The following is a 144,179-nucleotide window of genomic DNA, read 5'->3' on the forward strand; positions in this document are numbered from 1 at the left end:
CACCACCCTGGTCAATGTGTACTGACCATACTTCACCACGCTGGTCAATGTGTACTGACCATACTTCACCACGCTGGTCAATGTGTACTGACCATACTTCACCACCCTGGTCAATGTGTACTGACCATACTTCACCACAGTGGTCGATGTGGACTGACCATACTTCACCACCCTGGTCAATGTGTACTGACCATACTTCACCACGCTGGTCAATGTGTACTGACCATACTTCACCACCCTGGTCAATGTGTACTGACCATACTTCACCATGCTGGTCAATGTGTACTGACCATACTTCACCACCCTGGTCAATGTGTACTGACCATACTTCACCACCCTGGTCAATGTGACCTGACCATACTTCACCACGCTGGTCAATGTGTACTGACCATACTTCACCACGCTGGTCAATGTGACCTGACCATACTTCACCACCCTGGTCAATGTGTACTGACCATACTTCACCACCCTGGTCAATGTGACCTGACCATACTTCACCACGCTGGTCAATGTGTACTGACCATACTTCACCACGCTGGTCAATGTGACCTGACCATACTTCACCACCCTGGTCAATGTGTACTGATCATACTTCACCATCCTGGTCAATGTGTACTGACCATACTTCACCATGCTGGTCAATGTGTACTGACCATACTTCACCACGCTGCTCAATGTGTACTGACCATACTTCACCACCCTGGTCAATGTGTACTGACCATACTCCACCACCCTGGTCAATGTGTACTGACCATACTTCACCACCCTGGTCAATGTGTACTGACCATACTTCACCACTCTGGTCAATGTGTACTGACCATACTTCACCACGCTGGTCAATTTGACCTGACCATACTTCACCACGCTGGTCAATGTGTACTGACCATACTTCACCACTCTGGTCAATGTGTACTGACCATACTTCACCACGCTGGTCAATGTGGACTGACCATACTTCACCACCCTGGTCAATGGGACCTGACCATACTTCACCAACCTGGTCAATGTGTACTGACCATACTTCACCACCCTGGTCAATGTGTCCTGACCATACTTCACCACTCTGGTCAATGTGACCTGACCATACTTCACCACGCTGGTCAATGTGTACTGACCATACTTCACCACTCTGGTCAATGTGTACTGACCATACTTCACCACCCTGGTCAATGTGACCTGACCATACTTCACCACTCTGGTCAATGTGACCTGACCATACTTCACCACGCTGGTCAATGTGTACTGACCATACTTCACCACGCTGGTCAATGTGACCTGACCATACTTCACCACGCTGGTCAATGTGTACTGACCATACTTCACCACGCTGGTCAATGTGACCTGACCATACTTCACCACGCTGGTCAATGTGTACTGACCATACTTCACCACCCTGGTCAATGTGTACTGACCATACTTCACCACCCTGGTCAATGTGACCTGACCATACTTCACCACTCTGGTCAATGTGTACTGACCATACTTCACCACGCTGGTCAATGTGACCTGACCATACTTCACCACGCTGGTCAATGTGTACTGACCATACTTCACCACTCTGGTAAATGTGTACTGACCATACTTCACCACCCTGGTCAATGCGACCTGACCATACTTCACCACGCTGGTCAATGTGTACTGACCATACTTCACCACCCTGGTCAATGTGTACTGACAATACTTCACCACCCTGGTCAATGTGTACTGACCATACTTCACCACTCTGGTCAATGTGTACTGACCATACTTCACCACCCTGGTCAATGTGTACTGACCATACTTCACCACGCTGGTCAATGTGTACTGACCATACTTCACCACCCTGGTCAATGTGTACTGACCATACTTCACCACGCTGTTCAATGTGTACTGACCATACTTCACCACGCTGGTCAATGTGTACTGACCATACTTCACCACGCTGGTCAATGTGACCTGACCATACTTCACCACGCTGGTCAATGTGTACTGACCATACTTCACCACGCTGGTCAATGTGTACTGACCATACTTCACCACCCTGGTCAATGTGTACTGACCATACTTCACCACCCTGGTCAATGTGTACTGACCATACTTCACCACGCTGGTCAATGTGTACTGACCATACTTCACCACCCTGGTCAATGTGTACTGACCATACTTCACCATGCTGGTCAATGTGTACTGACCATACTTCACCACCCTGGTCAATGTGTACTGACCATACTTCACCACCCTGGTCAATGTGACCTGACCATACTTCACCACGCTGGTCAATGTGTACTGACCATACTTCACCACGCTGGTCAATGTGACCTGACCATACTTCACCACCCTGGTCAATGTGTACTGACCATACTTCACCACCCTGGTCAATGCGACCTGACCATACTTCACCACGCTGGTCAATGTGTACTGACCATACTTCACCACGCTGGTCAATGTGACCTGACCATACTTCACCACCCTGGTCAATGTGTACTGATCATACTTCACCACCCTGGTCAATGTGTACTGACCATACTTCACCATGCTGGTCAATGTGTACTGACCATACTTCACCACGCTGATCAATGTGTACTGACCATACTTCACCACCCTGGTCAATGTGTACTGACCATACTTCACCACCCTGGTCAATGTGTACTGACCATACTTCACCACGCTGGTCAATGTGACCTGACCATACTTCACCACGCTGGTCAATGTGTACTGACCATACTTCACCACCCTGGTCAATGTGTACTGACCATACTTCACCACCCTGGTCAATGTGACCTGACCATACTTCACCACTCTGGTCAATGTGTACTGACCATACTTCACCACGCTGGTCAATGTGACCTGACCATACTTCACCACGCTGGTCAATGTGTACTGACCATACTTCACCACTCTGGTAAATGTGTACTGACCATACTTCACCACCCTGGTCAATGCGACCTGACCATACTTCACCACGCTGGTCAATGTGTACTGACCATACTTCACCACCCTGGTCAATGTGTACTGACCATACTTCACCACGCTGGTCAATGTGTACTGACCATACTTCACCACCCTGGTCAATGTGTACTGACCATACTTCACCACCCTGGTCAATGTGTACTGACCATACTTCACCACGCTGGTCAATGTGTACTGACCATACTTCACCACCCTGGTCAATGTGTACTGACCATACTTCACCACGCTGTTCAATGTGTACTGACCATACTTCACCACGCTGGTCAATGTATACTGACCATACTTCACCACGCTGTTCAATGTGACCTGACCATACTTCACCACGCTGGTCAATGTGTACTGACCATACTTCACCACGCTGGTCAATGTGACCTGACCATACTTCACCACCCTGGTCAATGTGTACTGACCATACTTCACCACCCTGGTCAATGTGTACTGACCATACTTCACCACGCTGGTCAATGTGTACTGACCATACTTCACCACCCTGGTCAATGTGTACTGACCATACTTCACCACGCTGGTCAATGTGTACTGACCATACTTCACCACCCTGGTCAATGTGTACTGACCATACTTCACCACCCTGGTCAATGTGACCTGACCATACTTCACCACGCTGGTCAATGTGTACTGACCATACTTCACCACGCTGGTCAATGTGACCTGACCATACTTCACCACGCTGGTCAATGTGTACTGACCATACTTCACCACGCTGGTCAATGTGACCTGACCATACTTCACCACCCTGGTCAATGTGTACTGACCATACTTCACCACCCTGGTCAATGTGACCTGACCATACTTCACCACGCTGGTCAATGTGTACTGACCATACTTCACCACGCTGGTCAATGTGACCTGACCATACTTCACCACCCTGGTCAATGTGTACTGATCATACTTCACCACCCTGGTCAATGTGTACTGACCATACTTCACCATGCTGGTCAATGTGTACTGACCATACTTCACCACGCTGGTCAATGTGTACTGACCATACTTCACCACCCTGGTCAATGTGTACTGACCATACTTCACCACCCTGGTCAATGTGTACTGACCATACTTCACCACGCTGGTCAATGTGTACTGACCATACTTCACCACCCTGGTCAATGTGTACTGACCATACTTCACCATGCTGGTCAATGTGTACTGACCATACTTCACCACCCTGGTCAATGTGTACTGACCATACTTCACCACGCTGGTCAATGTGACCTGACCATACTTCACCACGCTGGTCAATGTGTACTGACCATACTTCACCACTCTGGTCAATGTGTACTGACCATACTTCACCACGCTGGTCAATGCGACCTGACCATACTTCACCACGCTGGTCAATGTGTACTGACCATACTTCACCACTCTGGTCAATGTGTACTGACCATACTTCACCACCCTGGTCAATGTGTACTGACCATACTTCACCACGCTGGTCAATGTGTACTGACCATACTTCACCACGCTGGTCAATGTGTACTGACCATACTTCACCACCATGGTCAATGTGTACTGACCATACTTCACCACGCTGGTCGATGTGGACTGACCATACTTCACCACCCTGGTCGATGTGTACTGAACATACTTCACCACGCTGGTCAATGTGTACTGACCATACTTCACCACGCTGGTCAATGTGACCTGACCATACTTCACCACCCTGGTCAATGTGACCTGACCATACTTCACCACTCTGGTCAATGTGTACTGCCCATACTTCACCACTCTGGTCAATGTGTACTGACCATACTTCACCACTCTGGTCAATGCGGACTGACCATACTTCACCATGCTGGTCAATGTGTACTGACCATACTTCACCACCCTGGTCAATGTGTACTGACCATACTTCACCACGCTGGTCAATGTGACCTGACCATACTTCACCACCCTGGTCAATGTGTACTGACCATACTTCACCACTCTGGTCAATGTGGACTGACCATACTTCACCACCCTGGTCAATGTGTACTGACCATACTTCACCACGCTGGTCAATGTGGACTGACCATACTTCACCACGCTGGTCAATGTGTACTGACCATACTTCACCACCCTGGTCAATGTGTACTGACCATACTTCACCACGCTGGTCAATGTGTACTGACCATACTTCACCACGCTGGTCAATGTGTACTGACCATACTTCACCACGCTGGTCAATGTGACCTGACCATACTTCACCACGCTGGTCAATGTGTACTGACCATACTTCACCACGCTGGTCAATGTGACCTGACCATACTTCACCACGCTGGTCAATGTGTATTGACCATACTTCACCACGCTGGTCAATGTGACCTGACCATACTTCACCACGCTGGTCAATGTGTACTGACCATACTTCACCACCCTGGTCAATGTGTACTGACCATACTTCACCACTCTGGTCAATGTGTACTGACCATACTTCACCACCCTGGTCAATGTGGGTTGACCATACTTCACCACCCTGGTCAATGTGTACTGACCATACTTCACCACGCTGGTCAATGTGGACTGACCATACTTCACCACTCTGGTCAATGTGTACTGACCATACTTCACCACTCTGGTCAATGTGTACTGACCATACTTCACCACGCTGGTCAATGTGACCTGACCATACTTCACCACCCTGGTCAATGTGTACTGACCATACTTCACCACGCTGGTCAATGTGACCTGACCATACTTCACCACGCTGGTCAATGTGTACTGACCATACTTCACCACGCTGGTCAATGTGACCTGACCATACTTCACCACGCTGGTCAATGTGTACTGACCATACTTCACCACCCTGGTCAATGTGTACTGACCATACTTCACCACCCTGGTCAATGTGACCTGACCATACTTCACCACTCTGGTCAATGTGTACTGACCATACTTCACCACGCTGGTCAATGTGACCTGACCATACTTCACCACGCTGGTCAATGTGTACTGACCATACTTCACCACTCTGGAAAATGTGTACTGACCATACTTCACCACCCTGGTCAATGCGACCTGACCATACTTCACCACGCTGGTCAATGTGTACTGACCATACTTCACCACCCTGGTCAATGTGTACTGACCATACTTCACCACCCTGGTCAATGTGTACTGACCATACTTCACCACTCTGGTCAATGTGTACTGACCATACTTCACCACCCTGGTCAATGTGTACTGACCATACTTCACCACGCTGGTCAATGTGTACTGACCATACTTCACCACGCTGGTCAATGTGTACTGACCATACTTCACCACCCTGGTCAATGTGTACTGACCATACTTCACCACGCTGGTCGATGTGGACTGACCATACTTCACCACCCTGGTCAATGTGTACTGACCATACTTCACCACCCTGGTCAATGTGTACTGACCATACTTCACCACTCTGGTCAATGTGTACTGACCATACTTCACCACCCTGGTCAATGTGTACTGACCATACTTCACCACGCTGGTCAATGTGTACTGACCATACTTCACCACCCTGGTCAATGTGTACTGACCATACTTCACCACGCTGTTCAATGTGTACTGACCATACTTCACCACGCTGGTCAATGTGTACTGACCATACTTCACCACGCTGGTCAATGTGACCTGACCATACTTCACCACGCTGGTCAATGTGTACTGACCATACTTCACCACGCTGGTCAATGTGTACTGACCATACTTCACCACCCTGGTCAATGTGTACTGACCATACTTCACCACCCTGGTCCATGTGTACTGACCATACTTCACCACGCTGGTCAATGTGTACTGACCATACTTCACCACGCTGGTCAATGTGTAATGACCATACTTCACCACGCTGGTCAATGTGACCTGACCATACTTCACCACGCTGGTCAATGTGTACTGACCATACTTCACCACGCTGGTCAATGTGACCTGACCATACTTCACCACGCTGGTCAATGTGTATTGACCATACTTCACCACGCTGGTCAATGTGACCTGACCATACTTCACCACGCTGGTCAATGTGTACTGACCATACTTCACCACCCTGGTCAATGTGTACTGACCATACTTCACCACTCTGGTCAATGTGTACTGACCATACTTCACCACCCTGGTCAATGTGGGTTGACCATACTTCACCACCCTGGTCAATGTGTACTGACCATACTTCACCACGCTGGTCAATGTGGACTGACCATACTTCACCACTCTGGTCAATGTGTACTGACCATACTTCACCACGCTGGTCAATGTGACCTGACCATACTTCACCACGCTGGTCAATGTGTACTGACCATACTTCACCACCCTGGTCAATGTGTACTGACCATACTTCACCACCCTGGTCAATGTGACCTGACCATACTTCACCACTCTGGTCAATGTGTACTGACCATACTTCACCACGCTGGTCAATGTGACCTGACCATACTTCACCACGCTGGTCAATGTGTACTGACCATACTTCACCACTCTGGTAAATGTGTACTGACCATACTTCACCACCCTGGTCAATGCGACCTGACCATACTTCACCACGCTGGTCAATGTGTACTGACCATACTTCACCACCCTGGTCAATGTGTACTGACCATACTTCACCACCCTGGTCAATGTGTACTGACCATACTTCACCACTCTGGTCAATGTGTACTGACCATACTTCACCACCCTGGTCAATGTGTACTGACCATACTTCACCACGCTGGTCAATGTGTACTGACCATACTTCACCACCCTGGTCAATGTGTACTGACCATACTTCACCACGCTGTTCAATGTGTACTGACCATACTTCACCACGCTGGTCAATGTGTACTGACCATACTTCACCACGCTGGTCAATGTGACCTGACCATACTTCACCACGCTGGTCAATGTGTACTGACCATACTTCACCACGCTGGTCAATGTGTACTGACCATACTTCACCACCCTGGTCAATGTGTACTGACCATACTTCACCACCCTGGTCAATGTGTACTGACCATACTTCACCACGCTGGTCAATGTGTACTGACCATACTTCACCACCCTGGTCAATGTGTACTGACCATACTTCACCATGCTGGTCAATGTGTACTGACCATACTTCACCACCCTGGTCAATGTGTACTGACCATACTTCACCACCCTGGTCAATGTGACCTGACCATACTTCACCACGCTGGTCAATGTGTACTGACCATACTTCACCACGCTGGTCAATGTGACCTGACCATACTTCACCACCCTGGTCAATGTGTACTGACCATACTTCACCACCCTGGTCAATGTGACCTGACCATACTTCACCACGCTGGTCAATGTGTACTGACCATACTTCACCACGCTGGTCAATGTGACCTGACCATACTTCACCACCCTGGTCAATGTGTACTGATCATACTTCACCACCCTGGTCAATGTGTACTGACCATACTTCACCATGCTGGTCAATGTGTACTGACCATACTTCACCACGCTGGTCAATGTGTACTGACCATACTTCACCACCCTGGTCAATGTGTACTGACCATACTTCACCACCCTGGTCAATGTGTACTGACCATACTTCACCACGCTGGTCAATGTGTACTGACCATACTTCACCACCCTGGTCAATGTGTACTGACCATACTTCACCATGCTGGTCAATGTGTACTGACCATACTTCACCACCCTGGTCAATGTGTACTGACCATACTTCACCACGCTGGTCAATGTGACCTGACCATACTTCACCACGCTGGTCAATGTGTACTGACCATACTTCACCACTCTGGTCAATGTGTACTGACCATACTTCACCACGCTGGTCAATGCGACCTGACCATACTTCACCACGCTGGTCAATGTGTACTGACCATACTTCACCACTCTGGTCAATGTGTACTGACCATACTTCACCACGCTGGTCAATGTGACCTGACCATACTTCACCACCCTGGTCAATGTGACCTGACCATACTTCACCACTCTGGTCAATGTGTACTGCCCATACTTCACCACTCTGGTCAATGTGTACTGACCATACTTCACCACTCTGGTCAATGCGGACTGACCATACTTCACCATGCTGGTCAATGTGTACTGACCATACTTCACCACCCTGGTCAATGTGTACTGACCATACTTCACCACGCTGGTCAATGTGACCTGACCATACTTCACCACCCTGGTCAATGTGTACTGACCATACTTCACCACTCTGGTCAATGTGGACTGACCATACTTCACCACCCTGGTCAATGTGTACTGACCATACTTCACCACGCTGGTCAATGTGGACTGACCATACTTCACCACGCTGGTCAATGTGTACTGACCATACTTCACCACGCTGGTCAATGTGACCTGACCATACTTCACCACGCTGGTCAATGTGTATTGACCATACTTCACCACGCTGGTCAATGTGACCTGACCATACTTCACCACGCTGGTCAATGTGTACTGACCATACTTCACCACCCTGGTCAATGTGTACTGACCATACTTCACCACTCTGGTCAATGTGTACTGACCATACTTCACCACCCTGGTCAATGTGGGTTGACCATACTTCACCACCCTGGTCAATGTGTACTGACCATACTTCACCACGCTGGTCAATGTGGACTGACCATACTTCACCACTCTGGTCAATGTGTACTGACCATACTTCACCACTCTGGTCAATGTGTACTGACCATACTTCACCACGCTGGTCAATGTGACCTGACCATACTTCACCACCCTGGTCAATGTGTACTGACCATACTTCACCACGCTGGTCAATGTGACCTGACCATACTTCACCACGCTGGTCAATGTGTACTGACCATACTTCACCACGCTGGTCAATGTGACCTGACCATACTTCACCACGCTGGTCAATGTGTACTGACCATACTTCACCACCCTGGTCAATGTGTACTGACCATACTTCACCACCCTGGTCAATGTGACCTGACCATACTTCACCACTCTGGTCAATGTGTACTGACCATACTTCACCACGCTGGTCAATGTGACCTGACCATACTTCACCACGCTGGTCAATGTGTACTGACCATACTTCACCACTCTGGAAAATGTGTACTGACCATACTTCACCACCCTGGTCAATGCGACCTGACCATACTTCACCACGCTGGTCAATGTGTACTGACCATACTTCACCACGCTGGTCAATGTGGACTGACCATACTTCACCACGCTGGTCAATGTGTACTGACCATACTTCACCACCCTGGTCAATGTGTACTGACCATACTTCACCACGCTGGTCAATGTGTACTGACCATACTTCACCACGCTGGTCAATGTGTACTGACCATACTTCACCACGCTGGTCAATGTGACCTGACCATACTTCACCACGCTGGTCAATGTGTACTGACCATACTTCACCACGCTGGTCAATGTGACCTGACCATACTTCACCACGCTGGTCAATGTGTATTGACCATACTTCACCACGCTGGTCAATGTGACCTGACCATACTTCACCACGCTGGTCAATGTGTACTGACCATACTTCACCACCCTGGTCAATGTGTACTGACCATACTTCACCACTCTGGTCAATGTGTACTGACCATACTTCACCACCCTGGTCAATGTGGGTTGACCATACTTCACCACCCTGGTCAATGTGTACTGACCATACTTCACCACGCTGGTCAATGTGGACTAACCATACTTCACCACTCTGGTCAATGTGTACTGACCATACTTCACCACTCTGGTCAATGTGTACTGACCATACTTCACCACGCTGGTCAATGTGACCTGACCATACTTCACCACCCTGGTCAATGTGTACTGACCATACTTCACCACGCTGGTCAATGTGACCTGACCATACTTCACCACGCTGGTCAATGTGTACTGACCATACTTCACCACGCTGGTCAATGTGACCTGACCATACTTCACCACGCTGGTCAATGTGTACTGACCATACTTCACCACCCTGGTCAATGTGTACTGACCATACTTCACCACCCTGGTCAATGTGACCTGACCATACTTCACCACTCTGGTCAATGTGTACTGACCATACTTCACCACGCTGGTCAATGTGACCTGACCATACTTCACCACGCTGGTCAATGTGTACTGACCATACTTCACCACTCTGGAAAATGTGTACTGACCATACTTCACCACCCTGGTCAATGCGACCTGACCATACTTCACCACGCTGGTCAATGTGTACTGACCATACTTCACCACCCTGGTCAATGTGTACTGACCATACTTCACCACCCTGGTCAATGTGTACTGACCATACTTCACCACTCTGGTCAATGTGTACTGACCATACTTCACCACCCTGGTCAATGTGTACTGACCATACTTCACCACGCTGGTCAATGTGTACTGACCATACTTCACCACGCTGGTCAATGTGTACTGACCATACTTCACCACCCTGGTCAATGTGTACTGACCATACTTCACCACGCTGGTCGATGTGGACTGACCATACTTCACCACCCTGGTCAATGTGTACTGACCATACTTCACCACCCTGGTCAATGTGTACTGACCATACTTCACCACTCTGGTCAATGTGTACTGACCATACTTCACCACCCTGGTCAATGTGTACTGACCATACTTCACCACGCTGGTCAATGTGTACTGACCATACTTCACCACCCTGGTCAATGTGTACTGACCATACTTCACCACGCTGTTCAATGTGTACTGACCATACTTCACCACGCTGGTCAATGTGTACTGACCATACTTCACCACGCTGGTCAATGTGACCTGACCATACTTCACCACGCTGGTCAATGTGTACTGACCATACTTCACCACGCTGGTCAATGTGTACTGACCATACTTCACCACCCTGGTCAATGTGTACTGACCATACTTCACCACCCTGGTCCATGTGTACTGACCATACTTCACCACGCTGGTCAATGTGTACTGACCATACTTCACCACCCTGGTCAATGTGTACTGACCATACTTCACCATGCTGGTCAATGTGTACTGACCATACTTCACCACCCTGGTCAATGTGTACTGACCATACTTCACCACCCTGGTCAATGTGACCTGACCATACTTCACCACGCTGGTCAATGTGTACTGACCATACTTCACCACGCTGGTCAATGTGACCTGACCATACTTCACCACCCTGGTCAATGTGTACTGACCATACTTCACCACCCTGGTCAATGTGACCTGACCATACTTCACCACGCTGGTCAATGTGTACTGACCATACTTCACCACGCTGGTCAATGTGACCTGACCATACTTCACCACCCTGGTCAATGTGTACTGATCATACTTCACCACCCTGGTCAATGTGTACTGACCATACTTCACCATGCTGGTCAATGTGTACTGACAATACTTCACCACGCTGGTCAATGTGTACTGACCATACTTCACCACCCTGGTCAATGTGTACTGACCATACTTCACCACCCTGGTCAATGTGTACTGACAATACTTCACCACGCTGGTCAATGTGTACTGACCATACTTCACCACCCTGGTCAATGTGTACTTACCATACTTCACCATGCTGGTCAATGTGTACTGACCATACTTCACCACCCTGGTCAATGTGTACTGACCATACTTCACCACGCTGGTCAATGTGACCTGACCATACTTCACCACGCTGGTCAATGTGTACTGACCATACTTCACCACTCTGGTCAATGTGTACTGACCATACTTCACCACGCTGGTCAATGTGTACTGACCATACTTCACCACGCTGGTCAATGTGACCTGACCATACTTCACCACGCTGGTCAATGTGTACTGACCATACTTCACCACGCTGGTCAATGTGACCTGACCATACTTCACCACGCTGGTCAATGTGTATTGACCATACTTCACCACGCTGGTCAATGTGACCTGACCATACTTCACCACGCTGGTCAATGTGTACTGACCATACTTCACCACCCTGGTCAATGTGTACTGACCATACTTCACCACTCTGGTCAATGTGTACTGACCATACTTCACCACCCTGGTCAATGTGGGTTGACCATACTTCACCACCCTGGTCAATGTGTACTGACCATACTTCACCACGCTGGTCAATGTGGACTGACCATACTTCACCACTCTGGTCAATGTGTACTGACCATACTTCACCACGCTGGTCAATGTGACCTGACCATACTTCACCACGCTGGTCAATGTGTACTGACCATACTTCACCACCCTGGTCAATGTGTACTGACCATACTTCACCACCCTGGTCAATGTGACCTGACCATACTTCACCATTCTGGTCAATGTGTACTGACCATACTTCACCACGCTGGTCAATGTGACCTGACCATACTTCACCACGCTGGTCAATGTGTACTGACCATACTTCACCACTCTGGTAAATGTGTACTGACCATACTTCACCACCCTGGTCAATGCGACCTGACCATACTTCACCACGCTGGTCAATGTGTACTGACCATACTTCACCACCCTGGTCAATGTGTACTGACCATACTTCACCACCCTGGTCAATGTGTACTGACCATACTTCACCACTCTGGTCAATGTGTACTGACCATACTTCACCACCCTGGTCAATGTGTACTGACCATACTTCACCACGCTGGTCAATGTGTACTGACCATACTTCACCACCCTGGTCAATGTGTACTGACCATACTTCACCACGCTGTTCAATGTGTACTGACCATACTTCACCACGCTGGTCAATGTGTACTGACCATACTTCACCACGCTGGTCAATGTGACCTGACGATACTTCACCACGCTGGTCAATGTGTACTGACCATACTTCACCACGCTGGTCAATGTGTACTGACCATACTTCACCACCCTGGTCAATGTGTACTGACCATACTTCACCACCCTGGTCAATGTGTACTGACCATACTTCACCACGCTGGTCAATGTGTACTGACCATACTTCACCACTCTGGTCAATGTGTACTGACCATACTTCACCACGCTGGTCAATGCGACCTGACCATACTTCACCACGCTGGTCAATGTGTACTGACCATACTTCACCACTCTGGTCAATGTGTACTGACCATACTTCACCACGCTGGTCAATGTGACCTGACCATACTTCACCACCCTGGTCAATGTGACCTGACCATACTTCACCACTCTGGTCAATGTGTACTGCCCATACTTCACCACTCTGGTCAATGTGTACTGACCATACTTCACCACTCTGGTCAATGCGGACTGACCATACTTCACCATGCTGGTCAATGTGTACTGACCATACTTCACCACCCTGGTCAATGTGTACTGACCATACTTCACCACGCTGGTCAATGTGACCTGACCATACTTCACCACCCTGGTCAATGTGTACTGACCATACTTCACCACTCTGGTCAATGTGGACTGACCATACTTCACCACCCTGGTCAATGTGTACTGACCATACTTCACCACGCTGGTCAATGTGGACTGACCATACTTCACCACGCTGGTCAATGTGTACTGACCATACTTCACCACGCTGGTCAATGTGACCTGACCATACTTCACCACGCTGGTCAATGTGTATTGACCATACTTCACCACGCTGGTCAATGTGACCTGACCATACTTCACCACGCTGGTCAATGTGTACTGACCATACTTCACCACCCTGGTCAATGTGTACTGACCATACTTCACCACTCTGGTCAATGTGTACTGACCATACTTCACCACCCTGGTCAATGTGGGTTGACCATACTTCACCACCCTGGTCAATGTGTACTGACCATACTTCACCACGCTGGTCAATGTGGACTGACCATACTTCACCACTCTGGTCAATGTGTACTGACCATACTTCACCACTCTGGTCAATGTGTACTGACCATACTTCACCACGCTGGTCAATGTGACCTGACCATACTTCACCACCCTGGTCAATGTGTACTGACCATACTTCACCACGCTGGTCAATGTGACCTGACCATACTTCACCACGCTGGTCAATGTGTACTGACCATACTTCACCACGCTGGTCAATGTGACCTGACCATACTTCACCACGCTGGTCAATGTGTACTGACCATACTTCACCACCCTGGTCAATGTGTACTGACCATACTTCACCACCCTGGTCAATGTGACCTGACCATACTTCACCACTCTGGTCAATGTGTACTGACCATACTTCACCACGCTGGTCAATGTGACCTGACCATACTTCACCACGCTGGTCAATGTGTACTGACCATACTTCACCACTCTGGAAAATGTGTACTGACCATACTTCACCACCCTGGTCAATGCGACCTGACCATACTTCACCACGCTGGTCAATGTGTACTGACCATACTTCACCACGCTGGTCAATGTGGACTGACCATACTTCACCACGCTGGTCAATGTGTACTGACCATACTTCACCACCCTGGTCAATGTGTACTGACCATACTTCACCACGCTGGTCAATGTGTACTGACCATACTTCACCACGCTGGTCAATGTGTACTGACCATACTTCACCACGCTGGTCAATGTGACCTGACCATACTTCACCACGCTGGTCAATGTGTACTGACCATACTTCACCACGCTGGTCAATGTGACCTGACCATACTTCACCACGCTGGTCAATGTGTACTGACCATACTTCACCACCCTGGTCAATGTGTACTGACCATACTTCACCACCCTGGTCAATGTGTACTGACCATACTTCACCACGCTGGTCAATGTGTACTGACCATACTTCACCACCCTGGTCAATGTGTACTGACCATACTTCACCACGCTGGTCAATGTGACCTGACCATACTTCACCACGCTGGTCAATGTGTACTGACCATACTTCACCACTCTGGTCAATGTGTACTGACCATACTTCACCACGCTGGTCAATGCGACCTGACCATACTTCACCACGCTGGTCAATGTGTACTGACCATACTTCACCACTCTGGTCAATGTGTACTGACCATACTTCACCACCCTGGTCAATGTGTACTGACCATACTTCACCACGCTGGTCAATGTGTACTGACCATACTTCACCACCCTGGTCAATGTGTACTGACCATACTTCACCACGCTGGTCAATGTGTACTGACCATACTTCACCACGCTGGTCAATGTGTACTGACCATACTTCACCACCCTGGTCAATGTGTACTGACCATACTTCACCACGCTGGTCGATGTGGACTGACCATACTTCACCACCCTGGTCGATGTGTACTGAACATACTTCACCACGCTGGTCAATGTGTACTGACCATACTTCACCACCCTGGTCAATGTGACCTGACCATACTTCACCACTCTGGTCAATGTGTACTGCCCATACTTCACCACTCTGGTCAATGTGTACTGACCATACTTCACCACTCTGGTCAATGCGGACTGACCATACTTCACCATGCTGGTCAATGTGTACTGACCATACTTCACCACCCTGGTCAATGTGTACTGACCATACTTCACCACGCTGGTCAATGTGACCTGACCATACTTCACCACCCTGGTCAATGTGTACTGACCATACTTCACCACTCTGGTCAATGTGGACTGACCATACTTCACCACCCTGGTCAATGTGTACTGACCATACTTCACCACGCTGGTCAATGTGGACTGACCATACTTCACCACGCTGGTCAATGTGTACTGACCATACTTCACCCTGGTCAATGTGTACTGACCATACTTCACCACGCTGGTCAATGTGTACTGACCATACTTCACCACCATGGTCAATGTGTACTGACCATACTTCACCACGCTGGTCAATGTGACCTGACCATACTTCACCACGCTGGTCAATGTGTACTGACCATACTTCACCACGCTGGTCAATGTGACCTGACCATACTTCACCACGCTGGTCAATGTGTATTGACCATACTTCACCACGCTGGTAGATGTGACCTGACCATACTTCACCACGCTCACCACGCTGGTCAATGTGTACTGACCATACTTCACCACCCTGGTCAATGTGTACTGATCATACTTCACCACTCTGGTCAATGTGTACTGACCATACTTCACCACCCTGGTCAATGTGGGTTGACCATACTTCACCACCCTGGTCAATGTGTACTGACCATACTTCACCACGCTGGTCAATGTGGACTGACCATACTTCACCACTCTGGTCAATGTGTACTGACCATACTTCACCACTCTGGTCAATGTGTACTGACCATACTTCACCACGCTGGTCAATGTGACCTGACCATACTTCACCACCATGGTCAATGTGTACTGACCATACTTCACCACGCTGGTCAATGTGACCTGACCATACTTCACCACGCTGGTCAATGTGTACTGACCATACTTCACCACGCTGGTCAATGTGACCTGACCATACTTCACCACGCTGGTCAATGTGTACTGACCATACTTCACCACCCTGGTCAATGTGTACTGACCATACTTCACCACCCTGGTCAATGTGACCTGACCATACTTCACCACTCTGGTCAATGTGTACTGACCATACTTCACCACGCTGGTCAATGTGACCTGACCATACTTCACCACGCTGGTCAATGTGTACTGACCATACTTCACCACTCTGGAAAATGTGTACTGACCATACTTCACCACCCTGGTCAATGCGACCTGACCATACTTCACCACGCTGGTCAATGTGTACTGACCATACTTCACCACCCTGGTCAATGTGTACTGACCATACTTCACCACCCTGGTCAATGTGTACTGACCATACTTCACCACTCTGGTCAATGTGTACTGACCATACTTCACCACCCTGGTCAATGTGTACTGACCATACTTCACCACGCTGGTCAATGTGTACTGACCATACTTCACCACGCTGGTCAATGTGTACTGACCATACTTCACCACCCTGGTCAATGTGTACTGACCATACTTCACCACGCTGTTCGATGTGGACTGACCATACTTCACCACCCTGGTCAATGTGTACTGACCATACTTCACCACGCTGGTCAATGTGTACTGACCATACTTCACCACGCTGGTCAATGTGACCTGACCATACTTTACCACCCTGGTCAATGTGTACTGACCATACTTCACCACGCTGGTCAATGTGACCTGACCATACTTCACCACGCTGTTCAATGTGTACTGACCATACTTCACCACGCTGGTCAATGTGTACTGACCATACTTCACCACGCTGGTCAATGTGACCTGACCATACTTCACCACGCTGGTCAATGTGTACTGACCATACTTCACCACGCTGGTCAATGTGTACTGACCATACTTCACCACCCTGGTCAATGTGTACTGACCATACTTCACCACCCTGGTCAATGTGTACTGACCATACTTCACCACGCTGGTCAATGTGTACTGACCATACTTGACCACCCTGGTCAATGTGTACTGACCATACTTCACCATGCTGGTCAATGTGTACTGACCATACTTCACCACCCTGGTCAATGTGTACTGACCATACTTCACCACGCTGGTCAATGTGACCTGACCATACTTCACCACGCTGGTCAATGTGTACTGACCATACTTCACCACGCTGGTCAATGTGTACTGACCATACTTCACCACCCTGGTCAATGTGTACTGACCATACGTCACCACTCTGGTCAATGTGTACTGACCATACTTCACCACGCTGGTCAATGTGACCTGACCATACTTCACCACGCTGGTCAATGTGTACTGACCATACTTCACCACTCTGGTCAATGTGTACTGACCATGCTTCACCACGCTGGTCAATGTGGACTGACCATACTTCACCACCCTGGTCAATGTGTACTGACCATACTTCACCACTCTGGTCAATGTGTACTGACCATACTTCACCACGCTGGTCAATGTGACCTGACCATACTTCACCACGCTGGTCAATGTGTACTGACCATACTTCACCACTCTGGTCAATGTGTACTGACCATACTTCACCACGCTGGTCAATGTGGACTGACCATACTTCACCACCCTGGTCAATGTGTACTGACCATACTTCACCAACCTGGTCAATGTGTACTGACCATACTTCACCACCCTGGTCAATGTGTACTGACCATACTTCACCAACCTGGTCAATGTGTACTGACCATACTTCACCACCCTGGTCAATGTGTCCTGACCATACTTCACCACTCTGGTCAATGTGACCTGACCATACTTCACCACGCTGGTCAATGTGTACTGACCATACTTCACCACTCTGGTCAATGTGTACTGACCATACTTCACCACCCTGGTCAATGTGACCTGACCATACTTCACCACTCTGGTCAATGTGACCTGACCATACTTCACCACGCTGGTCAATGTGTACTGACCATACTTCACCACGCTGGTCAATGTGACCTGACCATACTTCACCACGCTGGTCAATGTGTACTGACCATACTTCACCACGCTGGTCAATGTGACCTGACCATACTTCACCACGCTGGTCAATGTGTACTGACCATACTTCACCACCCTGGTCAATGTGTACTGACCATACTTCACCACCCTGGTCAATGTGACCTGACCATACTTCACCACTCTGGTCAATGTGTACTGACCATACTTCACCACGCTGGTCAATGTGACCTGACCATACTTCACCACGCTGGTCAATGTGTACTGACCATACTTCACCACTCTGGTAAATGTGTACTGACCATACTTCACCACCTTGGTCAATGCGACCTGACCATACTTCACCACGCTGGTCAATGTGTACTGACCATACTTCACCACCCTGGTCAATGTGTACTGACCATACTTCACCACCCTGCTCAATGTGTACTGACCATACTTCACCACTCTGGTCAATGTGTACTGACCATACTTCACCACCCTGGTCAATGTGTACTGACCATACTTCACCACGCTGGTCAATGTGTACTGACCATACTTCACCACGCTGGTCAATGTGTACTGACCATACTTCACCACCCTGGTCAATGTGTACTGACCATACTTCACCACAGTGGTCGATGTGGACTGACCATACTTCACCACCCTGGTCAATGTGTACTGACCATACTTCACCACGCTGGTCAATGTGTACTGACCATACTTCACCACGCTGGTCAATGTGACCTGACCATACTTTACCACCCTGGTCAATGTGTACTGACCATACTTCACCACGCTGGTCAATGTGACCTGACCATACTTCACCACGCTGTTCAATGTGTACTGACCATTCTTCACCACGCTGGTCAATGTGTACTGACCATACTTCACCACGCTGGTCAATGTGACCTGACCATACTTCACCACACTGGTCAATGTGTACTGACCATACTTCACCACGCTGGTCAATGTGTACTGACCATACTTCACCACCCTGGTCAATGTGTACTGACCATACTTCACCACCCTGGTCAATGTGTACTGACCATACTTCACCACGCTGGTCAATGTGTACTGACCATACTTCACCACCCTGGTCAATGTGTACTGACCATACTTCACCATGCTGGTCAATGTGTACTGACCATACTTCACCACCCTGGTCAATGTGTACTGACCATACTTCACCACCCTGGTCAATGTGACCTGACCATACTTCACCACGCTGGTCAATGTGTACTGACCATACTTCACCACGCTGGTCAATGTGACCTGACCATACTTCACCACCCTGGTCAATGTGTACTGACCATACTTCACCACCCTGGTCAATGTGACCTGACCATACTTCACCACGCTGGTCAATGTGTACTGACCATACTTCACCACGCTGGTCAATGTGACCTGACCATACTTCACCACCCTGGTCAATGTGTACTGATCATACTTCACCACCCTGGTCAATGTGTACTGACCATACTTCACCATGCTGGTCAATGTGTACTGACCATACTTCACCACGCTGGTCAATGTGTACTGACCATACTTCACCACCCTGGTCAATGTGTACTGACCATACTTCACCACCCTGGTCAATGTGTACTGACCATACTTCACCACGCTGGTCAATGTGTACTGACCATACTTCACCACCCTGGTCAATGTGTACTGACCATACTTCACCATGCTGGTCAATGTGTACTGACCATACTTCACCACCCTGGTCAATGTGTACTGACCATACTTCACCACGCTGGTCAATGTGACCTGACCATACTTCACCACGCTGGTCAATGTGTACTGACCATACTTCACCACTCTGGTCAATGTGTACTGACCATACTTCACCACGCTGGTCAATGCGACCTGACCATACTTCACCACGCTGGTCAATGTGTACTGACCATACTTCACCACTCTGGTCAATGTGTACTGACCATACTTCACCACCCTGGTCAATGTGTACTGACCATACTTCACCACGCTGGTCAATGTGTACTGACCATACTTCACCACGCTGGTCAATGTGTACTGACCATACTTCACCACCCTGGTCAATGTGTACTGACCATACTTCACCACGCTGGTCGATGTGGACTGACCATACTTCACCACCCTGGTCGATGTGTACTGAACATACTTCACCACGCTGGTCAATGTGTACTGACCATACTTCACCACGCTGGTCAATGTGACCTGACCATACTTCACCACCCTGGCCAATGTGACCTGACCATACTTCACCACTCTGGTCAATGTGTACTGCCCATACTTCACCACTCTGGTCAATGTGTACTGACCATACTTCACCACTCTGGTCAATGCGGACTGACCATACTTCACCATGCTGGTCAATGTGTACTGACCATACTTCACCACCCTGGTCAATGTGTACTGACCATACTTCACCACGCTGGTCAATGTGACCTGACCATACTTCACCACCCTGGTCAATGTGTACTGACCATACTTCACCACTCTGGTCAATGTGGACTGACCATACTTCACCACCCTGGTCAATGTGTACTGACCATACTTCACCACGCTGGTCAATGTGGACTGACCATACTTCACCACGCTGGTCAATGTGTACTGACCATACTTCACCACCCTGGTCAATGTGGACTGACCATACTTCACCACGCTGGTCAATGTGTACTGACCATACTTCACCACGCTGGTCAATGTGTACTGACCATACTTCACCACGATGGTCAATGTGACCTGACCATACTTCACCACGCTGGTCAATGTGTACTGACCATACTTCACCACGCTGGTCAATGTGACCTGACCATACTTCACCACGCTGGTCAATGTGTATTGACCATACTTCACCACGCTGGTCAATGTGACCTGACCATACTTCACCACGCTGGTCAATGTGTACTGACCATACTTCACCACCCTGGTCAATGTGTACTGACCATACTTCACCACTCTGGTCAATGTGAACTGACCATACTTCACCACCCTGGTCAATGTGGGTTGACCATACTTCACCACCCTGGTCAATGTGTACTGACCATACTTCACCACGCTGGTCAATGTGGACTGACCATACTTCACCACTCTGGTCAATGTGTACTGACCATACTTCACCACTCTGGTCAATGTGTACTGACCATACTTCACCACGCTGGTCAATGTGACCTGACCATACTTCACCACCCTGGTCAATGTGTACTGACCATACTTCACCACGCTGGTCAATGTGACCTGACCATACTTCACCACGCTGGTCAATGTGTACTGACCATACTTCACCACGCTGGTCAATGTGTACTGACCATACTTCACCACCCTGGTCAATGTGTACTGACCATACTTCACCACGCTGGTCAATGTGTACTGACCATACTTCACCACGCTGGTCAATGTGTACTGACCATACTTCACCACCCTGGTCAATGTGTACTGACCATACTTCACCACTCTGGTGAATGTGTACTGACCATACTTCACCACGCTGGTCAATGTGACCTGACCATACTTCACCACGCTGGTCAATGTGTACTGACCATACTTCACCACTCTGGTCAATGTGTACTGACCATGCTTCACCACGCTGGTCAATGTGGACTGACCATACTTCACCACCCTGGTCAATGTGTACTGACCATACTTCACCACTCTGGTCAATGTGTACTGACCATACTTCACCACGCTGGTCAATGTGACCTGACCATACTTCACCACGCTGGTCAATGTGTACTGACCATACTTCACCACTCTGGTCAATGTGTACTGACCATACTTCACCACGCTGGTCAATGTGGACTGACCATACTTCACCACCCTGGTCAATGTGACCTGACCATACTTCACCACCCTGGTCAATGTGTACTGACCATACTTCACCACCCTGGTCAATGTGTACTGACCATACTTCACCACCCTGGTCAATGTGTCCTGACCATACTTCACCACTCTGGTCAATGTGACCTGACCATAATTCACCACGCTGGTCAATGTGTACTGACCATACTTCACCACTCTGGTCAATGTGTACTGACCATACTTCACCACCCTGGTCAATGTGACCTGACCATACTTCACCACTCTGGTCAATGTGACCTGACCATACTTCACCATGCTGGTCAATGTGTACTGACCATACTTCACCACGCTGGTCAATGTGACCTGACCATACTTCAGCACGCTGGTCAATGTGTACTGACCATACTTCACCACGCTGGTCAATGTGACCTGACCATACTTCACCACGCTGGTCAATGTGTACTGACCATACTTCACCACCCTGGTCAATGTGTACTGACCATACTTCACCACTCTGGTCAATGTGAACTGACCATACTTCACCACCCTGGTCAATGTGGGTTGACCATACTTCACCACCCTGGTCAATGTGTACTGACCATACTTCACCACGCTGGTCAATGTGGACTGACCATACTTCACCACTCTGGTCAATGTGTACTGACCATACTTCACCACTCTGGTCAATGTGTACTGACCATACTTCACCACGCTGGTCAATGTGACCTGACCATACTTCACCACCCTGGTCAATGTGTACTGACCATACTTCACCACGCTGGTCAATGTGACCTGACCATACTTCACCACGCTGGTCAATGTGTACTGACCATACTTCACCACGCTGGTCAATGTGTACTGACCATACTTCACCACCCTGGTCAATGTGTACTGACCATACTTCACCACGCTGGTCAATGTGTACTGACCATACTTCACCACGCTGGTCAATGTGTACTGACCATACTTCACCACCCTGGTCAATGTGTACTGACCATACTTCACCACTCTGGTGAATGTGTACTGACCATACTTCACCACGCTGGTCAATGTGACCTGACCATACTTCACCACGCTGGTCAATGTGTACTGACCATACTTCACCACTCTGGTCAATGTGTACTGACCATGCTTCACCACGCTGGTCAATGTGGACTGACCATACTTCACCACCCTGGTCAATGTGTACTGACCATACTTCACCACTCTGGTCAATGTGTACTGACCATACTTCACCACGCTGGTCAATGTGACCTGACCATACTTCACCACGCTGGTCAATGTGTACTGACCATACTTCACCACTCTGGTCAATGTGTACTGACCATACTTCACCACGCTGGTCAATGTGGACTGACCATACTTCACCACCCTGGTCAATGTGACCTGACCATACTTCACCACCCTGGTCAATGTGTACTGACCATACTTCACCACCCTGGTCAATGTGTACTGACCATACTTCACCACCCTGGTCAATGTGTCCTGACCATACTTCACCACTCTGGTCAATGTGACCTGACCATAATTCACCACGCTGGTCAATGTGTACTGACCATACTTCACCACTCTGGTCAATGTGTACTGACCATACTTCACCACCCTGGTCAATGTGACCTGACCATACTTCACCACTCTGGTCAATGTGACCTGACCATACTTCACCATGCTGGTCAATGTGTACTGACCATACTTCACCACGCTGGTCAATGTGACCTGACCATACTTCAGCACGCTGGTCAATGTGTACTGACCATACTTCACCACGCTGGTCAATGTGACCTGACCATACTTCACCACGCTGGTCAATGTGTACTGACCATACTTCACCACCCTGGTCAATGTGTACTGACCATACTTCACCACCCTGGTCAATGTGACCTGACCATACTTCACCACTCTGGTCAATGTGTACTGACCATACTTCACCACGCTGGTCAATGTGACCTGACCATACTTCACCACGCTGGTCAATGTGTACTGACCATACTTCACCACTCTGGTAAATGTGTACTGACCATACTTCACCACCCTGGTCAATGCGACCTGACCATACTTCACCACGCTGGTCAATGTGTACTGACCATACTTCACCACCCTGGTCAATGTGTACTGACCATACTTCACCACCCTGGTCAATGTGTACTGACCATACTTCACCACTCTGGTCAATGTGTACTGACCATACTTCACCACCCTGGTCAATGTGTACTGACCATACTTCACCACGCTGGTCAATGTGTACTGACCATACTTCACCACGCTGGTCAATGTGTACTGACCATACTTCACCACCCTGGTCAATGTGTACTGACCATACTTCAGCACGCTGGTCGATGTGGACTGACCATACTTCACCACCCTGGTCAATGTGTACTGACCATACTGCACCACGCTGGTCAATGTGTACTGACCATACTTCACCACGCTGGTCAATGTGACCTGACCATACTTTACCACCCTGGTCAATGTGTACTGACCATACTTCACCACGCTGGTCAATGTGACCTGACCATACTTCACCACGCTGTTCAATGTGTACTGACCATACTTCACCACGCTGGTCAATGTGTACTGACCATACTTCACCACCCTGGTCAATGTGTACTGACCATACTTCACCACGCTGGTCAATGTGTACTGACCATACTTCACCACCCTGGTCAATGTGTACTGACCATACTTCACACCGCTGGTCAATGTGGACTGACCATACTTCACCACCCTGGTCAATGTGTACTGACCATACTTCACCACGCTGGTCAATGCGACCTGACCATACTTCACCACGCTGGTCAATGCGGACTGACCATACTTCACCACGCTGGTCAATGTGTACTGACCATACTTCACCACTCTGGTCAATGTGTACTGACCATACTTCACCATGCTGGTCAATGTAGACTGACCATACTTCACCACGCTGGTCAATGTGTACTGACCATACTTCACCACCCTGGTCAATGTGTACTGACCATACTTGACCACCCTGGTCAATGTGTACTGACCATACTTCACCACGCTGGTCAATGTTTACTGACCACACTTCACCACGCTGGTCAATGTGTACTGACCATACTTCACCACGCTGGTCAATGTGTACTGACCATACTTCACCACGCTGGTCAATGTGTACTGACCATACTTCACCACCCTGGTCAATGTGTACTGACCATACTTCACCACGCTGGTCAATGTGTACTGACCATACTTCACCACGCTGGTCAATGTGTACTGACCATACTTCACCACGCTGGTCAATGTGTACTGACCATACTTCACCTCTCTGGTCAATGTGTACTGACCATACTTCACCACTCTGGTCAATGTGTAGTGACCATACTTCACCACCCTGGTCAATGTGTACTGACCATACTTCACAACGCTGGTCAATGTGACCTGACCATACTTCACCACCCTGGTCAATGTGACCTGACCATACTTCACCACGCTGGTCAATGTGTACTGACCATACTTCACCACGCTGGTCAATGTGTACTGACCATACTTCACCACGCTGGTCAATGTGTACTGACCATACTTCACCACGCTGGTCAATGTGTACTGACCATACTTCACCACCCTGGTCAATGTGTACTGACCATACTTCACCACGCTGGTCAATGTGTACTGACCATACTTCACCACGCTGGTCAATGTGTACTGACCATACTTCACCACGCTGGTCAATGTGTACTGACCATACTTCACCTCTCTGGTCAATGTGTACTGACCATACTTCACCACTCTGGTCAATGTGTACTGACCATACTTCACCACCCTGGTCAATGTGTACTGACCATACTTCACAACGCTGGTCAATGTGACCTGACCATACTTCACCACCCTGGTCAATGTGACCTGACCATACTTCACCACGCTGGTCAATGTGACCTGACCATACTTCACCACCCTGGTCAATGTGACCTGACCATACTTCACCACCCTGGTCAATGTGTACTGACCATACTTCACCACTCTGGTCAATGTGGAATGACCATACTTCACCACTCTGGTAAATGTGTACTGACCATACTTCACCACCCTGGTCAATGTGACCTGATCATACTTCACCACCCTGGTCAATGTGACCTGACCATACTTCACCACCCTGGTCAATGTGACCTGACCATACTTCACCACCCTGGTCAATGTGTACTGACCATACTTCACCACTCTGGTCAATGTGGAATGACCATACTTCACCACTCTGGTAAATGTGTACTGACCATACTTCACCACCCTGGTCAATGTGTACTGACCATACTTCACCACTCTGGTCAATGTGTACTGACCATACTTCACCACTCTGGTCAATGTGTACTGACCATACTTCACCACCCTGGTCAATGTGGACTGACCATACTTCACCACTCTGGTCAATGTGTACTGACCATACTTCACCACCCTGGTCAATGTGACCTGACCATACTTCACCACCCTGGTCAATGCGACCTGACCATACTTCACCACGCTGGTCAATGCGTGCTAACCATTGTGCCACCGCTCCCCCCCGTCGCCCTAAACGTGCTCAACCTGCGCAAATATTAAACGCCGTGTATATTACGATGATAAAATAAACATTAGGCGAGTAATTTAAGAGTTGTGTTTAATTAAAAGTTTACCTCACGCGAGCCCCCAGCGCAGCCGTTTCCACTTTTTCCGCCAAAAACAAACCGTCACCAAAACCAACACCGCAAACTCTTCACGTTCCCACTTGGACGGCTAGCTTCAGCTTAATTATTAATTATCTATCACTCGTGACTCACTCTCTCTCTATACACACGCGTGTGTACATTTACACGATGAGGAGATTATTTACTTTGTTAAAACAACCTCGCGGTGGCCTTCAGGGACTGAGAGGCGCTGCCGAGGGCGCGAGGGGGGGGGCAGCCGGGGCCACGTGACCCGGAGTCAATAAAAGCGCGGGAAATTTGAAAAACCTCGCCTGGTCTACAGGAGGTCGTAGTTCATAGTTTAATTTACTTGGTATAGCCCTGTGAGCCATTCGGCTCTTGAATCGGGTGCAACCACAACAAACAAAAAAACATGAACAAGAAAACATCTTAAAGTGATTATGTGACTGTGCAAACAGAAAATCCAGGGAAAAAAACATAAAAAATATTCCTGAAATAGCACCGTACACCAACGCTGTGTGCAAAAAATCCCAGTGGGATGCAAGTCAAAATAACAACAACAACAACCACAGGACAACTAAGATTAAGGATATCAGTCTAATTCCGTACTACAATAAACAAAAACATGGCCAAAACAAAAAAACTTTTCGAAATCACCAAAATAAAAGCCATACATGCAATGTAACAGTGATCATAGGGACTGTGACCGAATTTTTAACAATAAACTACATAAATAAATTATAACACCAAAATCTAGAGCCATATTTTAGGCCACTGAATAGCAGTGGCAGCTAGGGGTGTACAACTCCTCTAGAGCAGTTTTGATCTCATAGGTAGTGATTCAAGTTGCAGTTTATTGGCAATAGCATTCCAAACCCTGGGGGCATCAATAGCAAAGGCCCTTCCTCCGGTTTTTGTACGGCAATAGGGAATGTGAAGCTGGTAAATGAGCGACGACCTGAGGTCAAATTTGTTCTTTGAAACAGAGAGGAGATCCAGTAGGTAGTCTGCAGATTTTTTTGTAAGTACATCGTGAATAAATAAGATCTGGTGCACAAGCTGTCAAACATTAAGAGATGTTAAGTTTGACCCAATGTAGAGATCACAGTGGTGAGTCCTATATGGGCAGTTCAATGTAAATCTTAAGGCCGAGTGATAGATGGAATCAAGCTTCTTCAGTACAGTACTTGGGGCTGATTTATACACGATGTCACAGTAGTCAAGTAGAGGCAGTATGGTAGCTTTTATCAATTCCAAACGGAACATTGGGGGGAAGCAGTGCTTGTGTCGATACAGAAAACCAATTTTTACTTGTGTCTTTTTACCAATATAATCAATGTGATCTTCAAAACTAAGTTTTGAATCCAGGATGACCCCAAGATACTTATAGATATTAACATGCTCTATTTGATAATTATTCAAGGAATGTAATTGGGGAAAAATAACTTCCTGCTTTAGTCCCGGAGAGAAGCATAGCACCTTGGTTTTGGAGGTATTCAGGACTAGTTTAAGAGAAACTAGCTGATGTTGTAGTTTGTTGAAATCACCCTGGAGCTTAGCAATCACGTCATCCGGAGAGCGGCCAGCAGTAATCAGTATCGTGTCATCTGCAAAAAGATTTACCCTGGAATTATCCAGTTCAGTGGCCAAGTCATTGACATACATACATACACACACAGATACACACACAGATACACACACACAGAGACACAGATACACACATACACACACATACACACAGATACACACACTATTACACTATTCAACTACAGACGAGAGACCTTCTGCAGTGATCTGTCAGTGCAGGAGCGGAGCTGCTGTGAGGCGAGGCGCTTGGAGCTCTCTGATTGGTCCAAGCGGCGACTTGGAGCCAATCAGATTTGGTTCCTCCCTAGCCACGTGACGCGGGATTTTTTTTTCCCGCCAAATTTTTGAGGCTCCTCCTCGGCCAGGCGCCATTTTGAGAGTCGTGAGGTGCGGATTTGAATTTTTTTTTATTTCGGAGCAGAAATTAACGACGATGACGACCCCCCAGGGGTGCGAGATCGCCTCTCGTGAGGGAAAACGTGAGGTAAAAAGTGGCCTCAAATGTCCAGCCCGTGATTCGCAGATAGTTTAAATATGCACTGTTGAATTTATGGGCAGTGTTGGGTCTATGGGGCGGTGCTGAATCTATGGGGCAGTGTTGAGTCTATGGGCAGTGCTGAGTTTTTGGGGCAGTGCTGAGTCTATGGGGCAGTGTTGAGTCTATGGTGCAGTGCTGAGTCTATGGGACAGTGCTGAGTCTATGGGGCAGTGTTGAGTTTATGGGGCAGTGCTGAGTCTATGGGGCAGTGTTGAGTCTATGGGGCAGTGCTGAGTCTATGGGGCAGTGCTGAGTCTATGGGGCAGTGCTGAGTCTATGGTGTAGTGTTGAGTCTATGGGACAGTGCTGAGTCTATGGGACAGTGCTGAGTCTATGGGGCAGTGCTGAGTCTATGGGGCAGTGTTGTGTCTATGAGACAGTGCTGAGTCTATGGGGCGGTGCTGAGTCTATGGGACAGTGCTGAGTCTATGGTGCAGTGTTGAGTCTATGGTGCAGTGTTGAGTCTATGGGACAGTGCTGAGTCTATGGGGCAGTGCTGAGTCTATGGGGCAGTGCTGAGTCTATGGGGCAGTGCTGAGTCTATGGGGCAGTGTTGAGTTTATGGGGCAGTGCTGAGTCTATGGGGCAGTGCTGAGTCTATGGGACAGTGCTGAGTCTATGGGCAGTGCTGAGTCTATGGGGCAGTGCTGAGTCTATGGGACAGTGCTGAGTCTATGGGGCAGTGCTGAGTCTATGGGGCAGTGTTGAGTCTATGGGGCAGGGCTGAGTCTATGAGACAGTGCTGAGTCTATGGACAGTGCTGAGTCTATGGGGCAGTGCTGAGTCTATGGGACAGTGCTGAGTCTATGGGGCAGTGCTGAGTCTATGGGGCAGTGCTGAGTCTATGGGGCAGTGCTGAGTCTATGGGGCAGTGCTGAGTCTATGGGGCAGTGTTGAGTCTATGGCCATTGACAAAATACAAACGATTCAATTTGTGAATAATAATGTAGCCTGGTTATTAAGTATGGTGAGTGTACTGACAGTCTATAATGTAGACTGTAGTAATGGTTATTAAGCTGGGTGAGTGTACTGACAGTCTATAATGTAGACTGTAGTAATGGTTATTAAGTATGCTGAGTGTACTGACAGTCTATAATGTAGACTGTAGCCTGGTTATTAAGTATGGTGAGTGTACTGACAGTCTATAATGTAGACTGTAGTAATGGTTATTAAGTACGGTGAGTGTACTGACAGTCTATAATGTAGACTGTAGTAATGGTTATTAAGTATGGTGAGTGTACTGACAGTCTATAATGTAGACTGTAGTAATGGTTATTAAGTATGGTGAGTGTACTGACAGTCTATAATGTAGACTGTAGTAATGGTTATTAAGTATGGTGAGTGTACTGACAGTCTATAATGTAGATTGTAGTAATGGTTAAGTATGGTGAGTGTACTGACAGTCTATAATGTAGACTGTAGTAATGATTATTTAGTATGGCGAGTGTACTGACAGTCTATAATGTAGACTGTAGCCTGGTTATTAAGTGTGGTGAGTGTACTGACAGTCTATAATGTAGACTGTAGTAATGGTTATTAAGCTGAGTGAGTGTACTGACAGTCTATAATGTAGACTGTAGTAATGGTTATTAAGTATGGTGAGTGTACTGACAGTCTATAATGTAGACTGTAGTAATGGTTATTAAGTATGGTGAGTGTACTGACAGTCTATAATGTAGACTGTAGTAATGGTTAAGTATGGTGAGTGTACTGACAGTCTATAATGTAGACTGTAGTAATGGTTATTAAGTATGGTGAGTGTACTGACAGTCTATAATGTAGACTGTAGCCTGGTTATTAAGTATGGTGAGTGTACTGACAGTCTATAATGTAGACTGTAGCCTGGTTATTAAGCTGAGTGAGTGTACTGACAGTCTATAATGTAGACTGTAGTAATGGTTATTAAGTATGGTGAGTGTACTGACAGTCTATAATGTAGACTGTAGTAATGGTTAAGTATGGTGAGTGTACTGACAGTCTATAATGTAGACTGTAGTAATGGTTATTAAGTATGGTGAGTGTACTGACAGTCTATAATGTAGACTGTAGTAATGGTTAAGTATGGTGAGTGTACTGACAGTCTATAATGTAGACTGTAGTAATGGTTATTAAGTATGGTGAGTGTACTGACAGTCTATAATGTAGACTGTAGCCTGGTTATTAAGTATGGTGAGTGTACTGACAGTCTATAATGTAGACTGTAGTAATGGTTAAGTATGGTGAGTGTACTGGCAGTCTATAATGTAGACTGTAGTAATGGTTATTAAGTATGGTGAGTGTACTGACAGTCTATAATGTAGACTGTAGTAATGGTTATTAAGTATGGTGAGTGTACTGACAGTCTATAATGTAGACTGTAGTAATGGTTAAGTATGGTGAGTGTACTGACAGTCTATAATGTAGACTGTAGTAATGGTTATTAAGTATGGTGAGTGTACTGACAGTCTATAATGTAGACTGTAGCCTGGTTATTAAGTATGGTGAGTGTACTGACAGTCTATAATGTAGACTGTAGTAATGGTTATTAAGTATGGTGAGTGTACTGACAGTCTATAATGTAGACTGTAGTAATGGTTATTAAGTATGGTGAGTGTACTGACAGTCTATAATGTAGACTGTAGTAATGGTTATTAAGTATGGTGAGTGTACTGACAGTCTATAATGTAGACTGTAGTAATGGTTAAGTATGGTGAGTGTACTGACAGTCTATAATGTAGACTGTAGTAATGGTTATTAAGTATGGTGAGTGTACTGACAGTCTATAATGTAGACTGTAGCCTGGTTATTAAGTATGGTGAGTGTACTGACAGTCTATAATGTAGACTGTAGCCTGGTTATTAAGTATGGTGAGTGTACTGACAGTCTATAATGTAGACTGTAGTAATGGTTATTAAGTATAGTGAGTGTACTGACAGTCTATAATGTAGACTGTAGCCTGGTTATTAAGTATGGTGAGTGTACTGACAGTCTATAATGTAGACTGTAGCCTGGTTATTAAGCTGAGTGAGTGTACTGACAGTCTATAATGTAGACTGTAGTAATGGTTATTAAGTATGGTGAGTGTACTGACAGTCTATAATGTAGACTGTAGTAATGGTTAAGTATGGTGAGTGTACTGACAGTCTATAATGTAGACTGTAGTAATGATTATTTAGTATGGCGAGTGTACAGACAGTCTATAATGTAGACTGTAGTAATGGTTATTAAGTATGGTGAGTTTACTGGCAGTCTATAATGTAGACTGTAGCCTGGTTATTAAGTATGGTGAGTGTACTGACAGTCTATAATGTAGACTGTAGTAATGGTTATTAAGTATGGTGAGTGTACTGACAGTCTATAATGTAGACTGTAGCCTGGTTATTAAGTATGGTGAGTGTACTGACAGTCTATAATGTAGACTGTAGCCTGGTTATTAAGTATGGTGAGTGTACTGACAGTCTATAATGTAGACTGTGGTAATGGTTATTAAGTATGGTGAGTGTACTGACAGTCTATAATGTAGACTGTAGTAATGGTTATTAAGCTGAGTGAGTGTACTGACAGTCTATAATGTAGACTGTAGTAATGGTTATTAAGTATGGTGAGTGTACTGACAGTCTATAATGTAGACTGTAGTAATGGTTATTAAGCTGAGTGAGTGTACTGACAGTCTATAATGTAGACTGTAGTAATGGTTATTAAGTATGGTGAGTGTACTGACAGTCTATAATGTAGACTGTAGTAATGGTTATTAAGCTGAGTGAGTGTACTGACAGTCTATAATGTAGACTGTAGTAATGGTTATTAAGTATGGTGAGTGTACTGGCAGTCTATAATGTAGACTGTAGCCTGGTTATTAAGCTGAGTGAGTGTACTGACAGTCTATAATGTAGACTGTAGCGGTACGTAGCTAATCGTGCTAATTGTGTTCTGGTTGCATTTTGCACAATTATAATCGTACAATATGGCACCAATCTTTAGCACGAATGTTCAGTTTTATCCTGAACATTCATCTCTGACACTTTCAGTGAATACCTGAAATGATTTCCATGAGAATGTCAATCTCTTGACGCGTAAGGGGAAAATATCCCGGTGGGTTATGACCACGCGATGCCTCGCATTCACCAAGACAATGCAGTGAATGTGACCATAACGTACTCTTTGGCTTTTTTGGTGAAGTCACATAACGGCCAGCATGTTTTTTTCCCCTCCAAATGTTATTGTAATCTGTGCACATGACCTGATGAAACGAATAACCTTTTTTTTTAATAACCCACGTGACAGATCTAACTCATCTCTCTTCTTAAACTATAAACTAGTTTTTCTATTTTATTGTACAGCGTTGCCCGTCCGGCACCACAAGGAGGTAGGGGGTTGTTTTGCCGGACACCACCACCATTACCACCACTACTACCACCAACACTACCACCACCACTAGCATCATCACCACCACCACCACTTCCACCATTACCACCACTACCATACACTACCAACACTACCACCACCATTACCACCACCATTACCACCACTACCATACACTGCCATCACTACCACCACTACTACTATACACTACCATCACCATTACACCACCACTACTACCACCACCACTAGCACCATCACCACCATTACCACCACTACCATACACTGCCATCACTACCACCACCACTACTACTATACACTACCATCACTACCACCACCATTACCAACATCACTACAATCACTACCACCACCGCTACCACCAATACCACTACCGGGACGTTTGCGTGCTGAATGCTGGAATCTGATCCCGCGTCTCCTCCCTCTCCTCCGGCCCTCCCCCCTCACCAGCGGCCTCCCAGACGGCCTCCCCCAACCCGGGCCCCGACCCCGACCACGACCACGGCCACGGCCGCCCCCTCCTCGAGGGCTTGCTCCGCGGACGCCGGAGGAGAAGGAGCCGAGTCCCACGCGGCGCCCTCCAAGGTCGCTCGCCCGCTCAACGCCGGCGGCGGCGGCGATGACAACGCCGGGGGGCCGGGGCTCGCGCCGGGGCCTCCCCGCCGCGGCCGTCGTCTTCGTCGCCCCGTGACGTTCCGGGCTCTCGAGGGGGGGGGGCGGTGTCGCCGGGAGACTCCGGCGACGGCGCCCCCCCAGGAGAGCTCCCGCGGCAGCGGCGGCGGCGCCCGGCCGACGCCGCCGCCGGGAATCGGCCCGAAGGTCGCCCCGGAGCGTGGAGACGGCGGCGGAGAGTCGGGGCCGGCGCTCGGCGCCGACGAGGCGGCGGGCGCGGCGGAGGCGGATGCGGAGGAGGCGGAGAGACGCAGGGAGGCCGCGGTTGGACCGCGTGCGGTGCGGAAGAGACACTTCGACTTTTGGTGGCAGGGCATGGGCAGGAGGGGGAGCAGCAGGAGGGGCGGAGGAGGAGGAGGAGCGAGAGGAGGAGGAGGGGAAGAGGAGGCCGAGGCGGCGATGAAGGCGGAGGAGGAAGAGGAGGAGGAGGTTTTGGCCGGGCGGTCGCCGCTAAGCAAGCGGCGGGAGGCGGCGGCGGCGGATTGCCCGGCGGGACCGAATCCCGATCCCTGCCCGGGCTCCTCTACCTGCCGCGCTCCTCCGTCTCCTCCGCCTCCTCCGCCGCCGCTGGCGGCGGAGGAGACGGAGGAGACGGCCCCGCGTGGGGCGACGTTCCACTTCTGCTCGCTGATGCCGCGGCCGCTGGCTGAGCCGCCACCACCGCCCACCGGGAGGCGCCGGGGTTGCGCTCTGGAGAAGCAGCGGCAGCGACGGAGACAAATTCAGCAACAATACCGGCAGCAGAGAGCGTCGTCATCGTCGTCCAGCTGTTGGTCGTTCTCGGACGCATCGTCGTCATCGTCTTCATCGCCGGAGGAGGTGGTGGAGGGTGACGAGGCGAAGGAGCGGAGGGGCGAGGAGGAGGAGGGGGAGGTGGTGGAGGTTGACGAGGTGAAGGAGCGGAGGGGCAAGGAGGAGGAGGAGGAGGGGGAGGTGGTGGTGGAGGGTGACGAGGTGAAGGAGCGGAGGGAAGAGGAGGAGGTGGTGGAGGGTGACGAGGTGAAGGAGCGGAGGGGCGAGGACGAGGAGGTGGTGGAGGGTGACGAGGTGAAGGAGCGGAGGGGCGAGGAGGAGGAGGTGGTGGAGTCTACGGGGGGCGTCCGCAGGCTGCTGCTGAAGTTTCGCGCCAGCCGCCTGCAGCCGAGCGTCGACAGAGCACGAGACGATGGGGAGGTGGCGGACAACGAGGAGGAGGAGAACGAGGAGGAGGAGGAGAGGAAGACGAGGAGGAGGAAGAAGAAGAGGACGAGGAGGGGACTACGGAGATCACGCAGTGCAGTCGATGATGGCGACTACAAGTTGGGCGACGAGGTGGAGGAGGAGGAGGAGGAGGCGGAGGAGGAGGAGGAGAGGGTGGCGAGTCTCAAGAGGGTGGAGGAGTGCCGGATTCTCAAGCAGATAGACGACATCATGGCTGAGATACCCCAGCTGGAGGGGAGATGCAGGGTGAGGAGGAGGAGATGAGGTGTAGGGTGGTGAGGAGGGGCTGGGTGGTGAGGTGTAGGGTGGTGAGGAGGGGCTGGGTGGTGAGATGTAGGGTGGTGAGGAGGGGCTGGGTGGTGAGGTGTAGGGTGGTGAGGAGGGGCTGGGTGGTGAGGTGTAGGGTGGTGAGGAGGGGCTGGGTGGTGAGGTGTAGGGTGATGAGGAGGGGCTGGGTGGTGAGTTGTAGGGTGGAGAGGAGGAGGGTGAGGAGACTACCGGGCAGCGGGTGAGGGCGTTGGGAGTGGCTCACTCAGTCACTCACTCACTCAGTCACTCACTCAGACACTCACTCAGTCACTCACTCAGTCACTCACTCAGACACTCACTCAGACACTCACTCACTCACTCAGACACTTACTTAGACACTCACTCAGTCACTCACTCAGTCACTCACTCAGACACTTACTCAGACACTCAGACAGTCACTCACTCAGTCACTCACTCAGACACTCACTCAGTCACTCACTCAGACACTCAGTCACTCAGACACGTACTCAGACACTCAATCACTCACTCAGACAGTCACTCAGTCACTCACTCAGACAATCAGTCACTCAGACACACACTGACACACTGACACACACACACTGACACATACACTAACACACACACACTCAGACACACACTGACACACACACACTGACAAAGCAAAAAACAAAGATCCCCCGTATAGCCTTAACAGACTGTAGGGGCAAGTGCTGTTAGCGAGCACCTACACACACTGACACACACACTGACACACACACTGACACACACACACTCACACACACACACTGACACACACACTGACACACACACACCATGATACACACACTGACTGGAGGAGGTGGAGCGTGGTCAACACATCTATGCCTGAAACATTTTAGAAAGAAGCAGAGAATAGGGAACAACCCACCTGTTGTCCATTTCGATTTCCGTGTTGCCTCTAATCTTCAGTCTTGCTGTGTATCCACCGTCTGCTGGAGCTCACCTTCTATAGCGAGGATATCCATCATCTCCAGTTTGTGTGTCTTTAATAAATTGTCTCGGATATTTCTTGCTGCTATGTCCTTCATACATGCTGCTGCATTGACATTAAGGTTTCCGCATGGTCCATGAATCATATTTGCGGTCACTACTGCAAACAGATTTTGGGTCTTCCTCTGGATTTGGAAACTCGGCAGATATAACATCGATTTGGATTGGATGATTTTATTCTTTCAGCCAGATTAAAATATGAGCGTGGGGAAGTCATCTACATCATTAGACCACCTTTGGCGGTACCAAAATATAATAATAGGGGTTTTTTCCCCTTTTTCTGGCAACAAAACTGAAACCTTTTTACAAGGATTCATGTTACTGCATTAACCACAATACCTGCAGTCAAAATGCAAACAAAACACACGCACTATGATAATATGTGGCATTGTCCTTGAAACCGATTGGTCCACACCAAGGGACGGCTTTCTTGAGAGCCTCGACCCAATTGATGCTCGAGCAGAGGACGCTAAAGGTTTCAGTTTTGTTGCCAGAAAAAATGGGGAAACCCCTATGATGTGGAAGTCCTCGCTTCTGCCACTCAGTTGAGTACATCCAGCATCTTGTTTCTCCAAAAAACACGACTCTCAGTGAATGCTCTCGATGAATTTAACTTGCTTTTGTCTGAACACCCTGGCTGTGAAGTCGTATCGACGGCTGGGTGTCTGGCCGAATGAAAGTTGTTATTATTTTTGTTTTATCTCAGGCCAAGTCGGATTACATGTAAAGGTAATAAATAAGTCGGGGACATCCATACGCTCTAACGTATGACATGGCACCTTGAGCATATTCGTGTATGCGTCTAGGGATTCCTGTGATCGTAGCAGACGCCTGGATGCTACAAGAGGGGGGGGTGGATGATGTAGCGCCATTGTTGGGCTGTATGCGTATTACCACGGGAGCTGACCTGTAATAGCGGACATGCGTCAACAGGGGGTGGTGTACAGACCAGGTGGGACGAACAGGGCCCCCAGACCCCAGCTGGGGGGGAGGGGGGGCTGGGGGATGTTCCAGGGCCCCCTAGAGAGTTCCAGAAGGCTTGGCCAGGGGCAGAGAGACCCTGGAATGGGGAAAAAAGCCGGACCCCTGAACGGGTTTGGCGGTCCTCGTCCACCTGAAGCTCTGAAGAAGTCTCTGAGCGCTACCCTGAAGACCCTGAAGACCCTGAAGCGAAGAGCCCAGTGACTCTGGCTAGGGTCGGGTTCAGACATAACCAGTGTAGGGTTAGCGCTAGAACCAGAGTAAGGGCACCGTAGTGTGGAGGGACTGCCTCCTGAGGTTATCGGCTGTGAGGGGTCGTCACCCCTCTGTGTTGTGGTTCCCTTGTTGAATAAACGTGTTGCCTCCAGCGAACCGTCTCGCCTCGTCTTGGGCCCACTGCACGTGTAACCTGTGGTAATGAAACCTCTTGTCGCAAAAAAATTAGCGGCGTGCGAAAGTGAAAGATGTTAACAAAGTAAAAATAAATTTTTATTTAAAGCTTTCGTGACTGCGAGGAATTAATATTCTTGGTTCTTTCGGTAAAGTCACCACCACGTAGAAGGGAAACAATAAAATAATACAAATATAAAACAAAATTCTCACGACGTTTCGACTGCAACACGAGCAATCATCATCAGGTGTGAAAACCACAGCAAGAAATTTTGAAAAAAGTGGCGGGTTTTTTTAACGTTAGCACCACGGAGAGCGATTTGACAGTCATTCAGATGGACGAGCCCATCTATGTTCGGGATAGAGGGGGGAGACGAAAATAATGGAATGCGGTCGGAAAGCCACCATAAGTGTGAACAATCATTTAAGACCTGAAATGGTTTATCAAATCCTTCCAATGATTGCTAAGCCAGAATTCCTTCCTCTCGGCTGAAATTGTCTGTGTATATGTGGATAGCCTCATGAACGAATCTTTCATGGTAGCCAGATGGATTGCAAAGAACCTCCGTCTTGGAGAAGTCAATGTCATGTGAGCCTACTGAATTATAACAGTGATCTGCCACGGCCGAGGTGTTGGTCCTACCGTGTTTTAGGTCTGCATTCTGTTCACGAATGAGGTCCGAGACATGTCGTATGGTTTCTCCAATGTAACTACTACCACAGAGGCAACTTAGTTTATAGACACCAGGGTACTGTATGTCCGGAATCACATCTATTACAGACGGAGCCAGATCACGGATTTTATGTAATGTGTTGAATCGGACCTGGATCTTGTGTTTATTCAAGATTTTGGAGATCTTTTTTGTGATCCCCGCAATGTAGGGCAAAGTGATGGTTTTGAAAGGCTCCTCAAGAGGGTCCTTCTTCATGGTTGGAGTGATAGCTTTGCGGATTGTAGTCGGAGTAACCATTAGCCTTAAGAGCATGGTGTACGTGCTTGAGTTCACTGGCTATGTGTTCCTGGTCGGATATCTATTGGGCTCTATGGTGCAGAGTCTTGACGAGGGAATTCTTCTGGGATGGATGGTGGTGGGAATCCAGTTTCAGGTAAGCATCCGTATGGGTAGCTTTCCCGTAGACAGAGTGGCTCATTGAACCATCAATTTTTTTACACCAATTCCACTTTACAGTAAAATTGTAGACACGGCACAATATATATTTCTGAATCTTTATTTTTACCAACATTTTAAAAAATATTCTCCCTTAAGGCAAAATTCTGAAATGTTGGATTTTTTACAAAGCCTTGTGAATTCACCTTGTATCTGAACATGTTCAATTTGTGCAAATAATTTTTTCAAACGTAGAAATTAAAAAGACTGCTTACAAATATCAGCTCTATGTTTTCAAGTAAATACATTTTTGGTAGTGAATAAATTATAGTCTAAATAAGCTACACATGACGAATTGTAGGCAATTATAGTTATAATCAAAGACATTTTTAAACAATCACGTGGTCCCTGTAGTCGCCGTTAGAAACACAATCTGCTTGAAACAGTTTATCAACATATGAATACATTGATTCGAATAAGCAGAGTTAATTTCTTATTTATGGCATGCCAGTTACGTGTCAGTTTTCGATATCAACATCACCTTATAAAAGAATAACATTTAAAATACGCACAGACAAGTATTCATTCGTAATTATTGACAGGCATATTAACAAAATTGATTTACTGCAGTGAAATATACTGCATCAGCTTACATCGTATTAACAAGAAGCTATTTTAAAAATACGCACCGCCTGCTTAAGTGTATGTACAACGTACTATTGTAGTGTCATTCAAAACGAGTAGGCCATTGCATGCTGGCATCTGGGTCAAAATGTAGCAAATTCTAAACATTAGCTACAAATAATAGATCACGGAGTTTAGATCGCAACTCAAGCAATCGTCATCAGGTGGGACAACCACAGCAGCAAGAAGACAAAACTGCTGAAGTAGGCGCCTACTACTTCAGCGTCTTCTTCTTGCTGTGGTTGTCCCACCTGATGACGATTGCTTGTGTTGTGATCTAAACGCCGTGATGTTATGTTTCTACCCACGTGGTGACTTTACCGAAATAACTCAAGAGTGTGGATTCCTGCAGTCACAAAAGCTTCGAATCAAGATTGCCTACAAACTACACAACTGGGATGACGCATCAATCATCACCCCCAACTGACAGGCTCTTGTCCACATGCAGACTGGTGCAGGGCCACCACCCTGTGCCACACAGGGGCAGCTGATATTTGGGGATGCTCTTCGAGTGTTTCAGACGAGGTACGACACAAAACTCCGAGTTGCCGAGGCGATAAAGCAAGCACCGTGTAAATGCAATTATAACATAGTGAATGCTGGGGGGCGTATTGTCTCTCGCTCCTGGTTAAAGATCTACCCAACCCACAGGCCCACAAAGGCTGGCCGCCCTTACTCTGCAGGTTGAACTAGGAACTGAGTGTCCAACTTCACGTTCTTGTCATTAAAGGCCTGTGACAAAGGTGCATCTATTGGAGCGACATCATCTCAAGCTTACACATCTACCGGGTCTCCACTTGACTTTGTATTGTCTCAGAGGAAGTCCACCCACACCTCCACTTTCACAAACTGCTGGGAGTTGCCTCATTCTGCCTCACAGTCAGAATTCTCCTCCTGCTTCACGATGTGAAGGTCCCATTTTGGAGTTGAATCTTCACCTTCACATTTTACCATCACGTCTTCGCTCTTCACCATCACCTCTTCACATTTCACCATCACCTCTTCACATTTCACCCTGATACCTTTAAAAGTGTCCAAGCTGGGATTTTCCTCCGGTTCTTGTATCATGCACATTCATCATGAGGGATGATGAATGTGCAAATGCCTTCCCGCACACACTGCACTTGAAGGGTTTCTCTCCCGTGTGTGTACTCTGGTGTGTTTTAAGAGCAGATGAATCTGAAAATGTCTTCCCACACACACCGCACTTGAAGGGTTTCTCTCCCGTGTGTGTTCTCTGGTGTGTTTTAAGAGCAGATGACTGTGAAAATGCCTTCCCACACACTGCACCTGAAGGGTTTCTCTCCCGTGTGTGTTCTCTGGTGTTTTTTAAGAGTAGATGAATCTGAAAATGTCTTCCCACACACACTGCACCTGAAGGGTTTCTCTCCCGTGTGTGTTCTCTGGTGTGTTTTAAGAGCAGATGACTCTGAAAATGTCTTCGAACAAACACTGCACTTGAAGGGTTTCTCTCCCGTGTGTGTTCTCTGGTGTTTTTTAAGAGTAGATGACTCTGAAAATGTCTTCGAACAAACACTGCACTTGAAGGGTTTCTCTCCCGTGTGTGTTCTCTGGTGTTTTTTAAGAGTAGATGAATCTGAAAATGCCTTTCCACACACAGTGCACTTGAAGGGTTTCTCTCCTGTGTGTGTTCTCTGGTGTGTTTTAAGAGCAAATGACTCTGAAAATGCCTTCCCACACACACTGCACTTGAAGGGTTTCTCTCCCGTGTGTGTTCTCTGGTGTTTTTTAAGAGTAGATGAATCTGAAAATGCCTTTCCACACACACTGCATTTGAAGGGTTTTTCTCCTGTGTGTGTTCTATGGTGTGTTTTAAGAGTAGATGAATCTGAAAATGTCTTCCCACAAACACTGCACCTGAAGGGTTTCTCTCCCGTGTGTGTTCTCTGGTGTGACTTAAGATTAGATGAATCTGAAAATGTCTTCCCACAAACACTGCACTTGAAGGGTTTCTCTCCCGTGTGTGTTCTCTGGTGTTTTTTAATGAATCTGGAAATGCCTTCCCACACACAGTGCATTTGAAGGGTTTCTCTCCTGTGTGTGTTCTCTGGTGTCTTTTAAGATGAGATGAATCTGAAAATGCCTTTCCACACACACTGCACTTGAAGGGTTTCTCTCCTGTGTGTGTTCTCTGGTGTGTTTTAAGAGCAAATGAATCTGAAAATGTCTTCCCACACACAGTGCATTTGAAGGGTTTCTCTCCCGTGCGTGTTCTCTGGTGTGTTACAAGATTACATGACTGTGTAAACGCCATCCCGCACATCGTGCACCTGAAGGGTTTCTCTCCTGTGTGTGGTTCTAAAAAACTGATGGCCATGCAAATGCCTTGTTACACACAGTACATTTGAAGGGTTTCTCTCCCGTGTGAGTTCTCTGGTGCCGTGTCAGATTTCCAGTGCGATCCGTGCTGTATGCACGCTGGTCGCATTGTTGACTTGTCGTACCGAGCTGCGCTGAGTGCCTTTGCTCCATCAGACCAATTCTGCAGAGGAAGCGTCAGCTGCAGACAGAAAAAAATAATATCCACACCATCTACACGTCAGGCACAGAGGAATGCACACGTGACTTACACGTCTATACTTATTAATATATTCATGACGTAGTGAAAAAGTTTCCCAAATTCATCAGATTTGATGAACGTGCAAACGCCTTCACGCACACACTGCACCTGAAGGGTTTCTCTCCACGGGCTGTTATGTCACACAATGAGAGGGAAAATGTCATTAATATGCCTGGAAGCCTTCATATCTTCAAGATGAATGTTAACTCAAAACTCTAAGCACACAATTTCGGCTGTCTGACTACAAAAGTAATATTTATTAAAGCTAAATTCAGCTGACATAGCAAAGGGTGTTGAAAACAATGCTATTTATGTTATGCAGAAATGCATAAATTAATGTTCAATCGCAACTTAGAGGTGTGAATCCAGGCTCAAATGTCCTTGAATGCTGGGATGAACAGATCCGACTTCAGCTGCATGTGTGTGCTGTGTTCACCTCCTGTTTTCATTCTTATAAAGAGTTCCAGAGGAAAACAAAAGTAAACTATTGTTTTGATATAACCTCCGTGTGCAATAGAGTTAATAGACTTTGCTGCAAACACAAACTTGACACTGTCACACACTGGCATGAGTAAACAGGTGGTGGTGTGACCAGAACCATGCATGGCCACCTTCATCTGCTCAGCATTAATTCTTCCTCACTCCACCAAGTAATGAATCGAGGATCAATCAACACAGCCGAGGCTATCCGTGTCTCTGTCTCTCTCTCCCCGTGGTGAAGGTGTTCCCCTCCACATATTCAGAGTCAACAGCGGCACGCGCTTAGCGTCTTTGACCGATAGATACATTGACGCACGTATTGTTGGTTCTTTCAGCAAAGTCACGTAGATAGAAAATAAAAACAGATTAAATTTAATAAGATAAAGACCACTTGTGTTGCTATCGAAACGTCGTGGTTTTTTTGCTTTAATTTCCATTTTTTATTTTTCATTTAATTTATTATCTGTTATTTTATTTTATTTTCTATCTACGTGACTTTACCGAAAGAACCAAGAATATTAATTCCTGCAGTCACCAAAGTTTTAAGTCAAAACATTCACACACGTTGACAAAGCCTCACCTTGTGTTGTTGTGGGCAGGTCGCTTCTGATAACAAGAGCGGTATAGCAGCTCAAGCGGGCTTGGCCTGCTAACAAAAGAACGAAAATAAAAACTGCGTGAATATTGACAATAAAACAAAGTTACAAAGTGGCGAGCCGGGTGAAGACAAATTAAACTTAAGCGAGATAATTAAAGTGAACGCAATCAGGCGAGGGCAGGAGGCAAGGCCCCGCGTGGCTAGGCCCCGCGTTGTAAAGTTCCAACCTGGACATCGATTCCCATGCTCGCTGCTACTCAACTGACATCCCTACGAGAGAGAGGCTCTACCTTGGTAAACAACAACAACCACCATCACTACCACCAGCCTCCTGTTACCTCTGGATGTCACGCGGGTAAGCAGGTAACATGACGTCACTTCCAGGGTAAGAGACACGCCCCTCCCATGAGCGGCTCTAACTGAATAAATTATGTTAATGTTAACTGGCCATATGTCGAGGGATGGGGCGTGGCTGCTGAACCCGACGGCTTTAACGGATACATTATGTTAATGAACCGCCATTCACTGGGTGTAGCTTTGCCAAATAAGGATTGCGGAGGTGACATCACGCTCAAAAGCGCTGTGGACGGGGTTGGGAGAGTGTGAATACCTTTGTGACATGACGTCACTAGCGAGGTACACCTCCCGCTGGCACTTCATGCCGATGAGGTCATGCTGAGTGGTGACGTCACAGAGCGGGGATGGAGGTTAAGTTGATCAATTTCCGTTGCCCCCTCCCTCGGGAGCGTGAACTCAGCAACAACGTGGACATTATTGTGTATACAGTGTGTGTGTGTACACACTGTGTGTGTACGTACACACACTGTGTGTACGTGTACACACACAGTGTGTGTGTGTAGTGGAGGGCAAAGGCGTTGCATTGGCCAGTCATCTCAGTCAGTCGACCCATGGCATCTTATCATCAATTTATTTTTTTAAATGTATTTTTATTTGTTATTTGTATTACATTTTTTATTTTCTTAATCTTTTATTTTGTTCATTTTGTTTTCTATCTACGTGACTTTACCGAAAGAACCAGGAATATGGTAGCGCATTCTCTATTTGTTGCAGAGGTTCAAAGTTCAAATCCGACAGGCATATCTGGCTACCCCAGTAACATTCACCACAATATGCGCTGTTCTGCTTCACGGCGGATGTCAAACAGAGTATTGTGTCACTCACAACGCACAGGTCATTGCATGTTGGTGTCACGGTCAAAATTGTGGTTAATTCCAAAACATTATCCGGAAACTCCACAACGTAGATGACGCGTCAATGATCGCCCCCTACCGACAGAATCATGCCACGTGCAGGCCGGTGGAGGGCCACCTTGTGCCACACAGGGGCAGCTGCCACTAGGGGGCGCCCTTAGATTGTTTGAGATGAGATTCGATACGAAACACCGAGTTGCTGAGGCAATTAGGCAAGCGACTTATGAGTGCAAATATGTTGTTTATAACGTAGTGAATGCTTGGGAGCTTAATTGTACCTCGCTCCTGCTCACAGATTTACCCAGCCCACAGATCTTACATATGAAAAGCTAATGGTCAGTGAGGTCAGCAGCACTGTAGGTTCTGGTGTCAAGGACATGGGCCTGCATTCTCTGGGCCACTGCTATATAGTCCAGCGGATGTTCTTGCTTGGACCCGGCGTGAATCCATGATGCTGTCTGGATGCACAGATGCCAGAACAGCGTGTTGGCAATGACAAGCCCATAGGCTGCACAGAAGTCTAACAGCCTCCTACTGTTGTTATTGAGTTGATCTGGCCCATGCCTTCCAATCGCTCCAGACCAGGTGCCAGCATCATCACCAACTCGGGCATTAAAGTCACCCAACAAGATGACTCTATCCCGAGGGGCTACTTTTAGCTAACACCTGTTACAGGTCATAGAAGGAATCTGAATCCACGGGCTTGCCTGCATCCCTCCACTGATGTTCATCTTCGGTGGGGGCGTAAGCAACCACCACCACCACCATTCCCTGCCTCCTGTTGATGGGGAGGCAAGCCCAAAGTAGCCTGGGGCTTACAGCTTCCCACACCTCGCCGCCACCTTCCCACACCGCCTTCATTCTTTTTTTCAGAATAAGAGCCACTCCTTGTTGTTTGGCATTCTCCTGCCCCGAGTGGAGGACTCTGCACCCCTCATGATGGCTGGAGTCAGAGCCAGTCCACTGGATCTCCTGAATGCCACAGAGATCCATGGTGGTACCGGTCCAGCTCTGTACAGAGTAGAAGCCTCTCCTCCACGTGGCCACTCTCAGTGGCTTTTTGCCATTTCTAGAGGAACCCCAAGGGTAAAGATTCAGGCATTGCTCCTCACAATGTTATCGTCTGGCATCACAACCACCAACAACACACCTGTATTTGAATTACAAGTAACTTTAATGAACACAACGCAACCCAAACAACCGTTCGTTTGAAAAACATAATATCCTTAATATTTCCGTTCTTCTTCGTGTGAGTCCCACACACACACCCGCTGCATTTAAATTCCAAATCATGTTCATAAACACACCGCCAGTCATTTGATTGGGTTCTCGTGCGTGCGATTGGAATCGGGTGAATTAATGTTCAACGCTGTTTTTTTATATCTCTCTCTCGTAACGTTGAGCGTAGGCGATCAAACCGGCCTGCAACCACAGCCACCTGGGGTGGTTTACTCTCCCCCGGTTGTTGCAGCCTTTCCAGAATTCCTGCCTAAATTAAAACGTCGAGTTTAAATTTCGATTTAAAGCTTTCGTGACTGCAAGGATTCATCTTCTTTGGTTCTTTCGGTAAAGTCACCACCACGTAGAATGAGAATAAAATAATAAAATAACACAATAAAATTCTCAGGACGTTTCGGCCACAACGCAAGCGGCCATCTTCAGGTGAAAGGTACAGACCTGTCGGGACGACAGAGCTTCAATGGAGCTTCAATGGAGCTTTGTCGTCAAAAACAAAAAGAGACGGCCGCTTGCGTTGTGGCCGAAACGTCGTGAGAATTTTATTGTGTTATTTTGTTGTCGAGTGTGCGTGCTAAGATTGGTCCACAGCCACACACCACGATCCTACAGGGACGTCTCTCTCTCTTTAATGTGGAACACCGGAATGGAGTGAAATCACAGCTGACGCATCTGAAGGCATTCCTGTATTCCCTCGGGGAACGTTTCACCCCACACACGTACGTGTGTGTGTGTGTGTATATACGTCTCTTCATAAAATTAGTGCAAACCTGCAAGGGCGTATATTTATATAATTACATGTAAGTTGAAATGGATTTTTGTTGTTGTCACGGACAGTGTATGCCATTTGAGCCTCTGATGCAGCCGGATGTCATCAGTAAATGTCAAAGCAGCCAGACGAACTTCCCTCAACACGAGCAGCAGAGAGATTGTCAACACCGCTGGCGTTTCCCTTCGTGCCCCAACTCCCATCGCTCGCGTCTTTTATTTTTACGCACAATTAAAAGAGTCATTGCCCGAAACGCAGCCGACTGCATACACGTTTAAACATTTTGATTTAAAGCTTTCGTGACTGCAGTAATTCATATTCTAAGCTCTTTCGGTAAAGTCACGTTGAAGGGAAACAATAAAATATATATAAAACAATATTTTTATTGTTTTATATATATTTTATTATTTTATTGTTTCCCTTCAACGTGACTTTATATATATTTTATTATTTTATTGTTTCCCTTCAACGTGACTTTACCAAAAGAGCTAAGAATAAGGAAAACAAAGTTAAGGAAAAATAAAATGTATTTTTTTTTTTACAAGGCTAACGACGAATAAAATTCAGCATGCGCAACTGAAATCACTTTTCACTTCGTCTCTGGAGGCGCTTCAGCTGGACGAGGCCCCTGGGCTGCAGCCCCTGAAGCCCCCCCCCCACGCCCGAATCCGGCCCCGATGTTGGATGTTGGTGGATGAGTGAGCGAGTGAGGACGAGTGAGTGAGAGAGAGTGAGAGAGGGGAGTGTGAGTGAGGAAGAGTGAGTGATGTACGCGCTATCGGTTCATCCGGCGGTTGTTTATTTTAGCGTTTCGGACGAATCGCGCGGCGGCAAACGTGCGACCGGGGCGACAAGCTCGTACGCGCGGAACGTTGCAAATTACGCGGCTGTGGAAACTTTAGCTGACGTGGAAATAAGTCGATAATCCTTCGACGCGCCCGCGCGCACAAAACCAGAGCGCCGCGCAAATTCGAGAATGGTGTTGAAACCGCGTCAACGATTGGGGGAAAACAATAAATCTCGAGGCTCACTCAAACAACAAATATTAAGGAACGCGACCCTAAATAACAAACCGTGAGGCGGCGTGGCGCGCTCGCGAGTCCCGACGTACCGCGGCGACGGTGCCGAAGCAGACGAGCAAAAAAATTCTAGATTTGAAGATTTAGTGACCGCGAGGATCCACACACTCTTTGGTTCTATTCGGTAAAGTCACGCGGGTAAAAAAAATGAAACAATAAAAAATCACCACGTTTCGGCCACAACACAAGCGGCCTTCATCAGGTGACTTCTTGTCCCGTTGTCTGTTAAAAGCTCTAACAGATAGGTGAAAACCCTCCCCGTAGAGGCTATCAATTCTAGATTGGACGCTTTCGTTGACCGCGAGGATCCACGCTCTTTGGTTCTATTCGGTAAAGTCACGCGGGTAAAAAAAAAAAACAATAAAAAATCACGTTTCGGCCACAGCACAAGCGGGCGTCAAAGGTCTCGCCACGGAGCCCATGCCACTGGGTGGCGGGCCAAGGAGCTCGGGGAACGAGCGGCGAGGGTCGTCGAGCATTCCGGCAAACTCGTAGCCACCTACCCGGCGGGTAATGGGGGCGGTTCCGTGTACACAACGCGCGCGCACGTGGCATCGTGACGTGTACACAACGCGTGTGCACGTGGCATCGTGACGTGTGCACGTGGCATCGTGACGTGTGCACGTGGCATCGTGACGCGTACACGTGGCATCATGATGTGTACACAACGCGTGTGCACGTGGCATCGTGACGTGTGCACGTGGCGTCGTGACGTGTGCACGTGGCGTCGTGACGTGTGCACGTGGCATCGTGACGTGTACACAACGCGTGTGCACGTGTCATCGTGACGCGTGCACAAAGTAAAGGATTGGCGACGTTGTTGCCGGCGGTTTGGTGACAATGTTTCTCGCGTTGCTTTACGGAGATCGAGAAAGTTTTGATTTAAAGCTTTCGTGACTGCGGCGATTCATATTCTTGGTTCTTTCGGTGAAGTCACCACGTTGAAGGGAAACAATAAAATATATTGTATTATTTTGTTTTATTATTTTATTATATATTTTGTAATACATTTTTATAATAACAAATATATAATAAAATATGCATTTTATTGTTTTATATATATTATATTATTTTATTGTTTCCTTTCAACGTGACTTTACCGAAAGAACCAAGAATATGAATATACATTTTGATTTAAAGCTTTCGTGACTGCAGCTAAATTCAGCTGACATAGCAAAGGGTGTTGAAAACAATACTATTTGTGTTATGCATAAATTAATGTTCAATCGCAACTTAGAGGTGTGAATCCAGGCTCAGATGTCCTTAAATGCTGGGATGAACAGTTCCGATTTCAGCTGCATGTGCGTACTGTGTTAACTTCCTGTTTCCATTCTTATAAAGAGTTCCAGAGGAAAACAAAAGTAAACTATTGTTATGATATAACCTCCGTGTTCAACAGAGTTAATAGACTTTACTGCAAACACAAACTGTACACTGTCACTGGGTAAACAGGCGGTGACGTGTCTAGAATCACGCCTGGCCACCTTCATCTGCTTGGCATGAATGCTTCCTCACTGCACCAAGTAATTAATCGAGGATCAATGAACATAGCCGAGGCTAACTGGAGTTTGCGTGTCTCTCTCCGTGGTGTGATGTTAACTACCTCACCTGGTATACAGGAAGTCGTGGGTTCGATTCCGACCCTGACGCCTGCTGTATATTTGGAGTTTGCGCGTCTCTCCGTATAGCGTCTTTGACCGATAGACATTGACACACGTATTCTTGTTTCTTTCAGTAAAGTTACGTAGATAGAAAATAACAATAACTGATAATACAATTACATTAAATAAAGACTACTTGTGTTGCGATCAAAACGACGTGAGTTTTTTTGCTTTATTTACATTTATTTTTATTGTTATTTTCATTTAATTTTCTATCTACGTGACTTTACCGAAAGAACCAAGAATATTAATTCCTGCAGTCACCAAAGTTTTAAGTCAAAACATTCACACACGTTGACAAAGCCTCACCTTGTGTTGTTGTGGGCAGGTCGCTTCTGATAACAAGAGCGGTATAGCAGCTCAAGCGGGCTTGGCCTGGTGAAAAAGAAAATAAAAACTGCGTGAATATTGACAATAAAACAAAGTTACAAAGTGGCGAGCCGGGTGAAGACAAATTAAACTTAAGTGAGATAATTAAAGTGAATGCAATCAGGCGAGGGCAGGAGGCAAGGCCCCGCGTGGCTAGGCCCCGCGTTTTAAAGTTCCAACCTGGACATCGATTCCCATGCTCGCTGCTACTCAACTGACATCCCTACGGGAGAGAGAGGCTCTACCTTGGTAAACAACAACAACCACAACCACCACCACAACCATGAGAATTTCTCACCTCGGATTTCAGTGCAAGCACGGATCGGCAGCCTCCTGTTACCTCGCGACCTCACGCGTGTAAGCAGGTAACATGACGTAACTTCCGGGGTAAGAGATACGCCCCTCCCATAATAAGCGGCTCTGTAACTGAATAAATTATGTTAATGAGCCCGGCCCATATGTCGAGGGATGGGGCGTGGCTGCTGAACTCGTCGCAATGAACTCTCAACGGCTTCAACGAATACATTATGTTAATGAACCGCCAGTCACTGGGCGTAGCTTTGCCCAAATAAGGATTGGCACTGGATTGATATCGGCAGTGACCCAAGCGGAGGTGACGTCACGCTCAAGAGCGCTGTGGACGGGGGAGGGCTGAATACCTTGGTGACATGACGTCACTAGCTGCCACTTCATGCCGATGAGGTCATGGGGATGGAGTTTAAGTTGATTTAGATTCATTTTCCATTGCCCCCTCCCTTGAGTGCGTGAACTCAGCAACAACGTGGACATTATTGTGTATACGTACACACTATGTACACTTTGAGGCCACGTGAAGCGTCAAAGGCTCTCTGGAAGGAGGAAGTCGCGTGACAGACTCAGCAGTTGCGATGGGTTAACTGATGGATGGCTATCGATTAGAAATCACATATCCCCGAGTCTCACCTGTGAGTGGCACCGCCTCACGCTGTCGTGGATCCCCACGTGGCTCGGAGCCTCAAAAGCTCCGTAACTCCTGGGTGGTGATACAAAGACAAAGATCCCCCGTGTAGCCTTAACAGACTGTTGGGGCAAGTGCGGTTAGCAAGTAGCAGCACCACCTATGAAGGCCGGCGCGGCACGCGAAGGGAGTGGGTGGCCAGCACCGCGCCCGACCGCCTTTGTCTCCCCAGTAATGATGTTTGCACACCACACCGGGTACTCACTTGAGGCTGAGTCGACCTAGGGGAGGCCCTGAACCGGTTTAAATAATCGTCACTGGGTGTTGGCTGTGAGCGGGAATCAAACTCGGGTCGTTATGTTCGTAGAGCAGCGTACTAACCGCTAGACTACCGCCACACACGTTACACACACACACACAGTGTACACACACACAGTACACACACACAGTACACACACACACAGTACACACACACAGTACACACACACAGTACACACACACACACAGTACACACACACAGTACACACACACGGTGCACACACACGCACGACACACATGCACAGTACACACACACGCACAGTACACACACACGGCACGCACACACACACGCACAGTACACACACACGCACAGTACACACACACACGCACGGTACACACACACACACGCACAGTACACACACACGGTACACACACACGGTACACACACACACACAGTACACACACACGGCACGCACAGACACACGCACGATACACACAAACACACGTTACACACACACACGCACGATACACACACACACACGGTACACACACGCACGGTACACACGCACACACACGGTACACACACACACACGCACGGCACGCACACACACGCACGGTACACACACACATGCACGGTACACACACGCACAGCACACATACACACACGTTACACACACACAGTACACACACGGTACACACACACAGTACACACACACGCACAGTACACACACACGGTACACACACACACAGTACACACACGTACGCACGGCACGCCCACACTCCTTCAGTCACGTGACTAAGGTTGACGCGCCGCCCCGTCTCCCGAGGTGACCTCTTGGCTCTCTCGTCTCTCCTCTACACGTAGATTCATTTCTTACTCTTACCTAGAAGCGTCATTGTCAGTCTGTCTGTGTCTGTGGATGCAACTTGCGAGGAATTGTACTCACAAACTGTGGGGTTTACGTTTCAAATAAAGTGCCCAGATACCACGCGATAAGCCCCGTGGTGAGCCAGTGCTATTCCTATTTCCAATCCGTCAACATGAAAGTAGTTAAATTAACAATTTATTACCAATCTCCATATATATCAAAGGCAAAGTTGTCAATGTGTGCGTCTGTTCAAAATGTTTAGCGTACTTCCCGACACGCACCAAGCTTGAAATTTGCCATGTCAGTAATTTCCAGACTGTACACCGTGCAAACATTATAAAAATAGACTTTTGTATATTTTTTTTGGGGGGGGGGGCGCAATAATGTATAAGCATGAAAACACCACGATACATAGGACTTACTTTGATTAGAATCTTGGAATTGATTGGGTACATGTTGAAATTGGTAAATGAGCATTTTGAGCACACTGCTGTTTTAATAAATGTTCATGATTCTGAGAATACAAGTGTAATTCTGAGCATCATAATGACCATATTGGAATTGTCATCATGAATGGGGGTACAATGATTTTTTATAACAAAAAATACTCATTTATGACAACAGATTGATGATTAAATTGCGATTTTGTTTTGCTCATCAATCAGGATACTGTTAATGATGCGCATGCCCATAAATTGTTGAGATTACTAGAACTGCAAGTTGTGTATACTCTCCAACCCATTCCTCTACCTACCCATTCCCTTGACGGGCTCCGTGCCCACTTAAACCCATGACGATGGCGGTGACGATTCCACCTCTCGCTGTAACAATCAAAGCACCTCCAACTTCTGAATGCAAAGGTGCTGGTTGGTGTAACGCCAAAACACATCGTCAACGCCGCTCCCAAGCCCGCCCTACGTTAGTTACATCGTTAGGATCAACAAAATAAAAAGTTCCACAGAGGAAACTGAAATGACATTGCGCAATCCCCAAAGTCGCACGCGGTCGGCTACACGACTCGGAGAACAACGTCAGACTTCAAGACTTGCATCGCCATCATCATCATTCTTCCTCTCCACAAGTCATCGCACGTCAATATTCAACAAGCTGCACACACGTGCAAGTAACCTCTCGACCCGCCACCTGCACAGTTAACGCGATCAGACCCGGGGGTCAAATTAAAATTGTGTCTTTGGTGACGTATTGCAATCGGTGTCATTTTAATGATGTACGTACAGCAGTTGCTAAATTATATCATTGACAACGGGGTCCGCTTTTGCGATATCTGCGTGCGGTCTTTTAATTGTATAGATACATAGTCAGTTCATTAGTATGGGGTTCCTCTATAATTGTAATTGTAAAATGTATTACTTAATAATACGCTTCCAGGCCGCACTTAGCTTGTAGCAGTCAGAGCAGTTAAAATGACTGTACATGTGTAGGTATGAAATAAAATATATTTAATTTAAATAAAATAAATTTTAGTTATTAAAACATTTCATTTAACGTAGGTATAAAATAAAATTAATTTAAATAAATGTAATTAATTTAAAAATTAAATTAAACGTAGGTATTAAATAAAATAAATGTAATTTAAACAAAATAAATTTATTTTAAAATTCAATTTAATTTAACGTAGGTATAAAATAAATTTTAATTAAATTAAACGTAGGTATACAATAAAATAAATGTAATTTAAAATAAATAAATTTAAATTATAAAAAAATACTCATTCATTTAGAAAAAAAATACGCAAGTATAAAATAAATTGTAATAAAAATGAATTCTTTTTTTTAATAAAATGTAGGTATAAAATAAAATTAAATCATAAATTAAATTGATTTTATTTTCTACCGAAAGAAGCAAAGAGTGTGGACCCACGTCAAATCAAGGCTGTCCTAGTAGTCTAGGCAAGGCCTCAGGGTGTACCGGGCCTTTCACAACAACAGCCGCAGCAGCAGCAACAACGGTTCTCTTGAGAAAATGCTTTAAAAAAAAAAGTCAACGTAGCTTACCTTGACACTCGCGAACTTTAATGATTAAAATAATTAAAACAAAACTAAACACTCACACACACATGGGCGCGCGCTGTTCAGCGTGTAGGGCATTAAAAATGGTAGCGTCCTCCCGCGATCTGATTGGTCGCCGCGTGCCAAAGTGGGGAGGGGGGAGGGCCAGGGATCCGATTGGTCGAGAGGCAAACCTGGGAGCGTCTCCGGCGATGGTGCGCAGCGATTGGTCAACGGTTGTCCTATGCTAATTTTGGTATGCTACTTAATTTTAATCTGTATGCTAATGCTCAAGAGAGGGGCTAGGAGAGAGAGAGAGCCAGAGGGAGAGAGAGAAACTCGCCATCATTCACTACGCACCGTGACGACTTCCCCGGGGGCTCGCTGTGTAGACGATGCTGCTTTTCGCCCCCCCCCCCCCCCGTTAAGTCGCCCTCCCAACGTGGACGTGTTTGAGTGAAACATCGAGGACGTTCGCCTTTGACCTGCGCGACGACCCCTTCAAAGCCATCCCCAAGGAGCCAGCGAGCGGAGTTCGTCTCCCAAGTGCACGCGTCTCCGTCGAGAACGAACGGGGTAAGATTCTGTTACTGGTAGGAACGAAGTTGTAAACTGAGTGTACCAGCCTGCAATAGATTAATGTGTCCGTCCGTCCCCTTTCAATACTTTAACGAAGTGAAATCTCGTGCTGTTGGGTGTAAAATCAGCAATAGACAGCGCAGAGACTTGTCCTACCAGCCCACCCTGCAGGGACCTGTTTAATGTATTTGGTGATAATGACACTGTGGGCCATGCGGCTCTTCACTCGGGTGGTGTAACCGCAACAAAACACTTCCTGTTCGTGTGTCCGCGAGATCGGTGCTGGGATTCACCCCCCCCCACCCCAGGTCGACTCAAACCGGTGGTGAGGTTTTGTCAACAATTTAATTTGCTACATTAATTTAATTCCTAAATGCTTTTACAACCGGCTTGTTTGTCCGTCGTCCTGGGACGGAGGCGGTAAATATTTACGCAAAGATTGAACAAGGTATGAACAATGTATGAGCAATGTCTGATTACATTGCGTGTACATTTAATGGCGGTGAATCTTGCACTAAAGTATGTCAAACACTTGGCTGCGTTTCACTGTGGCACTGTATTTATTAATGGCAGTCGAGCATGTCATCTCTAGCAACTTTGATATAAGGTTATTCCGAAACGTGTTCATTATGTAATCAATGTGTGTGTATGTGGCCCAACACATGCCTCCCTGTGTTACTACTCAGTACAGCACGGTCTTCACAGCCAACTTTATCTCGTACAGATGTTTTAGCCACTCGGCATTGTCGGATATGAACATGAAAAGTAATATTTAAAATAACTTTTTTACAACACGCTTTAATGAAACGTACCGTGCTAGTGATGGAAGAACTCCAGGAAGTGGCCCAGAAGCTTGCCACGACGTAAGGGGCCATGGTGATTTGCAGCCAACGTCAGTGGAGCGTGGACAATCAAACCCAAGCGGAACCATAACACGTAAAAAAATAATGTTAAAAAATATATATTTTATTGTTAATGATATAATATCGTATTGCCATCAGTATGACATAAGTATACCGAGTTTGCAGTCGATACCACATTGGGAAGTGGGTAAAAATTGAGTTATAATATTTGAGGATACAACAGACAGAGTGAGTTCATAAAAAGCGTGTAATAATAAGTAATTAAAAAAAAACTTTATCAAAAACACGATTTTATTAAATGTACCTGTGGGGGCTGATTTCCCCCCCCCTCATCCCCCCCCCTCATCCCCCCCTCTCATCCCCCCCCTCATTCCCCCCCCTCATCCCCCCCCTCATTTCCCCCCCTCATCCCCCCCTCATTCCCCCCCCCTCATCCCCCCCTCATCCCCCCTCCCTCATCCCCCCCCTCATCCCCCCCCCCTCATCCCCCCCTCATCCCCCCCCTCATCCCCGCGAGCGGGTGGGGCGCTACGTCCCCCCCCCTCCACCCCCTGCGCGTTTGCGTCTCGCGGGCCCCCCCCGACCGGGTGACCCCCCCCACCCCCCACCAGCGCCCTCTCTGACTGACAGCTGGCGGCTGGCAGACACCGCCTAGGGGTTAATTTGGCGCGCGCCTTCCACCACCCCCTCACTCAGTGGCTAAGCCCCGCCTCCGGCCACGCCCTCTGGTGGAACCTTCGAGCAGGTTCCCGGAGCATCTTGGCTAGCCCCTCCTGTTGCCTTTGCCTCAGATACGCCCCCTTCCCCTGATTGGCTGTTACCTCTGTGGCTGTACCCATGATGTCACTTTGTCATGTTACGTGCCCACGGGTGGGGTGGGGGAGGGGCAGTCACGTGCCCACGGGTGGGGTGGGGGAGGGGCAGTCACGTGCCCACGGGTGGGGTGGGGGAGGGGCAGTCACGTGCCCACGGGTGGGGGAGTTTGGTGGTGGTGGTGAGGAGCAGAGAAGCAGCGAGTTGAGGTGCGGAGTGAGAGCGATGATGTTGATGCTACTGATGATGATGTTGATGCTACTGATGATGATGTTGATGCTACTGATGATGATGTTGATGCTACTGATGATGATGTTGATGCTACTGATGATGATGTTGATGCTACTGATGATGATGTTGATGCTACTGATGATGATGCTACTGATGATGATGTTGATGCTACTGATGATGATGTTGATGCTACTGATGATGATGTTGATGCTACTGATGATGATGTTGATGCTACTGATGATGGTGTTGATGCTACTGATGATGTTGATGCTACTGATGATGTTGATGCTACTGATGATGATGTTGATGCTACTGATGATGTTGATGCTACTGATGATGCTGCTGTTACTGATGTTGATGCTGCTACTGATGATGATGTTGATGCTACTGATAATGATGTTGATGCTACTGATGATGATGTTGATGCTACTGGTGATGATGTTGATGCTACTGATGATGATGTTGATGCTACTGATGATGATGTTGATGCTACTGATGATGTTGATGCTACTGATGATGATGCTACTGATGATGATGCTGATGCTACTGATGATGATGCTACTGATGATGATGTTGATGCTACTGATGATGATGTTGATGTTACTGATGATGATGTTGATGCTACTGATGATGATGTTGATGCTACTGATGATGATGTTGATGCTACTGATGATGATGTTGATGCTACTGATGATGATGTTGATGCTACTGACGATGATGATGATGCTACTGATGATGGTGTTGATGCTACTAATGATGTTGATGCTACTGATGATGATGCTGCTGTTACTGATGTTGATGCTGCTACTGCTGCTACTGATGATGATGCTGCTGCTGATGCTGCTGCCTGCTATGATGACAACAGTACATACTGTGGTACCTGCTATGATGACAGCAGTACATACTGTGGTACCTGCTATGATGACAGCAGTACATACTGTGGTACCTGCTATGATGACAGCAGTACATACTGTGGTGGTTTTACCAGCTATGATGACAGCATTACATACTGTGGTGGTACCTGCTATGATAACAGCAGTACATACTGTGGCGGTGGTACCTGCTATGAAGACAGCAGTACATGCTGACGTTATGTATCTTAATTGTGAAAGGTAAATTTGTGAATGTGTGTGTCTGTTCGAAATGTTAAGCATACTTGGCGACATGCAAGCAAGTGTGATAAACTAATTTAAAGTTTTTTAATTAAGTTACTTTTCACAATAATAATGCCTGCGTCTAAGTCCATGTGCGTGTGTGTGGGTCAATGTGTGTGTGTGAGTCTGTGTGTCAGAGTCGATGTGTTTGTGTCAGCCGGTGTGTGTGTATGTTAGTCGCTGTGTGTGCATCGTTCCATGTCAGTCAGTGTAAGTACATTTCTTTCTGTGTGTGTTTTTTGCTCAATGTGTGTGTGTGAGTCCATGCGTGTGTGTCTGTACGTACGTGTGTGTGTGTGTACATCCATGTGTGTGTGTCAGTCGATGTGTGTATGCCAATGTGTCTATGTGTGACAGTCCATGTGTGTATGTGCGTCGATATGTCTGTGTGTGTAAGTTCGTATGTCTGTGTGTGTGAGAGTCTTATGTATGTGTGAGTCTATGTGTGAGTCGGTGTGTGTGTGAGTTGATGTGTCTGTATGTGTCTGTCCATGTTCGTGTGTTAGTCGCTGTGTGTGCGTGGTTTCCATGTTAGTGAGTGTAAGTCCATTTCTTTGTGTGCCTGTAGGTCCATATGTGCGTGTTAGTCCATGTGTGTGTGCTTTATTGACCTGCTCAACGCCTATGATACCATCAGTAGGCCTGGGCTCAGGGTTGTTTTTCGTGCTTTCGGAATCCCTGACTCTCTGCTCACGATCATTAAGGACCTTCATGATGGTGAGCGGGCCCGGGTAAAACTACGTGGCCGGGAGTCAGAGCCATTCCCTGTACACCTTGGGGTGCGACAGGGATGTCCTCTGGCTCCCACAGTATTTAACATCTATTTTGACCACGTAGTTCGTGAAGCCTTCAATAGCTGTACTGGAGGAATTTCCATCTGGGTACAGATACAATGGGAGGCTGATTGATGCCCGGGTGCGGTCAAGGGATGGCTCCCTATTGCTCAACCACGTTATGTATGCTGATGATCTGGTAATTAATGCTCACCCAGAAGAGGAGTTGGACGCGCTGCTGCTGAACCTGGAGCTTGCCACTAAGACGTGGGGCCTTACCATCAGCCCCACCAAAACTAAGCACCTGCCTGGGTATTTTGTACCATCGGAAAATCCACCCCCACAACTCACAATTGCTGATGGCCCAATTGTGGAGAGAGTGCAGAGTTTCCCATACCTGACCAATGTGCTCATGACCGGCTCCGGTATAACACCAGAGGTCTCACTCCGAATCAGTCGAGCGGCATTATCTTTTCATCGGCTGCGTAACACTGTGTGTAAGCTACCTGGTCTCTCGCTCTGCACAAAGCTCCACGTTTTCTCGCCCACGATCATTCCCTCCCTTCTCTACGCTTGCGAAACTTGTATCCCCCTAATGCAACATCTTTACCGGCTAGAAACATTTAGGCTGGCCTGCTAACAATCCATCTTGGGTTTAACCATATCTGTGTGTGTGCGTCTAAGTCCATGTGTCTCTATGTGTGTGGGTCGACGTCTGTGTGTAAGTCCATGTGTGTGTTTGCCAATCTCCGGGTCCGGGGAAATCGTGAAACATCCCTAAGGGGGTCCTCGGGTAAAAACCCATCGCACACGGGCCCCCCCTCCCCTCGAGACCCTACGGGCGTGTATGCGAGTGTTTAGTGGGGCGTGCATGCGGTCGTTCGTGGGGGGGTGCGAGCAGAGGGTAGCGCCGGCCGAGTTGCTCCGCTGCGGTGGCACCACATACCCTACTAGTAATGGCAGAACTCCACAACTCCAGGAAGTGGCTCCGAAGCTCGCCATAACGTCAGAGGCCATGGTCATTTACAGCCAACGTCAGTTGAGCGTGGACAATTAGACCCAAGCGAAACATAACATAAAAAATAATGTTTTAAAATATATATTTTTTTCTTTTTAATGATAGAATATAGTATTGTCATCAGTATGACATACGTATACCAATTTTGCAGTCGATACCACATTGGGAAGTGGGTTAACATTTAGTTACAAGATTTGAGCATTTGACAACAACAACAGAGTGAGTTAATAGAAAGCGTGTTAAAAGATTATTTAAAAATATGTTTTTTTACTTTTTATTATATAAAATAGTATTGTCATCAGTAAGACAAGTATACGAAGTTTTCAGTCGATACCACATTGGGAAGTGAGTCAAATTGAGTTACAAGATTTGAGGATACGACAACAACAACAGACAGATTGAGTTAAATAAAAGCGTGTAATAATAAAAAGGACACTCCGTCTTGCGACAATAAGACGCCTTATTAAAGTCATTGGGGACTGAGGAGCGGAGGGGGGAGAGGAGAAGTTGGGGGGGGGCGTGGGTTTTCCATAGGTCTTCATTTGAATTCTGACCACACGCTTCAACAAAACACAGATGCCTTATCAACGCCTTTGAGAATTCAGCTAAGCATGCCAATATTGCGTGTGGTCCTGGGGCGTTTCGTTTACTTTCTATTCACATCTTAAATGCCAGGAATGAATGAGACACGAGGAACGAAATGGAAAGGAACCCTGAGATGAAATGCGAAAGGGAGTCCGAGACATCATAAAAATCTGTGGTGCTCTATTATTGATAAGGCCAGGATTACATCTATCATGAAAATTGATTGCTTTGGTCTGATTTCCAGTTGGGATAATTTCACACTTTTTTTTGGTCCTTTGCTACTCCTGCCAAAAAAAAATACCCGACGGAGGCCAACCTCCATGGGCTTTGGTAAAAGTACGAAGCCGCTGCCTGCTGCTCAGTGAGCCAAGCCAGCAATCTCGCGGCCGGATTAGCGCGCCCGAGTATTTTTATTCGGCATTCTGTAGCGCGCGCGTGGTTGTAGCACACTGCACGTGATGCCCCCCATGGGGACTTGGCACAGCGCTATTCCCACTAACACGCGTTCACACAACCATTTAACTTACGGCAAGGGAAACCTCGCGCTGTAATGTGCCTCAGCCCATCCATACGCCTCGTGCGCTTTTCGGGCACATGCTTTTGTGATTATTTGTTACTTCTGATCTTATAGATGTTGTTGGGTCAACTTAAGATGCACTCCAGAACAGCATCATGCCGCCTCTTGGTGGCATAACCTAATTACTTCTATTTCCAGCGTGCACTGTGTTTAATTAGCGTCCAGGTGGTGGGTAAGATACTGTTAGTTTCACGGTTCATTTTATGTCCTCGCAGTTTAATAATTGCGCCAGACCCATCCTCCCCTCCTTGTTTCTGGTTATTATTTCTTGGACCGAACGAGAGCGCTTTATTGCAGACACCTACAGAGCGCTGCGCCCCGTATGAAGATGCGATTTCGAATAAAAAACAAAGAGGGGTGGACCGTCCGTTATCTTCATCACGCGCACAGAAATGCACGGGTCGGTGTTGGGATCTAATATTTCTCCCATTGATCTCGCATTTACAGAATATCTTGCAAAACCCAACAACACCTGTCAGCGAGCCTGTGGATAATGACTAATTTAATAGTGTTCCAACGGGCTGCAGTCTGTCCATTGGCAGCGTTATGACCACTGTCACATCGTATTGCCACTTTCTAAACGTTTTCAGTTCAGTACAACGTTGCATATCCAACTGGCGTATATCTTCCTCCCGAACACAATTCACCGCCCGCACTCAGCAGCGGTACGTTGTGCACGGTGTAAGTGTGACTTTAAATAGATGTTCGCATATCTGATTCTTTCACCTCATCCGCATATATACCTTAAGTTCCAAATGAGCAGATACGCGACGTTGTACTGTGTTTTAAATATCACGGTTTAAGTGTTGGGTAATGCTAGGTGTACTAGCTATGGTGTTTAATGCAGTACAAATAGCTGCCATGGCTACAGCCTGATGTAAATATCAGTAATTGTCAATTACCTGCAGACTGATATATATGTAATGAGCGACTTCCACGACACGTCGTATAGAGGGTACTTCTTATTTATTTCTCACACTGGGCACAACACCGGTTCTTCCTCTCACTGAATGTAACACGAGGCAGTAACACCTCTACTGGCCACACGCACAGCCGATCACTCGGCGTGGTCCCCTCGCCCTTCACTCGTCACCGCCGCTGGCTGGCGGTGTGACGACGACGGCGATGGAACCCACGCAGGAGATCTTCCACGTGGTCGGACGACGGAGAGCGATGTCGGTGAACAGCGACGCAGCAAGGACCCAGGACCCCACACGAGCCCCGAGCTCCGGGTCCGCTCCCCCTTATATACCCCCAGGAGTGGCTAAGCCCCGCCTCCGGCCACGCCCTCTCGTGGAACCTTCGAGCAGGTTCCCGGAGCATCTCGGCTAACCCCTCCTGTTACCTTTGCCTCAGATACGCCTCCTTCCCCGATTGGCTGTTACCTCTGTGGCTGTACCCGTGAAACCCTTGCAATGCCAGAAGGTGTCACTTTGTCATGTCAGTAGACGTAACCCTGACATTACATCTATATTAGAGCAATTAACTAGATTGTTGCTGCAAGGGGTGCACTAATAAGTACGTAGCTCAATATGGCTTTTATCAGCCCCTCTTTAGCCACTGTTTGTTTTTTATGCCCCCTATTCAGCTGACGTAGTGATGCCAGACACATTATCTGATACACGAGCCCGTTTACGAAACAGATTTTCCTACGATGAATGTTGTGTCGGCCACCGTGTCTCTGGCCGATGTAACCCCCCCCCCCCTCCCGAGTGTGAGAGTGTATACCGAAGAGCGCTCGTGCTACGTGCAATGCACGACCACTCCATTCCACCATTTCCATTCCTCCGCTCTAGCAATGAATGCAAATTTTGGCTGATGGTTTTTTTTATCTAGATTTGAAGTTTTCGTGACTGCAGGGATCCATACTCTTTGTTTTTTTTGGTAAAGTCATCACGTAGTGTGTAGAAAATACAATCAATTAAACCACATGACGTTTCGATCGCAACACAAGCGACCGTCATCAGGTGGAACAGAGGAACAGATACAGCAGGAGAACTGCTGACATAAGAGAAAGAGCTGCTGCTGCAACAAGAGTTTATATCGGATTTTGGTGGGCTCAACCCAAAGGTAAGTGGGCAGAGCTAGAGAAGGAATTTGTATGTAAATGTGAGAGATTAGCGTGTCATTGTGAGAAGGTCCCCAGCCACCGGAGGTGGAGGGGATCCTGTGCCTGGGCTGCCTCACAGACATTTAGCCTGGTGATGTACTCGGAGAGTCGGAAATAACAGCTGAAACAGGCAGGTAGGATGGAAACATAACTGTCAGTTAAGACTTTACTTGGATAATAACATCCTTACAATGATTGCTCAGTTTGTATCCATCTTCCCGGTTGAAGTTATGTCTATGGATGGCTTCATGAACATGTTTTTTTGTTGTTGGTCACGCTGCTTAAGTGTAACAATGGCTTTGGCCATGACAAGCTGGAGGGGAGTCTGACATACTCATGAGTAGGGCATGATGGCAAGAAAACAACGGCCTTTGCAACGCGCATACGTTTGCCTAAATATCCCTCACACTTGTCACTGCTTGGAACAACCACGACGCTATTCGGGGGGGGTGGCAACATTTTACGATGCTCCGCATTAGCCCGTAGTGTAAAACGTTGGCGTATTACGGCGATCCGTACGTGGCATGACCACACGTGACCGCGCGCCCACCACCAATGTTCCACCGTTTGACTTCACATCGTCGAGAGCCCGCGGAAGTGAACGGAGAGCGGCTCCATGGATAATGCACAGGAGATTTGGCCGTGCTCACCTCCGATGAGCCCTGCGGTGCAAGTTGGGATAAACAATGCATCCCTGATTGGAGGGGGCTCTCGCGGCGGCGGCTGCAGCGAGGTGTCGCACAAACGCGGTCGCAGATTGCACCTGCGGTTTGCGAGCTTCGAATCGTGTGAATGGCACGCAATGTTTCAGACACTGTTAATAGCTATTGATTATGCATTATTAATTTTTACATTTTCACGTCAAAATTTCATTTACACAACTGAAAATGTCTTAATTAAAAACCACAATTCACAGTTTTTTTTCTCCCAGAACCTGTATCCCCATGTCATTTTTATTAATCATGCCTTATTCCTGCTCGACCCTCCCCCTTTATCTCCCTGCAATTCTGATTCCTCAGCCAGCGCTGTCCACGCACGCAGCTCGGCGGTCGATCTTCACCGCGCGTCATGCCCCGGCTCGCCCTGCCCCAGCAAAATGGATCCTCTCCGCGTTGCCCTCCTTTGCCTGTGCTGCCTGCGCTGCGCCGTCACCGCCACCGCCGCCCAGGCCTCCGTCCTCTCGTCGGCCCTGCGCTACTCGGTCCGCGAAGAGGAGCCGCCGGGGACGCTCGTGGGGAACCTGGCCCGCGACCTGGGCCTCACCGCCGCGCAACTGCACACCCGTGGATTCCGAGTGCTGCAGGGCACCAACGCCTCCGACTACCTCGTCGTGAGCGCCGACAGCGGCGAGGTGCGGGTGCGCGGGCGCCTCGACCGCGAGGCCGTGTGCCATCGGGCGACCGGCGACTCGGGCTGCGCCCTACTGCTCGGGGCCGTCCTGGACCGGCCCACGGAGCTGGCGAGCGTCCGCGTCGACGTGCTGGACGTCAACGACCACGCGCCGCGCTTCCCGGCCGAGAGCGCCCTCCTCGAGATCACCGAGAGCGCCGCGGCCGGCACGCGGTTCACGCTGGATGGCGCCCACGATCCGGACGCGGGTGCCAATGCGCTGCGGCGCTACGCGATGGAGCCCGACGACGGCGCCTTCGCCCTCGACGTGCACCCGGCGGGCGGCGGCGGCGCCTTCGCCCCCGTGCTGGTGGTGCGCCGCACACTGGACCGCGAGCGCCAGGCCGTGCACACGTACGTACTCACCGCGCTCGACGGGGGCCACCCGCCGCTGACCGGCACCACCCTGCTGACCGTGCGCGTCCTCGACTCCAACGACAACGCGCCCGCGTTCGACCGGCCCGTGTACCGGGCGCGCGTGCCCGAGAACGCGCCCGTGGGCACGCCCGTCGTGCAGCTCAACGCGTCGGACCCTGACGAGGGCGCCAACGGGGAGGTGGTGTACACGCTGTGGGCGCACGAGGCACCGCGCGTGAGCGACCTCTTCGCGGTGGACTCGCGCTCGGGCCGCGTCACGCTCGAGGGCGCCCTCGACTACGAGGAGGCCAACGTCTACGAGATCTACGTGCAGGCGCGCGACCGGGGGCCCAACTCCATCCCCGCATACAGCGAGGTGCTCGTGCGCATCCTCGACGTGAACGACAACGCGCCCGACGTGCAGGTGCTCGTCCTCGGCCAGGGCGGCGGCAGCGTCACGGACGACGCGGCCGTCGTCGGCGTGTCCGAGGGGGTGCCGCCCGGTGCCTTCGTGGCCTTCGTCCGCGTGAAGGACCGCGACTCTGGCCCCAACGGGCGCGTGAGTTGCACGCTCGAGAGCGCGTCGGCCGTGGGGTCCGGCGCGACGCTGCCCTTCGCCCTGCACGCCTCGGACGGGGGCGAGGTCTACGCGCTGGTGACGGCGACGCAGCTGGACCGCGAGGCGGCCGCCGAGTACAACCTGACGGCGGTGGCGCGGGACAACGGCGTGCCGCCGCTCGTGTCGGTCAAGACGTTCGCGGTGCGCGTCACGGACGAGAACGACAACGCGCCGCACTTCTCCCGCTCCGCCTACGAGCTGCACGTGCCCGAGAACAACATCCCCGGCGCCTACGTGGGCTCGGTGAGCGCCAGCGACTCGGACGCGCAGCAGAACGCGCAGGTCGACTATTCCATCGTGGACTCGCAGATCGACGGCATGTTGGTGTTCGCCTACGTGTCCATCGAACCGGCGAGCGGCGCCCTCTACGCCCTCCGTGCCTTCGACCACGAGCGCACGCGCCGGCTAGAGTTCCGCGTGCAGGCGCGCGACAACGGCGCGCCGCCTCTGCGCGGCGAGGCGGCCGTGGCGCTCGTCATCGGCGACGTGAACGACAACGCGCCGGTGGTCATCGCGCCGCCGCTCGACGCCAACGGCACGGCCGACGTGTACGTGGCGCCGGGCGCCCGCGCCGGCACGCTCGTCACGCAGGTGCGCGCGTCCGACGACGACGGAAACGAAAACGCCCGACTGAGCTACGCCATCGTACGTGGCAACGACTGTGGCCTCTTCCGGATCGACGCCTCCGATGGGGTCGTGCGCACGGCGCGGGCGTTGCCCCACGAGCACGCGCGGCACGAGCTTGCCATCGCCGTGCGCGACGGGGGCGAGCCGGCCATCACCGCCACGGCCACGGTGCGCGTGCTCGTCACAGACGCGCACCCCGAGGGCCGGCTCCTGGGCAGCTCCGGCGACGATGTCGGTGGCAGCAGCGGCACCGGCGGGGGCGGCGCCTTCAAGACATCGTTCATCGTGATCGTGGCGCTGGGCGCAGTGTCGTGCGTCCTGAATGTGGCCATGGCGATGATCGTGCTGCACTGCAAGCGGGAGAACAAGGAGTTGCGCATCTACAACTGCCGCGCGGCCGACGAGTCCAGCGCGCGGCCAAGCCCGCGCAAGAACGACGTGATGCTGGTGCGTGACGAGCTCGAGGCGGCCGCCTGCAGCAAGGCGGGCTCCGATAGCGATCCGGCATCCGTCATCGCGCTCGACACCTACGAGTACCGGTCGTTCCTGCCCTCGGAGGCGGCGGACGCGCGTGCCGGTCTGACCTGCTGCTCGGCGGCTTCGCGCAGCCTGCCGCACAGGTAAACGATGTGAGACGCCCCCCTTTTTTAAGTTACCGCGCGGGCCCGGGGAGGCCTGCGAAGTAATCTCCGCTGAGTTTTCACTCCGTGACTGCCCTGGCAATAACTTAAGAAATATTGAAAATCAATCGTCCATCACGATTCATCATCTCCCCCCCTCCACCAAGTGTGCGTTACGCACAATGCAGCATGCACGGCGAGGGGGAAATACAAAAAAATTCTATACACATCTCCATAGACTGTCCACGTAATTAAATTTCAATCAAGTATAAAATATGTTGGGCCATAGTTGGCATTGTGTATGATTCATTGACTTTGCTGAAATTTCATCTCCATGCATTTTACTCCGGTTATCAATTATAATGTAATGGTGGTCGCATTTGTCGCTCGGACAGGCGAGGGTTGAGCAGCACGACACGGGGGGGGGGGGGGGGGGGGATTCCCACGAGTCCGTGGGATCTGCTGGTGGCAGATGTTTAAGAGACTCAGAAGCGGATATAATGAGGCACATTAGAAGAATACGGATTGCCACAATTACGCAATACGAATCGTGCTGAGATCCGGGCACTCCTTTTGGCGAACTTAATATACGTTTAAAAAAAACACGAAACACGTGGTCCCAGCGAGGACCCATCTTCAAAGGTGGAGTATTTGTCGCGTTGGCCAATGGCCTGGCCGTTACCAAACCAGTCGGCGGAGACCATCACAGACGTGTTCCTTCATGGCTACGTATTAGACAAAGGCGCCCCTGAATGTCTCTTGACAGACCAAGGCAAAAAAATGTTCGTCGAAGCTGTTGAAGGAGGTTTGCGAGCATTTGGGTACCAAAAAGGTGGGTACGTCGCCTTATCACCCCCAGACGGATGGTATGGTAGAGAGGTTACGCAGAACCCTGACTTCGATGTTATGCCAACGTGTCAATGAAACACAATCCGACTGGTACACTTTCCAGGTGTGCTCGCAGCATACAGTTCCGCCCCGCATGCTTCTACTGGGTTTTCCACGTTCTTTTTGATGTATGGAAGGGAGCGTGACCCACCGATTGATGTGCAGTTAAAACCGCTGGAGAAGTGTACTAGGATATCGGACCCTAGCACATGGGTGAGAAGCCGGGCATGTGTGACGAGTGCGGCAAGACGTTTTTCTCGCGCTCGGCCTATAATTATATATATATTTTTCTATTCTGCTTGTGTGTTAATCTATGTATACCCCGGATATTTTAAAGATGGCAATTCTCCTGCTGTATATCATACTGCTGTCCCTCCCGGCCATATCTAGTGCCACACTCAACTCTACAAACGGCTACCCTCGTTACTTTGCGTCCATACTTGTTGCTCGATTTGCCACTACACCTGCAAATGAAACAGCTCATAGACACTTCTACACTCCATCATTGTATCCTTTTAAACCCTATCTTTGTCCCATTACTTCACCAGCACTCCTTTCAAACTTCATTCTGCTCTTAAAAATAACACCATCTGCGAGCTGCTGCTATTCGTCCAAGGTTCACCGCTCTTCATCCTTTCACGGAAAATACTTGTGCAAACTATTAATTCTACTTTTCTTATTTCTGGGTGGTATTGAGCTTCATCCTGGCCCAAATATAAAGAACTCGTATAATTCTGTAGATTTTTCTGGCAGGAAAGGTGTTGGTGTTCTACATGTCAACATCAGAGGGCTTGTGATTGAATTAAGTCAACTAAAACTAGAAGTGGCAGATCTTTACCTGGACATTTTTTGCCTAACAGAAACATTTCTCACTCCTACCATCAATGACTAGCAGATTACGATTGAACTACAACCTTTTTCGGCTTTACTGAGTATCTAAAGGAGGTGGAATTGGCATCTATGTTCGTAATACTATTGCATGTTCACCAGCTCACTCCTTGTTTAAAAAATGTTGCTTTGAAGGTTTGGCTCTCAGAATAACTCTCCCAAATAATCAACAGATATTGGTAGTGTGCTGCTATAGACCGCCTAGTGGGAAGGATGTTGAAGCTGCATCGGCACTGAGAGAGCTTTTTGGGGGCCTGCCTAAAGGTGAAATAGTTTTAGTGGGTGATCTAAATTGGATTTGGCTAAACTCGCCAGCCATGGCCACAAATTTTACAGATGAATTTAACCTGTTTCAATTAATAAATGTCCCCACAAGACCCAACCTAAAAAATCCGGGACAGTCAACTCTGCTTGACATCCTATTGACAAATGCCCCTCACAATTTCGCACTGACTGGTGTTCTGGGTAATAACCTTAGTGATCGCTCCTTCATTTTTGGGGTGAGATCATCAGCCAGACCCAAAGCCCCTGCTAAAATTGTTGAGAAGCACTCTTTGAGGCACTTCAGCACTCAGGCATTTACTAATGTGCTTTACTCGGATATTGACAAGGTCTGTGATATCCCCAACCTGACTACGGCTTGGGAGACTTTCAGGTACAGTGGTCCCTCGTTTATCGCGGGGGATACGTTCTAAAAATAACCCGCAATAGACGAAATCCGCGAAGTAATCAGCTTTATTTTTTACAATTATTATACATCTTTTAAGGCCGTAAAACCCCTAACCACACACTTTTAAACACTTTTCTCAGACAGGCATTAACATTTTCTCACATTTCTCTCTTATTTAAACACTCTCAAAGTTCAAACTTTCGCAGATTTAAAAAAATAAGTACAATATTAGTAAATGAAACCAAAGATCAAAACCTGTTTTCAAGCCCAAACATTTTTGTAAATCTGGCTAGCCGAACGCATTTTGTACTCCCTTAGCTAATCAGGACGCAGAACAGATGTGCGGTTCTCCCTTAGCCAATCAGGACGCCGAACACAATGCGCGTTCATACTGTACGCAGGAAAAAAAAGCATGCGAAATTTCACTAAAAAAATCTGCGAAACAGCGAGGCCGCGAAAGGTGAACCGCGTTATAGTGAGGGACAACTGTACACGTTTCTGCAAATTCTTAACAAACATGCTCCATTGGTTAGATTTAAAACTCAAGGCAACCGCCCACCATGATATTATCCTTTGATTACAAAGCTCATGAAAACTAGGGACAAGGCTTGGGCATGTGCTCAGAAAAGTAATTTGGTAAATGACTTGCTAGAATACAGGATTTTAAGGAATAGATGCATCAAAAAAGTACGGCATGGAAAAAATGCCTACTTTTCCTCCATTCTCCTGGAATCACATGGAAATGCCAGGATTTTTTGGAAAACATTCAAATGTATCGAAAAGGCATCCAAAACAGATAATCTGCCCGTTGAGCTTAACCAAAATGAGGAATATTTTTCAGTTCCCAAAAAAATAGTTGACAATTTTAACTTTGGTTTAACACGTAGGCTTTCGCGACCAATATCCATAATAAAGGTTTTTGGGTTAGATCGCGTTATTTATAAATGTGTCGTAACCCTCCACCACCCGACACGGCCAATCAGCAAAAAAGTGTCACGTTGACAAAAGACAAATAAAGACAAAAAAATAATTAGCCCACCGGTGTGTTGAAGAGTGAATCCACAACATTTACAGTTTGAGTACGACGTTTCGCTGGTAAATACATCCAGCATCATCGGGTAATTCGCCAGAATGGTAAAGCCCTCGCTTGCTCCCGGTTTTAAATAGAGCAGCAGGGTGACGTCATCATTTAACTCATATCAGGTGCAGTGATCAGAGGCGGAGGGTATTGTAATTATATAATCGATTAGTAATCAGTCAATGGTTATGATTAGTAATGAGTTGTAGATTAGTAATTAGTTGTAATGTGTGTTAGTGATTATATGCTATTTTAGTAATCCGTTAATTAGTATGTGTTTCCCCATAAGGAATTGTAATGTGCATTCATATTCTTAGCTCCCTCGGCAAAGCCACGCTGAAGGTAAACAGGAAAACAACAAATATATATTTTATTATTTTATTGCTTCCCCCCAACGCGACTCCACCAAAAGAGCCAAGAACATGAATTACTGCAGTCACGAAAGCTTTAAATTAAAATGTAATGTGTATTATTTAATAATACGCTTCCAGGCCGCACTAAGCCTGTAGCTGTCAGAGCGATTAAGGTTATTTTTATTCCTCTCAATTTCAATGGATTCTTTAATTAGTCTTTGCCAGTAATAATTAGTTTTACACAACACTGCAACATTATCAAAATCAATTGAGTGTCCTTGTTGACAAGCATGTTCTGCCACTGCCGACAGTTGTGTTTGAGATAATTTAATATTTCTCTGATGTTCTTTTAGTCTTACACTGATGTTACGCCCCGTCTGTCCAATATAGCATCTGCCACATAAACAATTAATCCAATATACACCTTCTGTTGATAATTCAGGTAATGCGTCTTTAGTGCAAGATACTAGTTTTTGAATTTTGTGTACTGTACCAAATCTTACTGTAATGTTTTGCTTTTGCAAAACACGGGCTAATTTGTCAGTTACTCTTGAGATATATGGAATTTTTATTGTTTTAACAATCTGATCGCTTTCAGCAGTATTGCTTTGCGATCGTGATTTGGCATTCAGTGCTGTTAATTTGAGCATTATTGTAGCCATTCTGTCGTGTTTGATCTCTCTCACTAGACTCTCACCATCTGACACTGTTTTAGCCCGATGTATGAGCGTCTTGATAAGAGAGGATTTCTGAGCTGGATGATGATGTGAATCTGCATTCAGATAGGCATCAGTGTGCGTTTGCTTTCTGTAAACGCTGTGTGTTATTTTACCATTTAGGCCATGTCCAAGCAAAATATCTAGGAATGGGAGTGTGTTATTCACCTCCATTTCCATGGTGAACTGGTTGGCCAGGTTTTGTGCATTGAGATGATTTAGAAAATCATTAAGTGTATCTTTACCATGTGGCCAGACAACCAAAGTGTCATCCACATATCTAAACCAAAAGGATGGTTTTAATGTGCTCGAGGCAAGTGCTCTTATTTCAAAGTGTTCATGTACAAATTTGCTATAGCAGGGAATAAAGGAGAGCCCATTGCTGCCCCTTCCTTTTGTTTAAAGAAATCCCCTCTCCATAAGAAGTAAGTGTTATTCAAACAATGGTCAGCAAGTTTCGGAATATCTTTTGGTAAACCGGTATTCTTTACTAGTGTATCAAGTAATTTAAGCGATTCGCTCACTGGAACCTTAGTGAATAGAGAAATCACATCAAAACTTACCAGAATATCATCAGGAGTAAGTTTAATATATCTAATCACATTCACAAGATGTTCTGAATTTTTTTTATGAATGAAGATGTCCTACCGATGTAGGGCTGTATTTGTTTGGTTATATATTTTGCTAATTGATATGTGGCAGAGCCAATTGTACTATGGGTCGTAATGGGATGCCGATTTTATGAATCTTTGGTAGCCCATAGAGTCTAGGTGGTTTTGAGGCCCTTGGATTAATTTGGTATTGCTCATTTTTAGGGATTAATGAATTTGCAATTATTGCAGTGGTCTTCATAAAATCGGCATCCCATTACGACCCATAGTCAGTACAATTGGCTCTGCCACATATCAATTAGCTTAAATTGCTTGATACACTAGTAAAGAATACCAGTTTACCAAAAGATATTCCGAAACTTGCTGACCATTGTTTAAATAACACTTACTTCTTATGGAGAGGGGATTTATTTAAACAAAAGGAAGGAGCAGCAATGGGCTCTCCTTTATCGCCTGCTATAGCAAATTTGTACATGGAAAACTTTGAAATAAGAGCACTTGCCTCGAGCACATTAAAACCATCCTTTTGGTTTAGATATGTGGATGACACTTTGGTTGTCTGGCCACTTGGTAAAGATACACTTAATGATTTTCTAAATCATCTCAATGCACAAAACCCGGCCAACCAGTTCACCATGGAAATGGAGGTGAATAACACACTCCCATTCCTAGATATTTTGCTTGGACATGGCCTAAACGGTAAAATAACACACAGCGTTTACAGAAAGCAAACGCACACTGATGCCTATCTGAATGCAGATTCACATCATCATCCAGCTCAGAAATCCTCTCTTATCAAGACGCTCATACATCGGGCTAAAACAGTGTCAGATGGTGAGAGTCTAGTGAGAGAGATCAAACACGACAGAATGGCTACAATAATGCTCAAATTAACAGCACTGAATGCCAAATCACGATCACAAAGCAATACTGCTGAAAGCGATCAGATTGTTAAAACAATAAAAATTCCATATATCTCAAGAGTAACTGACAAATTAGCCCGTGTTTTGCAAAAGCAAAACATTACAGTAAGATTTGGTACAGTACACAAAATTCAAAAACTAGTATCTTGCACTAAAGACGCATTACAGAAGGTGTATATCGGATTGTTTATGTGGCAGATGCTATATTGGACAGACGGGACGTAACATCAGTGTAAGACTAAAAGAACATCAGAGAAATATTAAATTATCTCAAACACAACTGTCGGCAGTGGCAGAACATGCTTGTCAACAAGGACACTCAATTGATTTTGATAATGTTGCAGTATTGTGTAAAACTAATTATTACTGGCAAAGACTAATTAGAGAATCCATTGAAATTGAGAGGAATAAAAATAACTTTAATCGCTCTGACAGCTACAGGTTTAGTGCGGCCTGGAAGCGTATTATTAAATAATACACATTACATTTTAATTTAAAGCTTTCGTGACTGCAGTAATTCATGTTCTTGGCTCTTTCGGTGGAGTCGCGTTGGGGGAAGCAATAAAATAATAAAATATATATTTGTTGTTTTCTTGTTTCCCTTCAGCGTGGCTTTGCCGAGGGAGCTAAGAATATGAATGCACATTACAATTCCTTATGGGGAAACACATACTAATTAACGGATTACTAAAATAGCATATAATCACTAACACATTACAACTAATTACTAATCTACAACTCATTACTAATCATAACCATTGACTGATTACTAATCGATTATATAATTACAATACCCCCCTCCGCCTCTAATCACTGCACCTGATATGAGTTAAATGATGACGTCACCCTGCTGCTCTATTTAAAACCGGGAGCAAGCGAGGGCTTTACCATTCTGGCGAATTGCCCGATGATGCTGGATGTATTTACCAGCGAAACATCGTACTCAAACTGTAAATGTTGTGGATTCACTCTTCAACACACCGGTGGGCTAAAGTAGTGAATTATTTGTCTTTTGTCAACGTGACACTTTTTTTGCTGATTGGCCGTGTCGAGTGGTGGAGGGTTACGACACATTTATAAATAACGCGATCTAACTCAAAAACCTTTATTATGAATTTTAACCTTCATTTTTCTGAAGCTGGTAATCTTTTTGATAATGTATTGGGAGTCACCCCTGCTCATGCAAATTCCTACACCCCTGTCCAAACATTAAACAAATTTAGTTTCCAGCCAATCCACGAAAGTAATGTTCTGAAACAACTGTCCTACCTCAAAGGGTCCTCCTCTACCGGAGGAGATAGTTTTCCCGTCCTTGCTCTACTAACTGTTGGTCACCTAATATACAAACCTATAGCCCATGTTTTCAATCTGTCCATCAAAGAAGCATCAGTTCCTCTAGAATGGAAACATTCCTATGTCCGTCCACTTCACAAAGGGGGCCCTAAAGATGATCCCAATAACTACCGACTGATCTCAATTTTGTCCCCATTGATGAAATTTGTTGAAAAATTATTGAACTACCAAATTAGCAGTTTCCTGTCCACCAACAATCTACTACATCTAAAACAATCTGGGTTCCGAAAAAAATACAGCACCCCATCTGCTGCATTAGACTCTCTGAATCAAATTTACAGTAGCCTTGATCATAAGCAGTTCTGTGCCTGTCTTTTTCTTGACACTGCCCAAAGCTTTTGATACAGTAAACCACAACACCCTGCTTAGTAAACTAAGTTGCCTCGGTTTTTCCGAAAACACAGTACAATGGTTAAAAAATTACCTCTTTTCTCGCACCCAAACTGTATTCACAGATCGTTGGAGGTCAAACAGTGTTAAGATAACAAAATGGGTTCCACAGGGTTCCATCCTCGGCCCCCTCTTGTTCTCTCTTTATGTCAATGACTTGGGCACTGACCTGGATCATTCCAGGATAAATCTTTTGCTGATGACACGATACTGATTACTGCTGGCCGCTCTCCAGATGACGTGATTGCTAAGCTCCAGGGTGATTTCAACAAACTACAACATCAGCGAGTTGCTCTTAAACTAGTCCTGAATTCCTCCAAAACCAAGGTGCTATGCTTCTCACCGGGACTAAAGCAGGAAGTTATTTTTCCCCAATTACATTCCTTAAATAATTATCAAATAGAGCAAGTCAAGATCTATAAGTATCTTGGGGTCATCCTGGATTCAAAACTGAATTTTGAAGATCACATTGATTATATTGGTAAAAAGACAAATAAAAATTGGTTTTCTGTATCAGCACAAGCACTGCTTCCCCCCAATGTTCCGTTTGGAAATGATAAAAGCTACCATACTGCCTCTACTTGACTACTGTGACATCGTGTATAAATCAGCCCCAAGTACTGTACTGAAGAAGCTTGATTCCATCTATCACTCGGCCTTAAGATTTGCATTGAACTGCCCATATAGGACTCACCACTGTGATCTCTACATTGGGTCAAACTTAACATCTCTTAATGTTCGACGACTTGTGCACCAGATCTTATTTATTCACGATGTACTTACAAAAAATCTGTAGACTACCTACTGGATCTCCTCTCTGTTTCAAAGAACAAATTTGACCTCAGGTCTTCGCTCATTTACCAGCTTCACGTTCCCTATTGCAGTACAAAAACCGGAGGAAGGGCCTTTGCTATTGATGCCCCCAGGGTCTGGAATGCTATTGCCAATAAACTGCAACTTGAATCACTACCTATGAGATCTTCACTCAAAACTGCTCTAGAGGAGTTGTACACCCCTAGCTGCCACTGCTATTCAGTGACCTAAAATATGGCTCTCGGGTTTGATGTTACATATTAATGTAGTTTATTGTAAAAAATTCGGTCACAGTCCCTATGATCACTGTTACATTGCATTTATGGCTTTTATTTTGGTGATTTCGAAAACGTTTTTTTGGTTTGGCCAAGTTTTTGTTTATTGTAGTACGGAGTTAGACTGATGGCCTTAATCTTAGTTGTCTTGTGGTTGTTATTGTTGTTGTTGTTTGACTTGCATCCCACTGGGATTTTTGCACACAGCGTTGGTGTACGGTGCTATTTCAGGAATATTTTGATGGTTTTTTTTCCTGGATTTTCTGTTTGCACAGTGACATAATCACTTTAAGATGTTTTATTGTTCATGTTTTTGTTTTTTGTTTGTTGCGGTTGCACCCGATTCAAGAGCCGAATGGTTCACAGGGCTATACCAAATGGAACAAAAAAATGGAACCCCTTACGCCTTACCCTACAGCGATTAGATGAAGCTAGAGAGGCATCTGGGGGAACTCGGCCTTGCGACAGGCGGCCAACGAACGGCTCGTCAAGCCTCGCCAGTCCATTACCCTATGGACGCCAGGAGACAAGGCGTGGCTCCACTACCCCCACGTCCCGTTGGGTACCTCCCCGAATTACATGGCAGGGCCGGTCGAAGTGGTGGAGGTGCGGAGTCCGCAGTGCGTGCGGATTCAGTGTGGTCGCCGCGACTGGTTTGTGTACCTGTCGTGGCTAAAACGTTTTTTTCCGCCTGACGTTAGTCTTTTATCGCCACTTCCTGAGGGCTGGGTGTCTGGTCAGGCCGATGAGCTGGGGCGCACGTCGGCTGACGTCCTCCCTCAGGACAGTTTTATTGTTCCGCCCGCAGGGTCCAAGCGCCTAAAGGGGCCGACGTCACCGGTCAGACCGGCCCGGGGGGAACGGGGAAATCCGGAGCCACCATCGCCCGACCTCCTACCACATGAGGGTTCTTCGGCTCAGGAGGTGCTGGGCTCGTCGAGCCTTCTTCTGGCTGCTTCCGTAGCCGTCGGTGGACCCGCACCCTCCTCGCTTGACGGGCCGGCATCAAGGACTCAGGCAAAGACGGTTCGATTTAAATGACCATCCTCCGGCGTCGATGTGCACCTACACCCATGGTCCGCGACCGCGACTCGAGCCAGATGGGTCAATGGCTGACTCGGGCTCGTCTTGTGCTCGAGTGCGGTGTTTTATGTGCGGGGTGGCTCGTCCATTGTCAATAATTGCATCCAAGTTGTTTTTCTCTCTTCCTCCATCCCTTCTTCTCTCCTTGGTTCAAATTATTGGTTCTTCCTCGGTCGGGATTATTTGTTGTTTTTTTTTATTTAAAGCTTTCGTGACTGCAGGGATTCATATTCTTGGTTCTTTCGGTAAAGTCACGTAGAAGGGAAACAATAAAAATATATTTTCGTCATATTTTTGTTTCCCTTCTACGTGACTTTACCGAAATAATAAAAATATATTTTATATTATATTTTTGTTTCCCTTCTACGTGACTTTACTGAAAGAACCAAGAATATGTTGTATTGTTCCCTTGTTGCATTCTAGGTTGGCGGCCCACACATTACATTGGTTTTATGTCGGTCAGCCAAGACGGCTGAGTTTCATAAGGGGGCGGGGGGGGGGGGTGATATAGAGACCTAAATGGCGTCTCTACGGCGTATATGCCGACTGCAACTACAAATGGTAATGGTGTGTGCACGTACCTCTCGAGGGAGCCGACGAAGACGTGGCGGAGAAGCAGGCCCCTACGGAGCAGGGTCCCGTCGCAGAGAGGGAGAGGGCATGTGCCAACTCAGGGGATTAAAGGGGGCCCGGAAACGGAGGCCCCGGAGGACATGTGATGCTGGCTCTGGTTCCGTCTCGAGAGACCGAAGTGGGGGCGTGGCCGGAGGTGCAGCGAGGCCACGTCTCTAGGACTGTATGTGCTTCATAGCACATAGGATGTTCTTATGCACTGTGCTAGTTGCGCACCACTGCCAACGAATGCTGTATCGCCAAATTATGACGCGAGTTACTTATTTGCCAGTCATAAAAAAACATTGGATGACAACGAGACATGACAATTATTAAAAAAGCCATCAACGACCACATGGGGGCCCACCTTGCGGGTGAGCCGTATTGCAGCTCAGTGGGGTTCGTTCCCGGTACGCAAGTTGAGCCGGATGGCTTTGCAGCCATTGCCATCATCATCATTGGATTAACCTATCAACCATGGACAGGAAGGTTTTATCCTAGCCAGGCGTGGTGGCCCATGCAAGCCTTTCAATTACATATACGACAATACGGCATGTAAACAAGTAATTTGGCGATACTGCTTCTACGTTGGCAGCGGTGCACAAGGACAACAGAAACTAAAACTCAATGCATTCATCAATATCACTGCAGCCTTAACAGAAAAAATATATGCCAGGCGACGTTTCGGGCAACGGCCCATATTCATATCACATCAAATGTGTTGATGGTTTAATTAAAAGTGGTTCGTCCGCAAGCAGGCGCACGCATCACTCGCCTGATGAACTTGGAAAGTTCCGCACGCGCAGCAGCAGCGTAACACTTGAAAGTCGACCATGCTGGTATCAATAACGAGCATGAACTTGTCAAGACACCAAACCGCGACAAGAGGCGATGTGGTGTAATTATAACGCTGATAACGACGCCGACGACGTTAACGCCCTGCCCGACGAAACTTTCCCGCCTTTGCTAAAGGGCCCAATGATGACGTCACGAAACGCGAGCGAGCAAAGACGTAATTTCGCCCGAAGGGAAATGACATCACGCGTGAGCTGTTGAGTGGAAGTAAGTCCAGGTGTAGAATTTTGACTTCATCATGACCGCGGTAAAATGCACCGATTGTACACTGATGTGATGATTCTTTTGCGTAGTGTATTATACAGGGTGTTTCAAAACGATGGACCCAATTTGAAAGCAGTATATTTCACGATGGCAACATTGTAATTGTAACATGTTGCCATCATGAAATATACTCCTTTGAAATTACAAACGGTTTAATGAGTTATCAAGTTTTACTAACCATTTTATAAATGCTCTATGTGCCCTCCACCTGCTGTAGGGACAACATCGAGACGATAGTTGAATTCGTCCCAAATGCCTCTCAAAGTGTCTTCTTCCACTGAAGTCACCGCTGCCGTGATTCTGTTAAGGGTCATCCATATTAGTCGCTAATGGTGGCACAAAAAGACGGTCTTTGACGTATCCCCACAAGAAAAAGTCGCAGGGTGTGATGTCTGGGGATCTTTGGGGCCAAGAGTGTAGCGCCAAGTCTTGGGGTCCCGTGCGACCTATCCAACACTGGAGGCAGTGTGTCTTGCAAATGACTGAGGCTAGGGGCTGTTTGTGCACTCGGAGAAGCGTCTAGCGGTAATCATTTGAACCTTTATGCCCCGCCCTTTCAAGCGGTAAGATTTTCTTTCATGGGGCCAGTTTCGTGGTTGCAGAGATATAGCGATTTCAAATCGGGAGAATTTTTTTTTTCGCACCCTGTATACTCTTTTTTTCGTCGACCAAGGAACCCATGTCTAAGAGAAAGTCCTAGACTCTAAACATCTGATAGTTGACCCTCTTTGGTTCCAACAAGGCTGATTCTGGCTGATGCGAGACTCAATGTCGAAACCGACCCAGAGTTTGCCTGGGTTTGAGCCAAATGCCCTCTGTATGACCGATGGGATGTTTAAATAAATACTTTCTTTTTTTATCTGGAGATGTTCTTCGAATAAAATTTTGATTTAAAGCTTTCGTGACTGCAGTAATTCATATTCTTAGTTCTTTCGGTAAAGTCACGTTAAAGGGAAACAACAAAATAATAAATTATATATAAAACAATAAAACAAATTCTCACGACGTTTCGACCATAACACAAACGGTCGTCTTCAGGTCTGTTGGTTTGCATAAATTTATTTTTTAACGGTGCATTTATTTATTTATAATAAAAAACGTTAGCGCCACGCGCAGCGATTTGGCAGTTTATTTAGGACTAGTCCATCTATATTCTGAAAAGAGGAGGGGGGAGACGAATTTTTTTGTTTTATATATAATTTATTATTTTGTTGTTTCCCTTTAACGTGACTTTACCGAAAGAACTAAGAATATGTTCTTCGAATGTTTCAGTTGAAATTTGACCCATGGCACTTTGATTTTCTGAGGCATTAAGTTGCACTTAAATGAAAGATTACTGTCATTTAACTGAACATATTTTTACGGTATTTTACTTGTTATTAAATTTTGTACTTTTTGATTGTTGAAAGGTTTTCTGTTTCCCAATAGCACCGATTTGCTAACTATTCATATACCAATTAAAAACTGGTCATCAGAAAACATAAAAAAATATAATTCTAATCAAGGCCCCATCATGTAGAATGCGGTATTCAACTTGTATTATCCCCTCTGTGACCCATGCTCTTTGAATAAAGGCCATTGCTTGAAATGTCGCATGTTACATTTTTTATTTTAAGACCACTTTTTGACGAATTCTTTTTTTATAATTGCTAACCATCGTATTTAGACATTTCTAGAGTGAGTGATAAGACACTTCTAGAGTGAGTGATAAGACACTTCTAGAGTGAGTGATAAGACACTTCTAGAGTGAGTGATAAGACACTTCTAGAGTGAGTGATAAGACACTTCTAGAGTGAGTGATAAGACACTTCTAGAGTGAGTGATAAGACACTTCTAGAGTGAGTGATAAGACACTTCTAGAGTGAGTGATAAGACACTTCTAGAGTGAGTGATAAGACACTTCTAGAGTTAGTGATAAGACACTTCTAGAGTGAGTGATAAGACACTTCTAGAGTGAGTGATAAGACACTTCTAGAGTGAGTGATAAGACACTTCTAGAGTGAGTGATAAGACACTTCTAGAGTGAGTGATAAGACACTTCTAAAGTGAGTGCTAAGACACTTCTAGAGTGAGTGATAAGACACTTCTAGAGTGAGTGATAAGACACTTCTAGAGTGAGTGATAAGACACTTCTAGAGTTAGTGATAAGACACTTCTAGAGTGAGTGATAAGACACTTCTAGAGTGAGTGATAAGACACTTCTAGAGTGAGTGATAAGACACTTCTAGAGTGAGTGATAAGACACTTCTAAAGTGAGTGCTAAGACACTTCTAGAGTGAGTGATAAGACACTTCTAGAGTGATAAGACACTTCTAGAGTGAGTGATAAGACACTTCTAGAGTGAGTGATAAGACACTTCTAGAGTGAGTGATAAGACACTTCTAGAGTGAGTGATAAGACACTTCTAGAGTGAGTGATAACACACTTCTAATGTGAGTGCTAAGACACTTCTAGAGTGAGTGATAAGACACTTCTAGAGTGAGTGATAAGACACTTCTAGAGTGAGTGATAAGACACTTCTAGAGTGAGTGATAAGACACTTCTAGAGTGAGTGATAAGACACTTCTAGAGTGAGTGATAAGACACTTCTAGAGTGAGTGATAAGACACTTCTAGAGTGAGTGATAAGACACTTCGAGAGTGAGTGATAAGACACTTCTAGAGTGAGTGATAAGACACTTCTAGAGTGAGTGATAAGACACTTCTAGAGTGAGTGATAAGACACTTCTAGAGTGAGTGATAAGACACTTCTAGAGTGAGTGATAAGACACTTCTAGAGTGAGTGATAAGACACTTCTAGAGTGAGTGATAAGACACTTCTAGAGTTAGTGATAAGACACTTCTAGAGTGAGTGATAAGAAACTTCTAGAGTGAGTGATAAGACACTTCTAGAGTGAGTGATAAGACACTTCTAGAGTGAGTGATAAGACACTTCTAGAGTGAGTGATAAGACACTTCTAAAGTGAGTGCTAACACACTTCTAGAGTGAGTGATAAGACACTTCTAGAGTGAGTGATAAGACACTTCTAGAGTGAGTGATAAGACACTTCTAGAGTTAGTGATAAGACACTTCTAGAGTGAGTGATAAGACACTTCTAGAGTGAGTGATAAGACACTTCTAGAGTGAGTGATAAGACACTTCTAAAGTGAGTGCTAAGACACTTCTAGAGTGAGTGATAAGACACTTCTAGAGTGATAAGACACTTCTAGAGTGAGTGATAAGACACTTCTAGAGTGATAAGACACTTCTAGAGTGAGTGATAAGACACTTCTAGAGTGAGTGATAAGACACTTCTAGAGTGATAAGACACTTCTAGAGTGAGTGATAAGACACTTCTAAAGTGAGTGCTAAGACACTTCTAAAGTGAGTGATAAGACACTTCTAGAGTGAGTGATAAGACACTTCTAGAGTGAGTGATAAGACACTTCTAGAGTGAGTGATAAGACACTTCTAGAGTGAGTGATAAGACACTTCTAGAGTGAGAGATAAGACACTTCTAGAGTGAGTGATAAGACACTTCTAGAGTGATAAGACACTTCTAGAGTGAGAGATAAGACACTTCTAGAGTGAGTGATAAGACACTTCTAGAGTGAGTGATAAGACACTTCTAGAGTGAGTGATAAGACACTTCTAGAGTGAGTGATAAGACACTTCTAGAGTCAGTGATAAGACACTTCTAGAGTGAGTGATAAGACACTTCTAGAGTGAGTGATAAGACACTTCTAGAGTGAGTGATAAGACACTTCTAGAGTGAGTGATAAGACACTTCTAGAGTGAGTGATAAGACACTTCGAGAGTGAGTGATAAGACACTTCTAGAGTGAGTGATAAGACACTTCTAGAGTGAGTGATAAGACACTTCTAGAGTGAGTGATAAGACACTTCTAGAGTGAGTGATAAGACACTTCTAGAGTGAGTGATAAGACACTTCTAGAGTGAGTGATAAGACACTTCTAGAGTGAGTGATAAGACACTTCTAGAGTGATAAGACACTTCTAGAGTGATACGACACTTCTAGAGTGAGTAATAAGATACTTAGAGTGAGCGATCAGACACTTCTAGAGCGAGTGATAAAACACTTCTAGAGTGAGTGATAAGACACTTCTAGAGTGAGTGATAAGACACTTCTAGAGTGAGTGATAAGACACTTCTAGAGTGAGAGATAAGACACTTCTAGAGTGAGTGATAAGACACTTCTAGAGTGATAAGACACTTCTAGAGTGAGAGATAAGACACTTCTAGAGTGAGTGATAAGACACTTCTAGAGTGAGTGATAAGACACTTCTAGAGTGAGTGATAAGACACTTCTAGAGTGAGTGATAAGACACTTCTAGAGTCAGTGATAAGACACTTCTAGAGTGAGTGATAAGACACTTCTAGAGTGAGTGATAAGACACTTCTAGAGTGAGTGATAAGACACTTCTAGAGTGAGTGATAAGACACTTCTAGAGTGAGTGATAAGACACTTCGAGAGTGAGTGATAAGACACTTCTAGAGTGAGTGATAAGACACTTCTAGAGTGAGTGATAAGACACTTCTAGAGTGAGTGATAAGACACTTCTAGAGTGAGTGATAAGACACTTCTAGAGTGAGTGATAAGACACTTCTAGAGTGAGTGATAAGACACTTCTAGAGTGAGTGATAAGACACTTCTAGAGTGATAAGACACTTCTAGAGTGATACGACACTTCTAGAGTGAGTAATAAGATACTTAGAGTGAGCGATCAGACACTTCTAGAGCGAGTGATAAAACACTTCTAGAGTGAGTGATAAGACACTTCTAGAGCGAGTGATAAGACACTTCTAGAGCGAGTGATAAGACACAAAGGTGCATCTATTGTAGCGACATCGTCTCTGGTTTACACATCTACCGGGTATCCACTTGACTCTGTATTGTCTCGGAGTAAGTCCACCAACATTTCCACCAACTGCTGGAAGTTGCCTCGCTCTGCCTCACAGTTAGAATTCTCCTCCTGCTTCATGTTGCCTCCATCGATGTGAAGGTTCCATTTTGGAGTTGAATCTTCATCTTCACATTTTACCTTCACTTCTTCGCTCTTCACCATCACTCCTTCACATTTCACCTCAATACCTTTAATAGTGTCCAAGCTGGGATTTTCTTCCGGTTCTTGTTTCATGAGGGATGGGCTCATGGCGGCACTTTGACTTTCACAAGCCGATTTCAGACTCCACTCCTTGTGGATCTTCTGATACTTGTGTGTTTTCTGGTGTACTTTAAGATGTGGTGACTGTGCAAACGCCTTCCTGCACAGAGTGCACCTGAAGGGTTTATCTCCCGTGTGTGTTCTCTGGTGTATTACAAGAGCAGATGACTGTAAAAATGCTTTCCCACAAACACTGCACTTGAAGGGTTTCTCTCCCGTGTGTGTTCTCTGGTGTGTTACAAGGGCAGATGAATGTGCAAACGCCTTCCCACACACATTGCACTTGAAGGGTTTCTCTCCTGTGTGAGTTCTCTTGTGCCGTGTCAAATTTCCAGTACGATCCGTGCTGTATGCACACCGGTCGCAATGTTGCCTTGTAGTACTGAGCTGCGCCGAGCGCCTTTGCTTCATCAGACCAATTCTGCAGAGGAAGCATCAGAGGAAGCATCAGCTGCAGACAGAAAAAATAATATCCACACCATCTACACGTCAGTATCGATGCACAGAGGAAAGCATATATACACAGTAACCGGTGACTTACACGTCTATACTTATTAATATATTCATGATATAGTGGAAAAGTGTCCCAAATTCATCACACGGGCTGTTATGGCACAGTTTAACACGTAGGCTTTCGCGACCAATATTCATAATAAAGGTTTTCGGGTTAGATCGCGTTATTTATAAATGTGTCATAACCCTCCACCACCCGACATGGCCAATCAGCAAAAAGTGTCACGTTGACAAAAGACAAATAATTCACTACTTTAGCCCACCGGTGTGTTGAAGAGTGAATCCACAACATTTACAGTTTGAGTACGACGTTTTGCTGGTAAATACATCCAGCATCGGGCAATTCGCCAGAATGGTAAAGCCCTCGCTTGCTCCCGGTTTTATATAGAGCAGCAGGGTGACGTCATCATTTAACTCATATCAGGTGCAGTGATTAGAGGCGGAGGGGGGGGGTATTGTAATTATATAATCGATTAGTAATCAGTCAATGGTTATGATTAGTAATGAGTTGTAGATTAGTAATTAGTTGTAATGTGTGTTAGTGATTATATGCTATGTTAGTAATCCGTAAATTAGTATGTGTTTCCCCTATAAGGAATTGTAATGTGCATTCAAATTCTTAGCTCCCTCGGCAAAGCCACGCCGAAGGGAAACAACAAAACAACAAACATATATTCTGTTATTTTATTGCTTCCCCCCAACGCGACTCCACTGAAAGAGCCAAGAACATGAATGCCCCCCCACCCCCACTAGCTCCACCACTGTCACACACTGGCATGGTTCACAGGTGGTGGTGTGTCCACACCCACGCCTGGCCACCTTCACCTGCTCAGTATTAATGCTTACTCACTCCACCAAGTAGTTAATTGAGGATCAATCAACACAGTCGAGGCTGCATGTCTCTCTCTCTCCTCGTGTGGATTTCCTTCCCGATCCCCCGGTTTCCCCTCTACATGTAGAGAATGAACACCGCCACATGTCTAGAGTGAACACCGCCACACGTCTAGAGTGAACACCGCCACATGTCTAGAGTGAACACCGCCACACGTCGAGTGAACACCGCCATGCGTCTAGAGTGAACACCGCCACGTGTCTAGAGTGAACACTGCCACGCGTCTAGAGTGAACACCGCCACGCGTCTAGAGTGAACACCGCCACGCGTCTAGAGTGAACACCGCCACGCGTCTAGAGTGAACACCACCACGCTGTTGACAAGCCTCACCTTCTTCTTGGTTCTTTCGGTAAAGTCACATATAATGGAAACAAAGTAATAAAAATAAAACATAATAAAATAAAATAAAATTCTCATGAGGTTTCGGCCACAACACAAGTAGCCTTCTTCACGTGAAGGAACAGAACTGTCGGGACAACAGCGCTTCAATGAACGCTGCTAAGATTCGGTGCGTCTTTTAAGCTAGGTGAGAGAAGTGAAGCGCCTTGAAATAGCTGAGGGATTAGCTTGTGACTGGTCACAGAAACAGCTATGTTAAAGTCAAAGTTTACATATCAACAGAGGCATGAAGTATATGGATGCTAAAGGGCTGCAACTACCCAACTATCATACAGGAAACCAATATGAAAAAAAACTAAGTCTAAATTACATCAATATAATAAATGTACTCAATATATTCTTCAATAAGCTGAGCTATTAACACAAATCAACTGGGTATACACTACACTATATAATGAATACTATATAGTAAACCAATAAAAAACTAAAATATAAACTACCTCAATGTTATCAATAAACTCTATATACTCTCCAATCAGCTGAGCCACCAACAATAAGTCGTTATATATCACAATGCCATATGGCGAAAAATTGGGTGGCGGTTTCTTCCCCTCAACGTCAGCACCACGGACAGCGACGAGCCCCGTTTAGACGGACGAGTCCATCCATGCTCGGAACGGAGGAGGGGGGAGAGAAACAGCCACGATGCGCTGTTATACTCCATGTTATAAACCATACCATTAACCGTGGTGTGCCAGCGAAAGAGCTGCGGTCTGAAGGTCACCGTAAAATACAATTAATTAAGAGCCGAAATGGTTTAAAACATCTTTCCAATGGTTACTAAGCCAGAATCCATCTTCTCGGTTGAAATTGTCTCTTTGCTTGTATATGTGGATGGCCTCATGAACGAGTCTCTCATGGTAGCCGGTTGGCTTGCAAAGAACCTCCGTCTTGGAGAAGTCAATGTCATCTGAGCCCACTGAATTATAACAGTGATTTGCCAGGGCAGAGGAGTTCGTCCTACCGTGTTTCAAGTCTGCTTTATGTTCGCGGATGCGGTCCGAGATATGTCGTTTGGTTTCTCCAATGTAGCTGCTACCACAGAGGCACTTCAGTTTGTAAACACCCGGGTACTGTATGTCTGGAACAGCATCTTTTACAGATGGAACCAGATCACGGATTTTATGTACTGTGTTGAATCAGACCTGGATCTTGTGTTTATTCAGGATTTTGGAGATATTTTTAGTGACCCCTGCAATGTAGGGTAAGGTGAAGGTTTTGAGTGGCTCCTCAAGAGGATCCTTCTTCATGACTGGAGTGACGGCTTTGCTGATTGTGTAGTCGGAGTAACCATTAGCCCTGAGAGCCTGGTGTACGTGCTTGAGTTCACTGGCAATGTGTTTCTGGTAGGAAATGCATTGGGCTCTATGGTTTAGAGTCTTGATGAGGGAGTTCTTCTGGGATGGGTGGTGGTGGGAATCCGGTTTCAAGTAAGCATCTGTATGGGTAGCTTTCCTGTAGACAGAGTGGCTCATTGAACCATCAGGTCTCCTTTTAATTAAGACATCCAAAAAGGGTAGCTTGCCATCTTTTTCGACCTCCATGGTAAATCTGATGGCTGGGTGTATGGAATTGATGTGGTCGAGGAATTGGTCTAGAGCAGGCTGGTCATGTGGCCAGATGACAAAAGTCCGTCATTTGTTGTGTGTAGGGAGAGGGAGATGGGTCACTGTGTGTGTGCAATATAAACGGAGTTAATCCTTTTGTTGCGTAGACTTTAACATAGCTATTTCTGTGACCAGTCACAAGCTAATCCCTCAGCTTTTTCAATGCTAAATTCTCCTGTTTGATTTGTACTAGGTGCCTCTGTGGATGTGTAGGCTTTGACTTTAACATAGCTATTTCTTTGACCAGTCACAAGCTAATCCCTCAGCTGTTTCAATGATAAATTCTCCTGTTTGATATGTAAACCCCTTGGTCAAGGTGCCTCACTTATCTCAACCAGCTTAAAAAGACGCTACGAATCTTAGCAGCGTTCAATGAAGCTCTGTCGTCCCGACAGTTTTGTTCCTTCACCTGAAGAAGGCTACTTGTATTGTGGCCGAAATGTCGTGAGAATTTTATTGTCTTATTTTATTTTATTCTTTTATTCTCATTCTACGTGACTTTACCGAAAGAACCAAAGAAGATAAATCCTTGCAGTCACGAAAGCTTTAAATCGAAATTTAACCGCCTCTACGGGGAGGGATTCCACACAACCTTAAGATTATTCAACAAACTCCGGGACAACAAAGCTCAACTAATCGAGTCTCTCACCTTTCTGAAGAGATGCCGCGACTCTAAGGTAATACCAACCGCATTTACACTAACCTCTGCTGCTGCAACTTCTGTCAATGCAAAACGAATTCCAGCTAGAACTAGCTTCGCTCTTATCTCAGAAAAAATCAGACTTACACGCACCGAACTTGATCAGTTAGACAAGACACTCAACAAATCACACTTAACATTGACAGCAACAATGTCTACATCGGATTGGGAACATGTAGACAATATGACTGCCTCTTCAGCTGCCACTGTCGACAAAATATAGGGAAAATTTGATTTCCAAATTCAATCACCTCTCCAACAAAAAATCGGATCCACACACCGAAAAGATAGACGTTAACAAAGTCATATTAATCGCAGTAACAGTTCCATTTCTGATGGCCTGAAATCCGTTTTAGCTAAAGGTCTAAACTTTGCTGTCACACCGAGACACATCCCAGTTAATGATATCATTGCCCATGTCGACGTTGCACTCAAGGGCTTGAGTCACATCTCTGCAGACGTAGCAAGATCTGAAATCGCTGCAACCCTCAAAAACGCTAAGATGCCACCAAGCAACATCAGCAAAGATGAACGCTTTGAATAATCTCAATTAAAAAAGAGAGATGATATTGTCATCCTCTCAGCCGACAAGGGCAATGTCACTGTCATCATGGACAAAACAGAATATAACAACAAAATTCAAGAACTACTCAACGATGGCAGCTATACAAAAATAAAAAGAGATCCCACCAACAGCCTGGTTACCAAAACGAACAAAATCATCTCTGATTCAACAGCATTAATTGATCAGACCAAACAGTTCTCGTTGAAACCCTCTGCTGCCAGACCACCAAGATTATATGGCCTTCCAAAGATACACAAAGTAGATACACCCTTCGTCCCATCGTCTCTACTATCAACTCCCCCACCTATAAACTGGCACGTTTTCTTGCTGATATACTGCGACCTTTCAATGGAAAAACCACCTCTGCGGTACTAAATTCTACTCACCTGGTATCGACAATCAAAGGCATTTCCCTGTCCCCAGACGACCTGCTTGTCAGTTTTGATGTGGTGTCCTTGTTCACCAAAGTTCCGGTACCTGACACCATCGCAATCATTGAAGACTTGGTTCATCAAGGACTGCATACTGATGTACCCCCCTGGTGAGACATTGCTTAACCAACACATACTTCACCTGGAATGGAACTTTCTACAAACAGACTGAGGGCACCCCAATGGGCTCCCCCCTGTCTCCGGTTGTAGCCAACGTATTCATGGAAAAATGTGAAGCTGGCGCCATCCAGACTGCCACTTTACGCCCGACCTTATGGAAGAGGTACGTGGATGACACTTTTGTCATCTGGCCACATGGCCAGCCTGCTCTAGACCAATTCCGCGACCACATCAATTCCATACACCCAGCCATCAGATTTACCATGGAGGTCGAAAAAGATGGCAAGCTACCATTTTGGATGTCTTAATTAAAAGGAGACCTGATGGTTCAATGAGCCACTCTGTCTACAGGAAAGCTACCCATACAGATGCTTACTTGAAACCGGATTCCCACCACCATCCATCCCAGAAGAACTCCCTCATCAAGACTCTATACCATAGAGCCCAATGCATTTCCAACCAGGAGCACATTGCCAGTAAACTCAAGCACGTACACCAGGCTCTCAGGGCTAATGGTTACTCCAACTACACAATCCGCAAAGCCATCACTCCAGTCATGAAGAAGGATCCTCTTGAGGAGCCACTCAAAACCATCACCTTACCCTACATTGCAGGAGATTACTAAAAAGATCTCCAAAATCCTGAATAAACACAAGATCCAGGTTCGATTCAACACAGTACATAAAATCCGTGATCTGGTTCCATCTGTAAAAGATGCTGTTCCAGACATACAGTACCCGGGTGTTTACAAACTAAAGTGCCTCTGTGGTAGCAGCTACATTGGAGAAACCAAACGACATATCTCGGACCGCATCCGCGAACATAAAGCAGACTTGAAACACGGTAGGACGAACTCCTCTGCCGTGGCAGATCACTGTAATAATTCAGTGGGCTCACATGACATTGACTTCTCCAAGACGGAGGTTCTTTGCAAGCCAACCAGCTACCATGAGAGATTCGTTCATGAGGCCATCCACATACACAAGCACAGAGATAATTTCAACAGAGAAGATGGATTCTGGCTTAGTAACCATTGGAAAGATGTTTTAAACCATTTCGGTTCTTAATTGTATTTTACGGTGACCTTCAGACCACAGCTCTTTCGCTGGCACACCACGGTTAATGGTTTGGTTTATAACATGGAGTATAACAGCGCATCGTGGCTGTTTCTCTCCCCCCTCCTCCGTTCAGAGCATGGATGGACTCGTCCGTCTGAACGGGGCTCGTAGCTATCCGTGGTGCTAAAGTTGAGGGTAAGATTCCACCCATTTTTTCGCCATATGGCATTGTGATATATAACAACTTATTGTTGGTGGCTGAGCTGATTGGAGAGTATATAGAGTTTATTGATAACATTGAGATAGTTTATATTTTAGTTTTTTATTGGTTTACTATATGGTATTCATTATATAGTGTAGTGTATACCCAGTTGCTTTGTGTTAATAGCTCAGCTTATTAAAGAATATATTGAGTACATTTATTATGATAGTTGGGTAGTTGCAGCCCTTTAGCGTCCATATACTAAATGCCTCTGTTGATATGCAAACTTTGACTTTAACATAGCTATTTCTGTGACCAGTCACAAGCTAATCCCTCAGCTATTTCAATGCTAAATTACCCTGTTTGATATGCAAACTCCTTTGTCAAGGCGCTTCACTTCTCCCACCTAGCTTAAAAGACGCTATGAATCTTAGCAGCGTTCATTGAAGCGCTGTCGTCCCAACAGTTCTGTTCCTTCACCTGACGAAGGCTACTTGTGTTGTGGCCGAAACGTCATGAGAATTTATTTTATTACGTTTCATTTTTATTTGCATTACTTTGTTTCCATTCTACGTGGTGACTTTACCGAAAGAACCATGAAGATGAATCCCTGCAGTCACGAAAGCTTTAAATCGAAAGCCTCACCTTGTGTTGTTGTTGTGGGCAGGTCGTTTCTGAAAACTAGAGCGGTATAGCAGCTCAAGCGGGCTTGGCCTGGTAACAAAAGAAAATTAAAACTGCGCGAATATTTACAATAAAACAAAGTTACAAAGTGGCTAGCCGGGTGAAGACAAATTAAACTTAAGCGAGATAATTAAAGTGAATGCAATCAGGTGAGGGGAGGCAAGGCCCCACGTGGCTAGGCCCCGCGTTGTAAAGTTCCAACCTGGACATCGATTCCCATGCTCGCTGCTACTCAACTGACATCCCTGAGAGAGAGAGGGAGGCTCTACGTTGGTAAACAACAACAACCACAACCACCACCACAACAACCACAATCGCAATGAGAATTTCTCACCTCGGATTTCAGTGCAGGAAGCGATAGCTTCCTGTTACCTCGTGACGTCACGCGGCAGCAGGTGACATGACGTCACATCCGGGGTACGAGACACGCTCCTCCCACAATGAGCTGCTCCGTAAATAAAAAAATTAGAGTATGATTAAATTATGTTAATGTGACATGCGATATATAGTAGGTGCTGAACCCATCGCAATAAACCCGCGACGGCTTTAACGGACACATTATGTTAATGAGCCGCCAGTCACTGGGCGTAGCTTTGCCCAAATAAGGATTGCCACTGGAACGATATCGGCAGTGACCCATGCGGAGGGGACGTCACGCTCAAGAGCGCGGTGGACAGGGGAGGGGTGAATACCTTGGTGACATGACGTCACTAGCGAGGTACACCTCACCCTGGCGTTTCACGCCGATGAGGTAATTAAGAGTGGTGACGTCACAGAGTTGGAGTTTAAGTTGATTTAGATTCATTTTCCATTGCTCCCTCCCTTGAGTATGTGAGCTCAGCAACAACGTGGACATTATTGTGTGTGTGTACACTGTGTGTGTGTACACTGTGTGCGTGTATACTGTGTGTGTACACTGTGTGTATACACTGTGTATACACTGTATGTATGTGTACACTTTGTGTGTGTACACTATGTGTATACACTGTGTGTGTCACTGTGTGTCACTGTGTGTGTGTACACTGTGTGTGTACACTGCGTGTATGCACACTGTGTGTGTCACTGTGTGTGTGTACACTGTGTGTGTGTACACTATGTGTATACACTGTGTGTGTGTACACTGTGTGTGTACCCTGTGTGTGTACACTGTGTGTACACTGTGTATACACTGTGTGTGTGTGTACACTGTGTGTGTGTACACTGTGTACAGACACTGTGTGTGTACACTGTGTATACACTGTGTGTGTACACTGTGTGTGTACACTGTGTGTGTACACTGTGTGTGTGTACACTATGTGTATACACTGTGTGTGTCACTGTGTGTCACTGTGTGTGTGTCACTGTGTCACTGTGTGTGTGTACACTGTGTATACCCTGTGTGTGTGTACACTGTGTGTGTACACTGTGTATACACTGTGTGTGTACACTGTGTGTGTACACTGTGTGTGTGTACACTATGTGTATACACTGTGTGTGTCACTGTGTGTCACTGTGTGTGTGCCACTGTGTCACTGTGTGTGTGTGTCACTGTGTGTACACTGCGTGTGTACACTGTGTCACTGTGTGTCGCTGTGTGTGTCACTGTGTGTGTGTCACTGTGCCTGGCATAAGCGTCGTGGTGACGTCACCGCCACTTAGTGGCGAATGGCGATTGTTGTTATGTCACTGTGTCACTGTGTGTGTGTCACTGTGTCACTGTGTGTGTGTACACTGTGTGTGTCACTGTGTCACTGTGTGTGTGTACACTGTGTGTGTACACTGTGTACCGTGTGTGTACACTATGTGTGTACACTGTACGTGTGTACACTGTGTGTACAGTGTGTGTACACTGTGTGTGTAGTGTGTGTATACACTCTATTTGTACCCTGTGTATACTGTGTGTACACTGTGTATACACTGTGTGTGTACACTATGTGTATACAGTGTGTGTACACTGTGTGTGTACACTCTGTGTACACTGTCTGTGTACACGGTGTGTACATTGTGTGTGTACACTGTATGTGTTCAGTGTGTGTACACTGTGTATACACTGTGTGTGTGTACATAGTGTGTACACTGTGTGTGTGTACACTGTTTGTGTCCGCATTGAACCGAACCCTCGGCAAGGCCATCTACTTAATGACGAGAGAAAATTCACACGAAATGTCCTTTTCAATGAAGTCTTCCAGATGTAAATTGATACAAGCTTTTAATGAAGAAATAAAATAATCTAAGTCAAAACACAACACAATTCAAAGATGTTTCATTTTAAAACAACAAAACGGAGCATGGGGTACTTGCGTGAATGCGTCCTTCGTGTGCCGTAAATGTTGTGACTTTCCTGGCCTGAAGGCCGTCAATGTGTTGGACCCTTATTGGTGCACAGCGTCTCAACAACAGCAGTGGGGTTTGCTTCAACCGATAGGTACGAACATCCAGACGTGAATCAGCAAGGTGCATTTCTAGTCCCAGTTAGACAAAATCTACGTCAACACGTAAGACAAAACTACAATTCGTGTTGTAGAGAATGTACCACCTCCTATACGTGTAACTTTCAAGTGGTATGCCTTGTAACTGATGAATGATCCGAGCGTGCTCCCTATTTCAAAGACAATTGAGTTGTTCCAGATGCTTCCTGAAACACAAAAGTACCCTTTGACCTGTATCACAAGAACAACGGGTCTCACCTGAGTTCTCTGTACAGGTTGCTTTCAAAACACACACACACTTTGTCCTAACATCACTTATTCAATGTTTGCCCCTCAGACAAAATGATACATGTACAAGCACAGTCAGACAAGTATTCATTCTAAATCATTGACGGGCATATTAACATCGAATTACTGCAGCGAAATTGACTGCATCACGTTACATCGTATTAACAAGAAGTTATTTTACAAACACGCACCGTCTGCTTAACAGTGTATGTACAACGTACTATTGTTGCATCATTCAAAACGAGTAGGCCGTTGAATGCTGGCGTCTGGGTCAAAATGTAGCAAATTCTAAACATTACGCTACAAATAATAGATGAGGGCGTTTCGATGGCAACACAAGCAATCGTCATCATGTGGGACAAGCACAGCAGCAATAAGAAACTGCTGGAGAAGGCGCCTACTACTTCAGCAGTTTCTCTTGCTGTGGTTGTCCCACCTGATGACGATTGCTTGTGTTGTGATTTAAACGCCGTGATCTGTTATGTTTCTACCCACGTGGTGACTTTACCGAAATAACCCAAGAGTGTGGATTCCTGCAGTCACGAAAGCTTCAAATCAAGATTGCCTACAAACTACACAACTGAGATGACGCATCAATCGTTGCCCCCTACTGACAGGCTCTTGTCCACATGCAGGCTGGTGCAGGGCCACCACCTTGTGCCACACAGGGGCAGCTGCTACTTGGGGATGCTCTTCGAGTGTTTCAGACGAGGTACAACACAAAACTCCGAGTTGCTGAGGCGATTTAGCAAGCACCGTGTAAATGCAAATATGATAACATAGTGAATGCTTGGGGGCTTATTGTCTCTCGCTCCTGGTTAAAGATCTACCCAACCCACAGGTCTACAAAGACTGGGCGCTCTTACTCTGCAGGTTGAACCTAGCAACTGAGTGTCCAACTTCACGTTCTTGTCATTAAAGGCCTGTGACAAAGGTGCATCTATTGGAGCGACATCATCTCAAGCTTACACATCTACCGGGTCTCCACTTGACTTTGTATTGTCTGGGAGGAAGTCCACCCACACCTCCACTTCCACAAACTGCTGGGAGTTGCCTCGCTCTGCCTCACAGTCAGAATTCTCCTCCTGCTTTACGTTGCCTCCATCGATGTGAAGGTCCGATTTTGGATTTGAATCTTCATCTTCACATTTTACCTTCACTTCTTCGCTCTTCACCATCACTTCTTCCCTCTTCACCATCACTTCTTCACATTTCACCATCACCTCTTCACATTTCACCTCGATACCTTTAAAAGTGTCCAAGCTGGGATTTTCTTCTGGTTCATGTTTCATGAGGGATGGGCTCATTGCGGAACTTTGACTTTCACAAGCTGATTTCAGACTGCACTCCTTGTGGATCTTCTGATGCTTCTGTGTTCTCTGGTGTACTTGAAGATTTGATGAATGTGCAAATGCCTTCCCGCACACACTGCACTTAAAGGGTTTCTCTCCCGTGTGTGTACTCTGGTGTGTTTTAAGAGCAGATGAATCTGAAAATGTCTTCCCACACACAGTGCACCTGCAGGGTTTCTCTCCCGTGCGTGTTCTCTGGTGTGTTTTAAGAGCAGATGACTGTGAAAATGCCTTCCCACACACGATGCACTTGAAGGGTTTCTCTCCCGTGTGTGTTTTCTGGTGTCCTTGAAGATTATATGAATCTGAAAATGCCTTCCCACACACACTGCACTTGAAAGGTTTCTCTCCCGTGTGTGTTCTCTGGTGTCTTTGAAGATTAGATACATTTGGAAATCCCTTCCCACACACACTGCACTTGAAGGGTTTCTCTCCCGTGTGTGTACTCTGGTGTCTTTGAAGATTAGATAAATTTGGAAATCCCTTCCCACACACACTGCACTTGAAGGGTTTCTCTCCCGTGTGTGTTCTCTGGTGTTTTTTAAGAGCAGATGAACGTGCAAACGCCTTCCCACACACACTGCACTTGAAGGGTTTCTCTCCTGTGTGTGTTCTCTGGTGTTTTTTAAGAGTAGATAAATCTGAAAATGCCTTCCCACACACACTGCACTTGAAGGGTTTCTCTCCCGTGTGTGTTCTCTGGTGTGTTAGAAGATTACATGACTGTGTAAACGCCATCCTGCACATCGTGCACCTGAAGGGTTTCTCTCCCGTGTGTGTTCTCTGGTGTTTTACAAGATCAGATGACTGTGCAAATGCCTTCACGCACACACTGCACTTGAAGGGTTTCTCTCCTGTGTGTGTTCTCTGGTGTTTTTTAAGAGTAGATAAAACTGAAAATGCCTTCCCACACACACTGCACTTGAAGGGTTTCTCTCCCGTGTGTGTTCTCTGGTGTGTTACAAGACTACATGACTGTGTAAACGCCATCCCGCACATCGTGCACCTGAAGGGTTTCTCTCCCGTGTGTGTTCTCTGGTGTTTTTTAAGAGCAGATGAACGTGCAAACGCCTTCCCACACACACTGCACTTGAAGGGTTTCTCTCCTGTGTGTGTTCTCTGGTGTTTTTTAAGAGTAGATACATCTGAAAATGCCTTCCCACACACACTGCACTTGAAGGGTTTCTCTCCCGTGTGTGTTCTCTGGTGTGTTAGAAGATTACATGACTGTGTAAACGCCATCCTGCACATCGTGCACCTGAAGGGTTTCTCTCCCGTGTGTGTTCTCTGGTGTTTTACAAGATCAGATGACTGTGCAAATGCCTTCACGCACACACTGCACTTGAAGGGTTTCTCTCCTGTGTGTGTTCTCTGGTGTTTTTTAAGAGTAGATAAAACTGAAAATGCCTTCCCACACACACTGCACTTGAAGGGTTTCTCTCCCGTGTGTGTTCTCTGGTGTGTTACAAGACTACATGACTGTGTAAACGCCATCCCGCACATCGTGCACCTGAAGGGTTTCTCTCCCGTGTGTGTTCTCTGGTGTGTTACAAGACTACATGATTGTGTAAACGCCATTCCGCACATCGTGCACCTGAAGGGTTTCTCTCCCGTGTGTGTTCTCTGGTGTTTTACAAGATCAGATGACTGTGCAAATGCCTTCACGCACACACTGCACTTGAAGGGTTTCTCTCCTGTGTGTGTTCTCTGGTGTTTTTTAAGAGTAGATAAATCTGAAAATGCCTTCCCACACACACTGCACTTGAAGGGTTTCTCTCCCGTGTGTGTTCTCTGGTGTATTACGAGATGATATGACTGTGTAAACGCCATCCCGCACATCGTGCACCTGAAGGGTTTCTTTCCCGTGTGTGTTCTCTGGTGTTTTTTAAGAGCAGATGACCATGAAAATGCCTTCCCACACACAGTACATTTGAAGGGTTTCTCTCCTGTGTGACTTCTCTGGTGCCGTGTCAAATTTCCAGTCCGGTCCGTGCTGTATGCACGCTGGTCGCATTGTTGACTTGTCGTACCGAGCTGCTGTGCTGACTGCCTTTGCTCCATCAGACCAATTCTGCAGAGGAAGCGTCAGCTGCAGACAGAAAAAAATAATATCCACACCATCTACACGTCAGGCACAGAGGAATGCACACGTGACTTACACGTCTATATTTATTAATATATTCATGATGTAATGAAAAGTTTCTCAAATTCATCAGATTTGATGAACGTGCAAATGCCTTCACGCACAGAGTGCACCTGAAGGGTTTCTCTCCACGGGCTGTGATGGCACACAGTGAGAGGGCAAATGTCATTAATATGCCTGGAAGCCTTCATATCTTCAAGATGAATGTTAACCCAAAACTCTAAGCACACAATTTCGGCTGTCTGACTACAAAAGGAATATTTATGAGAGCTAAATTCAGCTGACATAGCAATACTATTTGTGTTATGCATAAATTAATGTTCAATCACAACTTAGAGGTGTGAATCCAGGCTCAGATGTCCTTGAATGCTGGGATGAAGAGTTCTGACTTCAGCTGCATGTGTGTGCTGTGTTCACCTCCTGTTTCCATTCTTACAAAGCATTCCAGAGGAAAACAAAAATAAACTATTGTTTTGATATAACCTCCGTGTGCAATAGAGTTAATAGACTTTACTGCAAACACAAACTTGACACTGTCACACACTGCCATGAGTAAACAGGTGGTGGTGTGACCAGAACCATGCCTGGCCACCTTCATCTGCTCAACATTAATTCTTCCTCACTCCACCAAGTAATGAATCGAGGATCATCAACATAGCCGAGGCTATCCGTGTCTCTGTCTCTCTCTCCCCGTGGTGAAGGTGTTCCCCTCCACACATTCAGAGTCAACAGCGGCACGCGCTTAGCGTCTTTGACCGATAGACATTGACACACGTATTGTTGGTTCTTTCGGTAAAGTCACTTAGATAGAAAATAAAAATAACATTAAATTCAATAAGATAAAGACTACTTGCGTTGCGGTCGAAACGTCGTGGGTTTTTTGCTTTATTTTTAATTTTTTATTTTTTATTTAATTTAAAATTTTATTTTTATTTTATTTTCTATCTACGTGACTTTACCGAAAGAACCAAGAATATTAATTCCTGCAGTCACCAAAGTTTTAAGTCAAAACATTCACACACGTTCACAAAGCCTCACCTTGTGTTGTTGTGGGCAGGTCGCTTCTGATAACAAGAGCGGTATAGCAGCTCAAGCGGGCTTGGCCTGGTGAAAAAAATAAAACTGCGTGAATATTTACAATAAAACAAAGTTACAAAGTGGCGAGCCGGGTGAAGACAAATTAAACTTAAGCGAGATAATTAAAGTGAATGCAATCAGGCGAGGGCAGGAGGCAAGGCCCCGCGTGGCTAGGCCCCGCGTTGTAAAGTTCCAACCTGGACATCGATTCCCATGCTCGCTGCTACTCAACTGACATCCCTACGAGAGAGAGAGGCTCTACCTTGGTAAACAATCACAACAACCACCACCATGAGAATTTCTCACCTCGGATTTCAGTGCAAGCGCGGATCGGCAGCCTCCTGTTACCTAGCGACGTCACGCGGCAGCAGGTAACATGACGTCACTTCCGGGGTAAGAGACACGCCCCTCCCACAATGAGCGGCTCTGTAACTGAATAAATTATGTTAATGAGCCCAGCCCATATGTCGAGGGAAGGGGCGTGGCTGCTGAACCCGTCGCAATAAACTCTCGACGGCTTCAACAAATACATTGTTAATGAACCGCCAGTCACTGGGCGTAGCTTTGCCCAAATAAGGATTGCCACTGGATTGATATCGGCAGTGACCCAAGCGGAGGTGACGTCACGTTCAAGAGCGCCGTGGACGGGATTGGGGGAGTGTGAATACCTTGGTGACATGACGTCACTATCGAGGTACACCTCCCGCTGGCACTTCATGCCGATGAGGTCATGGGGGATGGAGTTTAAGTTGATTTAGATTCATTTTCCATTGCCCCCTCCCTTGAGTGCGTGAACTCAGCAACAACAACGTGGACATTATTGTGTATACGTACACACTGTGTACACTTTGAGGCCACGTGAAGCGTCAAAGGCTCGCTGGAAGGAGGAAGTCGCGTGACGGATGGCTATCGATTAGAAATCACATATCCCCGAGTCTCACCTGTGAGTGGCACCGCCTCACGCTGTTGTGGATCCCCACGTGGCTCGGAGCCTCAAAAGCTCCGTGACTCCTGGGTGGTGATACAAAGACAAAGATCCCCCGTGTAGCCTTAACAGACTGTTGGGGCAAGTGCTGTTAGCAAGTAGCAGCGCCACCTATGAAGGCCGGAACGGTACACGAGGGGGTGGGTGGCCAGCACCGTGCCCGACCGCCTTTGTCTCCCCAGTAGCGATGTTTACACACCGCAGCAGGTACTCACTTGAGGCTCAGTCGACCTAGGGGAGGCCCAGAACCGGTTCAAATAATCGTCACTGGGTGTTGGCTGTGAGCGGGAATCAAACTCGGGTCGTTATGTTCGTAGAGCAGCGTACTAACTGCTAGACTACCGCCACACACGTTACACACACACACAGTACACACACACAGTACACACACAGTACACACAGTACACACACACACACAGCACACACACAGTACACACACACAGTACACACACACGATGCACACGCACGACACACACGCACAGTACACACACACACGCACAGTACACACGCACGGCACGCACACACACACGCACAGTACACACACATGCACAGTACACACACGCACGACACACACACACACGCATGGTACACACACACACGCACAGTACACACACATGCACAGTACACACACACGCACAGTACACACACACGCACACACACACTCACAGTACACACGCACGCACGGTACACACACACACGCACGGTACACACACACACACACGCACAGTACACACACACGCACAGTACACACACACGGTACACACACACACGGTACACACACACACAGTACACACACACACAGTACACATACACGGTACACACACACGACACGCACGGTACACACACACGCAGTACACACACACACACAGTACACACGCATAGTACACACACACGCACGGTACACACACGCACACCACACACACACAGTACACACGCACAGTACACACACACAGTACACGACACACACGCACGGCACGCCCACACTCCTTCCGTCACGTGACTAAGGTTGACGTGCCGCCCCGTCTCCCGAGGTGACCTCTTGGCTCTCTCGTCTCTCCACGACACGTGGATTCATTTCTTACTCTTACCTAGAAACCTCATTGTCTGTCTGTCTGTGTGGACGCAACTTGCGAGGAATTGTACTCACAAACTGTGGGGTTTACGTTTCAAATAAAGTGCCCAGATACCACGCGATAAGCCCCGTGGTGAGCCAGTGCTATTCCTATTTCCAATCCGTCAACTTGAAAGTAGTTAAATTAACAATTTATTACTAATCTCCATATATATACCAAAGGCAAAGTTGTGAATGTGTGCGTCTGTTCAAAATGTTTAGCGTACTTCCCGACACGCACCAAGCTTGAAATTTGTCATGTGGGTAATTTCCAGACTGTACACCAGTGGTTCTTAACCTGGGTTCGATCGAACCCCAGGGGTTCGGTGAGTCGATCTCAGGGGTTCGGCAGAGCCCCCGCCACGGAGGTCCGGACACACTTGAATTATTGTGTAAATTTGTGATGACACACACGGCCCGCTTGGCCATCACTGGCTGCAGATGATCATGCTACACTGCTTGGCCAATCAGCGCTGCGGGGAATTTAGTGCGTACTCAGTAGTCAACGTGTGACTGTTGTTGTCGTACGTCGTGTGATTTCTTTAATATTTTATCCATACTAACTATGTCGGGCAAAAGAAAAAAGTGGTCGGACGAATATGTACAACATGGATTCTCATGTATCACGGAACGTGATGGGAGTGAGCGTCCTATCTGCATGATTTGCAACGCCAAGTTGAGCAACTCTAGTCTTGCACCGGTAAAACTAAGGGAACACTTCTTGAAGCTGCATGGAGACGGGGAATACAAGAACACAACACTTGCTGAATTCAGGGTGAAGAGAGCCAGATTCGATGAAAGGGCCACTCTGCCTGCTCTTGGATTTGTACCTGTTAACAAACCGATCCTGACAGCATCGTACGAAGTTGCTTACCTGATCGCAAAGCAGGGTAAGCCACACACCATTGGTGAAACACTTGTGAAACCAGCTGCATTAAAGATGGCGAATCTGATACTCGGAACAGCGGCCGAAGGTAAATTATCCCAAATTCCCCTTTCAAATGACACCGTCAGTGACAGAATAGAAGACATGAGTAAAGACATCTTGGCTCAAGTAGTCGCGGATCTGATTTCAAGCCCGGCAAAATTCAGCCTTCAACTCGACGAAACCACAGACGTTTCTGATCTAAGCCAGCTTGCTGTTTTTGTACGCTATGTGAAAGACGACATGATAAAAGAAGAGTTTTTATTTTGTAAGCCTCTTACAACAACAACGAAGGCAGCCGATGTGAAGAAGCTTGTGGATGACTTCTTCAGAGACAACAATCTTTCATGGGATATGGTTTCTGCAGTTTGTACGGACGGAGCTCCAGTCATGCTGGGAAGAAAGTCTGGTTTTGGTGCGCTAGTAAAGGCCGATGCACCACACATCATTGTGACGCATTGTATTCTGCACAGGCATGCGTTGGCAACAAAAACCTTACCTCCAAAAATGTCAGAAGTATTAAAAACTGTGGTGGAATGTGTGAACTATGTGCGAAAAAGTGCTCTGAGGCACCGCATCTTCAGTGAGCTGGGTAAAGAAATGGGCTCTGAATTTGAGGTACTTCTGCTCCATTCTAATATTCGGTGGTTATCCCGGGGACAGGTGCTGAATCGTGTTTTTGCCATGCGTGTGGAATTAGCCCTGTTTTTGCAAGAGCACCAACACTGCCATGCAGATTGCTTAGCGTACATGGCTGATATATTCACAGCTCTCAATCATCTCAATCAGCAGATGCAGGGTGGTGGAGTCAATATCATGGAAGCGGAAGAACACCTGAAGGCTTTTCAAAAAAAGCTACCGTTATGGAAACGACGAACAGAGAACAATAACTTCGCAAACTTCCCGCTTCTGGACGACTGTGCAAGTAAGATCGAAGATGTGTCTGGAATCGGAGATATTTCTGTATCCACGGAACGGAAGCAAACAATTGCCACGCACTTAGATGAGCTTGCAAAGTCTCTCGACGGATATTTCCCTACAAGAGAGTCATATCCAGCATGGGTGAGACAGCCGTTCACGTTTGCTGTTGAAACAGCAGATGTCAATGATGAATTCCTCGACGAAATCATTGAAATTCAGCAGAGCCAGGTTCAACAGCAACTCTTCAGAACAACAACGCTCTCAACGTTTTGGTGTCGACAAATGAACAAGTATCCAGTTATTGCTAAGAAAGCCCTGGATTTTTTTTATACCATTTGTTACAACATATCTTTGTGAGCAATCCTTTTCGAGGATGCTGGACATAAAAACGAAGAAAAGGAACAGACTTTGCTGTGAAAATGACATGAGAGTGGCACTTGCCAAGGTGAAGCCACGCATATCTGAACTGATCTCTCAAAGGCAACAGCAGAAGTCACTTTGATTTCCAGGTATGTAATTTGTTGTGAGTTTATGCATTGTGTTGGTTTTATTCTTTGAACAAGGTAATGTTCATGCACGGCTCATTTTGTGTACCAGTAAAAAACATATCTATGTCTTGAATTTGAAAAAAATCACATTTTATTTTTCACTAAAGAGGGGTTCGGTGAATGCGCATATGAAACTGGTGGGGTTCGGTACCTCCAACAAGGTTAAGAACCACTGCTGTACACCATGCAAACATTATAAAAATAGACTTTTGTATATTTTTTGGGGGGGGGGGCGCAATAATGTATAAGCATGAAAACACCACGATACATAGGACTTACTTTGATTAGAATCTTGGAATTGATTGTGTACATGTTGAAATTGTTAAATGAGCATTTTGAGCACACTGCTGTTTTAATAAATGTTCATGATTCTGAGAATATAAGTGTAATTCTGAGCATCATAATGACCACATTGGAATTGTCATCATGAATGGGGGTGCAATGATTTTTTATAGCAATAGGAATGCGGTTTTGAGCAGGACTATTGATATTTCGGAATCATTTATGACAATAGATTGATGATTTTGTTTTGCTCATCAATCAGGATACTGTTAATGATGCGCATGCCCATAAATTGTTGAAATTACTAGAAATGCAAGTTGTGTATACTCTCCAACCCCATTCCTCTACCTACCCATTTCCTTGACGGGCTCCGTGCCCACTTAAAACCCATGGTGGTGATGATTCCACCTCTCGCTGTAACAATCAAAGCACCTCCAACTTCTGAATGCAAAGGTGCTGGTTGGTGCAACGCCAAAACACATCGTCAACGCCGCTCCCAAGCCCGCCCTACGTTAGTTACATCGTTATAATCAACAAAATAAAAAGTTCCACAGAGGAAACTAAAATGACATTACGCAATCCCCAAAGTCGCACGCGGTCGGCTACACGACTCGGAGAACAGCGTCAGACTTCAAGACTTGCATCGCCATCATCATCATTCTTCCTCTCCACAAGTCATCGCACGTCAATATTCAACAAGCTGCACACACGTGCAAGTAACCTCTCGACCCGCCACCTGCACAGTTAACGCGATCAGACCCGGGGGTCAAATTAAAATTGTGTCTTTGGTGACGTATTACAATCGGTGTCATTTTAATGATGTACGTGCAGCAACTGCTGTACGTACATCGAATTATATCATTGACAACGGGGTCCGCTTTTGCGATATCTGCGTGCGGTCTTTTAATTATATAGATACGTAGTCAGTTCATTAGTATGGGGTTCCTCTATAGGGAATTGTAATTGTAAAATGTATTACTTAATAATACGATTCCAGGCCGCACTTAGCTTGTAGCAGTCAGAGCAGTTAAAATGACTGTACATGTGTAGGTATGAAATAAAATAAATTTTATTTAAATAAAATCAATTTTATTTATTAAAACATTTCATTTAATTTAACGTAGGTATAAAATAAATTTAAATAAAATAAATTTAATTTAAATAAAATAATGTAATTTATTTAAAATTTAATTTAACGTAGGTATGAAATAAAATTAATTTAAATAATGTAATTTATTTTAAAAATTAAATTAAACGTAGGCATTAAATAAATGTAATTTAAATAAATTTAATTTATAAAAAAAATCAATTTCATTTAACGTAGCAATGAAATAAAATAAATTCATTTTAATTTATTACAAATTTAAATTAAATTTAACGTAGGTATAAAATATATTCTAATTAAATTAAATTTTTTAAATCAAATTTAACGTAGGTATAAAATAAAATGTAATTAAATTAAATACATTTTATTTTCTACCTCAGTGACTTCACCGAAAGACGCAAAGAGTGTGGACCCACGTGACATCAAGGCTGTCCTAGTCTAGGCAAGGCCTCAGGGTGTACCGGGCCTTTCACAACAACAGCCGCAGCAACAACGGTTCTCTTGAGAAAATGATTTTAAAATAAAAAAGTCAACGTAGCTTACCTTGACACTCGCGAACTTTAATGATTAAAAGAATTAAAACAAAACTAAACACTCACACGCACATGGACGCGCGGCGTTCAGCGTGTAGGGCATTAAAAATGGTAGCGTCCTCCCCGCGATCTGATTGGTCGCCGCGTGCCAAAGTGGGGAGGGGGGGAGGGCCAGCGATCCGATTGGTCGAGAGGCAAACCTGGGCGCGTCTCCGGCGGTGGTGCGCAGCGATTGGTCAACGGTTGCCCTATGCTAATTAATTTTAATCTGTATGCTAATGCAGTATATTTATCCATACTCATTAAGTTTAATGTTTATCCTAAATTAGTTACAAATGTATGCTCGTTTAGTTAACATTCTATGATAGTATCGTTATATTTTTTTATGCTATAACAGCAGTGCATATTGCTGTGGTGGTACCTGCTATGATTACAGCAGTGCATACTGACTGTGGTGGTACCTGCTACCTCTCCTTCTTTCCACAGAGCTACAAGACAACCAGAGTCTAGTCGTCCTACACATCGTCAGCAAGATGGATGAGGTGAGCTACGTCTGGCTGTGTGTGGCGCCGAGCGTGAAGATTTTCTTCTCTTCTGCAGCGTGCGTCCACGTCAACTTTCACCATCAAGTGCGCCCAGACTCCTCCACGGCTCCGCTGCCTCTCCTGCCCTCGTCCTCCTGCTTCCGCTCCGTCCGATCGCCCCCCTCTCCTCCCGCTCCTTGCCGTCTCTCTTCACACGCGCACTCCGACCTCCCTCGCCTTCCACGTCAGGAGGTACGCCCGAGATCACTCGTCCTGCCCGCACCAGCGGCTCACCCATCGTCTGACCGCGTCTCCGTTCACGCAGGTAAGGGCACCATCACGGCGTAGCGGTTAGTGGCGCTGCGCCATTCTCGCTCACGGCCAATACCAGCGACAATTAGGGGCCGTCCGTGAATGACGTCACGCACCTAGAGGGGGGGGGCGGGGTCAGACGTTTGTGACGATGTGTGACAAGGGGGGGGGGGGGTTTGAGAAACGTGACGTCACATCAAATTGCGCAACTTTAAATAAATATAAACACGTTCTACTTGATTAAATAGACTTTGTAATGTTTTCTACCTACAACATCAGAGTGCAGCGCTACATTAAATACGCACTACAATGACAATAGTTTAAAGGGATTTGAAATCACGTGACGTCATTTAAGGTCGGCCCCTTACCTGAAGCAGTCCTGAGCGTCACTTAGGTGGACTCAGCCATAATTAAGGAGGTGGTGAGGTGGGCGGGGGTGCTAACATCAGAATTTGAGAGACGAGCGGCCAGCCGTGGTTCTGTCCACACCAGCCCCTGGTGTTGTTCCATTGCGACCCTCACCGGTGCTCGCTAACAGCGCACGCCCAGTGGGAGTCGATGAGTCCGTGGGTTTCTGTGCGAGTCCGTGGGTCCATGTGTGGGTCTGTGGATGCGTCAGTCTACATTGGGGAGCCTTTGTCTTTGCAGTTTGGGGACTAGTGCAGCACTAGTGTGTAGTAGTGTAGTGTATAGTAGTGTATAGTGTAGTGTATAGTATAAGTGTTTAGTGTAGTGTATAGTGTAGTGTGTAGTAGTGTAGTGTGTAGTGTAGTGTGTAGTAATGTAGTGTGTAGTGTAGTGTATAGTAATGAATAGTAGTGTATAGTGTAGTGTATAGTAGTGAATAGTAGTGTATAGTGTAGTGTATAGTAGTGCATATTGTAGTGTATATTGTAGTGTATAAGTGTATAGTGTAGTGTATAATAGTGTATTGTATAGTAGTGTAGTGTATAGTGTAGTGTATAGTGTAGTGTATAATAGTGTATATTGTAGTGTATAGTGTAGTGTATAATAGTGTATGGTATAGTAGTGTGTATTGTAATGTATAAGTGTATAGTGTAGTGTATAGTAGTGTAGTGTATAGTAGTGTATAGTGTAGTGTATAAGTGTTTAGCATAGTGTAGTGTATAGTAGTGTAGCGTATAGTAGTGTATAGTGTAGTGTATAGTGTAGTGTATAGTAGTGTATATTGTAATGTATAAGTGTATAGTGTAGTGTATAGTAGTGTATAGTATAGTGTATAAGTGTTTAGTATAGTGTAGTGTATAGTAGTGTAGTGTATAGTGTAGTGTATAGTAATGTAGTGTAGTGTATAGTGTAGTGTATAGTTTAGTATACTAGTTATCACGTGACTAGTGTAGCTAGCCAGGTGGTGACCACACTCGTGCGTGCATCTCCACTTGTCCGTGTTTGCAAGTACGCGCTCGTGTGTGCATGTGCAACCGCGTGTTTGTTCGTGTCTGTATGTATGCACACTGTTGCACATGGTTCGCTCGTGTGGGTGTGTAGTGGAACGCACCGCTCATGAAAACGTTGCCTCGTTACGCGGTAAATGATGCGGCCCAACAGGAGGGAACTGCAGGGATGAGGCTCTCCGCTCTTGGTGCTGTGAATTAAAACAGCGCCAGGGTGGAGCGTCCCGTCCCTACAGCTCGTAGCTGTGACGGAGTGAGAGTGATCAGCGGACAGCCACCATGGTTGCCAGGTAAGGGGAGACTTCACCTGAAACTCTCCTCCACACGTGTTCCCCATGAACATTGTCGCAATAAAACGTACGATCAGGAATCTTTAAAATATCCGACCTTTGTTGTTCCACAAGAATATTAACGCTCAGACTCGCATCGAACTCTTCGTGAATTCACTTGGTCAAACAGTTCAGGTACTCGGCAAAGCATTTCACCACCCGGTATGCAACAGTTAAACAATCTACTCCAAATCAACACCGAAATGTCAAATTATCATCCACCATTGACTTTCACATCGATGGAAGCCATTTGCCATGATGTACAAGCCATTAAACACCGGAACAACGTGCCATTCAAGTACATCTTGAAACCCATTATCTGAAGTAGTTTGTATTAAACAATAACTAAATAATAGAAACACGTTTACAATATTGAGCGAAGTTATAGTCACGGACTTTTTACAACTTTAGCTCAACAGGACCACAAAAGCTCAGATATGCGGTTCATAATAAATGAATCAATCTGATTGAAATCATCAACTGGCCAAACACTTTTCGATTTCAACATCACCTTATAAAAGCATAACATTTTAAATATAAGCGCACAACTTTATCTATCTGTGATGAGCGCTACACTTTCCGTTGTTTTCATGCAGGGGGCGCTGCAAACCTACGCACCCCCTGCATGGACGACGGAGGTGCAGGGACAGACGTTCGATTACGTTGGAATCGATCTGCAGACGGCGGTCTTCTCGCACGGCCAGCTCCGTGTCGCCTTATCTCGATCCCGCAATCCCAACCAGGTGAAGGGCCGCATCGAACCGAACCCCCGGCAAGACCGTCTACTTAACGACGAGAGAAAATTCACACAAAATGTCCTTTTCAATGAAGTCTTCCAGATGTAAATTGAGACAAGCTTTTAATGAAGAAATAAAATTATCTAATTCAAAACACAACACAATTCAAAGATGCTTCATTTTAAAACTTCAAAACTGAGCATGGGGTACTTGCGTGAATGCGTCCTTCGTGTGCCGTAAATGTTGTGACTTTCCTGGCCTGAAGGCCGTCAATGTGTTGGACCATTATTGGTGCACAGCGTTTCAACAACAGCAGTGGGGTTTGCTTCAAACGATAGGTACGAACATCCAGACGTGAATCAGCAAGGTGCATTTCTAGTCCTAGTTAGACAAAATCTACGTCAACACGTAAGACAAAACTACAATTCGTGTTGTAGAGAATGTACCTCCTCCTATACGTGTAACTTTTAAGTGGTATGCCTTGTAACTGATGAATGATCCGAGCGTGCTACCTATTTCAAAGACAATGAGTTGCTCCAGATGCTTCGTGGAACACAAAAGTACCCTTTGACCTGTATCACAAGAACAACGGGTCTCACCTGAGTAATCTGTACAGGTTACTTTCAAACACACACACACACACTTTGTCCTAACATCACTTAATCAATGTTTGACCCTTATAGATCAAATGTTACAAGTATGCACAAAACCAGACAAGTATACATTCTAAATTATTGACAGGCATATTAACAAAATTGGATTACTGCAGTGAAATATACTGCATCACGTTACATCGTATTAACAAGAAGCTTTTTTAAAAAGTTGCACAGTCTGCTTCACCGTGTATGTAAAACATACTATTGTGTCATTCAAAACGAGAAGGCCATTGCATGCTGGCGTCTGAGTGAAAATGTAGCAAATTCTAAACATTACCTACAAACCACACAACTGAGATGACACATCAATCATCGCCCCCTACTGACAGGCTCTCGTCCACATGCAGGCCGGTGCAGGGCCACCACCTTGTGCCACACAGGGGCAGCTGCTACTTGGGGATGCTCTTTGAGTGTTTCAGGCGAGGTACGACACAAAACTCCGAGTTGCTGAGGCGATTAAGCAAGCACCGTGTAAAAGCAATTATTATAACATAGTGAATGCTTGGGAGCTTATTGGCTCTTGCTCCTGGTAGAGATCTACCCAACCCACGGGCCCACAAAGTGTTCAACTTCACATTGTCATTAAAGGCTTGTGACAAAGGTGCATCTATTGTAGCGACATCGTCTCTGGCTTACACATCTACCGGGTCTCCACTTGACTTTGTATTGTCTCGGAGGAAGTCCACCCACACCTCCACTTCCACAAACTGCTGGGAGTTGCCTCGCTCTGCCTCACAGTCAGAATTCTCCTCCTGCTTTACGTTGCCTCCATCGATGTGAAGGTCCCATTTTGGAGTTGAATCTTCATCTTCATATTTCACCTTCACTTCTTCCCTCTTCACAATCACTTCTTCCCTCTTCACCATCACCTCTTCATATTTTACCTCGATACCTTTAAAAGTGTCCAAGCTGCGATTTTCGTCCGGTTCTTGTTTCATGAGGGATGGGCTTATTGTGGCACTTTGACTTTCACAAGCTGATTTCAGATTCCACTCCTTGCAGATCTTCTGATGCTTCCGTGTTTTCTGGTGTACTTGAAGATTTTATGAATGTGCAAACGCCTTCCCGCAGAGTGCACCTGAAGGGTTTCTCTCCCGTGTGTGTTCTCTGGTGTACTTTAAGATGTGATGACTGTGCAAACATCATCCCACACAGAGTGTACCTCAAGGGTTTCTCTCCTGTCTGTGTTCTCTGGTGTACTAGAAGATTTGATGAATGTGCAAATGCCTTTCCGCACACACTGCACTTGAAGGGTTTCTCTCCCGTGTGTACTCTGGTGTTTTTTAAGAGCAGATGACTGTGAAAATGCCTTCCCACACACACTGCACTTGAAGGGTTTCTCTCCCGTGTGTGTTCTCTGGTGTGATTTAAGACCAGATGACTGTGAAAATGCCTTCCCACACACAGTGCACTTGAAGGGTTTCTCTCCCGTGTGTGTTTTCTGGTGTGATTTAAGACCAGATGACTGTGAAAATGCCTTCCCACACACACTGCACTTGAAGGGTTTCTCTCCCGTGTGTGTTTTCTGGTGTGATTTAAGACCAGATGACTGTGAAAATGCCTTCCCACACACTGCACTTGAAGGGTGTCTCTCCCGTGTGTGTTTTCTGGTGTGTTTTAAGAGCAGATGACTGTGAAAATGCCTTCACACACAGTGCACTTGAAGAGTTTCTCTCCCGTGTGTGTTCTCTGGTGTTTTTTAAGAGCAGATGACCGTGAAAATGTCTTCCCACAAACACTGCACTTGAAGGGTTTCTCTCCCGTGTGTGTTCTCTGGTGTTTTTTAAGAGCAGATGAATCAGAAAATGTCTTCCCACACACACTGCACAAGAAGGGTTTCTCTCCCGTGTGTGTTCTCTGGTGTGTTTTAAGAGCAGATGACCGTGAAAATGCCTTCACACACACAGTGCACTTGAAGGGTTTCTCTCCCGTGTGTGTTCTCTGGTGTTTTTTAAGAACAGATGAATCAGAAAATGTCTTCCCACACACACTGCACAAGGGTTTCTCTCCCGTGTGTGTTCTCTGGTGTGTTTTAAGAGCAGATGACCGTGAAAATGCCTTCACACACACACTGCACTTGAAGGGTTTCTCTCCCGTGTGTGTTCTCTGGTGTGTTATAAGAGTAGATGAATCTGAAAACGTCTTCCCACACACACTGCATTTGAAGGGTTTCTCTCCCGTGTGTGTTCTCTGGTGTGTTTTAAGAGCAAATGAACCTGAAAATGTCTTCCGACACACACTGCACCTGAAGGGTTTCTCTCCCGTGTGTGTTCTCTGGTGTTTTTTAAGAGTAGATGAATCTGAAAATGTCCTCCCACACACACTGCACTTGAAGGGTTTCTCTCCCGTGTGTGTTCTCTGGTGTGTTTTAAGAGTAGATGAATATGAAAAAGTCTTCCCACACACACTGCACTTGAAGGGTTTCTCTCCCGTGTGTGTTCTCTGGTGTCTTTGAAGATGAGATGAATCTGAAAATGCCTTCCCACACACACTGCACTTGAAGGGTTTCTCTCCCGTGTGTGTTCTCTGGTGTGTTTTAAGAGCAAATGAATCTGAAAATGCCTTCCCCCACACACTGTACTCGAAGGGTTTCTCTCCCGTGTGTGTTCTCTGGTGTTTTTTAAGAGTAGATGAATCTGAAAATGCCTTCCCACACACACTGCACTTGAAGGGTTTCTCTCCCGTGTGTGTTCTCTGGTGTGTTTCAAGAGTAGATGAATCTGAAAATGTCTTTCCACACACACTGCCTTTGTCTCCCCAGTGGCGATGTTCACACGACAGCAGTTACTCGTTTGAGGCTGAGTCGACCTAGGGGAGGCCCAGAAGCGGTTCAAATAATCGTCACCGGTGGTGGCCGTGAGCGCGAATCGAACTCGGGTCGCAGGGTTCGTAGCGCGGCGTAGCGCTAACCGCTACACTACAATGCGTTACGCTTCCACACACACACAGACACACACAGACACAAACAGACACACAACAACAACAACAACAACAACCGCCATTCGCCACTAAGTGGCGGTGACGTCACCACGACGCTTGTGCCAGGCTATGTGCACCCTGAGGCCACGTGAAGTGTCGAACGCCCGCTGGCAGGAGGTCACGGGGCAGACCCAGGTGCCACGGGTCGACTGACTGAGATGACTGGCTGATGCACCACCTGTGCCCCCTACTGTGGCAACCTGCTGTGCTTTAGCCACCCGGCGCTCCGCTCGCTGTTGTGAGCGTCGCTCCTCCGCCCTCCGTTGTTGTTGGAGGGCGACTGCCTCCAACTGCCCAGTAGCATCCTTCACGAGCCTCCTCCACAGAGGCCGATCTTGACACCGCTGGTACCAGTCATCGGCAAGTCCACTCAGCTCCACGTCCTCCTGTACCACATCACTCCATCTCTTCTCTAGCCCGTGCCGCGCCCGCTTAGCCCCCTCAATCCGGCCAAACAAAAGCTGTTTCGGCATGCGGTGGCTGGGCATGCGGGCTACATGACCCAGCCATCGCAGCCTTGCCTGCCGGAGGAGCTCACCGATGGGACCCTGCCCAGATCTTTCAAGGATTTGTGAGCTCCTCACACAATCCAGTCTGGTTAAACCCAGGATGGATCGTAGGCAGGTCAGCCTAAATGTTTCTAACCGGCGAAGATGTTCCATTAGGGGGGTCCACGTTTCGCAAGCGTAGAGAAGGGAGGGAATGACCGTGGCCGAGAAGACCTGAAGCTTAGTGCGGAGCGACAGACCAGGTAGCTTCCACACAGCGTTACGCAACCGATGAAAAGATATTGCCGCTCGACTGATTCGGAGTGAGACCTCTGCTGTTAAACTGGAGCCAGTCATAAGCACACTGCCCAGGTATGGGAAACTCTCCACTCTCTCCACAACTGCCCCATCACCGATTGGGAGTTGTGGGGGTGGAGTGTCCGATGGTACAAAACACCCAGGCAGGTGCTTAGTTTTGGTGGGGCTGATGGTAAGGCCCCACCTCTTAGTGGCACGCTCCAGTCTCAGCAGCAGCGTCTCCAACTCCTCCTCTGACTGAGCAGCTATTACCAAGTCATCAGCATACATAACGTGGTTGAGCAATAGGGAGCCATCCCTTGACCGCACCCGGGCATCGATTAGCCTCCCATTATATCTGTACCATATGGAGATTCCCCCGGTACAGCAATTGAAGGCTTCACGAACTACGTGGTCAAAATAGATGTTAAATAATGTGGGAGCCAGAGGACATCCCTGTCGCACCCCAAGGTGTACAGGGAATGGCTCTGACTCCCGGCCACGTAGTTTTACCCGGGCCCGCTCACCATCATGAAGGTCCTTAATGATCGTGAGCAGAGGGTCAGGTACTCCAAAAGCACGAAGAACGACCCAGAGCCCAGGCCTACTGATGGTATCATAGGCCTTGACCAGGTCAATAAAGCAGAGATGTAGGTCTTGTTGGAATTCCCTACACCTCTGCTGTAGGAGACGGACAGAAAATATGGCATCTGTGCAGGACCGCCCTTTCCTGAAACCGCATTGGGGCTCTGCAAGCCTCTCCTCAGCGTGCCTGGCAAGGCGATGCTGAATAATCCTTGCCAGGACCTTTCCCGGCACACTGAGGAGTGAGATGCCCCTGTAGTTGTTACAGTCTGTGCGGTCCCCCTTCTTAAAAAGGGGGACCACCAGGGCATCCTTCCAATCCTGCGGAACCCGTCCAGTGGTCCAGACTGTTGTTATGATGTCATATAGGGCAGTCTGTGCACAAACGCCACCCTCCCTCAGCATTTCGCTTGGGAGATCATCTCTGCCCGCTGCCTTTCCTGGTCTCAGACTCCGGATCGCCTTCAATACTTCCTCAGCAGATGGCACCTCAGCCAGCCACTCACAGGGGGTGACTTCATCCAATATTTGAGGCACCGCAGCCTCAGCAGGGTCATCCTCACTTTGTGCCACGATGTTTTCCTGGCTGAGGGATTTTCCCTCCCCCAGGACCTCACAGAAATGCTCAGCAAATCTGCGAACCTGTTCCTGGGGGTCGGAAATTGGATCACCGTTTTTTCCCCTAATGATGGTAATAGGTGTGGCGCTGCAGGTTACTTTTTTGATGGAGTTAAATAGCGATTTGTGATCACGGGCCACTGAGGCAGACTCCATCTCCTCAGCAACCCGCGACCACCACCCATCCTTGCAGCGCCTCACGGCTCTCCGAACCTCCGAGCGAAGGCTGCGGTAAGCCTCCTCATTCTCTGACGTGGGATTCTGTAGCCGATGACAGTGGGCCTGTCGCTTTTTCTCAACCATCCTGAACAACTCCTCTGTCATCCAGGGTGTCTGGGGAGGTCTGGACCGCGTACCCAAAGCAGCCATTGCAGCTGCATGAGTCACAGTCCTAAACCTCGCCCATTTACCCTCGACATCAGGAGGAGTCGGGGACGATGCCAATCCCAGCCGCAAGCGATGATGAAATTCTCGCTTGCAACTTTCATCAGATAACTGAGACCAGGCCACTTTAGGTTGGAATGGGGTCCTGGGTGTACACCCACCACCGGAGTGGAAGAATTGCAGGCGCATCTTACAGATGACTAGTCGATGGTCAGAGGGCAGATCAGCTCCACGGTAGGTCCTGGTGTCAAGGACATGGGCTCGCATTCGCTGGTCCGTCACTATGTAGTCCAGCAGATGTTCTTGCTTGGACCCGGCATGCATCCATGATGTTGTGTGGATGCGCCGATGCCGGAACAGCGTGTTGGTAATTACAAGCCCATGGGCTGCACAAAAATCTAGCAGCCTCCTACCGTTGTTGTTGAGCTGATCTGGCCCATGCCCTCCAATCACTCCAGACCAGGTGCCAGTATCATGACCAACTCGGGCATTGAAGTCACCCAACATGATGACTCTATCCCGAGGGGCCACTTTAGCCAGCACCTGTGACAGGAGGTCATAGAAGGCATCTGACTCATCGGCTTTGCCTGCATCCCTCCACGGATGTTCATCTTCGGTGGGGGCATAAGTAACCACGACCACCATTCCTCGCCTCCGGTTGATGGGAAGGCGAGCCCAAAGTAGCCTGGGGCTTACAGCTTCCCACACCTCACCGCCACGCTCCCACGCCCCCTTCATTCTTTTGTTCAAAAGAAGACCCACACCCTGTTGTTTGGCAGTCTGCTGCCCCGAGTAGAGGACTGTCCACCCCTCATGGTGGCAGGAGCCAGAGCCGGTCCACCGGACCTCCTGAATGCCGCATAGATCCAGGCGGTACCGGTCCAGCTCCCGACAGAGGAGTGGCAGCCTCTCCTCTGCAGTTGGAGTTCGAACATTCCACGTGGCCACCCGTAGTGGCTTTTCGTTGTTTCTGGAGTAGCCCCGAGGGTAGGTATTCAATCTCCTGGCTCCGCCAATTGGGGTTTGGCCAGGAGACGTCATAGACGCCTGGCCCCCCGGGGCCTCCGGCACAAGCTTAGTTGTTACATATTTCACTTTAATTCGTGGTTTTGTGGTAATTAATTGAAGGTGGAGGGGTTACCAGCCCCTCGCACCCGTCCAGAGCCCCCGTTTAGCCCCTGTGGTGGACACATATGCCATGAGGGGAGGAGCCAATCAAAATTGGAACTCCCCCCACAGCACTGTCCACGACAGAGTTGCCCGTCCGGCACCGCGAGGAGGTAGGGGGTTGTTTTGCCGGACAAGACACACACAGACACACACACACACAGCGCTAACCGCTACACTACAATGCGTGACGCTTCCACATGCGAGGGTCACGTGACAGATTTGACGTCACAGCTCACTTGCCGTCCAAAAAATCTATACATTATTGAGCTCCCCCCCCAAAAAACAACACAAAAGTGTATTTGTATAATGTTTGCACGGTGTACAGTCTGGAAAGTACCCACATGGCAAATTTCCAGTTTTGTTGCATGTCGGGAAGTACGCTAAACATTTTGAACAGATAACACACACAATCACAACCTTGCATATTTTTATATATATGGAGGTATACAGTAAGAGCCAATTTGTTAATCCATTGCCGGACGAGGGTCTCCCCACGCCGCCCCGGGTCGTGATTTGACCATACTTCACCACGCTCGTCCGTGTGGCGGCTTGGTGGAGGAGGGTAGCGTAGACGTGGGAGCGTAGTGACATTATACTCTACAATGGATGTTGCCCCCACCGCTCCTATGCCGCTCACCAACGTTGCACAGTCCCGCAGCCTTCTAAAACAACAACAACAAAGTGCCATCACAAGGGAGAAACACAAATAGACATTCACTTCGAGTACACTCACCACCACGTAGCTGTCAACCCCCTATCAATCAGTGCCCCTACCTTATTACAGATCAATTCAGACCGTATCTGCCACCACGTGTCTTTATAAATATCAACGTTCGTCCTACGGAGTCCCATCACAATGTAGAAACACAAATAAACAGACAATATTATGTTACCAAATCATGTTTTTTTTGCCCGTATTGAAACGGCTGTACCCCGTATGGGCGTGAAAACTCAATGTCTCTGTACAAGAATACGGGGTAAACCGTACGGGTTATGATGACAGCTGTGATGCATCAAGAGATAACTTGACCCGTGGTTGTGTTACCTCGTTCAACAAAAGGCTTCAACTTGCGTGGAACAGCCCGAAACCCAAAGCATGAGGACAAACACAAAGACGGGTATATCACGAGAAAAAACCCCTACATATTTACCAATAACACTGCCCTTAAAAGTAAATACTGTAGTGCATAATCGTGCAATGGCCCTTTTTCATAACACCTCTGTTACTGACGATTGTATTTCAGCCTTTCTTCCTACGACTGCTGCCTGTGTATCTTACTGTAAAAACAGTTCCACAAAGCATGTCTAAATGTTTATTTTCTTTGTGACAGACTAGGCCCGAGACGCCAGGGAGGGCCTGAATGGCCTGGATTGCCTACCGAGGAGACGCCTTCCCTGGCGGGGAGCAACCACAGCCTGCGGTGTCACCGCCGCAACGGGGGTCACACAACACCGGATTTTTTTTGTGGTCAAAATTTTAAAACCAAAACACCCACTTACCGGTTCGCGTGAGTTCAATCCTGCTCAGAGTTTTAAGGGGCGAGAGGAATTGTTCGTGCAAGTTTAGAGTTTAGGGGTGGGGTGGGGGTGGGGAGTCGTTATGTTCCGAACAGTTTAGAAGCGTCCTGGGAGCCGCGCTTGAGGCGTCAGCCATTGGCACTTGGGAGCTACCACTCCCAGCGAAGGGTTGACGCTCAAACTATCAATCTTATACTTTCACTTCCATCACATAATTTGAATCATATTTACTCAAACAATATATGCTGAATGATCTACTGTGATAGTCACGGTCGCTCCGTCATTGTATTGCTGTTGGAGATGTATATATTTATATATTTTAAAAACAATATTACCGCGTCTGCGACCCCCCCCCCCTATTTAAAGCGGTAAGTTGGTTCGTTCCAAATGATGACGTTCACACAACGCGATCAAAGTCCGGAACGCTCTTGCAGAATTGTACAACATTTAACTCCGACAGTTATCGCGATATGGCGACACTACGATATTACCTAATCATATCTACCATAAGCGTATCGTACATTTGTTTCCAAACGGCACGTGCACACACTCAAAGCACTTGCAATTCAAATTTCTATTTAAAGCTTTCGTGACTGCAGGGATTCATCTTCTTGGTTATTTCGGTAAAGTCACCACGTAGAATGGAAACAAAAAAAAATTTGATCCCCTGCTGATTTTGTACGTTTGCCCACTGACAAAGAAATGATCAGTCTATAATTTTAATGGTAGATTTATTTGAACAGTGAGAGACAGAATAACAACAAAATTCCAGAGAAACGCATGTCAAGAATGTTATAAATTTATTTGCATTTTAATAAGTGAAATGAGTATTTGACCCATCAGAAAGATTTCTGGCTCCCAGGTGTCTATGTGTACACTGTGTGTGTACACTGTTTGTGTACACTGTGTGTGTATACACTGTGTGTGTGTACACTGTGTGTATACACTGTGTGTGTGTCACTGTGTGTACACTGTGTGTGTACACTGTGTGTGTGTACACTGTGTGTACACTGTGTGTGTACCCTATGTGTGTACGCTGTGTGTGTGTACACTATGTGTATACACTGTGTGTGTGTACACTGCGTATGTGTACACTGTGTGTATAAATTGTGTGTGTACACTGTGTGTGTGTACACTGTGTGTGCACACTGTGTGTGTACATTGTGTACATTGTGTATACACTGTGTGTGTACACTGTGTGTGTACACTATGTGTATACACTGTGCGTGTGTACACCGTGTGTACGCTGTGTGTGTGTACACTATGTGTATACACTGTGTGTGTGTACACTGCGTATGTGTACACTGTGTGTGTACAGTGTGTGTACACTGTGTGTGTGTGTACACTGCGTATGTGTACACTGTGTGTGTGTACACTCTGTGTGTGTACATTGTGTGTGTACATTGTGTGTGTACACTGTGTGTGTGTACACTGTGTGTGTGTACACTGTATACACTGTGTGTGTACACTGTGTATACCCTGTGTGTCACTGTGTGTACACTGTGTGTGTGTATATATACAGTGTGTACCCTGTGTACACTGGGTGTATACACTGTATGTACACCGTGTGTACACTGTTTGTGTATACTGTGTATACCCTGTGTGTGTGTACACTGTGTGTGTACACTGTGTATGTGTACACTGTGTATACACTGTGTGTACATTGTGTGTGTACACTGTGTGTATACACTGTGTGTCGCTGTGTGTCACTGTGTGTGTCACTGTGCTTGGCACAAGCGTCGTGGTGACGTCACCGCCACTTAGTAGCAAATGGCGGTTGTTGTTGTGTCACTGTGTGTGTGTCACTGTGTGTGTACAGTCACTGTGTGTGCGTCACTGTGTCACTGTGTGTACACTGTATGTACACACAGAGTGTACACACACAGTGTACACACACACAGTGTGCACACTGTGTGTGTGTGCACTGTGTGTATACTGTGTGTGTGTGTACAGTGTGTGTGTACACTGTATGTGTACACTGTTTGTGTCCGCATTGAACCAAACCCCCGGCAAGGCCATCTACTTAATGACGAGAGAAAATTCACACGAAATGTACTTTTCAATGAAGTCTTTCAGATGTAAATTGATACAAGCTTTTAATGAGGAAATAAAATAATCTAATTCAAAGCACAACACAATTCAAAGATGTTTCATTTTAAAACTTCAAAACGGAGCACGGGGTACTTGCGTGAATGCGTCCTTCGTGTGCAAATGTTGTGACTTTCCTGGCCTGAAGGCCGTCAATGTGTTGGACCATTAAATGGTGCACAGCGTCTCAACAACAGCAGTGGGGTTTGCTTCAACCGATGGTTACGAACATCCAGACGTGAATCAGCAAGGAGCATTTCTAGTCCTAGTTAGACAAAATCTACGTCAACACGTAAGACAAAACTACAATTCGTGTTGTAGAGAATGTACCTCCTCCTATACGTGTAAATTTCAAGTGGTATGCCTTGTAACTGATGAATGATCCGAGCGTGCTCCCTATTTCAAAGACAATGAGTTGCTAGAGAGGCAGACGCTTCGTGAAACACAAAAGTACCCTTTGACCTGTATCACAAGAACAACGGGTCTCACCTGAGTTCTCTGTACAGGTTACTTCCAAAACACACACGCACTTTGTCCTAACATCACTTCTTCTTTCGTTCTTTCGGTAAAGTCACGTATAGCATTGTGATATATAACGACTTATTGTTGGTAGCTTAGCTGATTGGAGAATATAGAGTTTATTGATAACATTAAGGTAATTTATATTTTAGGTTTTTTTTATTGGTTTACTATATAGTACTGTGAATATATAGTACTGTGAATAGCTCAGATGTGTAGGCCTTGACTTCAACATAGTCATTTCTGTGACCAGTCACTAGCTAATCACTCAGTTATTTCAATGCTAAATTCGCCTAGTTATTTCAATGCTAAATTATCCTGTTTGATTTGTACTAAGTGCCTCGGTGAATGTGTATGCTCTGACTTTAACGTAGCTATTTCTGTGACCAGTTACAAGCTATTCACTCAGCTATTTCAATGCTAAATTCTATGCTAATTCCTTTGTCAAGGGGTGCCTCTGCGGATGTGTATGCTTTAACTTAGCTATTTCAATGCTAAATTCTATGCTAATTCCTTTATCAAGGGGTGCCTCTGCGGATGTGTATGCTTTAACTTTTAACATAGCTATTTCTGTGACCAGTCACAAGCTAATCATTCAGCCATTTCAATGCTAAATTATATGCTAATTCCTTTGTCAAGGCGCTTTGTTTCCTCTCACACAGCTTAAAGGTCGTGATCTGAACGTGGCTCTTTCACTCCAGCGCTGTCCTACCAGACAGTCTCGTCCCTTCACCTGATGAAGGCCGCTTGTGTTGTGGCCGAAACGTCATGAGAATATTATTGTCGTGTTATTTTATTTTATCAATTTATTATTTTATTCTCATTCTACGTGGTGGTGACTTTACCGAAAGAACCAAAGAAGAGGAAAAAACCCTCTTATTATTATTATAATATTTTGGTACTGGCAAAAGGAGGTCTAATGATGAAACAAAACATCAATGGAGCAATCTGATCTCATCTTGAAGGGCCACCGTTGGCCTCCAGCCCTCCAAGTAAGGCACTTGTGTAACGTGTCTCTCGACAATAACACGACCGATCACTGTCGACTAACCAATGGAGCTTGGCTCTTTAAACTTATCAGCCAGTCTTTTCATTTGTGGGTGGGTGTGTGTGTGTCATTAACTTTGATCATTGATTCTTGTCAACACCACTGGGTACAAAGTTAATAAGTAACTATTTTTTTTAACAAAAATTAAACAGAAAAACCGCAACACACACACTCACATTTCATTACGAGATTTATAGAAATTTATAAAGTAACCTGTTTCGGAATTTGCCACTTGCTGGTTTTATCCACCATCAATTTATTACGAGAACCCTGTCTATATCTCAGATACAAATTCAGTGTAATGACAGTTCATTAGCTGATTTATATGAGAATAGGTTTTCCCATTTTTTTCTGGCAACAAAACAGGTCACATTTAAAGCTGAACTTTGAGCTGAAATCCTTCCAGAATGCGAGATGTTTTTTTATCTTGCATTATTTTCACACTTATTGTGTATATTGAGCATCGCTTTGTGAGAAGTCAACAAATGTAAACTGGCCACCATCAGCAACGTGGAATTCCAGGCTACAGATACAGAGTGGTCCAAATGTCTCACCTTCTCAATTGAATCCTCTAAAGCTTAATATTGTAATAAGGAGGCTTCATTTAAAACGCAACATTTAACATGCAAACGACAAATATGTTAGGGGGTCAATTAATTTTGTGAGTCACAAGACATCAGGACCACTCTGCGCAGCGCGAGTTCAGGATCTACAATGGGAGTAGGGCGCCACCCAGCGTCGCTTCAACAGGGTCGCAGCCAGGGCTGGAATTTAACACCAAGGAAAGATTTACATTATGAGACCTTTGCCAGTAACAAGATATAGTAATAGGTTTTACCCTTTTGACTGGCACAAAAACTGACACCTTTATTCAAGGCATCGTGTTTGCAATAACCACAACACAAGCAGTCAAAATGCAAACAAAAAGACAACTCTGATAATGATATTATTGGCACTGTCCTTGAATTTGATTGGTTCACACCGGAGACGGCTTTTCTTAGAGCCCTTTAGTCTCCACTGGTGTTGGACCAGAAGACGCAAAAAGGCGTCACACAACTCAGAAACAGCGCACCGTCAGAGTATTGAGGGCTCGGGGTGAGCAATTACATTATGAGACCTCCTTTGCCAGTAACAAGATATAGTAATAGGTTTTACCCTTTTGACTGGCACAAAAACTGACACCTTTATTCAAGGCATCGTGTTTGCAATAACCACAACACAAGCAGTCAAAATGCAAACAAAAAGACAACTCTGATAATTATATTATTATGCACTGTCCTTGAATTTGATTGGTTCACACCCGAGACGGCTTTTCTTAGAGCCCTTAGTCTCCACTGGTGTTGGACCAGAAGACGCAAAAAGGCATCACACAACTCAACAACAGCGCACCGTCAGAGTATTAAGGGCTCGGGGTGAGCAATTACATTATGAGACCTCCTTTGCCAGTAACAAGATATAGGAATAGGTTTTAACCCAATCAAATTCAAGGACGGTGCCAATATTATTATTATCAGAGTTGTCGCTTTTTTGTTTGCATTTTGACTGCTTGTGTTGTGGTTATTGCAAACACGATGCCTTGAATAAAGGTGTCAGTTTTTGTGCCAATCAAAAGGGTAAAACCTATTACTATAACAAGGAAAGTCATTTGCCCTCCCCTACCCCCCAAAGACTGTGGGTACAGTCTGTGAAGTTTTAACCTGCAATTCCCACAGTATGAAATATTTCTTCATACGTCATCCCACTGTGCATCGCCGATTAATCGTGGAGCGTTAATCCACAAACCGCACAACTTCTAAGACTCGGCAAAGCAAGCTGTAACCAAAGTTGATTTGTGGGTCCATCGTTCTGAAGCGAATTTGACAGAATCACTGGTGCCGATTAGACACGGGGACATTGACAAAAACAAACGCATTGATGCATCGCTCAATTTTTTTTAATGAAATAAAAAACATCGATTTTACACGAACAGATTCAGGATAAAAAGATCAAAAACATTCAATGAACGATTTACAGGAGACAGCGAAGTGATTGTTCAGAAGTAAAGTTAATTATCGTAAAATAACGAATGATAAAATTAGCCAACCGTCTAATAATTAATCGGAAGGCTGTGGTTGCAGGGTCAACACAAACGGACTGTTACTTTTCAAAATATAAAGTAAAAAATTATTATAAATGCCTTTACGTTAAATAAAAAACATTACAATGGCACAAGGCTGTTGTTGAAGGATCAACAATCAGTCGAAATCGTAAGGTTCCCCATCCCTTAGTTACTGATCCGTGGCCAAGATAGGTTGCATGGATTAAATCCCGCAATCTCTCCTGTATAAAATAATAACAATCATAATGAATGATTGTGACTTGTCTGTCTACTGCTGTATTGTGAACTCTACTGTAATATTGTATTTGTTACTGATGCGTTCTGATCTCAAAAATTTTTTTTTTTTTACAAAGTGAGCATTTAGACGGTGCTCAATCTCCAGTTTAAGAGCTCTGAGCCACGTGGTGGAAATTCGACATTACTATGGCGGGGGCAAGTAACCCCACTGTTGACTTCTCCTCCACAGTGTGTTACCTATTGTATCTACCCCCGACAGATGATGGGCTGATCCAGTCTAGGTTGTCTTCATAATTATGCCGGAAGATGCAAATACAATACCTTTCGAAGCACCGCACATTATTTTTGCATGTTGAATATTTACCGCCACTGTAAATATATAATTTATAATGCATTTAATCAATGCATTTAATCAATGCATTATTGCTATAATGTTTTAATACAATCGTATTGTTATTAAGGTTCGGGTCAGGATTTTAGAGCAGGGTGTTTCAAATAGGTCGACCAGATTTGAAATCGCTACGTCTCTGCAAACCACGAACTCTTCATAATAATCCACAATAAAGGTTTTCTGGGTTAGATCGCGTTATTTATAACTGTGTCATAAACCCTCCACCACCCGACACGGCCAATCAGCAAAAAAAAAGCGTCACGTTGACAAAAGACAATTAAATTTCGATTTAAAGTTTTCGTGACTGCAATGATTCATCTTCTTTGGTTCTTTCGGTAAAGTCACATAGAATGAGAATAAAATAATAAATTGATAAAATAAAATAACACAACAATAATATTCTCACGACGTTTCGGCCACAACACAAGCGGCCTTCATCAGGTGAAGGGACGAGACTGTCTGGTAGGACAGCGCTGGAGTGGTGTTCTACCAGACAGTCTCGTCCCTTCACCTGATGAAGGCCGCTTGTGTTGTGGCCGAAACGTCGTGAGAATATTATTATTGTGTTATTTTATTTGATCCATTTATTATTTTATTCTCATTCTACGTGGTGGTGGTGACTTTACCAAAAGAACCAAAGAAAAAAGACAATTAGTTCACTACTTTAGCCCCACACCGGTGGTGGTTGAAGAGTGAATCCACAACATTTACAATGTTTGAGTAGTACCGTGACGTTACGCTGGTAAATTACATCCAGCGTCATCGGGCAATGCCACTTGAAACGGCGGGGCGTAGAGTTTAAGATGATAACCGCTAGATGCTTTCTCCCAGCGCACAAACATCCCCTAGCCTCAGCCATTGGCGAGACAACACCGCCTCAACGCTGGACAGGTGGCACTGGACCATGAGGCTTGGCGCTACACTCGTGGCCCCCAAGATCACCCCCCCCAGACATCGCCACACCCTGCGACTTGTCCTCGTGGGTGATACGTCAAAGACCCGTGGTTGCGTTTTTGGTGCCAACACCATCAGCGACTCATCTGGACGACCTCAAAAACAGAATCGCGGCAAGCGGTGTACTTGAGCGGAAGAGAAGACTTCGCTTTGAGAGGCGTTTTGGGACGAATTCAACTATCGTCTCGATGTTGGTGGAGGGCACATGGAGAATTTATAAAATGGTTAGTAAATCTTGATGACTCATTAAAGCGTTTGTAACTTCATTAGAACTCCTTTGCCAGTACCAAAACGTAATAATAATAATAATTGGGGGTTTTCCCCCTTTTTTCTGGCAACAAAACTGAAACCTTTTTAACAAGGATTCACGTCTACTGCATTAACCACAATACCTGCAGTCAAAATGCAAACAAAAAACCTCACTTGGCGCCCCCGTGACTGCAAGGAATCGCCGCTGCCCGTGCCAATTCGGCGGGAGGACAGCGAACTAAACACACAAAAAATCTCTGGGCGTTAACCGCTCATGACCTTGTGGTTTTCTCTCTCTCTCTGTGTGTGTGTAGCTCAGTTATCCTGCAACATCAGAGTGCAGCGGCACATTGAATAACGCGCTACAATGACAACAACAAGAGTTTAAAGCGATTAGAGGCATAGACAGCTTAAAGGTCGTGATCTGAGCGTGGCTTTTTTCACTCAAGCGCTGTCCTCCAGACAGCCTGGTCCCTTCACCTGACGAAGGCCGCTCGTGTTGTGGCCGAAACGTCGTGATTTTTGTAATTTTATTTTTTTACCTACTACGTGGTGACTTTACCCAATAGAACCAAAGAGTATCTTACAGTGACTTTGTGTGTGCATGCGCAAAACAGAAAATCCAGTCTCGTCCCTTCACCTGATGAAGGCCGCTTGTGTTGTGGCCGAAACGTCATGAGAATTTTATTGTGTTATTTTATTTTATCAATTTATTATTTTATTATTCTCATTCTACGTGGTGGTGGTGACTTTACCGAAAGAACCAAAGAAGATGAATCCCTGCAAGTCACGAAAGCTTCAAATCGAGACGGTGGTGATGTTTGTTGAGCGTCTTTCAACACCGTACGTAGACAACCCTGCTAGTCGGAGGTGCGGGGTAAGAGCAACAACAACAAACTAAACACTCAGACAAGCGAGTTGTACAAGATAGCTACGCCGCTGATGTTTAATAAAATGACATTAAGCTTCTGTGTATCCAGGGCCCTTACCCCGTGTGGATGGATGAGAGGCTGAAGGTTCTGAAATCAGGAGACGCGGATGAGTCCTAAACTGTTTTACTTTTCTTCCTGCAAACCACTGCAACCGCTGCTTCGAGCCAGGGACACAGACGCAGAAACGACCAGGGCCATGTGTCTGTGTGTATGTATGTGTGTGTCTGTGTGTGTATGTGTGTGTGTATGTGTGTGTCTGTGTGTGTGTATGTGTGTGTGTATGTGTGTGTGTATGTGTGTGTGTGTATGTGTGTGTGTATGTGTGTGTGTGTATGTGTGTATGTATGTGTGTGTGTATGTGTGACTGTGTGTATGTGTGTGTGTATGTGTGTGTATGTGTGTGTGTGTATGTGTGTGTATGTGTGTGTGTCCGTGTGTGTCACTGTGTGTGTCTGTGTGTGTGTGTCACTGTGTGTGTATGTGTATGTGTGTATGTATGTGTGTGTATGTGTGTATGTATGTGTATATGTGTGTGTATGTGAGTGTGTGTGTATGTGTGTGTCTGTGTGTGTCTGTGTGTGTCTGTGTGTATGTGTGTGTATGTGTGTATGTGTGTGTATGTATGTGTGTATGTATGTGTGTATGTATGTGTGTGTATGTGTGTGTCACTGTGTGTGTCTGTGTGTGTGTGTGTCACTGTGTGTGTATGTGTATGTGTGTATGTATGTGTGCGTGTATGTGTGTATGTATGTGTATATGTGTGTGTATGTGTGTGTGTATGTGTGTGTGACTGTGTGTGTATGTGTATGTGTGTATGTGTGTGTATGTATGTGTGTGTATGTGTGTGTATGTGTGTGTGTATGTGTGACTGTGTGTGTATGTGTGTGTATGTATGTGTGTGTATGTATGTGTGTGTCTGTGTGTGTGTGTGTATGTGTGTATGTGTGTATGTATGTGTATATGTGTGTATGTGTGTGTGTATGTGTGTGTGACTGTGTGTGTATGTGTGTATGTGTGTGTGTATGTATGTGTGTATGTATGTGTGTATGTATGTGTGTGTATGTGTGTGTCACTGTGTGTCTGTGTGTGTGTGTGTCACTGTGTGTATGTGTGTATGTATGTGTGCGTGTATGTGTATATGTATGTGTGTATGTATGTGTGTGTATGTGTATGTGTGTGGGGAGTGATAGTGTAGCGGTTAACGCACTGCGCTATGAACCAGGCGATCCGGGTTCGATTCCCGCTCACGGCCAACACCAACAGTGACAATTATCTGAACCGGTCCCGGGCCTCCCCTAGGTCGACTCAGCCTCAAATGAGTACCTGGGAGACAAAGGCGGTCGGGCGTGGTGCTGGCCACCCACCCCCTCGTGTACCGTTACCGGCCTTCATAGGTGCTGCTCGCTAACAGCACTTGCCCCTACAGTCTGTTACAGGCTACACGGGGGATCTTTGTCTTTGTGTGTGCTCGCTAACAGCACCACTTGCCCCTATTCTGTTAAGGCTACACGGGGGATCTTTGTCTTTGTGTGTGCTCGCTAACAGCACTTGCCCCTACAGCCTGTCACAGGCTACACGGTGGGGGATCTTTGTCTTTATCTGCAGCCTGCCCTGCATTCGCCAAGGGGGGGGGTTGAGATCGCCGCGGGCTCAGCCTGCGACTCGACCTGCGGCGGAGCCCGCACGTGTCCAGCCTTCCATCCTGGGGCAAATGACTCAAAACAGCAAACCGGCGTTCGTCCAGCAAGGCGGATTGGCAAACGGCGTTTCGTGCGCTTTGATCAGCCGAGACTCACGCTTAAGAGCGAGCGAGTGAGAGGGGAAACTCTCACTCTTCAGCCGTTCGTAGTTTCTGGTAACAACAACAGATGAATTTCGATTTAAAGCTCTTGTGACTGCAAGGATTCATCTTCTTTGGTTCTTTCGGTAAAGTCACCACCACGTAGAATGAGAATAAAATAATAAATTGATAAAATAACACAATAAAATTCTCACGATGTTTCGGCCACAACACAAACGTCGTGAGAATATTATTATTGTGTTATTTTATTTGATCAATTTATTATTTTATTCTCATTCTACGTGGTGGTGACTTTACAGAAAGAACCAAAGAAGATGAATCCTTGCAGTCACGAAAGCTTTAAATCATAATTTACATTTTCTCTGGTGCCATTCATATAATCGCATCACCGACCACCGTACAAAAAATTAATTACGAGATCTACATCGAAGAAGGGGGCATAAACCCTGCAGAAGGAACTCGTGAAAATGATTCCTGAATGCAGATATCAACAAAATGACACGTAATAAGCCAGGTGACTGAAACAACTACGACACAAAGGGCGTTTTGTCATGTTAACCAGGTCAAATTCAGCTCCTCAAACCAACCACGAGCGTAAACCGAGCCCCACCGACACTGAGAATGCGCTCCCAGCTCCTGGCGCGAGCCAAGACACCTCACACAAAGCCACGAGACACATTGAACCCAGGATACATTAGCAAACAAAGCAGCATTGTCTCGTGTATGTTTACGAGTTTATTTGAAAATGTATATATCACAATAATTTACAGTGTGTGTGTGATGTGTGTGATGTGTAGGGTGGCCTAACCTCCGATCCATCCTGGGATTAACCAGGCGAGGCCGCGTTGGCTGGGCTGTGAAACCCGCATGTCCGGCCACAGCACGGCCTAGCAGCCCATGTGCGTAGTGTCTGTAGCATCTGCTGTGTATGTGTGTGTGGTGCGTATGTTGGGGTGGGAAGAGTGTGGAACGTGTGTGCGTATGCGGTGATAGCGGTGATGATGATGATGATACTAATACACATCTATCGTCACCCACCCCTGGCGCCTTCGTGGCTACTCTGCGGTGGAAACTCCACCGCAGAGCAGCCCAGTGGCAGAGGAAAGAGCGGATTGCTCGTCCCACACGAGGCGGTCCAAATCGCTCCTTCCGCTCGCTCGTCTCCCGTATCAGCACCTCCATCTCCTCTTCCTCCCCTTCCTCCTCCTTCCCCTCAACCTCCCCTTCCCCTCATCCATCTGCTCCTCCTCCACAAGCTCCATCTTCTCCCCCATGCTCCCCTCCTCCATCTTCTCCTCCACAACCTCCCCTTCCCCTCCTCCATCTCCTCCTCCACAACCTCCATCGTCTCCTTCCTCAACCTCCCCTTCCTCCTCCATCTCCTCCTCCACAAGCTCCATCTTCTCCCCCATGCTCCCCTCCATCTTCTCCTCCACAACCTCCCCTTCCCCTCCTCCATCTCCTCCTCCACAAGCTCCATCTTCTCCTTCCTCAACCTCCCCTTCCTCCTCCATCTTCTCCTCCACAAGCTCCATCTTCTCCCCCATGCTCCCCTCCATCTTCTCCTCCATCTTCTCCCCCATGCTCCCCTCCATCTTCTCCTCCACAACCTCCCCTTCCTCCTTCCTCAACCTCCCCTTCCTCCTCCATCTTCTCCTCCACAAGCTCCATCTTCTCCCCCATGCTCCCCTCCATCTTCTCCTCCACAAGCTCCATCTTCTCCCCCATGCTCCCCTCCATGCTCTCCTCCACAAGCTCCGTCTTCTCCGCAGAGGCCGGGGTGAGCGAGGGCTGTGCGGTGCTCGATCTGTGAAAGAATGGACACGACACCATTTAACTTCCCTCCTATTGCTCGTTCGTTGTTGCGCTACGACATGGCGACTCCGGATCGTCCGTGTGCGCATTCAAACCGTGCTCCGCAACATTCACAGCATCTTAAGACGCAGTCGGGCTTATCTGGGTAATTAAGCAAGGTGATAATAAATCACAAATATAGATACGCACACGCAGGATATAACACGCAGAGCGGCTTACCGTTGCACAGCTGTTGTAGAGGTTGCGGTGCCCTCCCTGTCGCACAGCGAGACTGGACCCGGCTCACCGCTGATGGTGGCAGTGGCGGTGCTGGCGGTGCTGGTGGTGGTGGCGGTAGGGACGACGGTGGTGGTGGTGGCAGCGGTGGTGGTGATTATGGCGGCAGCGGGGGTGGTGACGGCGGCAGCGGGGCGGTGGTGGTGGTGACGGTGGCGGTGGTGACGGAGACTTGCTCATGCAAGTCTGTGCAATGATGGAGCTTCTGATTGATTGTGCTTGAGAGGTGATGGAGCTAGTGGCCCGGAGGCGAGCGGCCGCTCATCATTCGGAGCAGAGTGACCGATGCGGGAATCCTCGCGGTGGTGGTGGGGGGAGAGAGAGGGGCCCTTACTGGAGGCAGCGGCCGATGAAGTCCACAAACTCCGGGGCGCCGTTTGCGAGCGGCTTGCAGAGCGGGGCCAAAGTCCCCGGCACTCGACGGCGGCCAAACATCTTCGGCTCCTTTGGCGGGATGCTGCAGGGAGCTCGCGCGCACGCACACACACACAGGGGGAAAGTCACACAGCCAACATCGGCCCTTACACACACCGCGCGGTGCAGAAACAGTGCAACGCGGTAGCGCCACGGCACGGCCACCGGCGGTCGCGATTTTTTTTGGTCGCCTGTCGCCGAAGTTTGTGGTTACCATCGGGCAGGCCACCCTAGTTATACTCTGCGGGAAGTGCGGTAATAACCACAACAACAAATTTGCAGGTTGTCTCACGGTGGACGTTACAGATTCCGCGACGTAGTGCCGTTTTTGGTGCCAGCGGTTACGGACATAGTTTTTGCCGGTGTGAAAATTGAAGCTGCAAATGACTCCCATTAGGATTACGCCGGAACACTTTTAACATAATGGCCTGCACACACAACGTGGATTCGGTAACGCTTTCCAACGCGCATTTTTTTGTGAGCAATTTGGAAGCTGATGAGTCGCCCCCTTTGAAAACGAGCTTACCAACAATGGCCTTTAATTGTAAAATTTACTTTTGATTCTGATTTAAAAAAATTGTATATTTGAAAACAGCGACACCCCCAGTTTATGTCGGGGATGCGTTCGTGAAAGGTGCCACGAATATCGAAACAACGTAAGAGGGGAAGACGTAAATCAGGATATCACTACTGGGGTGATGATTTTGTTTTGTTGTCCTGCTAAGTTATCTGAGTTTCTTCTCTCTCGGGCAAGCCGCTCATAGGGTTAAAGTAGGGTTAAAGTCGACTTCACATCGGGCGATCTTTACCGGTGTTACCGTGAGGCCGCCGCCACCACCCCCCCCACCTCCAACCCGCTCATATCCCAGACAGGTAAACGAAGCCTAATGCATTAAAACCCATCGCTCGAATGTGGCTGGGGCTTTCTCAACAACCTGTCCACTCACGGGCTTGAGGTCACCGTGAATTAACGGATGTGACGAAGGGACGTGAGGATCCCCCTTGGTGTAGATTTTCCACCATCTCCACCGGAAGGGACTTGGCTTTCCTGCTACCGATCCAATCGTCCAGAGTTCCACTGTGAAAGAGGCAACGGAACAAAGTCAGTGTCACTCTGTCAAGTTCCCGTTCACACTCTTTGGTTCTATTCGGTAAAGTCACCACGTAGGTAAAAATAAAATAATAAAAATTCTCACGACGTTTCGGCCACAACACAAGCGGCCTTCATCGGGTGAAGGGACCGGGCTGTCCAGAGGACAGCGTTGGAGTGAAGACAGCAAGCGTCCTTTAAGCTTGACAACAAGCTTAAAGGACGCGACCTGGGCTTGGCCGTCTTCACTCCAACGCTGTCCTCTGGACAGTACGGTCCCTTCACCTGATGAAGGCCACTTGTGTTGTGGCCGAAACGTCGTGTTAGAATTTTATTGTGTTACGTTTTATTTCATTACCCCCCAAAGCATAACGTTTCCACCTCCGTGTTTGACGGTGGGGATGGTGTTTCTTGGGGTCATAGGCAGCATTCCTCCTCCTCCTCCTCCAAACACGGCGAGTTGAGTTGATGCCGAAGAGCTCCATTTTGGTCTCATCTGACCACAACACTTTCACCCAGTTGTCCTCGGAATCATTCGGATGTTCACTGGCAAACTTCAGATGGGCATGTATACGTGCTTTCTTGAGCAGGGGGGACCTTGCGGGCGGCTGCAGGATTTCAGTCCTTCACGGCGTAGTGGTGTTACCAATTGTTTTCTTGGTGACTGTGGTCCCGGCTGCCTTGAGATGATTCCTGCAGTCACGAAAGCATCAAATCAAGTTTAAAGTCCACCGAGTGAAGAAACTTTTTTCAAGGGCGACTTGGCCCAGTAGACAACATGAAATACCAACTGCATGTATGCAGGGTATTTGTTTTTCAGCATTGTCTAATACCAGTTACATCATGCGTGACAACACCGTGTGTGATGACAGTGGATGATGATGATGATGGTGTGCGCGATAACGCCGCCTTCGATGATCCTGTGATGTCAACGCTGTGATTGGTCAATGTTGAACGTGATGGCGACGACGATGACACCCGAAGTAATGACCACCGGGGCGGCCTGCCGCATCCAAATCGCGAACTTTTGCAACGAGCGGCGAGCCTCACCCCCAGCTACGAGCAGGCCTACCTCAACCCCTATCACCACACCTACCCCTATCACTACCCCTACTGCTCCTCCCAAACCCCCGATACCCAGCTACGAGCAGGCCTACCTCAACCCCTATCACCACACCTACCCCTATCACTACCCCTACTGCTCCTCCCCAACCCCCGATACCCCAGCTAAGACCAGGCCTACCTCAACCCCTATCACCACACCTACCCCTATTGCTACCCCTACTGCTCCTCCCCAACCCCCGATACCCCAGCTAAGACCAGGCCTACCTCAACCCCTATCACCACACCTACCCCTATCGCTACCCCTACTGCTCCTCCCCAACCCCCGATACCCCAGCTAAGACCAGGCCTACCTCAACCCCTATCACCACACCTACCCCCATCACTACCCCTACTGCTCCTCCCAAACCCCCGATACCCAGCTACGAGCAGGCCTACCTCAACCCCTATCACCTCACCTACCCCTATCACTACCCCTACTGCTCCTCCCCAACCCCCGATACCCAGCTAAGACCAGGCCTACCTCAACCCCTATCACCACACCTACCCCTATCGCTACCCCTACTGCTCCTCCACAACCCCCGATACCCCAGCTAAGACCAGGCCTACCTCAACCCCTATCACCACACCTACCCCTATCGCTACCCCTACTGCTCCTCCACAACCCCCGATACCCAGCTAAGACCAGGCCTACCTCAACCCCTATCACCACACCTACCCCTATCACTACCCCTACTGCTCCTCCCCAACCCCCGATACCCAGCTAAGACCAGGCAGGTATTTTCTCGCGAGTCTTACCGGAATTTAACGGTGTTTGTCATCACCGTAGCCATTGCTGTACTTGCCCCGGGCCTGATTTTGGAGCCCCCAAGGTACCATATCTCCTGCATGGCCAAGAGTTCTCTTTGCTCCCCCTGAGGGTCAGGTAGCTGCCGTAGAGCTGCACGATTTCTGCAGAAATGACAAAGATGCGTAAACTATTATTGCCACCTTTGTGTCTTATGTTGGATTTATATCACGCCTTATTACAAGGTGCATTACAGTAATTATAACATTGTATATAAGTTTTGATTTAAAGCTTTCGTGACTGCAATGATTCATCTTCTTTGGTTCTTTCGGTAAAGTCACGTAGAATGAGAATAAAATAATAAATTGATAAAATAAAATAACACAATAATATTCTCACGACGTTTCGGCCACAACACAAGTGGCCTTCATCAGGTGAAGGGGCGAGACTGTCTGGTAGGACAGCGCTGGAGTGACAGTCTCGCCCCTTCACCTGATGAAGGCCGCTTGTGTTGTGGCCGAAACGTCGTGAGAATATTATTGTGTTATTTTATTTTATCAATTTATTATTTTATTCTCATTCTACGTGACTTTACCGAAAGAACCAAAGAAGATTGTATATAAGATGATGGCAGTTAACATAGAGAGAGTGGGGGTTGTGGATTTCAGCGAGTTGATGATCCCCCACCCCCCGGCCATCATAGACTGCACAGCAAGGCCTGCAATATAAATTAGATTATATTCTTAGCTCTTTCGGTAAAGTCACCACGTTGAAGGGAAACAATAAAATAATAAAATATATATATAACAATAAAAATTCTCACGACGTTTCGACCGTAACACAAACGGTCGTCTTCAGGTGTGTTGGTTTGCATAAAGTTATTTTTAAACAGTGTATTTATTTATTTATAAAAATGTCAGCGCCACGCTCAGCGATTTGGCAGTTTATTTAGGACTAGTCCATCTATATTCTGAAAAGAGGAGGGGGGAGACGACATTTTTTTTTAATGTATGCTGTCTGAAAGCCACCGTAAGCGTGAACAATCAATTAAGACCTGAAATGATTTATCAAATCCTTCCAATGGTTGCTAAGCCAGAATCCATCTTCTCGGTTGAAATTGTCTCTGTGCTTGTATATGTGGATAGCCTCATGAACGAATCTCTCATGGTAGCCAGATGGCTTACAAAGAACCTCTGTCTTGGAGAAGTCAATGTCATGTGAGCCTACTGAATTATAACAATGATCTGCCATGGCCGAGGTGTTGGTCCTACCGTGTTTAAGGTCTGCTTTGTGTTCACGAATGCGGTCCGAGACATGGCGTTTGGTTTCTCCAATGTAACTACTACCACAGAGGCAACTTAGTTTGTAGACACCAGGGTACTGTATGTCCGGAATCACATCTTTTACAGACGGAACCAGATTACGGATTTTATGTAATTTTACATATGCATTGCTCTGCCTCGTAATTATTTCCTCATGTTCTATTCTGAACTGTCAAAGTTACCGGATTTGGTCAGGAGAGGGGATGAGGAGGTTGGAATGAAACTGAATGAAACTATTAAGGGGAATAGACATGAGGTGGAGTGGTACGGCTGTATGTGGCTTTGGGTTCGGGTAGGGTTAGGCTGTAATTGAGATTGTTATAAACGCATGGTGTGTTATGGCAGTGAGTGAAATGGAAATGGTTCACTCCAGCGCTGTCCTCGAGACAGTCCGGTCCCTTCACCTGATGAAGGCCGCTTGTGTTGTGGCCGAAACGTCGTGATTTTTGTTGTTTTATTTTTTTTTTACCTACGTGGTGACTTTTACCGAATAGAACCAAGGAGCACTATTGATTTCCCCCAGTGTCGGTATGCACCGATAATGGTATGTACGGCTCACACGAGTAACACAATGCGCTCGCACACCTTTGCCACCGACGTTAGCCGTGGCCCGGGGAATTAAACCACGTGTTGCAGGATTCTTCTGTGGCAGTCTGCTGAACAGTGCCAACACCAATACCGGCCATTCGACACTTAAGTGACGACGATGTTACCACCGCCCCCTGGTGCCAGGCTAGGTGCACTTTGAGGCCACGTGAAATGTCGAAGGCCCGCTGGCAGGAGTTCACGGAACAGACCCAGGTGCCACGGGTGGAATTACTGAGATGACTGGCTGATACATCAACTGTGCTCCCCTACTGTGCCAACTTTGTGCGTTTTAGCCACCCGGCGCTCCGCTCGTTGTTGTGAGCGTTGCTCCTCCGCCCTCCGTTGTTGTTGGAGGGCGACTGCCTCCAACTGCCCAGTAGCCTCAAGGTGCACCTAGCCTGGCACTAGCCCAGTAGCGTCCTTCACGAGCCTCCTCCACAGAGGCCGATCTTGACACCGCTGGTACCGGTCATCGGCAAGTCCACTCAGCTCCACGTCCTCCTGTACCACATCACTCCATCTCTTCTCTAGCCCTGTGCCTCCTGTACCACGTCACTCCATCTCTTCTCTAGCCCGTGCCTCCTGTACCACATCACTCCATCTCTTCTCTAGCCACGTGCCTCCTGTACCACATCACTCCATCTCTTCTCTAGCCCGTGCCTCCTGTACCACATCACTCCATTTCTTCTCTAGCTCCACGTCCTCCTGTACCACATCACTCCATCTCTTCTCTAGCCCGTGCCTCCTGTACCACATCACTCCATCTCTTCTCTAGCCCCGTGCCTCCTGTACCACATCACTCCATCTCTTCTCTAGCCCCGTGCCTCCTGTACCACATCACTCCATCTCTTCTCTAGCCCCGTGCCTCCTGTACCACACCACTCCATCTCTTCTCTAGCCCCGTGCCTCCTGTACCACATCACTCCATCTCTTATCTAGCCCGTGCCTCCTGTACCACATCACTCCATCTCTTCTCTAGCCCGTGCCTCCTGTACCACATCACTCCATCTCTTCTGTAGCCCCGTGCCTCCTGTACCACATCACTCCATCTCTTCTCTAGCCCCATGCCATGCCCGCTTAGCCCCCTCGATCCGGACGAACATAAGCTGTTTCGGTATGCGGTGGCTGGGCATGCGGGCTACATACACACTGTACATAATACACACACACACATATATATATATAAAACACAACACACACACATATATATAAAACACAACACACACACACATATATATAACACAACACACACACATATATATATATAAAACACAACACACACACATATATATAACACAACACACATACACATATATAACACAACACACATATATATAACACAACACACACACACACATATAAATATAAAACACAACATACACATATATATAACACAACACACATACACACATATTTAACACAACACACACATATATAACACAACACACACATATAAAACAAAACACAACACACACACACATATATATAACACAACACACACACATATATAACACAACACATATATATATAACACAACACACACACATATATATAACACAACACACACACATATATAACACAACACACACACATATATAACACAACACACACGTGTCACACACACACATATATAACACAACACACACATATATATAACACAACACACACACATATATAAAACACAACACACACACATATTTAACACAACACACACACACACATATATAACACAACACACACATAACACAACACACACATATATAACACAACACACACATATATAACACAACACACACACATATATAACACAACACACACATATATATAACACAACACACACGTGTCACACACACACACACATATATAACACAACACACACACATATTTAACACAACACACACACATATATATAACACAACACACACACATATATAAAACACAACACACACGTGTCACACACACACACATATATAAAACACAACACACACATATTTAACACAACACACACACATATATAACACAACACACACATAACACAACACACACATATATAACACAACACACACATATATAACACAACACACACACACATATAAAACACAACACACACACATATTTAACACAACACACACATATATAACACAACACACACATAACACAACACACACATATATAACACAACACACACACATATATAACACAACACACACACACACATATATAACACAACACACACATATATATAACACAACACACACGTGTCACACACACACACATATATAACACAACACACACACATATTTAACACAACACACACACATATATATAACACAACACACACACACATATATAAAACACAACACACACGTGTCACACACACACATATATATATAACACAACACACACACATATTTAACACAACACACACACACATATATAACACAACACACACACACATATAAATATAAAACACAACACACACACATATATATATAACACAACACACATACACACATATTTAACACAACACATACATATATATAACACAACACACACATATAAAACAAAACACAACACACACATATATATATAACACAACACACACGTGTCACACACACACATATATATAACACAACACCACACACATATATATAACACAACACACACACATATATATAACACAACACATATATAACACAACACACATATATATATATAAAACACAACACACACACACACATATATAACACAACACACACACATATATATAAAACACAACACACACACACGTGTCACACACGTGTCACACACACGTGTCACACACACGTGTGTCACACACACATATATAAATATATAACACAACACACACACATATATAAACACAACACATATATAACACACACACACACATATATATAACACAACACACACATATATATAACACAACACACACACACATATATAACACAACACACACATATATATATATATATAACACAACACACACACATATATAAAACACAACACACACGTGTCACACACACACACATATATATATATAACACAACACACATACACATATATAACACAACACACATATATATAACACAACACACTCACACACACATATAAATATAAAACACAACACACACATATATATATATAACACAACACACATACACACATATTTAACACAACACACACATATATAACACAACACACACGTGTCACACACACACACACATATATAACACAACACACACACATATTTAACACAACACACACACATATAAATAAAACACAACACACACACATATATATAACACACACACACACATATAAAACACAACACACACACATATATATAACACAACACACACATATATATAAAACACAACACACACACATATATAAAACACAACACACACACATATATAAAACACAACACACACACATATTTAACACAACACACACATATATAACACAACACACACGCATATTTAACACAACACACACACATATATATAAAACACACACACATATATATAAAACACAACACACACACATATATAAAACACAACACACACACACATATATATAAAACACAATACACACACATATATATAACACAACACACACACATATATATAAAACACAACACACACACGTGTCACACACGTGTCACACACACGTGTCACACACACACGTGTGTCACACACACATATATAAATATATAACACAACACACACATATATAAACACAACACAACACACACACATATATATAACACAACACACACACACATATATAACACAACACACACACATATATAACACAACACACACACATATATATAACACAACACACACACATATATAACACAACACACACACATATATAACACAACACACACATAACACAACACACACATATATAACACAACACACACATATATATATATATAACACAACACACACACACACATATAAAACGCAACACACACACATATTTAACACAACACACATATATAACACAACACACACATAACACAACACACACATATATAACACAACACACACACATATATAACACAACACACACACATATATAACACAACACACACATATATATAACACAACACACACGTGTCACACACACACACATATATAACACAACACACACACATATTTAACACAACACACACACACATATATATAACACAACACACACACACATATATAAAACACAACACACACGTGTCACACACACACATATATATAACACAACACACATACACATATATAACACAACACACATATATATATAACACAACACACACATATAAATATAAAACACAACACACACACATATATAACACAACACACATACACACATATTTAACACAACACACACATATATATAACACAACACACACATATAAAACAAAACACAACACACACACATATATATAAAACACACACACATATATATAAAACACAACACACACACATATATAAAACACAACACACACACACATATATATAAAACACAATACACACACATATATATAACACAACACACACACATATATATAAAACACAACACACACACGTGTCACACACGTGTCACACACACGTGTCACACACACACGTGTGTCACACACACATATATAAATATATAACACAACACACACATATATAAACACAACACAACACACACACATATATATAACACAACACACACACACATATATAACACAACACACACACATATATAACACAACACACACACATATATATAACACAACACACACACATATATAACACAACACACACACATATATAACACAACACACACATAACACAACACACACATATATAACACAACACACACATATATATATATATATATAACACAACACACACACACATATAAAACGCAACACACACACATATTTAACACAACACACATATATAACACAACACACACATAACACAACACACACATATATAACACAACACACACACATATATAACACAACACACACACATATATAACACAACACACACATATATATAACACAACACACACGTGTCACACACACACACATATATAACACAACACACACACATATTTAACACAACACACACACACATATATATAACACAACACACACACACATATATAAAACACAACACACACGTGTCACACACACACATATATATAACACAACACACATACACATAAATAACACAACACACATATATATATAACACAACACACACATATAAATATAAAACACAACACACACACATATATAACACAACACACATACACACATATTTAACACAACACACACATATATATAACACAACACACACATATAAAACAAAACACAACACACACATATATATAACACAACACACACGTGTCACACACACATATATAAAACACAACACACACACATATATATAAAACACAATACACACACATATATATAACACAACACACACACATATATATAAAACACAACACACACACGTGTCACACACGTGTCACACACACGTGTCACACACACACGTGTGTCACACACACATATATAAATATATAACACAACACACACATATATAAACACAACACAACACACACACATATATATAACACAACACACACACACATATATAACACAACACACATACACATATATAACACAACACACATATATATAACACAACACACTCACACACACATATAAATATAAAACACAACACACACATATATATATAACACAACACACATACACACATATTTAACACAACACACACATATATAACACAACACACACGTGTCACACACACACACACACATATATAACACAACACACACACATATTTAACACAACACACACACATATAAATAAAACACAACACACACACATATATATAACACACACACACACACATATAAATAAAACACAACACACACACATATATATAACACACACACACACATATAAAACACAACACACACACATATATATAACACAACACACACATATATATAAAACACAACACACACACATATATAAAACACAACACACACACATATATAAAACACAACACACACACATATTTAACACAACACACACATATATAACACAACACACACGCATATTTAACACAACACACACACATATATATAAAACACACACACATATATATAAAACACAACACACACACATATATAAAACACAACACACACACACATATATATAAAACACAATACACACACATATATATAACACAACACACACACATATATATAAAACACAACACACACACGTGTCACACACGTGTCACACACACGTGTCACACACACACGTGTGTCACACACACATATATAAATATATAACACAACACACACATATATAAACACAACACAACACACACACATATATATAACACAACACACACACACATATATAACACAACACACACACATATATAACACAACACACACACATATATATAACACAACACACACACATATATAACACAACACACACACATATATAACACAACACACACATATATAACACAACACACACGTGTCACACACATAAAACACAACACACACATATTTAACACAACACACACACATATATAACACAACACACACATAACACAACACACACATATATAACACAACACACACATATATATATATAACACAACACACACACATATAAAACGCAACACACACACATATTTAACACAACACACATATATAACACAACACACACATAACACAACACACACATATATAACACAACACACACACATATATAACACAACACACACACATATATAACACAACACACACATATATATAACACAACACACACGTGTCACACACACACACATATATAACACAACACACACACATATTTAACACAACACACACACACATATATATAACACAACACACACACACATATATAAAACACAACACACACGTGTCACACACACACATATATATAACACAACACACATACACATATATAACACAACACACATATATATATATATAACACAACACACACATATAAATATAAAACACAACACACACACATATATAACACACCACACATACACACATATTTAACACAACACACACATATATATAACACAACACACACATATAAAACAAAACACAACACACACATATATATAACACAACACACACGTGTCACACACACATATATAAAACACAACACACACACATATATATAAAACACAATACACACACATATATATAACACAACACACACACATATATATAAAACACAACACACACACGTGTCACACACGTGTCACACACACGTGTCACACACACACGTGTGTCACACACACATATATAAATATATAACACAACACACACATATATAAACACAACACAACACACACACATATATATAACACAACACACACACACATATATAACACAACACACACACATATATAACACAACACACACACATATATATAACACAACACACACACACATATATAACACAACACACACACATATATAACACAACACACACATATATAACACAACACACACGTGTCACACACATAAAACACAACACACACATATTTAACACAACACACACACATATATAACACAACACACACATAACACAACACACACATATATAACACAACACACACATATATATATATATAACACAACACACACACACATATAAAACGCAACACACACACATATTTAACACAACACACATATATAACACAACACACACATAACACAACACACACATATATAACACAACACACACACATATATAACACAACACACACACATATATAACACAACACACACATATATATAACACAACACACACGTGTCACACACACATATATAACACAACACACACACATATTTAACACAACACACACACACATATATATAACACAACACACACACACATATATAAAACACAACACACACGTGTCACACACACACATATATATAACACAACACACATACACATATATAACACAACACACATATATATATAACACAACACACACATATAAATATAAAACACAACACACACACACATATATAACACAACACACATACACACATATTTAACACAACACACACATATATATAACACAACACACACATATAAAACAAAACACAACACACACATATATATAACACAACACACACGTGTCACACACACATATATATAACACAACACCACACACATATATATAACACAACACACACACATATATAACACAACACACATATATAACACAACACACACATATATAACACAACACACACACATATATATAACACAACACACACACACATATATAACACAACACACACCTATATAAATATAAAACACAACACATATATAAATATAAAACACACACATATATAAATATAAAACACAACACAACACACACAAACACGGCTTGAGGCCTAAAGACGAGCCCCTCGTTATTGACGTGGAAACAGCTTCACGTTTGACCTGAAGCGTCGTCCTCCATCGTTGCAGGCGATAAGGAGGCAAAAACACCTCTGAACATTCGTGTTGTTGTCGTTGTTGTCTTTGTCTTCTGGTTACTTATTTTAAAATCTAAACCCCGACATTTACACAAACACGGCGGCAGCCAACCCTGCCGTATCATTGAAACCAACCACCACCAACCAACCACCCTTTTACATTTCCTAGAGCGCATGGGCGAAGCCGGGCGAAACGACGCCTCCGCGCGCGTGATTGGCCAACGCGCGCGGATTGGCCTCTGACGCGTCGTCGATTTGGGAGGGGGCGGGGCAACGGGGGCGATGGGGCTGACTTATGCGCTGTGCGAAATATAAACGGGTGGCCGGAACTAAAAAAAACGCCCGGAACACAAAACCGAGGCGACCTTGGACAGCGACCCGCCTAGCGGCCTCGCTGGCCCCGTCAAAGTCGTTCCAGTTTCAGTTTTTATTGATTTTATTTTATTTATTTATTTTGGGGTAAGAGCTCCAGCGAGAGCCACGCGGCTCTTGAAATCGGAGTGCGGCCGCCGACAAACACACAAACTTTAATTACTTAAAAAACTAAAAAAAAAACTCTAACAAGAGAAAAAAAAATGTTATCTTAAAGTGACTACTTTGTGTGTGTGTGGTGACTTTGTGCAAAAAAAACAGAAAATCCATGGGGTAAAATTAAACCAGCAAAAAAATATTCCTGAAAAAAAATAGCACCGTTACACCACCAATGCTGTTGTGCAAAAAAACTCCCAGTGGGATGTGTTGTATACGGCCCTTTTTCCACAATTAATATCCATAATAATATTTACGGATGCATACACCTAGATTTCTTTTTCCTTTCTTTCGTGACAAACAATATATTTTTTTAATGAATCAAACCCGTAAGCCAGAAACACGAAAAACCAGGTGTTGGTCATAAACAGGCCATATAGAGATATAAAGAAATAATACAACTCTCAAGGCGAGGATGTAACAGCTATCGGCGAAAATCTCCAGATGAACAAGAGTTTGATGGGCCCCTTAGGAAAGGTCCCTCCGAGGTCAGAATACCAAGAGAGCAGACACCAGACGCCAACAGGGTAAATCGTATACATATTCTTTTCCTTATTTTCCAGTAAAGCAACAAAAAAATTAAAAGGCAACAACAAGAATAAGATAAAATTAGCGATCCTAACGCTCACTCCAATTAAGAACAGGCCACCAGACACATCAGTGAATTATTATCCAATGATTAATTCGCTATCAAATGATTTTCACCTTTAATACTTTTACTGTTAAAACAAAGCTTGGAGCAAGAATACCGAGTCACATCAAAGGTTATCGAGAAGGAATGAGACA

General features: G+C 45.9%; 3 protein-coding genes across 4 annotated transcripts; 2 read left to right on the forward strand and 1 right to left on the reverse strand.

Moving 5' to 3' along the window:
• Nucleotides 1–29,546: 29,546 nt before the first annotated feature.
• Nucleotides 29,547–38,069, forward strand: LOC142910753 (uncharacterized). The gene is made up of 3 exons (XM_076060148.1): nt 29,547–29,670; nt 34,531–35,643; nt 38,058–38,069. Exons 1-3 carry the CDS (start codon nt 29,620–29,622, stop codon nt 38,067–38,069), a joined length of 1,176 nt encoding a protein of 391 aa, XP_075916263.1. The 5' UTR covers nt 29,547–29,619.
• An 18,796-nt stretch (nt 38,070–56,865) lies between these two features.
• On the forward strand, nt 56,866–80,147 carry LOC142910750 (protocadherin-17-like). The gene is made up of 3 exons (XM_076060144.1): nt 56,866–56,936; nt 64,195–66,787; nt 76,554–80,147. The coding sequence occupies exons 2-3, from the start codon at nt 64,272–64,274 to the stop codon at nt 76,648–76,650; spliced, it is 2,613 nt and encodes an 870-aa protein (XP_075916259.1). The 5' UTR covers nt 56,866–56,936; nt 64,195–64,271; the 3' UTR covers nt 76,651–80,147.
• Nucleotides 80,148–80,401: 254 nt separating this feature from the next.
• On the reverse strand, nt 80,402–91,294 carry LOC142910751 (uncharacterized). 2 transcript variants are annotated; one of them, XM_076060145.1, is made up of 4 exons: nt 91,229–91,294; nt 90,856–90,924; nt 88,786–88,876; nt 80,402–84,144 (listed from the first exon to the last, which is right to left on the reverse strand). In XM_076060145.1, exons 3-4 carry the CDS (start codon nt 88,806–88,808, stop codon nt 83,418–83,420), a joined length of 750 nt encoding a protein of 249 aa, XP_075916260.1. In that variant the 5' UTR covers nt 88,809–88,876; nt 90,856–90,924; nt 91,229–91,294; the 3' UTR covers nt 80,402–83,417. The 2 variants fall into 2 exon arrangements, 1 of the variants encoding a protein (XP_075916260.1); XR_012933085.1 differs by lacking the exon at nt 88,786–88,876.
• Between the last annotated feature and the right edge of the window lie 52,885 nt (nt 91,295–144,179).

Source organism: Petromyzon marinus, unplaced genomic scaffold (assembly GCF_048934315.1).
Source record: "Petromyzon marinus isolate PM22_M1 ecotype Great Lakes invasive population unplaced genomic scaffold, UKy_Petmar_22M1.pri1.0 PM_G_Scaffold_150, whole genome shotgun sequence".
In the NCBI taxonomy this organism is placed as follows: Eukaryota; Metazoa; Chordata; class Hyperoartia; order Petromyzontiformes; family Petromyzontidae; genus Petromyzon; species Petromyzon marinus.

Excerpts from the sequence above, each read along its gene's own strand:
- LOC142910751 (XM_076060145.1), bottom strand. The coding sequence starts at position 88,808 with ATGCCTTTGATTGTCGATACCAG. Across the intron at positions 84,145-88,785 it reads CCTTTGATTGTCGATACCAG|AATTGGTCTGATGAAGCAAA; the intron begins GTGAGTAGAATT and ends CTTCCTCTGCAG.
- LOC142910753 (XM_076060148.1), top strand. The coding sequence starts at position 29,620 with ATGACGACCCCCCAGGGGTGCGAGATCGCCTCTCGTGAGGGAAAACGT. Across the intron at positions 29,671-34,530 it reads CTCGTGAGGGAAAACGTGAG|CGGCCTCCCAGACGGCCTCC; the intron begins GTAAAAAGTGGC and ends CCCCCTCACCAG.
- LOC142910750 (XM_076060144.1), top strand. The coding sequence starts at position 64,272 with ATGGATCCTCTCCGCGTTGCCCTCCTTTGCCTGTGCTGCCTGCGCTGC. Across the intron at positions 66,788-76,553 it reads TCGCGCAGCCTGCCGCACAG|GGTCCAAGCGCCTAAAGGGG; the intron begins GTAAACGATGTG and ends TTCCGCCCGCAG.